Below are 144179 nucleotides of genomic sequence, written 5' to 3'. Positions count from 1 at the left end.
CAAATGGCACTTACTCAACAATACTTCATTAACTGATGCATTGTCTGAAGCCCATAAGGACCATTTGACTTCATATTCCATTGCAGTCTTGATCCAAAATAATTGAGAGGTGAGGGTGACTACTCTCGACATTAAGATGCATTTGATTGAGTGTGGCATCAAGGAATTTGATATATTTTCTAAACAACCTGTTAAGAGAGGTTATCTTGAGCAGGTGAGATGTGAACTCAAACTTTCTGGCGTAGAGGTAGGGACATTAACACTGCTTCACAAGAACACTTATTAACAACATGGTCAAATTGAAGTCAATGGGAATCAGGAGAATACGCTGATGCTTGTTTTGATTTGGAGGCCAGTCGTTCCAGCCCAGGAGATCACAGCAGCTATTTATTTCTCACTAACCTATTTGAAGATATTATTACACACCTCTGGAGCAGCAAGGGTTCAAACCCAGGCCTCCGAGTTCTCAGGTAGGGAGATTATCACTGTACCTCTGCACCTGTTCATCAGCCATTTTCAGCTGCTTCAGTAACAATCTTCTCTCTGGCCTGCAGTCCTGTTCACGAAGTTACATGTGCAGCTCAACCAGAGTCTGTACCTCATCATGTTGCTGCCATCCTTTTTAAGTATAGTGATCTCATGTGGCAAAGGAAAACCATTTACTGGTTGAACTAGAAGAGGCTTTTGTATTGAACAAAAAGTAGTTTATAGCATGTTAGCAACTAGTTACAGGTTAACTTGATGTGGTAGGCATTGTTTCAGAGACTTTGAGAATGATCTGGATGTTATTTATTACTCCTTTGAGAATCTAAGTTGTTCTCCCCACAAGCCCATGAGATACAATCATAGTGAGTGACGCTTATGGCACTTCTCACTGTCAACCTTTTCAGACTCTTGCATTCTTATACGAAATTTCTCTCCATTATAAGGTCAGGGTGAGGATGCTTACTGATGGCTGCCTAGCATTCAGTAAAATTCACAACTCCTCAGATATTGAAGCAGTTCATTTCTGTGTGCAATAACAGATCCAACACATTAAACAATCATTCTTTCCATTTCAGGGATGCAGGGTCTGCAGTGTTTCTCAACTTTGCTAGGGCAATAAAGGATGCATATGAACTTACAACTAGCTGTTCAAACTTTGTCATACTTTTCAAGAACAGTAAGGCATTCGAGCTTAGAAATCAGTATTGTTATTAGTATTATTAGTGAAACTGTGTAAATGGGTCACTGAACCACTCATGATAAATAGCATTCACCACTAATATTACTAACAGTAATGCCCATGCTATTATCACAGGTCAAAAGTATTGGTGGTTACCATGGAAGTTACTTTGTTATCCTATCAGTCATTGGTGGCAAATTTTATTTTCTAACGTCATTTGGAAAGGTAATGGGTTGACAGGATGTGGGGCCATTTTTGAAATTTTGCCCACGGTGGCATCTTTATGTTAGATATGCCAATGAGCAATGGGTGGACATTAAGCACTTCCAACAAGGAGACAGAAAAAAACAACCTTGAATAAATATCTCCAGGCTTTATTAGCAAATAGTATGGAGATTGATTCAAGACTATTTTTGGCAGTGCATTTGTAGCAGGTTCTGCCCTGCAATCCAGCTATGTATGGCCTAAAGGAACTTAAGGGAAAAAGAAAGTACCAGTATTTGTTTAGAAATTACTGCAGGTATTTTGTATTGAATAGTGTGAAGATATTTGCAGTAGATACTTTTCGCCACTATTACTTTATTACTAACAGGAATTTTCACCTCATCGACTTCCAGAAATCAAAGAAACACTGATGGTTATCATAAGAATTACTTTATCATTCTACTAGGCATTGGTGGCAATTGCAAATGGGTACATGATTACAGATAAAGTAGCAGCATATATAAAATAGTAAGGCTAGTATTTCAGTGGAATAAGCATGGTAAGCAATTAACAAGTAAATTGAATGAATCTGCACTTGTGGTGCACTTAAAGTTTGGATAAAGAACAACAAATTGTTATTGGGGATGATTATTAACTAATTGCTTAAATTATTCATTTCATTGGATGATATAACCCTTGATTGATTAAGGCTATCCTCAAGTATTTCCTCCAATCGTTCATTCTTCATGTATGAGCAAAGACAATTAGTATCAACAAGCTCTTCTCCATAAGATAGAAGGCATAACAGCTGAGCTATGTGCTATCCTTCCGACACACATGTACGCAGGCAAGTATTTTTCAACAGGAGTCAACGGAATAGAAATTTACCTGATTTTTTCCTTTCCAGTCAGAGCTGCAGCATTCTGATTGTCAGCAAACTGAGATTAGCTAATGCAGCATGGGCTAGGAGTCAAACCTGGAATGATCTGCTCTGGTGGATTAACTACAAGCTGTTTTTAGCAGCCAAGACATCAGGGCCTTAAAAGAATTTTTTCCCAATGTAGCAGCTCCACATTGAAGATAGTAAAGTCTTTATAAATGAGACAGGGGAATGAGGAAGAAGACACAGTGAGTAATTCCATTTGTCGGTTTATTACAAATCTCGAAGAGGCACTTCCTCCTATTCAAAAATTCTACACTTTAGTAAATTACTTGCAAACACAAGTAGTTGCCAAATTTTTTTTCTCATGTGTTAAGAGAGATTATTTGAATTTTGTTTAAACAAAACATGGGTCGAAATGCCACCATAGCTGATAATGAAATTTGAATTAAATAAGAACCTGTAATAAGAGGGTAGTCAAACAAAAACCAATGGTCGCAATTACATGTCAACAACTCTGACCAGGGATCTGTTTTACAGTCTCTGCAGGTTGAGATATATATTAATAGCCTTACCAAGACGTTGTAAATACAATAAAAGTTTACAGATTCTACCTACTAATTCCACTTCACCTCAAGAAGCTCAACGAAATAATCTAATCTCAAGTAATAACTTGGGACATTTCATGGTAAATGCTTCATATAGAGATCCATAGATATCTGGAAATTGTCTTGTTTAGTAGTGATTATAATTAATTCAGAATTTTCCAGTAATGCAAATTTCTATCAGATGCATGTTGTAAGGTTAACTAAGAAACAATTTGTATAAAGATTAATCTTACTGTCATGCTACTTAGCAAAAATTGTATAAGTCAAATCTTAGGATAGTATTTAATGATAAAAGGTGACGGGGGTCTTGCCTGCCAATTAAGTCACCTGCTTTGGACAAGGCTCACCAAATTCAGCACCTATCAGGTTGAGCAGTTTCAGGCCTTCCAAACAATCAGAGGCCAAGAACTCTTCATTGTCTTGCTGCATCACTGGAGAGGCAGTCGCTGATTTGATAATGCACCTACTCCAGGGCTGCTGAGGATCCTAGGCTATTGATGAGTGATAGCAAGAGGAAATCAAGTGGTGGGAATCAGGGGGGAGGGAGGCAGGGCAAGATTGGCAGTGAGGTCAGAGTGGCCCTCAATGGGGCTCGCCCTTCCCAAGGCCAGGTTTCTCATTCAGGCACTGAGTGTCAAACAAAGAGGAACTCTCCCCAGCAGCCCGCAAACAACCCATGGACAGGGTTTGAAGTTCAGGTTTCCTGATCTGCCATCGGGTAAATAACAAAGGCCGCAGATTTAAGTGTCCACTTAAGGGTCTCAATTTGTAGCAGAATGGACAGGACATCCACGAGCCTTCCAATTGAGGACTTAATCAGAGTAGAAACTGTAAGGCATCCAATACCAATTAAATGCTCCCGCCACCAAAATCACCTCAGAGAAGGGCATTTTACACTGCAATGAGGCTTACAGCCTCCTTGGAGTAAGTTGGTTACTTACAACTTCAACTGCAATTACACCCCAAAATTAACCAATGGAAGGCAGGTTGGTGTTGGGAAACAGACATCTGACACTTTAACCCCTCACTGACCCATAGCTGCCTGTTTTTCTCAGTTAGAATTCAGTCCATCAACATTCCTTCTGTTAAAATAGTAAATTTTAGAGACCCAAAGAACAGTGCTCCTGGTCTTTAGATAATTACTTCTGATGAGAGAGGGCTATGAAATTTTTTTAAAAAAGCTTATTATAGTTTAAATTTTGATATCTTTGTACTTGAAGTCATTACATTATGGAACAAGCAACCTGCTAGCATAGGGAATGTCAAATGTCAACTTTGTTTGAGCATTAAGCAAAATATGAATGGATTTTTGATTCAGCAGGGTGAAGACAGATACTTGGCATTGAGTCAACATTGATATCAATATAACATGTGGGACCAATGAGGAATTAACTGGTAAAGAAAGCTAGACAGGATAATCTTTCTCTTTATTTATTCTACTTGTTCCCTCCATTCCTGTTTCTAACAAGAAAATACTTCTCTTGCTATTTATTCAACTGCCAAGAGTTTGGATTCAAGAAGTCAAAGAGCAAGCAAGTTCAATTAATATGAAATATGTTTTATCACTGAGTTATTCCAACCAAAATATTGTCCTGATATCTCCGAGAGAGATAATTTCGGTTTACAAATCATCTGAGCCTACTTGATACTTCTGTTCTCTTTTATGATGAAATAGACTATTAGTCTTTGAATTTCACCAGCTGATGAACTTCCCAGGGACTTCCCTGGTCTGAATGATTTCAAGAAAGGGAAAAAAAACAATTAATTGAAATAGCACAGACATTCCCTGACTCAAACAGGTTGACTAAATTTCATGAAACCAGAATGGATTAAATGAAATCAGCCTGAGCTGAGATTAATATTTTTTGGAAAGCATTGAAACCAATCAGCACCACCTCCCAGTTCTATGGTAGGTATGAGAAAGTTCCCATCTCCATTTTCATTTTACACTATTATGAGAATCTTCACATGTTGGAGATGAAACCTTCATCAAGCATGTGTGGATACAGAATATACAACCAGTTGGTACTTCAAGGAGTATTTCTGGCAGAGCAAAGTGCCTGGATTACAGAGTGCAGAACTGAACACAGGCTACAGAAGGTTTTCTGCTTCATTCTTAATAAGAAATGTGCCCAGAGACAGTACTGACTCTCAAGAAACATCAGGAAACTGAGAATATAAAAGAAAACTGCAAAAATTCATTATTGCTGATGGTCCAAGAAATCAACTAATTAAGCATAGTCTCAGGTTAAAACCTCAAAACTCAAGGACATCCAAAGGACTATAAACTGTATATATTTTTAAACTTCCTTTTGTACTGGACACTATCCTTTGTTAACATTGTTTGTGTGTGTGTGTGTGTGTGTGTGTGTGTGTGTGTGTGTGTGTGTGAGTGAGTGAGAGAGAGAGAGAGAAAGACGGGGTGTCCAAAAGACTGAAGGTCTTTTGCTTCACATCACATTTATTTTTTTTGGGTGGGGAGATTAGCAGGTAATAAGTTTTCTCTTTTTAAACTCAAGAAAATCTTGCAATTGACTCTATACTACTTCAGTAAAAGTTATTGGATTGGAGAGGTATAGCCTCTTGCTAAAAATAACTTAAATCTTTGTTGAAACTGATTAAGAAGACTATAAAAAGGGAAGCCAGTTCCCTCCTCCTCAGCAGGATGTAATACATGAGCCATTGGATATCAGTTGAAAATCCCAGTGACAAGAAATTTGGGGGCCTATTGTTGGGACATGTTGCCCATTGGACAATGTTGACAGTTTATGTTCAAAGAGGTGTTCTAAGGATCCCCATATTTTGTATCTTGGACCCTGTCTTAAGGCGAATGGCTCCAAGGTACGAGACCTCACAGGTTGCTGCTCCAAATTCAAAGCAACTGAATGAGTTGAATTTTGGAGGTCTGGAGGAGGATCTAGTGGGCCTCAGAGCTCATGGCAGTAGTTTGCTAAGGGATTGTAAGAAGTTCAAAAATGTCAGGAATACTGTTTCAGGATTGACAGTACCGTTTGGGAAAGATTAGGAGATCTGCTAGGGTACTATCCAGGAAATGATTGAAGCACTTAAGATGAAGACATCGGGGTCAGTGATGAAATCTGGAGACAAAGAATAGCTGTGATTACAGTAAGTACTTACATTTTTGTTTACTTCAGTGGTGGTGGTCAGCATTAATTTTCCAGTGGAAATCAACGATCACTGCTTCAGGATAAAAACAAAGTTTCAGCAGAGACCAGAAGGAGAATAGAATCATAGAACACTTACAGTGTGGAAGTGAGCCATATGGCCCATCAAATCCATTCCAACCCTCCAACGACCATGCCACCCAGACTTACATCGCTACCCTAACCTTGTGACTCTGTATTTCCCATGGTTAATCCACCTTTCCTGCACATCCCTGGACACTATTGGGCATTTAGCATCACCAATCCATCTTTAGGCTGTGAGAGAAAACTGGAACAAACCCATGTAGACAGAGGGAAGAATGTGCAAACTCAACACAGACAGTTACCCAAAGATGGAATTGAACCTAGATCCCCGAACATCGGGAGGTAATAGTTCTAACCACTGAACGACCATGCTGCCCATAAGGAGGGCAGTGGTAGGCAGTCAATCCTTTACTTGCTAATGTAAGTGAACTAATGGTTACCTCAGAAGTGGATATAGTATTCCTTTGCTTTCACCTTTATCAAGTTGTCATCCAGTATGCTTTGTGGCTTTAGATACCATTCTGGCCCCATACTGTGCCCACAGCGCCCAAGCATTGTGTACTATTGATCCCAGTTTTGCACTTCCATATATGTTATTAAGAAGAAAGCAGGGACGTATCTAAAACTGTTTAAGGTTAAATGAAAAATAGCGGAGTTGTGGATGCTGACAGCTAATCTGGTTATCCATCATATTGGATTCACAGTTTTAGCTACACGATTTGAAAAGACCGCACAGAAGTGAAAGATGTACAGCTTCGCAATCATATTTCTTAAGAATGACCTCTATAAATATTTTCTACACTATACTTTGGAGCCATGCCAAAATCATATCATATAGTACAGAGCAGGTTGATGAAATGCATGTCTTATCTATTGGGGAAAGGTTTGCTAAAAGCAATGTACGTTCTTCCAGACAATGCAATTCATCAGAAGCATTACTGTACATATAGGCTTTCTACCACTATTATATTTACATTAAAGCCTTTAGTATTGACTTAAATTCTGGCAGTCAACATATTTGAAGATGCTGTGCTTTTTTTATCATGTTATCTTTTGCCCAAAATAATTCTTTAATTTTAAGTTTGTCTAATTAGAATTCAAGTGAACTGGAGATGAAATTGTTTCAGAGATAGTAGGAAATACAGATGCTGGAGAATTCGAGATAACAAGGTGAAGAGGTGGATGAACACAGCAGGCCAAGCAGCATCAGAGGAGCAGGAAAGCTGACATTTCAAGCCTAGACCCTTCTTCAGAGAATGAAACTTGTACATTCTTATCTAGCCTTATCCATTCCAATTCTAGTCGTGCCCCTAAAATGGGACATCATTTTCTGAAGAAGGGTCTAGGCCCAAAACGTCAGCTCTCCTGCTCCTATAATGCTGCTGGGCCTGCTGTGTTCATCCAGCTCTTCACCTTGTTATGTTGGAGGTGAAATTAATGTCTAGGTAATGTTTTATGAGGAAATGCCTATTGATGATAGTTTTGATGTATCCAATTTTTAACTCCTGCCCAGAACAGTATGTGAAACAGGCAGACCAACAACCAAGGGAAAGTGATGAGATCAGGAAGGGCATGGTAGGGTCAGTACAGGTATAGAAAGGAACATTATATATTCAGATGAAGTAGACTTATCCTTTCCAATTCTAGTTGTGCCCCTAAAATGGGACACCATTTTCTCATGTCCAATCAGACCAGGAGCAGATCCTGCATATTTAACTGAGTTCATCTGAGGAATTTGTGCAAGGTTGGCTGTGCAGGACTTCAATGAGCCATGCCTTCAAATGAGCTGTGCAGCCTTCAATGACGTGTTGCCACTTCAGCATTTGGACCAAAAAATAAATCAGGAAGTACGAAGGAGAAAACATACGTTTTAATGATATTGCAAGAAGTCCTATATTAATATTAATGCTACAACATATTGTGTTAACATTATGAATATTGTTGTTTGAATATATAACCTGAATTCAGAAAACATATTCTTCATGTAAAACATCTATTAGCTTTCCAGCAAGTAACATTATTATGCTGATGTTTTATGAAATGTTAGACATTGATGCATGGATTTGTTTTTCTGATAATCAGTTGGTTAAATTAATTTCTGTAACTACAAGTAGAATGATTACAGAACAGAATGAGGCCATTCAGCCTGTCTTACCTGGTATTACTCTCCGGTCCTTTCCTTACAACTGTAAATATTTTTTCTCTTCAGGGCTTTTTACAAATTCATTTGAAAAGCCTCAGTTGCATTTACCTCCACCACATTCTCAGTCTGCGCATTCCAGATCCTGAACACCTGCTGCATAATTCTTTTTATCTCGTGTCAGCGTTGTTTCTTAGCCAGACTAAGTCGGTGTCCTCTGGTTCTCCACCCTAAACCCTCACAATAATGGGGACAGTTTCTCTTTATCTATTTTGTTTAGAGATTTCATGTTTTTGAACACTTTCTTCAAAATGCTTCTCAACCTCTTTTCTAAGAAAACTAATCTCAAATTATTGACATAAGTGAAGTTCGTCATCTTTGGAATCATTCTCCTACCTTATTTTGCACCTTCTCAAATGCTTTCCCAAATGTGGAACCCAAAATTGGACACTGTGTTCTAGTAGAGGTTGAACCAAAGTTTTGTAAAGGTTCATAATAAGTTACTCGCTTTTGTTATCTGTCTCTGAAGTCCAGTTTCCCATATATCTTAAACAACTATCATAAAACATCATTATTGTGTCATCTGTAATAACTAACCATTTTGCTGATCAGACGGAATGTCGAAAATCGTCAAGAATCCCAGGTTCAGTATTCTGCTTCAAGGATGTTTATGGACTGTATACTTCATGAACATCTGGTCAATAGTTGTCTGCTCTTTTCAAGCCTCACACAAGATTATGAAATTATGTGGTCAATCATGTTAGAAACGTAGGCAGAAACCTTAACTTCTCTGCAGTCACTGTAAACTAGATCTTTTTGTAGAACGGTACAGCACAGTACAGGCCTTTCGGACCACGATGTTGTGCCAAACTTTTACCCTAATCCTAAGGTCTATCTTGCCTCCACCCCTACCTTTTACTATCATCCATGTGCCTATCTAGCACCTGCTTAAATGCTCCTAACGAGGTCGACTCCACTACCCTCTCCGGCAATGCATTCTATGCCCCTACCACGCTCTGAGTAAAGAACCTACCTCCGAGATCTACTTCCACTCACTTTAAAACTATGTTCCCTCATAATAGCTACCTCCACCCAAGGAAAAGTCTCTGGCTGTCCACTCTATCTATACCTCTGATCATTTTGTACACCTCTATCAAGTCACCTCTCGTCCTTCGTCCTTCTAAAAAGAAAAGCCCAGGCTCACTCAACCTTTCCTCGTAAGACATTCCCTCCATTCCAGGCAACATCCTGGTAAATCTCCGCTGCATCTTTTCCAATGCTTCCACATCTTTCCTGCAACGAGCTAACCAGAACTGGACACAATACTCCAGATGTAGCCGAACCAGGCTTTTGTATAGCTGAAGCATAACTTCACAGCTCTTGAACTCACTCCCACTTGAACACCTTTGGACCCAGATAACTTTAAAATTACAATTTGAGGCTTGAATTGCTGGTGAACAGGAGCTATGCTTGAAGCTACCATATACACATATGGAATGTGAGGGCTTGCACTTGAATACCATTCCGAATTATGGAGTATTACCAATAGGGTGCTGATTCCTACATTGCCAGCTGTAGAAAGTAGGTGCCTATTGGTTAACAGTACTCATTAGCAAGTGGCCTTTATAATTGGAGAGTGCCAATTTGCATCAGCAATGGGGATATTAAATTGCAGGCCCCCAAAATATGTATTTAGCCAAGAGGAGGAAGAAATCACCATCCTTAAACCTAAATATCAAAAGCATTGTCAAAGACAAGATTTACACATGGTAGTGTAACTTTGCTCCTTCTAGTAATGCCATTGTAGTTTTTGACTTTTTACTATCTTTAGTTTGAAATTAAATAATCACTCATACCCTTTACCTCTTTTCTGAGGTGCTGCTCGGTAACCACAGTTACATAAGGCTGACTTGACCTCTGAATTATGTCATAATTACTGTCACAATGTCATACCCAGAAACTCATCAGAACAGAATGTTAGCACATTATTGTTCCCTGCCGTCTCACTTTATCCTTTCAGTTTACTTTGGAGATGCAGTGAGCTGCATTCTTGTGACACACTGGCTTGAAACATTTTGCTTATTGTACCCTGCAGCAGAACATGCTGCTCTCAATCATAAAAATGTGGATGTCATACAGATACTTTGCAGAAAGATGCTGAGTACATTATATGCAGCAAAACGTTTTGTTTTCACATCCTGTTTTGTCCGGGAGGAATCATAGACTTCCTACAGTGGGGAAGCAAGCCTTTAGGCCCGTCAAGTCCACACTGACCCTTCAAAGAGCATTTCACCCAGACCTACACCCACCTACCCTATTCCTATATTTCCCATGGCAAATCCACCTAGCCTGCACATCCCTCACACTATAGGCAATTTGGAAAGCAAATCCACCAATCTGCACATCTTTGCACTGTGGGAGGAAACCAGCGCACCCAGAGAAAACCCACGCAGACATGGAGAGAATGTGCAAACTCCACACAGACAGTTGCCCGAGGAATTGAACCAGATCCTTGGTTAGTGCAAGGCAGCAGTGCTAACCACTGAGCCACTGTGCCACCAATGTTTCCTAAAAACAATGCTGTCTTCCCAGAACTTCCACTTGATGAAATGATGGAAAACACAAGTAAGTTTCAGCAAATCTGGGGTACATTTGAATATTATCCCCATTGGAGGGGATAAAAAGACACAGTATTTTACATGGAAAACTGAGCCATTGACATGGCTATTTGCAGAAATCTTGCTTTCGAACAGCTGAAATAGCACAGTTTGGCTTATAGCCGTGTGACAGAGCACTGACAGGTCTGTGTGGAGAAGAGCAGCTTAAGATAATCCACTACTGACAAGCATGCCCCAGGGAGCGGCATCAATAGAATGAGATAAGACTCAAGACACCCACTCTTCTGCTAACTGAAACTTGCTTAAACTAACACCCTTACAAAATATTGACAGTTTTTTTATGTGTGTGAAAATATTTGGTCATCATGAAACAAGCTATTACAGTCACTCAATTCTTCATGAGAATATTTTGTGATGAAAGGGTTATGCAGTTAATTTTTTTTTTCCAACTTTAAACTATGAACTGAGAGAATGAATGCACTCATACACAGCACATATATACAATGTGAAAGCAAATTATGATTCCAAAATAATGGATGAAAAGACAGTTGTTCTCACTTTCTTGAAACTTTAGTATGTTTTCCAATATATTCACAGTGCCCAGGGCAGTTCTGGTGGAATACTTCACAAACTTTAGAATATGTTAAATTGAGCACTTGAAGTGTCATTTTATTTAAGGCTCTGGGCCCAATGCAAGGAAGTGAGACTAATGTAGGTAATAGTGCATTTTTTGGCAGTACAGACTTGATGGGTCAACAGGCCTCTTCTGAACTGTATGATTTTATGATTCTTTGTAAGTATTACTGACCTGGCCAGCACTTAATACCCATCCTCAACTGACCTTGAGAAGATGGTGGTGAAATGCCTTCTTACACCGTTGTTATATTAGAGATTGTTATGTTAGAGATTGTTAATTTCTGTAGACCTGGATCAGCCATTTAAAGTGATTGCTCAATGCACTTTCAAACTTATCATCGCATCAAGGGTTTTCAGGCTTCCTGAAACTTCCTTGTAAAAACAAAGTAAGAATGTACTTGAAATTGAAGGGGCATGGGAGAGTAAGGGGGAGGGCTGGTGGTGAACTGCTCGTTGAAAGTGAAGCAAAACCTACAATAATTACAGTTCTAACAGTTGTTCTATTGGTTGTTATTGAGAGAATGTGCTATTGACACATTGGAAGCTTCCTCAATGATACATGAAGGGTGGTCCCTGACTGCTTTAAAATGGACCTTTAATAGGTCCTTTTCTCAGCAGCAACAACAATCATTTATAGTGGAAAGACCTCTGGCTGGACTTCAGGGATGGAGGGGAAAACAGGGTGTGTAATGTGGAGAGGCTAGTCGGGAGGGGAGAAAGAGAGGGGGCAGCAGACATGGGAGCTGCAGGGAGGCGAGCAGTGGGGAAAAGAGATGCTCAAAATCGGAGGCACGGCATGTAAAGCTAAACAAGCAGAGGATAAGTTTGCTTAACATATCAGTATATCATTACTCTAGGTGCCTCAGATCAACTTGCAATGTGATTGAGATAACCTGCAGACCCCTAAAATATCTGTTTCCAGTTGGAACCGATGATCACCCATTATCAATTTCGAACAGAATCACTGCTGCATGGTTAACATTTTTGCTTCCACATTCTTCGAGGGCTCTGCGAGTAACATTTCTAGGATTTTCTATTTGGAGATCACACACTTCAATATGTAAACTGTCGGGTAAATGATTTTAAAATGTGACTGATGAGTTGTTTGCCAGACCTGACAGATACAAGAATTTTGTCGGCGATCATGTGTATCAGGATGAACTGAGTTACGTCTCTATGTGACTTCCCACACATACCATCAATTATTGTGCACTCAAAGCAATTTGTTTTTGCCATGTAATGCCCCTCCCCAACTTCACCCTGATTAAGCAGGAAGATTTGTGAACCATAGAAGTGGTGTGAGGGAATCACAAAAAAATGTGCACACAATTGCTCAGATGTTATTTGTGATGCATCTGTCCCGTGGAAGGTCAAGCTTTCTGTCACCTTAGGATTTGTAAATGAACCGAAGGAGTGACTATTTTGACATAAAAAAATCCACTTCAAATCTGGAAATAACACAGTGTGGAGCTGTAGGAGTACTGCAGGCCAGGCAGCATCAGAGGAGCAGGAAAGTTCACGTTTTGGGTTGGGACCACTTCAAATCTGATTGGTGACATTCACAAAGTATCCAACCAATCAAGGCCAATAGTATATTCGTTGAATGCCATCTGACCACTTGACGTGTAATTGAAAAAGCCATCAGCGTGTCAAGGCTGTACAACATGTCCCTGGATACATTTGCAAGAGAAATTTAATAGGTAATAGCCCAATATCCAGAAAGACTATGTTGTCAGTGTTGTGCACAATATCATGCAACGGCAAGATTTGGAACTGTAAGGGAACAAGGTGCAGAACACAGATATTCAGAAGATGTACTGGAGTTTGAGGAAGACAAGAAGGAAGAAGGCAAAGATGACAAAGCAGCACCAATTGTCCACATTGCTACCCAGAAGGATGGTATTAATGCAAAGTTAACTTGGATCGCACTAAAGAACTGGAGTAGAAGCACATTCAAAGGCTCTTTTTTGCATTTCCTCATATTCCTAATGTTATAGATAGAAAGCAGCTCAATAACAAAATAAAAATCTATTGCACATCACTCATCCACTAAAGGACGCTACAATTCTAAGCTTTTGTTTGTTCTTCCTGAAAGTGTCAGAGGAGTCTAATCACCATTTCCAGTTATTTCTTTACAGCCTAAAGATCTATCCATTTCTGTCTAACAATGGGGAATAGAAAAGTTCGCAAACCTTTCATTGGAAACATGTCTCCTTAATTCAGTCACAAATCACTGTCACTCATTCTGAGACATAAACTCTCCTGGCTGGTGGAAAGGTGTTGATTTTAAGTGTGACGTGGGAGTACCTAGATCTCGTGTCCCCAAAGGCCCCAAATTTGGTTTGGCCCAATTCAGCATGGGCAGCAGCAGGCTGACCGGCAACTGCAAGGTTATCGTGGTGCGACAGTGGTGGGACCAAGACTGCTGACATCATGAGAGAGAATAGAAAGTCTCTGCTCTACGGAGCCACTGTCATTTCCATGGGATGTTTTCTCAGTGATCCTGGTAAATGGCAGATGCACAGGTTGCTGAGACCTGTGAAGGCCTACAGGCCCCATTGAGCTAGATTCTATAGTCATGATGGCAGTACTTGGAGTCTGCTTGGTAACAAGCTGACCTTTCATAGCAATAGACTGAGATTTCAGGGTGTCAATCTCAGTTTCTGCAACAGCACTCCAACATTCGGATGTAAGTGGCCAGTGCTGTCATGGACTGAAAACAACAAATACTGGAGATCACAGTGGGTCAGACAGCGTGGAGAGAGAGCAAGCTGACGTTTTAAGTCTAGATGACTCTTCATCAGTGCTGTCATGGAGTTCGCCACCATGTCCATCCAGGAAATGATAGGTTCCAAACTCTGCATAAAGCCCTGGGCCCAAGTTGGAGCTAGATTCCTCCTAGCTCTTTAATATTAACATCAGATTTCTGTCAGCACTGCCAGTGCACTGTTATGGATAAATCACCACAAGTTGCCTTTAATTCAGACACTTATTAGGAAAGCTCACAGACAATCATGTACTGAAGCACTGATTTAAACATCATTGCATGTAGCAACTAAACTAAACAAGTTAAACATCTCAATGCAACTTGGTTATTACCCAATTAAAGGTGGAATTTACCTGAGTATATGACAAATAATGTTTGTCTCTGGAAGTGTCCAATGTTTGATTCCTATGCAGTGTTGTTCTTTGAATTTCTGCTAATGAAGGGTTCCAGTGTTGGATTCTTACATAGAGTTTTGTCCTTCGGGTCCATGATGTGATATTATTGATGATTCTTTTAGATTCTTTAATCCACAATACTGCAAGCCTGAAGCTTGCCTTCTTAGAAGTAGCTTCCTTGTTTCTTGTTACATTTGGTCTTAGCTGTCTGTTTGAAAACACAGCATTCCTACAGCTTACATTTTATCTACAGGTGTCCTTGTGGGATAAAGCAACCAGCTATCAAGCAGATGTCAAAACAGTTTTGCTCATGTAACTTTGACTCCTCCTTTTCTCAAATGTGGCTGATTGCTTTCAATTCCTGTACAAATTTGTCCTTGTTTTTTAGATTAGATTACCTACAGTGCGGAAACAGGCCCTTTGGCCCAACAAGTCCACACTGCCCCTTGGAGCATCCCACCCAGACCCATCCCCCTATAACCCACACACCCCTGAACACTATGGGCAATTTAGCATGGCCGATCTACATAGCCTGCACATCTTTGGACTGTGGGAGGAAACTGGAGCACCCGGAGGAAACCCACGCAGACATGGGGAGAATGTGCAAACTCCACACAGACAGTCACCCGAGGCTGAAATCGAACCCGGGACCCTGGAGCTGTGAGGCTGTAGTGCTAACACTGAGCCACCGTGTCTTCAATAATTTGTTTTAGACATAGTTATTGCTGCTTCTTTCTGTGTGTAACAGTTTATCTTTGTTGATTCCTTCAGTCCACAGCTATTAAAGTTTTGAGGTCTGTCATATCACAGCACCATGTCTGTATGCTGCACCAATTCTTTTTATTCTTTTGTTGGGTGTGGTCATCGCTGGCTGGCCAGCATTTCTTGCCCATCCTTAGCTGCCCTTGAGAAGGTGGTGGTGAGCTGCCTTCTTGAACCGCTGCAGTCCACCTGCTGTGGGTTGACCCAAAATGCCATTAGGGAGGAAATTCTAGGGTTTTGACCAAGAGGCAGTGAGGGAACTGTAATGTGTGGTGAGCGGCTTGGAGGGGAAATTATGGGTGGTGGTGTTCGCAAATATATGTTGCAATTGTCCTTCTAGATGGAAGTAAACGTGGGTTTGGAAGGTGCTGTCTGAGGATCTTTGGTGAATTGTAGATGGTACACACTTGTACAACTGAGTGTCATTGGTGGAAAGAGTGGTAGCTCATGCATATAATGCCAATGAAGCAGGCTGCTTTGTCCTGGATGGCTTCAAGCTTCTTGAGTATTGTTGGGGCTGCACTTATTCAGGCAAGTGGGGAGTATTCCATCATACTCCTGACATGGGCCTGGTAGATAGGTAGATAGGCTTTGAAGAGTCAGGTGGTGTGCTGCTCACAACAGCACTCCAAGCCTCTGACCTGCTCTTTTGGCCAGTACGTTTATGTGGTGAGTCCACTTGAGTTTATGGTCAATGATAACCCCCAGGATGTTGATAGTGGGGTGATTCAGTGATGGTAACACCATTGAATGTCAAGGGCAGTGATTAGATTGTCTCTTATTGGTGATGGTCATAAACTGGCATTTGTGTGGCACAAAAGTTACTTGAATGAGTTGTCAAAAGACATCTCTGCAGCAAGGTTTGTGTACAGACTCAGTCTCCCAGGAGATTTCACCAGAAATACCATCTCCTCTGGCCTGGCCAGAAATCACTCGTGTCCAGTGACACACCCCATACTGTTGCTGCTGTTATGCTACCCTCTAAAGATTGTCTTATGACAGTATCTGAGTGGATGCCTATGAGTGTCAAATCAAATTGTAGATGTTTCTTCTTCATCACATTCCTATACCAGTGCTCAACCAAGGGACTGTTTTTGTGAATCTAAAATGATAACAACGCAAGGATAGGGTGGAGTGAGGAAAGGCAGGAAGATAAGAGGTGCTACTGCTGCTTGTATCCCAGAAAGGATTGTGAGATGAGGAAAAGGTGAAAGATGAGAAGGAGGGTTAATCAGCCCACACTTCTAGCCACAATCATTGAATCATACAGGATAGAAAGAGACCCCGTGGACCACTTTGGCTATACCAAACAACAAACAGCAAACTACACTAATCCCATTTTACCTGTTCTTGGCCCAAAGCCAACTGTACCCTGGCATTTGAAGTTCACATCCAGATGCTTCTGAAATATTGTGAGATAGCCTGCTTCCGCCATCCTCCCAGATGGCATGTTCTGCTTTTATACCAACCTCTGGTTGAAAAAATTTTCATCAGGAGCTCCTCTAAACCACTCATGCCTTGTGTTAAACTTATGCTGTCTGGTCTTAGCCACATCTGGCATGGGGAAGAGAATGTCATGATTTACCCTGTCTATGTCTCTCATCATTTTGGATGCTACAATCAGATACTCCCCCTCAGCCTCCTCTGCTCCATGGAAAACAAATCCAGCCTATCCAGTGTCTCCTCATAAATGAGACTTTTCATCTCAGTGAATCTCCTCTGAGCCCTCTCCAGTGCAATCACATCCTTCCAATAGTGTGGCGACCAGATTGCAGACAGTCTTCCATCTGTGGCCTACCCAACGTTTTCTAAAGTTGTAACAAGACTTCCTTGTTCCCATATTCTACATCTTGGCTAAGGACGGCAAGCAAACCATATGCCTTTTTAACCATCCTGTCTGCATGTGCTGACCCCTCCTGCAAGGTCTTTGAACTTGTATACTAGGGTTCTTCTGTTCCTCAGCCCACTCAAGGTTGGGCCATTCACTGTCTGTATCCTTCCCTTGATCGGCCTCCCAAAATGCATCAACTCACGTTTGTCAGGACTAAATTCCTTCAACCATTGCTTTGCCCAATTTACCAGCTGATTCAATATCAGACTGTAGCCTGAGACCATGCTCCTCACTGTCAATAATACCATTAATTCTCATAACGTTTATCAACATACTGATTATACTTTTTATATTCAATTCCAAGTCATTAATATACATAAGCAACAGTAAGGGTCCCAGCCCTGATTCAAGTGAGACACTGCTGGTCACAGCTTCTATTTACAAAATCACACCCCCACCAACACTCGTTGCCTTCTTTTTGCTATATTGTACCTGCCTAATTGCTACTAACAAGTGGAGATGCTTGTGTTAGACTGGGGTGGACAAAGTGAGAAATCACATGACACTAGGTGATAGTCCAATAGGTTAATTTAAATCACAAGCTTTCAAAGCGCTGCCCCTTTGTCAGGTGATATTGAGGGCTGACACTCACTTCACCTCTGGAATTCAGCTCTTTTGTCCATGTTTGAACAAAGGCTGTTACGAGGTCAGGAGCTGAGTGGCCCTGACAGAACCCAATCTGGGTGTCACTGAACAGGTTATTGATCAGGTACCACTAGATAGCACTGTTAATGACAATTTCATCACTTTATTGATGATCAAGAGTGCAATGATAGGACAGTCTGGGTTGGATTTGCCCTGTTTTCTGTGTACAGGACATACCTGGTCAATTTTCCACATCGTTGTGTGGATTCTGGTTTTGCAACGGTATTGGAAGAACTTTCTTTGGGGAACGGCAAGTTCTGGAATATGTACTATTGCTGAAATGTTGTCAGGGGCTGCAGTTGAACACACTTCCTGCATTTATGGTCACCATGGACAGTGGAAGTGGACACCATCCTGCTGTTCCTGGAGCTCACTGGGAACCCATTGGAAGGTTTCCTATCCAAGCAGGCAGCCTCCCTCTTGATGGTAAAATGGAGGAGAATAGGCTCTGAAATGACCACTTAGTCAGTTCAATTATATATCAGGCAGGCGCACAATTGAACACTTAATCCAACACTGGCAAAATGTTCAAGTGGCAAAATGATGGCCTTCTTGTATCACTTTGGCAGTTCTCCATCACCTAACTCCTCCCCAAATAGTGTCATAAAATTCAATTGATGTTGTGAGAAAGATGTGGCTCACTCTCCCTTCTCTTGCATTACTTACTCCAAAGTGCATCCCTTCCCATAACACATTCTCTTCTCAGGGATAAAAAAAACTGCCGATGCTGGAGTCAGAGATAACACAGTGTGGAGCTGGAGGAGCACAGCGGGCCAGGCAGCATCAGAGGAGCGGGAAAGTTGAAGCTTAATGTCGGGACCCTTCTTCACACATTCTCTTCTCATTGCCTTTCCTTTTAATATCAACTTGTAAATCTTTGCTACAATAGGTCATTTTCCTCACTAAACAAGTTTTTCTCCTTTTGGGCATTAAAAATTCCATATGTGACATTTCATTTCATAAGGACAAAATGCAATGGATATGACTTTATTACCATAATAAAAATTATATTTTGCTCTCCATCTATTAATTTTATTAACTAGGATTGCATGCACATATAGTTTAGAAACATTCTAAAGTGTAATTGCATGATAGATTGTAGTAGAATGCAAAAGTGGACCTAAGAACAAAATGATAGATAACTTAACATTGCAGGGATCACCTCTTCATCATATTTTCACAAAAAAGTGTCTTTGGTTTGATTTTTTTGGTCATGAACAATCATGCCCAAAAAGACGAAAAGATAAAAACTTCACCCTTATTCATGTTTTAAATTAACATTGTTCAAAACATAGAGAAAACTCATTGTCAGTGGCTGGATGCTGTAAGCAGCTGATAATTTATTAATGGTGACGGATGGAAAATATTGGTGAAAAATCCCAATTTTTCCAGTAAATCGCTCAAGGTATAAGTGGTCTAGCCAGTGACCCATGGCTGAGTTAAGATCCATCCATAAATATAACCAAAAGGACTTGATTGTTTTCCAGAGATAGGAGGAACTGCAGATGCTGGAGAATCTGAGATAACAAGATATAGAGCTGGATGAACACAGCAGGCCAAGCAGCATCAGTGGAACAGGAAAGCTGACGTTTCAGGAAGGATCTAGGCCTGAAACGTCAGCTTTCCTGTTCCTCTGAAGCTGCTAGGCCTGATTGTTTTCCAAATTGATTTTAGTGTCAGGGAGGGTGAGGGACATAGACAGAGTTAAAAAAAATGATGGGGAAATATCATATGATATCAAAGTTAGGACATGTTTTGACAATGGAGAAGACTGCTCAGTATGTGAAAGGTTAATAATATTATCATAACATGCTTTTAAATATTAAAATCCATCATCTTTCCTGCACTAAATTCTTGTTACCTTGTCATGTCTGTTGCCTGAATATGTATAATCAGCAATCACAATTTAGAATGAATAACTGATTGTAGGCTGTTTTCTGTGTGATTTTTAGATAGCTTCCGACATTAATTTATGCAAATTGTGAGTGTCTAGCTTACTCAATGGACTAATGGATGCAATGTTTCTAAGTTCCTACTTAGCACACTTCAGAAAATACATAATTACATATTCAAGAGACACAAATAAGTCTTCTGGCATTTTCATAAGGTTTTCCTTAATGCACATCATTTGTTCTCACGCAGGTAAAATCTTCTTATTTTTGAACAATGCAAAAAAATTGAACAATGTGAGGTGGAAGGTTCTGCACAGCAGAATATTAACAAATCAATTGTTTTCTGCAATAAATCAGCACATCAGGATAATATGTTAATTATACAGCCGTATTTTCCCCTGTAGTTTTAGTTGTAACTATATTTTCACTGGATAATTTGTCAACATATCTTTTTTACTGAGCTTTTTCTATCAATGAAACTGTGATTATTTTACATAATTATACTCCCATGTAACTGACATTCTTCACAGAAAAATAGTTAATTACTGTGTGATCAAATTAATTTTTTTTAAAAAATAGTTTGTAGGCATCCTTCTTTCAATTATGCCTGCCATGAAGAATTTTATTTTAAAAGAAAGCTTGTTAACAAACCCCTAGCATGCCTAATGAAGATGTTAGAAACATCAATTAATTACAGTTCTTCAATTTCCAGACAGGAACAGAGTATTGGAACTAGCCAATAACCAGCAGCATCCCTGCAGATTCTATATTAAATTATCTTGAAAATATTACGGAATTCTTCCTTAGATGAATTAAGATGACTGAAGCTTTCAAACTCTCAAGCCCAAAGCATTCTCCTGAAAGATAAATGCACTGCATAAAAGGATATTGAGGTATGCTGCCAGTTCAATTGCTGCTCCGTACCAAATTACATTAGCTCAGCCAGAGCAGCAGGTGGGCCATTGTAATGGATCTTGTCAAAGACTGTATATATACTTAGTCTTTTAAAAAATCAGCCTTTTCTAGTGGTTATCCAGTAATCCTTATGAAAATATATGGATGAGGTTCAACAGTATGTTCCCTATAGTGGAACAGTTTGTTTGTCTTCACGTCCATGCACACAGAACATGGAAATTCTGTTGAGGTATGGAAGGGGATGCCAAAATCGCTTGGGGTTTTACAAAGTTGGGACTTCAGTGCTGCAGAAAAGGAGTGGGTTGAAATGGGCAGAAAGGCTGCATAACTCTCTCTAAAGTAACCAAATTATGCAAATGTATGCAGTCAATCCTGTGCTGTTCAAAGACCATTAGGGCAAAATCAGGCCATTCAATCATGGCCACTCTCCTTCCTTCTCCCCATAGCCCTTGATATTGCTACCAATCAAGAACTTATCCATCTCTTTCTTAAATAAATTCAATTACTTGACCTCTACAGCCCTCTGTTGCATATGTTCCACAGGCTCACCACCCTCTGGCTGGAGATATTCCTCCTCATCTCAGTTCTAAAGGTTCACCCCTTTACTCTGAGGCTGTGCCCTTGGGCCCCAGTGTCTCCTACTAGTAGGAACATCTTCTCCACATTCACCCTCTCCAGGTCTCTCAGTATTTTGTAAATTTCAATCAGCTCCCCCTCATCCTTCTATACTCCATCAAGTACAGACCCCAAATCCTCAAACACTCCTCCCCAAACCCTTCATCCCCAGGATCATTCTTATAAATCTCCTCTGGACCACCTCCAAAACCAGAACATCCTTCCTTAGATATGGGCTCCAAGATTGTTTATAATATTCCAAATGTGGTCTGACCAGAGCCTTACCAGCTTCAGAAATATATCTCTGTTCTTGAATTATAGCACTCTTGAAATAAATGCTAACACTGCATTTACCTTCCTAACTGCCAAATGAACATGCATGTTAACTTTACGAGAATCCCAAACTGGAAATGCCAAGCTAGTTTGTGCTTCAGATTACGGAAGCCTTTCCCTGTTTAAAAATAGTCTACACCTCTTTCTTCCTACCAAAGTGCATATCCTCACATTTTCCCACAGCACCTTCTATCTGCCACTTCATTGCCCACTCTCTTAGTTTGTTAAAGTCTTCCTGCACCCTTCCCACTTCCTGAATGCAACCTGTCATCTCTGTGTCATCTACAAACATAGCAACAATACCCTCAATTCCTTCATCCAGATGATTAACAAAATAAAACATTCAATTTATACAGAAAATGTAATAAACAGAGACAATTATCTGGTCTTTATAATTACTGAACATAACATAAGGTATACACTCAATGTTCAAAATCAATTTGAATCAGTATCTCTGCCCTTAACTGCCTAAAAGAAAGGAATAATCAGAATTATTCAGACTTGAAGGCATATGTCAGCTATTTCTACTTAATTTGTTATAGTTGCATGTCCTCTATCAACCTTAACCTATTGAAACAAATGAACATAAATATCAATAACAGCTGTTACTACATTTCCTAAAACTTTGTTGTGTGTGCAAATATTCAGTCTGTGCACTAGTCAAAGATGACAAGCCAGTATCATGTCATTTGCGCATGTGTGGAATCCACAAATCAATCCTGCATCAAGTGACTTTTCATGAAATATGACTGGTGTGAGGTGTTGGAGAATATCTGCTCCTCCCACCTCACTGACCAATCCCCACCACTACCCACCTGCACTCATCTAGCACCGTCCCACCTTCCTTCCCTAGACCCCTCCCTCCTCTCGCTATTTATTTCAGAGCTCCCTTCCCCCTCCCCATTTCTGAAGAAGGGTCCTAACCCGAAATAGCAACTTTCCTGCTCCTCTGATGCTGCCTGGCCTGCTGTGTTCCTCCAACTCCACACTGTGTTATTCTTACTATGTCTGGTGAGTCAGTGAACCATTTCTTTGTAGTTTGCCCTAAAGATAACAGAGACAAAGAACTGATTGGAAATGGTTGAAACGTGGCAACATTCTAGTTTCGACTGAGGAATTTATGATCTTCTGAGATATGGAACAATTTTTTAAAAAGTTACACCCCTTAACCAATACATTCCCTGGACAGCAAAGAGGCTTTCTAGTTCGGAGGCATTTTGGAGACATGGATCATGGCAGTATTATTCCATGACCATGTTGATAGGGGGCACACTTAAGCAATGCAAGTAGGAGTTTTTGGAAATTCTTTCCAAGTTTTGGCGTATTCGTCTGAAAAAGAGAATAGTAAAGGCCCCCCCAAGCAAAATCTAAAATATATAAACAGTGGTTGAGTGTGAAAGTCGGGCTAGTAGTTTAGTTTCTAATGGTCCAGTATCATTCTGTTAGCAATTGTTTGGCAAATTGACTAGGGAAGTAGGGGTTCTATCAATAATACACTGTTATTAGAGATTCTACCATAACAGAACACGTATTGTGTATTGTAAATCTGTTGCATAGTTCTTTGACATTTGACTTCATCCTGTACTGGCTCTATCTAATGGTAATAGATTTTTGGAAAGAGCCCACTGTTATGTAGGTTTCAAGTAGTAAACACAGAGCTGAAATTGAATTTTGGCAATGATGCCAGCTTTAACTTGGACAGAAGAAGTGTGGCAATTTAACTGCATTCAAAGAAGAGGAGTGCCCTTGTGAACAGAAGGGAGATAGACAATCGTTGCCTAGATGATCTGGCAGGTTTTGTATTGATCATGGCAGATGTATTGTAATTTTCTTCAAGAGATAACTTTGGCTTTGAGCATTGGCTTTGATGAAAATGTAAATTGGCAACGTTGCATAATTGTGGAGCAGCTGTTTAAAAATGAGGTGAGGTGTACAACATTATAATAGAGTATATGTTGCACACCATTCTATCGTCATGCATCCTGCTCCATTGTTAAACTCCCCACTTTGCTGTTATACACCACCAGTACATAATGTACTGTGATGTACAATGGTGGAACAGGACCTACAATATGCTGAATCCATGTTAACAGGGTGTAAAATAGGACAGCAATGTACCAAAATTTGGTTGCATAGAAGTGAGGTGGAAAGTAAATATGCAGACTGTGTTTATAATACTGGAATGCATGTGAGCAATGGAGTGGTGTGTGTAACAATAGGATAGTGTGTGCAACAAAAAGGAATAAGGTGTGTAACATGGGATGGGGTTTGCAACAATGGATGGAGTGCATAGGATGGTGTGTGTAACAATAGAATGTGTATGGAACAATGGGATGGTGCTTACAACAATGGTATGGGGTGTGTAACAATGGGAAGGTGTGGAACAATTGTATGGAGTTTGTAACAATGATATGGGCAGTATACAAATAGGATGGGGTGCAAACAATAGGAGTGTGCATGAAAATTGGATGGGGTGTTAGCGAGTTTTGAGAAGGTTTGTAGCTCAGGTTGAGGTTCTGGATGTGAGTTTGCTCGCTGAGCTGGAAGGTTAGTTTTCAGACGTTTCGTCACCATTCTAGGTAACATCATCAGTGAGCCTCCGATGAAGCCCTATGGGGATGGGATGGGGTGTGTATCAATAGAACAGGATCTATAGCAAAGGAGTCCGTCTATCATAACGGGATGAGGTAGAAAGACTACTTCTATTTTGTTTTTGATTGTGGACTAAATTGAGATTTTAAAACCTCCAGAAGGTTGCAACAATTTTAAAAACAAATTACAGAAACTCACTGAGAACTTTACAAGCAGTGGGAAAAGAAAGGTAAAATGCCACAGCACGTGGAGATGTGTGCAGTGTGGAATTCATCTAGCAACAGATTGCTGATTGTATAAGTGTGCAATTGTGACTAGTTGTGGGTGCTGGATATCATCAATCTGACAACACCTCTGATTAATTTCTGGCAGGAGATGTTTATGATGGAGAGGAGAGAAAATGCTGGGCTGCTAAAGAAGTAATTGGTATCACTCTGCAGTAAAAGTAATTTAGCTGGAAGAAAGCCAGTTATCTTCTCCCACAATTTCTGTACGTTGTTGTCCTTAAGTAGTAACTTTACAATTATTGTACCAATCACCCTGTCTCTCGCGCAAAGAAATGAAACAATCTGGAGAGGGAGATCAGGGAACAGAAGATCTTGGAAATCAAAAGAAAGATCTCATTGAACTGCGTTTCATCGTACATTTTTTTCAAACACACATAACGCCAATGTCTTTTTGTTTGTCTGAATTCGTGTGTGTGTGATTTGAGTGTGTGAGTATTTGAGTGTGTATGTGTGCGCATGCATGTGCGTGTGTGTGTGTGCGTGTATGTGTTTATTTGTGTGTGCATGTGCATGTGCATGTGCCGGGGTGGGGGGGGGGAGGGTGTTGCTGGACAGGTGATTTAAAAGGTGTCACAGTTTCAACTACTAGCTATAAATTGAAAATTCACTGCTTCGTTTATCTGTGGCTAGAAAATATAAATTTATAATAACCAATAGTTCTTGTTTAGTAAAGGAACTTGGTTGGTTTTTTCTGATAATTTGATTTCACCAAGAAAGTTAAATTGAAAACTTTGCACACTTTGATGAGATCACTCACTTTTACGGCAACCTTGAGAAGAGTAGGGGTTTGAGAAACAGTGCATTTTCTCAAATGGGTTAGAAAAGTGAGTAACAACGGAAACGTGTGTATAACCTCGGAGGTTGGTATATAATGGTAGAATTGAGTGTACACAGTTGGATGGGGCATATGACAACGAAAGGGGGGTCACGTGTAGAGCAATGGAGTCGGTATGTAACAATAGGTGCGTGGCAATGTGGTGTATAACAGTAGGGAGTATAACAATTGAGTAGGATATATAACAATAGGGAGGTGTATAACAGGAATGGGATATGTAATATTGGGGTGGGGTGTGTAACTATGGATTGAGGTGAATAATATAATAATGGGGCTTGATGCATATAAAATATGTCGGGGTGTAACCATGGGATGAGATGCTTAACAATGCAGTGAGGGCTACAACAGTGGGTGGGGTTTAACAATTGAATGGGCTATATAGCAATGGGGTGGCATGCATAAAAATGGCATGTATACCAGATTTAAGTGGTTAAAAATGTGGTGAGGTGTTTTAAAATGGAGTGGTTTGTAGAATAATGGGATGATGTGCACAATCATGGAGTGGGGAGCACGATAAAGGGGTAAGGAGTACATCAATGGAGTGGGTTGTATATCAATGAGGTGAGGTGTATAATAATAATGTGAATTTATATCAATGGGCTGGGTATAGAAAAATTAATCAGATGTACGTTAATGGCGGGGAACTTTTTAAAATCTTTCCATGTTGGTGTCAAGGCCAGCATCAGTTGCCCATCACTAATGACCATGAAGAGAACTGAAGAGTCAACCACATTTCTGTAGGTCAGGAGTCAAAACTAGTGGTTTTTTACAACATTTGAACATGATTACATGATGACTTTTAGGCTAGCTTTCTTCGTGTATTGAACCAGATTTCACTATCTTCCCATGATGGGATTTGAACCCATAGCCTAGAACATTATCTTGGAGTTCCCAATTATGAGCCACCACCTCCTGTAAAGTGTAACAAAGCAGCATAATAGGATGTGGTGAATAACAATGGAGCATGGCAGAGAGCAATAGGATGTGGTGTGTAACAATGGGGTATGGCCTACAGCAGTGAAATATGGTACAAAGCAAAGTCACCAGAGGACACTAGGGCTGCCCTGTCATTAGTGTAGGCGGGGACTGGTGGTGGTTTGACCTGAGGTTCACATTCCAGGTGAGGGGCGAGGTTGAGAAGGTGGCAATTCAAGGTGACCTCAGGCAGGAGCAATGGACTATAGCATATAGCAATGGGATGAGTTGTATTACAATGGTATACTGTATGTATCTGGCAGCAATCGGTGCATGTTTCCCCAGACGGTGTATGTTGTGTTCTACCTTAGTGTTTTTCTGAAATAGTGAAGTATTGAATGTTGGATTGATTCCAGCTATGATCAGCCACTTCAGCAGAGCAGAGATAAAGCCTCTTTATTTTCCTTTCCTGCACTAGGGACAGCAAAGTAGCTGCTGATATCAGCTAACTCGAAGAGACTACTGATTGAAACTGGGACCATCTTCTTCCATTCTACACTATGAAGTGATTTACCCAATTAGCCTTTGGGAGAGCTTAACAATAATTATTTTAATTCAATCACTTCACTCAGGAAAAAGTCCCATTGTTGTACTGGATCTTTCTTTCACACAATTATACTTTTTTTTGTGAACTGGCTAAGAAAATATAGGTTGAAAGCAAATAACTTAAGAATCAGCTAATACAAGTAGTCTCTTTCAGCATAAACATTGAAACACCATGGGGAGAAACAGAAGTGAGATTACTTCTAAAGAGCCAGCTGACTTGACAGACTAAAGCAAACAAAAAATGCTTTCTCAAAACATATTAAAGCACTGGAAAGATGTATACCATATAGTGTTGGTAAGAATGGAACTATTCAAAGTTGTGCTTAATGGATGGTGTTCTAATATACAGAGCAAGCTGAATGTCAAAGAATGCTATTCCTGCTGGATTTGGAGAGAGCAGATGAAATGTGCCCAGATCAGATACACCTTGATATGCAACAATATTTTGGTTTTATTTCAATGTAATATAGACATATGGATCTTATTTATTTGAAGGTCTTTCGTGAATTTATTTACAGACAAATTAATATATACAGCACAGTGTAATTTCTATACAGAGCTTGTGTTTTGAGTCACGCAGAACATAAAGCCTGTGGCCATGAAAGCATCTGGGTACTTGGCTAATTTGCATGTTGAACTTCCTAAAGGGACAACACTATGGAAGTGACAACACAAAATCCCCCTTCCTCTTAAGCTACAAGTGAAAATACATAAACATTAGGTAATAGGAAAATTAGTTATACAGAGATATAGACTGGAAAATTGACAAGTACGCAAGTCTAAATGTCTATATTTTATATCAATCGTTTCACAGCTCTTCCAGATTTTGATACAGTGAAGCCTTCTGGGTTTTGCTGTTGGCAGTTCTTGATCTGCAAACATATTGGCAGCGTTCTGGTTGTTCTTCTGGTTTTCCATCACATTGTAACTATTTGAGTGCGTATTTTCTTGTTCGCTGTTGGTTTACTGTATGTGTCCCCTACTTGGCTTCATTTTCCTCCATTTGGAGTAATGAGGCCTGGTGAGCTTTCTTGTGCTATTAGCTGCATACATTAACATCTCATTAATTATGTATTATGCCCCTATGGCACCCTGGTTGCCTAATTCCAACCTGATTCTTCCATATGCGGTAGAAGGAAGTATTGGACAGTGATGTGAAATCCGAGGAACCCTGGCACCAGCACCAGGTGTGCATTTGATCACATGTTGGCAATCCAGAGCTGACCTTTGCCATGCACATAGTGGGTCAGCAGCCACAAAACAATGCTTCTCAGGACATTGTAGGTAGCACGGTGGATACTTCATTGCACATAGAAGTGTGCATTCCTACATCTATGGTTGTTCAAGGACCAAGCCACAGAGTTTTGTGGTTCTTCGGCACATCCCATCTTACAGCACTTTGTAAGTCACTGCTACTTTCCACTGGTCACGGAAAGCCAACATCATGTTATTGTTCAATGTGGAACCATCACACACAGGAAAGCCTGCAAATGTTTCGAAGCAGTCACTTTTAGTCAATAGCTGAAAAAGCTAACAGAAAACAAAAACACAGAACCTGAATATGCCTCTCTGAACAGGCAAGACTGTTTATCTTTCAAGCCACAGTGATTCCATAGTCAGTGAATGATCACTGCAGCCAGGTCCCATGGAACTGAGTATCAATGAAGTCTTGGCTGGCTTGTTGTGCACAATGCTGCTTCACTCAATCATGCAAAAGGTGAGTTTCTTCTTGCTCAAAGTTCTCAGCTTTCTCTTCAGAAGACTGCTCCAATTGTCCCAGCTCACCAACCTCCATCACATCCCCTCATTGCCTGCTGTAATTGAAGAGATCACAGCATGCTAGGTTTACGCAGCACACTCTGTCTGCACTTTACTGTAAGACCCACTTAAATTGACCCAAGCAGCGGAATTTGATCTTCAAGAGGCATATTGTCTGCTCCATGATGGTCCTGGTTAAAAAAATAGGCTGTAGTGTCTTCACCTCGGCCAGGCAGTTGTATTATGGAGTTATCAGCCATGGAGGCAGAGGATAGTCTTTGTCCACTATCAACCAGCTTTAGAGGGCACCTAGTTCCTCAGGTGCCTCAGAAACATGAGACTTCTCAAGGCTATAGTCTTGCTAGAAGCTCCCCAAGTATCTGATGCAGACTTCCAAAATATAGTACCAATGATCACAGATGACTTGTGCATTGATGGAATGGGACCCTTCTGTCTGGATGCGCTCAGCTGCATTGACATGTACCTTTCAGAGTGACATGTGTACAGTCTCACATCCCATTGATCCCACATCATGTCCAAGAACAGGTGAAACCAGGCATCCTATTTTTGTTGGATTGGAATAGTTTTGTACAAAATTCTCCTGAACACAATCTCAGAATGCATGCCCCTCGTGGCCCTTGACACTTCCGGTATCCCAGTTTATTTTTAGGTAATTAATGTTCCCTATTGTAAATACTCTATATAACTGGCATTTCTGCAATTTCCCCGCAGATTTATTCCTGGACATTTTTCCAACAAATTAGTCATCGATGGGCTACACTTACTGTGAAATTTTACCCTCTTTTCACCTGAGTTCTGGTTAAATTGATTCTGTCTATGTACAGTTTGAGATATCCACTTCCTTCAACACTGCCATGTTCTCCTTACTGTCACTGTCCTCTTTTACTTCCTTTACTATCTTTCCTGAGCACTTTGTACCCAAGAATAGTTAACATCCAGTCTTGCCCTTCCTTGTGCCAGATCTCTGTTAGTCGCCACAACTTCATATTTCCATGGCAATCTGTACCCGGAACTCTCTAATCTTATTTTGTATGCTTTCTACGTTCAGACTTCAACTGTTAAGTTACTATTCTCTATGCTAGTGCAATCTGTTTCCAGGTATTTTGTGCATTTTGATATTCATCAGTGATTTTCATTTCCATCCCGTGGCAAGTTAATTTCAAGCCCTCCATCTTCTTGTACAGGTGACACCTTCCTCAGAGCCTGTCCCAGGAATCTAACGTCCCTGCCTGCACCCCCTTGCCTCACCCTCATCCCTGCCCACCACACAACATTTTTATCAGCCATGCATTCATCAGCCTCATCCTTCTCTTTCTGTACTTGCTTCCTTGTGGTACCGGGTGTCATCCAGTGATGACAAATTTTGGGGTACATCTTGCCAATTTCCTTTAGCTAAATCCATAAATTATGATTGCAATATCACATTCCTCCCTGTCTAAGTAATTGATACCAATATGGACTACCACCTCTGTTCACCCTCCTCTCACAAGAATGTCCTGCAACTATTCTGTGATAATCTTACCCTGGTGCCAGAGGGGTAACATAACATCCTGGAATCAACTTAATGTCTACAGAAACAGCTGCCAATTCCCTTAACTAATGAGTGCCCACCATTATTGCTCTTTCGATCACAGTCCTCTTCTCTTGTACTGCTAGGCCACAAACTTGGTTCTGACGGCACTCACTTAAGGAAACAGAGACGTTAGTAGCTTTTGAAATAGGAAACTAATTTGTGGATAGACTCCTGCACAGCCTGCTTGTTTCTTTTGAACAACCTAGAAGTCCCTATTCCCTTTTTTCCTCCAGGCTATTAAGCTGTTCAGAAACCTGTAGCTCAAGTTACTGCAGCTGCCAACATGTTCTACATTTGAGGTCACCAAGGACACTATTGGGGGGGGTGGGGCATAACTTTCCACATATTTTAGACAAAACATTTCACCTGGCTGAGCTGAGCTGCCATATCTTAACTTTATTTCCCTAATGCTAACTTTATTCTGCGTCAATTACTTATGTTACTTTATTCTATTGATCCTTATTTCCTTATTCTTATTGTTTCTCAGTTAAATCCAAGTATAGCTGCTGTTTTAAAATTTTTTTTTAGTTTACAGCAATTTGGAGGCATTTTCTAATAGCAGTTTCTTAACAACCGGTAAAGTTTCTGGGGTGGAGTAGAAGAAATAAAGTATCTTTTATTCATTCATGGGATGAGGATGACACTGGCTTTATCAGCACTTATTGCCCACCCCTAATTGCCTAGAGGGCAGTTAAGAGTCAATTGCATTACTGTGGGTCTGGAGTCATGGCTAGACATGGTAAGGATGGCTGTTTCCTTCCCTAAAAGGTATTAGCCAACCAGATGGATTTTTCTAACAATCAACAATGGATTCATGCTCATGATTAGTTTCTTCATTCCAGGTAATTTTTTTATTGAATTCAAATTCCACTATCTGTCATGGCAGGAATCAAACGTGGGACCCAGAACATTACCTGCATCTCAGGACTAACAGTCCAGCAGTAATACCACTAAGCTGTTGCCCCTAATTTCCCTGCTCCTTACCAAATTTCCCCACTCAGCAGATTTCAGTTCCTGCAATAAACTTGACTTAAAAATACCTTTGACCCCTGTACTGAATTCCCACTTTTGACCAAATTCCCACGCACCCTCCCACCAACCCTGTACCCTTGCTGACTGTGTGCTTGCTTTCCCTTTCCTTTATAAAACAGTAATGAGTAACTATCTAGCTTAATTTTTTGCTACACCTTACTCAGACAAGTGACTGATAGATTGCTGCTACTTGCAGACAGTTGTCTGCTTATCTATGCTATTTTATCTTTACTCTGTGCCACTTACTGGTAGAGGTAGCAGAAACCATAATGTGCCAACTGTGGCAATCAGAGTAGATACCACATTTCCTTTATCACAAAACTTGTTGAACCCTCCCTCATTTAGTCACCAAAATCCTGTCTTTGTCATGGCTTTTAGATCACACGTAGTCAGCTCTAGTTTTACAATTAGTCCACTTATGTTGTTACATATGATTTGTGCATCCGTATTTAGAACCTTCAAGCTCAACATTTTACTACTTTTCCTCGATGTGTCTTCAGATAAAGATATTCTATTATTGTTAAAGTCTTGCTGATTCGTGCTGACAGAACATTCTTGATTTTATCCAAATTACCTTTCAGCTGCAAGAATTGACATTTTTCTTCAATCTCCTAAATATACCCTCACTTGAAGTCTATCCCTCTCTTGCGCATGTCAAGCTTTATCTACTACCCTAGTTATTCAATTCACCAGGTTACTAACCTCGACTTAACTGCAAATTGAGTTACTTCACTGAACAGCCTCAGCCAAAGGGATCCCTCAGTGTTATGATGGCCTATGTAGTCCAAATGCTTGGATGAGTTAATGATGGTTTTATATGACTAGAAACATGTAAGCTGAATGCATAGAGAAGAATAAATTGAGTTCTGTTTTGTTGGTTGATTAAGTATAGTCACATATGCAACTCAAAATAGAAGAAAAGTCTTTTTCTTTCAAAAAAAAAGGATAGGAGAGGCTTTCTGCAACTGAGAGTTCATTATACAATCTAGTTCCCCTTGTCCATTTGGAATGCCACTTTCTTGAAAGGTCACAGGGATTGATTGGACAGCATCATCCTCTAATATGTAATAGATTGAATTAGCATTGAAAAAAACATTAACACTCATGACAAGTATTTTGTAGTTTGCAGAAAAACAATTTACAAATGCTGTTCAAATAGAAATGGATCACTGTGTTAAATTGCAGATATTAACTTATTTCTAACATATCACATTTAGCTGTTGCAAGTATTACCACAGATAGCTGTAGAAATTGGAATGCACATTCGTAATGCTCACATCATGCATCATGATACCCAATTAGCCGGCTCATTCAGGTCCATTCCTTTTTCATTTGTTCTCCGTTTGCATTTACTCGTTAGTGTGTTTTCAGTAGGATATTTTAAAAACAGCTAATCTTTATTGGCAAACTATTGTTTTGTGCCAACATCTACTGCATTCTTATCTCTAAAATACATTTTGATTCATATCCCCTTCATATTGTTGCACAGTACAAATGATATGTCCTACTGCTTGCTGCAAGTCATTATAAGATTTACAGTTATGAATGTCTGTGACACAGCCTTCAAACTAAAACAGCAAAACATATGAGCATATTAAACCTCTGCTTGAAGCTACCAAAACAAAACAGCCAACAGTACTGGATCTGTCATGATCCCATTAATTTATGCAGCCCTGCCATTACACATTGATTCAGTACTTTCCTTTTAACTGTTGAGTATCTCAAAGTTTTACTTACTTCAAGAATGCTAACTAAGATTGAAAATACATATGCTACTTTAAGGAGAACATTTTTCCATTTAAATTGATACTACTGAATTGATGGTACAATTACATGTGCCATATGGCTGTTTTAATAATGTGTAAATTGCACCACTGTGCCTCATATAGCTTGAGATAAAAGTATCTGGAAGAACTTGAATAAGCTGTCGCAGTGACAGCAACACACCTCAATGCAGCCTCTACAAAATAAATCAGGACGATGCTGCATTACAGAGCAACACCTTCTGCTGTACAAATTCAGGATCTTGAAGACAGCTGGTTTTTCTCTTAAAATTAGGAGGTGAAGCTAGAAGATCTCAGCCATAAATCAGTGATGGAGATGATTGCCCCTTGGTTGCTGTGTGGGGCAATGTAACAAACAAGTACAATAGGTTTTTCTCCTGTTCATATCAACAGTCCAAATTCTGTGTTGTCAATGGTGGCAATGCGGCCAACATTTTCATTATTCTGCTGAAGCTGACAGCAACTTTAGGGGCCTGCACATGTGTAGAATAACATAGAAATACAAACATTACTGTCACTGTTTCTCCGCTGCTCCAGAGATTGTGCTGTTGAAGTCCCTCAAGAATGAAATCTTCAAAAGAAAGTGAAGTGTTGAAAACTTTCACTTCTGCACCTTTGGTCTCACTGTAAAAATTCAGAAAAAAAGTTACAGTTTGTTGAATGACACTTTTCACACCATATTAAGTGTGCATTTACTGATACGCAATGTCACTGACTCTGATGCTAATCCTATAATTGTGGAAAGTAATTTATTTTCATTGAAAAAACATCTCTTGATTTTTTTAAACAGTTGTTTCTCTTTCCTTAATTTCTTTAATTGAGCTTTGTAAGTAGATAAATTAAAAGTACTGGGAATCGGTGTTGGTAACTTCCTGGTTTACTGTTGGTAAGAATACGTCAAAGTGATTAGCTGCTTATCCTCCTTGTTACCATAACTGATGCTACAAATCTACAAATCCAATTGACGGCATTGGATTTACATTACCATGGGGAAAATGAAAATACATGTCATAGCGATTGTTGGATCTTTGTAGGCAGCTTTGAGATCTTTAGCATTGCCTCTGCAATGACTGCAAAGTCTCAACCAATATGAAATTATAAACAGATCAACAATAATGACAGAATTTGTATATGCTGTAAAGGTGGGAGTGACAGTTATATCTGACAGTTATATACTTGAGCTGCCCACAGGACTATGCATAGAATTCAAATTGATTTTTCTGTTCATCATTACATACCATATGAATAACAAAAATGCAGTCCCATTAAGTAGTTTGGAGATGAGGTAATGGCATGGATTTTACAGTTAGCAGTAAATGACCAATGTTATGTTATTAAGTATACTTGTAATAATTACTCACCTAAGACTGGAACTTGTTACTAGAAAGCCATTTCGCACGGTACCCTCTACAGACCTGTGTGAACTGAACACGCAACTGTGTGTCTTCTTAGCCAATTTGAAAAATCTTTACTGAGGTACTTAGAGTCTGAACCAGGATGCAGAAAATAAAATAATTAATCTGAACCCATATTGTCTATAAGAGTAAGATAGAGGGACCAAAAGGAGAAAGAAAAAATGAAAAAGAAAATATTAAATGTTTCAATATTCTTGCATTTTCAACATGCTTTAGGATTCATAGAATAGGATATCCAGACTTATAAAAGTTAATATTCAGTGCCAGAGAGGTTATTTGGATGTAATTAAAATTCATCACTAAAAAAATACTTACAATAGGATGGATGAATTCTTCTTACTGTGGCACAATTTTTGTTGCAGCAATTCACACCATTCCTTATCTTTCAATGCTGTGTCTGTCAGTAAGAAAACATTCCAGTGGCTGTTCCTGGATTTTCATTTTTAATTGTGCTTCTGCACTTGTCAAAATTGCTGTCTGATTTACACTTTGATAATCTTAGCAGAAATAGACTTCCCACTACTTCTGCAAAATCCAAGGCAATAATGGTGATACATTTGGCCACTGGCATGGCTTAAACTTATAAAACAGCTTAAACTATCACAATGGCCTTCAGTGCATGGACAGCAGTGGGTGAGTAGGTGGTAGATGGGTGAATATTTGTGTAATGTTGTAATTTCATTGCCCAGGATACAATTATGTGTATATATGACATACAGGACCATCTGTTTGGTGCCTCAGTGCTAACAGGCATCTGGAAAAATGAGTTATCAAGCCTGAATAACATTATGGAAATACATTATTTGACTTTTTAGTAAAATGTGATTTGATATCCGGTGGCTCATTGCAAGGGAGAGGAAACGTATCATCACAGGCCACATTCAGGAAGGTCCGGATTACATTGACAGGCTGACACCTGAAATGATATCAACTAAAAATGATATCATCCTAAAAAGTACTTTTTAGGACAGTGTGTGGTCACGGCTTTAGTTGGATTTTGGTTTCATTGACACTATGCTAGCAAGAGAAACATGTATAAGTTGGTGGTTCTAAAAGAATGTGGGACGAAACAAAACATTTAGATGTTTCAGAATCTGTGAAATATGCTATCTTTAATTTTCTTTTGTTTGACATGAAATTAAAAGGTGGGTTGTTTGTTTCAAAATATTCTGACCTCTGTTTAAATAAACACAAAACTGGAAGTAATGTTATTCCTTGTCCATAAGAGACAGTAAATGAACTACCATAGACTTTTAGTCTCTAGTACACTCAACAATAAATATTAAAATATCACTAATTACACAATTTTCAAACTAAGTCACAGTCTGTAAAAACTGCATTTTTCAGGTATTCAGTTTGGGAAAACAGTGATCAAGACTTTTTCAGCTTATTGGTTTGTGAATTTAGTTTTGCAATATTAGTAAACTTGAACAGCTTTGCTTGATTTAGTCATATGTTACACTGTTATAGACTCATGCTTGTTAAATGTATTCATTCAGAAGTGTGTGAGCTGCTTTAAGAAGAAAGAAGATCTTGTATTATATAGCACCTTTCGTAACCACACAAAGCACAGAGGTCTTGCGCTCACTGAAGTGCTTGTGAAGTAGTCACTATTTTTATGTAGGAAACGTGGAAGCTGACTTGAACAACTGCTCCCTCACACAGCAATGTGATAAACATAGAATCCCTACAGTGTGGAAGCAGGTGTTTTGGCCCATTGAATCCGCACCAACCTTTCGAAGGCCATCCCACCCAGACCTAATCCCCTACCCTATCCCTGATTTCTCATGGCTAATCCACCTAGCCTGCATATGCTCAGACACTATGGGCAATTTAGCATGGCCAATTCACCTAACCTGCACATCTTTGGACTGTGGGAGGGAACCAGAGCACCCGGAGGAGTCCCACACAGACACAGGGAGAATGTGCAAACTCCGTATAGATAATCGTCTCGGTCTGCAGTTGCAGCTGGGTCCCTGATGCTGTGAGGCGGTAGTGCTAACCACTCAGCCACTGTGCTGCCCAAATGATCACATAATCTTTTTGTGGGAGAAAATTTCTGCAGATGCTGCAATTTGTACTGAAAACAACGAAAGCTGGAGATCACAGAGGGTCAGACAGAATTCACGGAGAGAGAGCAAGCTAACACTTTTGAGTTTAGATGATTCTTTATCAGAGCTAGGATGAGGATGGGACAGCACTTATAGTGGGTTGGGGGTTGGTGTGGCGTAGGGATCTAGTGGAAAAATGATGTTGGTAGTTCATATAAAATGATCTGATCAACAAATCTGAACTATGAACATCTTTTCTCCAATAGCACCCTACACCCACTACCCACACCCTACCAAACTATAGCATAAATGTTGTTTCCTTCACACTTTTCTGATGAAGAGTCATCTAAATTCGAAACGTGAGCTTGCTTTCTCTCTCCATGAATATTGTCTGACCCATTGTGATTTCCAGCGTTTGTTGTTCTCAGTAATCTTTTTGTGATGATGATTGAGGGATAAAGATTGATCAGAATACCAGAGATAATTCTCCTGCTTGTCTTCAAAACAGAGCTGAGATCTTATCTGAAGTCCATCTAAGTGGTCACTTAGGACCTCAGTTTAACATCTCAAGCAAAAGATGGTGCCTCTGACAGCGAAGCATCCTCTCCGTTCGGGACTAAATCATCAGCATGGATTGCTGTGCCCAAATTTTAGTGAGGGACTCAAATACTCAAATCATCTTCCATTTCAGTGGTGATATTGCCATCCCCCAGACATGGTTTCCACAAAATGCAATTGCATTGTGCAACCTATGGGCCATTTGCAGACTTAATAAGAACTCCATATGCTGCAATATAGTCTTCGTAAACATCTTGAGTACTGTGGTGAACAAATCCTGGACTGATATAGTACAACAGGTTCAAATGATCCTGTACTGAGGGAGGTTTAAATGAATAAGCCTGTAATGACGCTGCTGTTCATTATCTTGAACAATTCCACAAAAAGGGACATCAATTTGTGTTTGGTAATGCCTGAGGTTTCCATCTTACACTGAAAATTAATTGGAAGTACAGCACAATTAATTATAAGATGCAAAAATACATGACAAATTTCTAAAAGATGACTTAATGAAGTGAAACCATTCGAAAAAGGGCATAAGGAAAAATGAGCAGTTACAGTACACCGTATGCATCTGCTAAAGAGCCACTGAGAACAATCACTATAACATCGAGATAATGCCGTTATCAAGCTCCCCTCAGTTTTCACTCCTTGTCACAGCAAAATGAAACAGAAGGCCAAATTTAGGGATTATTGGCATTTTTAAAAAATTGCATTGCTTGGTAGAGTATAAATTCAAGATAATGAACCATGATCATAACGAAGCCCCAGTTTTAACTAAACCTATGCTACACTGAATACTTTCAATGGAAATTACAAGTACTTAATCTGGGTAGGCCCCCACTCATCCAATGACAACTATGTTTAAGCTTTTTGAAAACAAAATGTGTTGCAGTCCAAATGTAGTGTAACATACACTATGTACATTACACTGCATGACAATAACAAATTTTAATATTGTCATTTAATGCACTTTTTAGTATGGCACTTGCATTAATAAAAATTTCCTTATTAGTTGGCCTGCTTCCAAAGAAGGGTTAGACTTTCACTCAACATCAGCTGGAACAAACATCCTCCATCAGCTCTTTCCGAGATAGACATCTACATTTCCAAATATCATTAAACATATTGACTAGCTCAGGAGTAAATTTGCAAAAGCACGTATGTCTCCATTTCCCATTATGGCTGCATAGCTGCCCAGATACTAACAATGATGCATCCCGTGATTGAGCCATTAATTTCATTGTACAATTAACAAAATAATGAACTTTATGGAATCTCTTGCTACTGTTCTCAGAAAATTGTCATTGTGCTTCAACAAAATGAATCTATTTAAAACTGAATGACGGTTTCCTTGTACAGCAGTGTGCCAACCAATTTTGTCACAGCTAGATCCCACAGCTGCAATGCAATGAGTGACCATTCTATTTACTTATTTGGTGAGAAAGGAATGTTATCCAATGTATTACAAAAAGCTTTGCTTGCCTCTTTAAATAGTGCCAGAGAGTGCTTAATATCCATTTAAACAATTACGAAAGGGCTTGATGTACGATTTTATCCAAATAGTGAAATCTCTGAGAATTCAGCACTCCTGCCACATTGAGCTCAAATTGTATGGTCATACCAAAATCTTTTGATTCAGTTCTTAATGCGTTACCGACTGAGACAAGGGGGCACTGAAATGCTGGCACAAGAGAAAAGAGTGAAACGTTACATCACTCACAACTTGCAAACAAAAAAGCTTTACTTGCTCATGAGGAAAGTCTCATCAGTGTGAGAGCATTTCACTGTCCTTCACTAATGCTTCTGCCCGCAAAGGAAGCCATTTGCTTCTATTGTGAAGGACACATTGATTAAATAGCTTTCACACCACAGCCACACGCCAGATGGCAGACAGGAAAACAGACAACACAACCTGTTCACGAATATTTAAGAATCAAAATCACATTGCACCTTGTATGTAAATAAAGGCTGTCATGCACATTTCAAAAAGAATAAAAAGCCCATCATAGTCCAGCCACTGACTGTCTTATTTTGATAACTCTACCATTTCTATTTTCTTCAGTGACAATATAAAATACTTGAAAGATGTAACTGGCATCCTGAATTTCTACTCAAAATATTACTTAAAATTTCAAATGCTGACTGACCTATTTGCTTTTTTATTTCAGACTTCCAGCATTTGTGGTTACTGTTTTCTGCCATTAGGTCATTCTTTCTAAAGTCCTGAACACATTCACTTTAATCCCTGTTCCAGTCCTTCCAGTTTATGGTCCATCCACCTACAGAGAATCCTGGTGAAAGTTTCTGTAGCTCTGGAATTCCATAACTTTGGGGAATGGATCAGATAACCAGTTTCAAGTGCTTCAATATTTTCCAACAGGATTTCACTCATCTCTCGATCAGAGACACCAAGTGCAGCCAAAATATATTTCTCCTTTGAGAGGGGGAGGATGGTTTTAAATATTGGATATTGGCACTAAGAGGTAATGATTGAGTTTTAACTCAATGGATAGCTTTTTCAATCTCTAAGGGCTGACAGGCAGATTAAGGTAACCCTCCAGTACATCCAACAATTAGAACTGTGCAGGTGTAGTTCACAATGCGAGTTCCAGACCACCCTGGACCTCTTCAATTCCACATACAAAAGGGTTAGTGTCTCACTGAACATCAACTAGACCAAAAATCCTCCTTCAGCCTTTTCCAAGATAGGCATCTCCATTTTTAATTGTGATTAAACTATTGAGTAGCTCAGGAGTAATTTCACAAAAACACACATATCTCTGTATCCTGTTTGAGACTGGCTAATCACCCTGACACTATCAATGATAAATCCTGTGACTAACCCATTAATTTCATTGTTCAATTAACAAAAGGATGAATTTTACAGAACCGTTTGCTACTGTTATCAGAAATTTGGAGGGATATGGACCAAGGGCAGGCAGAAGGGATTAATTTAATTTGGCACCATGTTCAGCACAACATCGTGGGCCGAAGGGCCTGTTCCTTTGCTTTAGTGCTCTATGTTCTATGTTCCAAATTTCTCATTGTGCTTCACACAAAATGCTTCTGTTTATGATCGAATGACAGTTGCTTTATACATAAACGTGTCAACCATTTTGATCACAGATCAATACCAGTTTATGTATTATAAACATTTTACTCAACCACTCTTGTCAATGAGGTGAACAAAGGGGCACAGGATTTGGTTTGTAGTTCAACTTCTTTTTAATCAATAAAACTATTCTTATTAAGAAAACCATGTGAGCATTTCTCAAATTTTCACTATTTATACTCTAACTCTTTCCACCTGAGAAAGGATATTATCCACAATGATCCATGTTTGTACTGGCCATTCAATTCTCCTACTTCTCCAATGTTGGGTTGGCACTATTCCAAGAAAGTGGGTCTGGCAGGTCAGGATGAATCTTCTCCTTGGTGTTTTTGTGTAGTCATATTGTGTTCTGCCTGGATCTTCGCTGAGAGTCTTTGCTGAGGGAGTGTCTTCCAAGGTGTGTATTTTTATCCCCCTCACCCCAGACCTTCCTGAATGTCCTGCGGTCTTTGCCCAATGGGGCTATGAGCGGGGTTCAAGGCATCCAACGGAATTACACCAACACCCTTGCCATGCTGAGGAGGTGTAAAGTACATATGCTCAGGTACTGGCTGGAAATCAAGGTGCTAGAAAGTCTGATCACCACTTCTCCAATGCACAACCCTGTGGCTGGTTGTAATTCGGTCCTCCGAACATTTGTGACCTCTTCGACCTCGGTTTCTGCTGTTCTCTGTAGCTAAAAGCTGCTAGGTGTTGTTTAAGTGGGTTCAACCAATTTTCTGTCAGGCCTGATCTCTCTGACTTGGGTCAATTTAGAATGTCCAATTTTGGGCCTGCATTTGCATGATCACACCGTCCATTTTCATCTCCCTGAATACCTGACCGTCTCTCATTCCAGGAGGAATGCAGCATGTAAGAGGGCAGAAAGAGTCAAGGTGGTTGCTGGGTTGACCAACAATTATCTTCTTACCCCTTTAAACGAGCAGGACCTAACTCTGACCACCCCATGTGGCTGACTGACTTTGTCCAAGCCCATGGACTGGTATCAGCGGCTTACTACACCGGGACTCCCTGACCAAAGCTTAACCGTCTCAATTTGACTGAGGCCTGCTGACAACCACAACAAGTTTCCTCCCTCTGTATCTGTGCTAAATAGCAAGGTGAGGACGGAGTAATATGAGCGTTACATCTTAGGTTGAGGAGGAAAAGGATAAAATAGCAAGCCACAGCATGAATACCATGAGCACCCAGGTAAAATCAAAGTAAGTGAGTGCTAAGACAATGAGGAAAGCTCCTCCTTCTTTCCGTGAGCTGGGTGCATATCCCTGAGTGTAGTTGTCCTCGTGTCAACATTACAATGAGAGTTGCAGATGCAACATTGAAGTGCAGTAGCATCTTGTGTGTGGATTTGAGATGTGTCATGAGGATTCTTCGCAGTTTGCACATGTCAGATGCCAATGTCCATGGACAAGGGGCGCATGTGACCAGTGCCCATAGAATGGGGTCTGAAAGGGTTTGCAATATGAAGTTTGTTGGAAGCAATGAACTGAAAACACCTGGTACATACTCAGACTTCCTTGCTGAGATTTCTCAATGCCCAGTTTGCTTACTGAGATTGGTAAGACAGAAAGCTGAATATTAATGAAGTGAGTTGCTCTGTCAACAGGCCTTTAACAAGCAATCTCACCTTTGCCATTTAAGAAACTCATCCCACCAACTGTGAAAGGCATAAAAGACACGGTGAGGTCTTACTGATGTCAGGATCAGCCATGCTAGGCATCTTGTCCAATTCAGCTACAGACCTCATCATACCCACATTGTTCAGACACCTGTAAGATTCTGTCCAAAGTGACAGCAGCTGTAGTATAGCCTGAAGATAACATAATTGTTATTTGTATACTTTTGACCCCACCCAACGTGGTAGTGTTGGCATCATTCGTCTGTGCGATCATTTTTTTTTTATCACAGATGTATTCCTAAGGATGCAGAGATTGTGAATCTCTTCCAAAGCCTGCTGTGTAAAGATTACAATTACACAGCGAACAGCATTTGACATAGTAAAGACAAAGCCAGAATCTCCAGCAGTCCCCACATGTTTCAAACCACTTGTAGAAACATGTATCGTCATAAATTAATTAGAAACTGGAATTGCAACAGTACGCTCACTGTACATAGAACGAAGTGAATAGCTGCATCAGAGCTTGTGAACGTTGGCACATGTACCTCTGTGGGAGAAAATGTATTTTCTGTGTGATCATAAACTGCTGACTACATTGTTAACTGGTTCAGAATCAGTCAGTGACCTATGCACATCTATAAATGGTCAGAATGTTTTACTGAGAACAAGTTCAAGATTGAGTATCTCAATGGCTCATGCCATTGAGTAATGTGAGAATTGAAGGCAGAATCAGTGAAAGATAGGTACAGGCTAATTTTCTGCAGACTACAAAAAAATGAGTGGCATCATGAAGTAGGGGAAGGAACAGTCACAATGAGTTGCATTGCCTGATGACAAATATGATGCGTGTAGAACTAGGGCAATTACCCCAAAAGGATTACTGCAGACAGTGATGCATCTTGCCTATGGAGGCCATCCAGGTGCTGTCAAGGTGGAAGAACAATTCTGTGAAGGTGTCTGGTGGCCAGCAATAGATCGATCCACACAAGAGTTCATCAGATAACGTGCTGCCTCTACAGTCACTAAAAATGTCTTACATCTCTCCAGTGGACCCAGTGGTAAACAATATCATGCTAACAACTGACAGTGCAAGCAGCCCTTACAAATCAATTATTTTTGTTTCTTGATCATGACATACAGAGGCTAAAATAACTACGGTATATTTCATTAGGACCACTTAGTCATTGATATTCTAAACTAAATGGAGGTTGCTACAGACTATCAAGACTGATAATGATCTGCATTCTATTTCCAGTGATAATGGGAACTGCAGATGCTGGAGAATCCAAGATAATGAAATGTGAGGCTGGATGAACACAGCAGGCCCAGCAGCATCTCAGGACACTCTCTGATGAAGGGTCTAGGCCTGAAACGTCAGCTTTTGTGCTCCTGAGATGCTGCTGGGCCTGCTGTGTTCATCCAGCCTCACATTTCGTTATCTTGCATTCTATTTCCAGTCAGTTCACGGATTCCAACCAAACTACAAGGTTCATCACCATCTGACATTGTGACCAATCGAATGGTAGCAACGACTGATTCAAAAAGGTGATCTCGGACAGTCTGAGAGCAAGCAAAATGGTGAAAACGACATTCGAACAATCCATCCATATCTGACCTCAGACATATCGATCCTTCCTACATCCTCTGACCAGATAGATGTAGGTCAAACTTATAACGGGTCATAAGTTATCCTGCCACTGATTTTGAAGACTATAGCACTTCACAATGATAAAGGTTAAAATATAAACAGAAAAAAAAATCACAAAGTAACAATATAAAGTAAAGGCATACAAATGGATGTGTACAAGGAAACTATGATTTGAAATCGGAGATTGTGTTCATGACAAATGGTCAGAATGCAACAGAATACTCACATCACAAACACCAAAAACAAAACAAGTTAAACAGTACTTGGAAACAATACTTGGTACCAACACATACCTGTTTGAAAATAGCACAAAATGGAATGCAAGAAGCTAACTAGCAAATGGACCAGTATTTTCCAGTCTGATGTACTTCCTTTTCAGATGAGCAAATGCAATGTTAATCACCCCATCATTGAGATGATCAGGCTGCATCCTGACGTCAAGTTCAGAGACCCCAGATCTGTCACGAGGGACTTTCATACTTCCAAATGTATTTCAGGATTTAGAGAACATGGGTATCCTCTGAACTGTAAGAAATAGACCTCAATGTTCATGTTTTTGTTGTTTATGATAGCTTAATTTATAATAAGGTTCTTTAGTTTTACAACAGGAGGAAATGTTGTGCTCGTTTGTTCATTGTTTGATTATGTGGGATTGATAACTGCTCACTGTGTTGTCTGCTGTTGGTCAAGCATGTGGTTATGGAGCTGAGAAACAGAAACAAACAATAGCCTTGAGAAAGCTCCTATTCACACATAGTGAGAGTCATTGCCATATGATCTCCAGGACAGAACCACAATATAAACCAATTCTACGCTTGTGTTTGGCTCCGATTGTAGCCTTAGAAAAGTTCCCTGTCGATACCTTGGCATTTTGCTCAGAATACAAGCATGGTATAGCATTGATACAAAGAGCAGCATAACAGAATGGATTGTGCTGCAGTGAAGTGTAGAGAGAGGGATGATGTTACATCAGAAACACCCAGGTGGGTCATTCTTGCAGTGGAAGAATTCATATTGCTTCACAAAAAATGTCCGGAAGCTGAAAGGTCAGAAGTAATAGAATTGTAGCACTGAAATAACTAGTGAAGATGTCAGCAGATGGACATTTAATGGATTGAATTTTATTCAAAGCCCACACAAGTATCAGGGTTTTACATGCAGCAAACATTTTAATGGAAAATCACAGCTGTAATGTCCTGTCAATTGATATTGAACATCCATTCATGTCTATTAATAGAAGCCTGCCCAATCACATTTGTTTGTCCAATATTCTAATTGTTGCATCGCCTGGATCTCCATTCAGGTTCAATTTAAAATTGAAATTTGGTGGTCTTAATAATAGTTGCTGATTAGGCTGCATGTAAACTATTTACACCCTTATTACTAGTGATTATATACCACACTGAAGAATGACAACTGTCCTCAGATCCTGGTTGCCCAGCAGTTTGTGATCCCTGATCCTGGATCAGCAGCCAGCAAAAATCTAATGCTTTTTGAAAGTAAATTTGCTTTTTATTTCTTGTAGACTTCTAGTGAGTCATCCTGTTTGAGCTTGCACTCAAGTTATTTCCAGGTTGAAGCAGTCTTGAATCTTGACCGACGCAAATTTCACTCCACAGTCAAAGTTCTCTCTCAGATCATGGGTATACAGATCCTTGTACGGATCTCAGCCTAAGCCCAGAATGATTCTAAATCCTAGCTATTTTTCATTGCGTGTGGGTTAAAAACACAGTGGATTCATATGAAATGAACAGAATGGAAATAGGCCATTCTTCCTTGTTTTATGTTCCATATGAGCATCCTCCCACTCATTTTCAATTACCCCTACTAACCAACTTTGTTACTTCTTTCTCCTGTTTATTTATCTTCATCATACAGATATCTATGCTGTTCATCTATGTTATTCTTCTCAAATCACTCCATGTGCTGGTGCATTCATATTCTTACCGCTCTCTACATGAAGAAAGTTTTCCTCAATTCCTTATTGGATTTATTAGTGACTACTTAATATTTATTGACCCCACTTCTGGCCTCCACTGGAAACCAAAACAACTCCTTTGAATTTATCTTAATGAACCATCTCACAATCACAACAACCTTTACTGTTCCCCTCCAATTTCTCTATCCCACGGAACAAAGCTGCAGACTACTTAATCTTTCCTGATGGCTGTACTTCCCTAGTTGCCATATCTTCCTTGTAAATCATCTTGAACCTTCTCCAGTGCCTGGATATCCTTTTCACAATATGGAGGCCAGACCTACTCACTAGAGATTGGAAACAGCATGGAATTCTGCTGTAGCCATGACAGGTCATATTTAAAATGATGCTTTAAATGGCACATGGGAATTAGGCAATTAGTCTGAGCACTCTGGCAATCTAAAAACATCACAATTTCTATTCTGGTGTTTGATCAGGTAGCCTGGATCCCCTAATTACATAAATTGCCTTACCTTATAATTTATTAGCTCAACATAATTGTATAAACTTTCCAGGCATTTTAACCTACAAAAGTTGACCTACATGAATCTCAGTCCACAGACAATGGTATTGAATTAATAGAATATGTATTGGAATCTTTCATATATGGAAACAATCATGATAAATTTACTGTGTGCCCCCCCCCACCAAAAATCATAATGATGATTAACAGCATTCAGCTGCAAAATCTTTTCGAAATTCAAAGGCTTCATTTTTCACCAATGGGGAGACCATAGGCAACTAGACATCAAAGTAATATTTTTCAAAAATATTTAATCACTTCAGAAGTAGAGAATTAAATAAGAATGCCGGTGAGAGAGACAAGGCAGAATGGAGCTAATAAACCCACTAGGGGCTCATCAATTCCTTCCGCTTCTCTGAAAGTGCAAAGGCAATTAAAGGCATCTCTGTCACAATTTAATCCTTCTTTAATTGTTCATCTTGGTCTATTTTAGTAGCAGCTAGCATGTTCAAACCCACCTGTACTGGTTTGTGTAGATTAAGTACCTTTTTATAAATGTTGCTAAAAATGTTTATTTGTTAGAACAGTACAGAGCGTCCTCATGGCTTGAAAAGTAAACTGATTTTTTTCAGCCTTTAGCAGCCAAAGACTTCACGTTCTGACCTGCACCTGGAAAAAAGCTTGCAATATGAATATCAGAACTTTTAACATCCACTGCTGTCAAGATATTACTTCCATATTAGGAAACTTCATTTTAGAAATTACAGAATTCATTACTCAAGTTATACTAGTCATAAAAATTATACTATTCATCATACATTAAGACTAAAGAAGCATTAACGCATAATTTACTTCTCATTCATGACATGCTTTGTGACTTAAGTATCCATGTGAAAGTTGATTACAAGCTGCACAAAATTTCTCAATTCAAACATTACAAACTGAAAAGTGTCTTTTCAAAAACAAATAAAAATCAGTGTAGGAGCATTCCACTGTAAGAGGAATATCACAATAAATTATTTAAATACCTTGTAAACTGGCAGGATGCTTTAACAAATTACATTGAAACAGCGGTACTGTTATCATTCTGTGGCAGTATTGTAGTGAATCAGGGGAAAACATTGCATGCTATTTCTGCACTGCTTCAAAGAACAGGGTTATCAAATTCAGCAGATGTACGAAATTGGAATGTCAATGACATGTTGTGACAATGATCACGTGACAAACTGTTGCAAGCGCGTATCATGTTGATTTCCAGTGAGAAATAAATCAGTTGCAGAAAATCCCCATGGGAAGAGCCACAGTGTTGTATTTTCCTGGAAATACAAAGACATTAGAAACCCATGCAAGAAACAAAAGAATTACCACAAATCCTTGCAGCAAATGAATTCTATTGAAAAGTGAAAGAGAACAAATACATCTCTGCTGAAAGATATCTGAGTGGAATTAGGCAGTAATGTTTTTTACAGACGTTATTTATGAATGAAAAACAAAATCAATAGCTAGCCCAAGTAGCCCACAAAAATATGAATCTCCTTTGAAGACTTAACACGATTTATTCAGGAACTTATTCATTGTAATATACTAGCTACTAGAAATCCCTTCTTTTCTATTTATTTAACTTGTGCCTCCATAGACAACTTTGCAGACAAGGACATGTGAATTAACCCATGACTGTATTTGAAACAACCTTCCCATATTTTGGCTGCGTCATTTGTGTAGAGTAACACAAGATTTCTCTTCAGCAGACAGTGAGGAACTGTAAGAGTTTTCTCGCACAATTGTTCCAAACCATCCTCATTAACTACTTACCATGCCTCTGTAGTGCCCCTCTTCTCTGATGCTACCCTGATTCACCCTCTCGAATTGGCTGGCAGGACTTGCCTTTGCTGGTACAGCCTGAGATATTCCAGTATCCCTGGAGCCAGGACCAACTTAAATGGCAATTATACACCCACGCAAGTTCTATCAGTCCAGAGCTGCCCTGCACAGTTAAAGAACTTCACTGTGGACATGGCAGACAAGAGGAAATTGGCACAGCACTTTGCTGACAGGGACCTGGAGGCCTTGGTGAATGAAATGGTGCAGAAGAGGTATGTTATGTTCCTCAGGTCAGTGCAGTGTCCACAGTCCACAAAATGCCCAGCGCTGCAAGTTTTCTCTCCTTTGTCTACTCCAGTTACTAGTGGTACGTTCATGGTGGCCACAATGTAGAGAGTTGCTCCGCAAGTCATGCCCACCTCCACCATTGAAGAAGAGTGTGTGGACCCCTTGAGAAAGCACTGGCAAGGCCACGTTCTGCACCATCCCCCTACCAGCTCAGACACAGGCGCGTTCACTGGATTACAGTTGTTAGCACCTTCAGGTAAGCATTTCACTGGCATGTTGCTGGCACCAGGAGAACTTCTGAATGCTGGGCACCTGCTCAAGCTCAGAAAGGGGAGGGTTTCATGGCGTCAACAATCTGAGACTTCATACATATACACAAACAAACACAGGAGCAGCAGTCAGGTACGCTGGAGGTCCTGGGCAACCACTCACAAAGGCTGCAAAACTGCAGCAGTGCTGTTGTTGCTTCCATAGTGAGAGCTAGGTCCAGCAGTCTCAGAGTCTGCTGGAAATTCACATAAACCTGCACTCTGTTGCTCTAGCCATTGTGCTATGCAGTAATAGCTAGGCGCCAGGGAAATGAGAGACCTTGAGCTCATTCTGTGTTCCCCTTCCTCACAAGGCTGCAGGCCATTGCCAGTAGGCACCAACCTGGAGGAGGAACCATGTTCAGCCCACTACCCCTCAGCTAGCTGCAAATACAGAAAGGTGACCTGAGACATCACTATCTCACTTGGGCCAGCTATGGGACAATGGCAGGAACCCACCAGCCTTGATGGAACTCCCATCCCAGTAACTCTCAGGTACCCTTAATTTCTTTGTAAGCAGGTCATTTCAGAGAGAAACTGTGGCATTTCACAGGCTTCAACTCATGTGTATCTGGGATCCAATCAATGCTCTCTTCAGAGCAGCCTGCCGATTCACTTTGTTCCCCATCAACTTGACCAGTCAGACAGCTAGGGCATTAGGGTTCTCATCCACCACTGGCTTCTTACTGGTTAAGGGTGCAACAATTACACCCACATGGCTATTATAGCATCCTATCATCCACCCACAGTATCTGTTTTAAAAAGATTTCTAAATCCTTTGGGTGCAAATCATCAAGATTTGCCAGGCCTGTACTACATAGCCACAGAGCTACCATGACCTGTACATTCTGAGACACTCCCATATGCCAGCTTCATTCCACATCATCTTCCTATACTGATCTGGTTGGCAAATGACAAGGCATATCCCTTCCAAACTTGGCTCATGGCCCCTCCTAAGAAATCATCAGGTTGTGCAGGGCAAAGGTATAACCCATCAACCCGGGCCATTGTAGAACAGACCATAGAGTGACTGAAGATTAGATTCTGATGCTCAGATTGATTGGGCAGTGGTAGGTGGTACATCCAAGACAGCGTCTCCTACATCATAATGGGGCGCTGATAATAATGAGTTGGAAAAGGGAGACTGTGCCGGATGAGGAGAAGATGCAGTTCTAAGAGGAATCCTCTGGAGAGAAAGATGAGGAGGATGGTCCTGAGGTGCACCAGGAGCAGCAAAGAGAACACTTCAGGGCAATGGCACACCGAGCCCGAGAGGACAGAAATAAACCTTATGGCCACTCATTTGATTTGATTTGATTTATCATTATCGTATGTACTATAATACAGTGAAAAGTGTTATTTGGTATGCTATTCAGACAGGTCATACCTTGCATAAGTACATCAGAGTAATGGAACAGAATGTAGGATTATAGTGTTACAGCTAAAGAGAAAGTGCAGAGAAAGATTAACTCTATTTTCATGAGATAACTGTTCAAAAGTCTGAAAACAGCTGGGAAGAAACCGTTCTTGAATCTGTTAACAGACGTTTTCATACTTTTGTATTTTCTGCCTGATGGAAGAGGGTGGAAGAGAGTATAACTGCAGTGGGAGGGGGTCTTTGATTATCTTGGTTGTTTTCTCACACTTCCAGGATGATTAGCTGGATGGAGGTTTTCTATTTGTTACCTATAATTTCAGTTGAGGAATTTTTGCATTTAGCCCTCTGCTATTGCACATTTCTAATGATGTGGCTTGCTCATTGTTCAATAAAATGCTCAGTTCTTCTTTCAAATATGTAGTTGATACTCCCAGCTCTGTGAAAATCTTGCCCTAAACTACTGGTGGAAATCTCTCCCCCTTCTCCCCAACACCCACATTTCTCTCACAGACGTTTACCTCAGCAAACCTTCTTGCAGCCTCCTGCTTCTATTTGGTACCTCCTTGAGTCCCTCTCACCCGACACTACTCTTGAGCTTTCTTTCCCCCAACCCTTGCAGCCACCTTCTTCTTCTTACACCTTTTGCAGACCCCTTCTCTCTCTCCACACTCATACTGCAACCCCATTCTCCCCCAGCCTCTTCTTACAGCCTCCCCCTCACACTTCTTGCAGTTTCCTTCTCCCCACTCACCCCACTTCAAACGAGGCTGGAAATTCTTCTGCAACTCTCTTGCAGAGACCTATTTCCCCCCACCCCACCATCCCCTCAGACTTCCCCGGTCAAGATCCCCCCCATCAGAAGGCAGAACTGTTGGATCTCAACAAGGCCCTTCAAGCCTCAGCAAAATTTCACCCCAGCAAAAGAATATCCTTAATGACCAAAGATGAATATAAGAAATAGGCATGGTTAGGAAGTGCCAGTGTTGGACTGGGGTGGACCTCAATGCTAACGTTGACTTTTTTAGCTGTATGTGCTGTTCCTCCAATCACAGGCTGTATCTTTATCAAGTTTGAGGCTAATAGGGTCATTGTGAACGCATCAGCAGCAAGCATGGGAGTAAACCAGCATCTGATTGGAGGAATAGCTCATCACAGGTTCTCTCCAATCTATTAATTGGAGGGTGAGGTGGCTTTTCTCTGATTGGTTGCCCTTTTCTTGGGAAATTTGTGGAAGTGGGGGCAGATCCATCCAATGTGCACCTGTGTTTTTCAGTTTTATCCAATATGCACACCATCTTTGATAAAGGTCAAGTCACCATTGTCTTACACCTGAGGCACAGAGAGAGTTTGAGAAGAAATGCTCTTCATGGTAACCTCAGCCAGTGTGGGATCTGAACCCATGCTGTTGGCATTACCCTGTTTCATAGACCAACCGTCCAGCTCACCAAACCCTTCACCACCATACTTTAACTTCAAATGGGAAAATTCTGCCCTAAGTCTTTGTGGATAAGCATGGGATTTTATTGAGACATTTGCAATGTCTGCATTTTAAGATTCTCCAATTGCTACTAAAAACAGTTTGCAAATGATGCACAATTTTAAATATACTGGCATTTCTTCAAAGATGGGCAGAGAAATTTCCTGACATGTTTGTAACTAGTACGGCACAACATGATTTTAACTTGCTTAAAGTCATACTGCTGTAATTCATCTAGAAACACAGTCGGCGAATCAGTAATACTTGCATAATTTTATATTGGGAGTGAACTGGTGTAATGAGTTATGAGCTGAAGATTTATGCATTACAGGCTTAGAAACACAATATATAGCACTATATATGCACAATCTGTACACCACTCAAAGGTCAATAAAGTGGCACAGAGATGGTCCCAATTCAAATGATATCATACATTCATAAGACATCTCTCAAATTGACCTTAATGATATTTCCCTGATTAATTTGGTTATAAATTATCATTGAATTTTGAGACAAGATTAGGTTATATGGAAGGAAAGAAATGAATTAAAAGCTTTGAATTTTCAGCAAAATTACAATTGTAAACCATTACTCCATTTAAAAATAGACATTGCAATTTATAACAATTGATATGAACAGCCAAAAAGGATATTATTACTCCTATGAGAAATGGAAGGCTTTTTGGAAAATTGTTGGGCAGGGTCTTAAAGGAATAAAGCATTAGAAGAAAAGACAGTAATGGAGGAATGCAGGCTTGCCGTATAACTAGATCACAAATCTGGAATGTCAGGTTGAAATGACACTTATGTCTGACTGGATGCATTTTGTTAATTTTCATTGGAGTGATTAAACTCAAACTGCACTCATGCTCATGGAAAGTAATAAAAATAGATAGATTTTGATTTTTTTTCCTGACAAAAGCAAATCTGCCAAAAGCAGTACAGCTAAAATTAAGCCCACAACTGGGATTATCCAAGGCAAGGATTATTCACCAAATGCTCATTGAATGTTACAACCACAATACATCCAGCCCTCGCTTACAGATGAAACTGTAGGGGATGGGCACATCAGAAATGTGGAGCCTATTCAAGGAAAAGCTCCTGTGTGTCCTAGATAAGTACGTACCTGTCAGGCAGGGAGGAAGCTGTAGAGCGTGGGAGCCGTGGTTTACGAAGGAAGTGGAATCTCTGGTCAAGAGGAAGAAGAAGGCTTATGTTAGGATGAGATGTGAAGGCTCAGTTAGGGCACTTGAGGGCTACGAGGTAGCCAGGAAAAACCTAAAGAGAGAGTCAGAAGAGCCAGGAGGAGACATGAGAAGTTGTTGGCGGATAGGATCAGGGTAAACCCTAAGGCTTTCTATAGGTATTTAAGGAATAAAAGAATGACGAAAGTAAGATTAGGACCAATCAAGGAGAGTAGTGGGAAGTTGTGTGTGGAGTCAGAGGAGATAGGGGAAGCACTAAATGAATATTTTTCGACAGTATTCAATCTAGAAAATGACAATGTTGTCGAGGAGAATACTGAGATACAGGCTACTAGACTAGGTGGGATTGAGGTTCACAAGGAAGAGGTATTAGAAATCCTACAGAGTGTGAAGATAGATAAGTCCGCTGGGCCAGATGGGATTTATCCTCGGATCCTCAGGGAAGCCAGGGAGGAGATTGCCGAGCCTTTGGCATTGATCTTTAACACGTCATTGTCTACAGGAATAGTGCCAGACGACTGGAGGATAGCAAATGTGGTTCCTCTGTTCAAGAAGGGGAGTAGAGACAACCCTGGTAATTATAGGCCAGTGAGCCTTACCTCAGTTGTTGGTAAAGTGTTGGAAAAGGTTATAAGGGATAGGATTTATAATCATCTAGAAAAGAATAAATTGTTTCGGGATAGTCAGTACGGTTTTATGAAGGGAAAGTCGTGCCTCACAAACCTTATTGAGTTCTTTGAGAAGGTGACCAAACAGGTAGATGAGAGTAAACCGGTTGATGTGGTGTATATGGATTTCAGCAAGGCGTTCGATAAGGTTCCCCACAGTAGGCTCCCACGCTCTACAGCTTCCTCCCTGCCTGATAAAATGCAGAGGAATGGGATTGTGGGAGATATAGCAGTTTGGATCGGAAATTGGCTTGCTGAAAGAAGACAGAGGGTGGTAGTTGATGGGAAATGTTCATCCTGGAGACCAGTTACTAGTGGTGTACCGCAAGGGTCCGTGTTGGGTCCACTGCTGTTTGTCATTTTTATAAATGACCTGGATGAGGGCGTAGAAGGATGGGTTAGTAAATTTGCAGACGACACTAAGGTCGGTGAAGTTGTGGATAGTGACGAAGGATGCTGTAGGCTGCAGAGAGACAAGATAAGCTGCAGAGCTGGGCTGAGAGGTGGCAAATGGAGTTTAATGTGGACAAGTATGAGGTGATACACTTTGGTAGGAGTAACCGGAAGGCAAAGTACAGGGCTAATGGTAAGATTCTTGGTAGTGTAGATGAGCAGAGAGATCTTGGTGTCCATATACACAGATCCTTGAAAGTTGCCACCCAGGTTGACAGGGCTGTTAAGAAGGCATACAGTGTTTTAGCTTTTATTAATAGAGGGATCGAGTTCTGGAACCAAGAGATTATGGTGAAGCTGTACAAAACTCTAGTGCAGCCATACTTGGAGTATTGCATACAGTTCTGGTCACCGCATTATAAGAAGGATGCGGAAGCTTTGGAAAAGGTGCAGAGGAGATTTACTAGGGTGTTGCCTGGTATGGAGGGAAGGTCTTACAAGGAAAGGCTGAGGGATTTGAGGCTGTTTTCGTTAGAGAGAAGAAGGTTGAGAGGTGACTTAATTGAGACATGTACAATAATCAGAGGGTTAGATAGGGTGGATAGGAAGAGCCTTTTTCCTAGGATGGTGACGGCGAGCACGAGGGGGCATAGCTTTAAATTGAGGGGTGAAAGATATAGGACAGATGTCAGAGGTAGTTTACACAGAGAGTAGTAAGGGAATGGAACGCTTTGCCTGCAACTGTAGTAGATTCGCCAACTTTAGGTATATTTAAGTCGTCATTGGATAAGCATATGGACGTACATGGAATAGTGTAGGTTAGATGGGCTTCAGATTGGTATGACAGGTCGCACAACATCGAGGGCCAAAGGGCCTGTACTGTGCTGTAATGTTCTATGTGGCACAAAAAAATTATTTAAAAAGCTAATGAAATGTCAGGGCTGGATCTTAGCTAGCAAAGTGGGCAATTGAAGTTGAGAAATTGGTTAATCTTTAATAAAAACATTTACACATTCAAACCCTACATCAATGACAGCTAATCCCTTTGTAGTCTCTTTAAGGCAGCAGTTAAAATGTGAACTCATCACGGAGATAATTCTAGAATCTCAGCTAACTTTTCATCATGACATAATAATAGTCTTGGAGAAATTTCAACAAAGAAATTTCAACAATGACCAGATAGTGTGTTTTAAATGTACGTCAAATGGTGCATCAATTAAAGTACTCCAGCAAAGAGTACGCCCTCATTGACAGCTTCAGCTTTTCTTTTCAGGTTTAAAGAGTGGTAGATTCAAAAATTGTCAGGTTATAATGCTTAACTAGACTTTATCTATCTTTCAAGTGTGTCAATTCCTACACAATCAATTAATGGCTCCCATTTTGTAGTTTAAGGCACAATGACAACTGAAATAGAATCTGTTTGAACTTAGCATTAAGCTAAATTTATCTTGAGTTCAAGATTTGCTCCTGTGTGATTAATGCATAACTTCCTTTCATAGGCTGACATATCTGGATCTGTCAAAAACATTGGTGGGAATTTCACATCCGTGTTTTGCTCACCATTTTAAAAGCTCACAGAATGTTCCTGACTGTGCAAATAAAGTCGATATAATAGCTACAGCTCTACAAGTCACCAGTTAGACCACATCTGGAGAAGTGTGTTTCACGCTGAGCACCACTATTAACCTTGGAATAAGTGCAATGCAGGTTCACCAGAACACTAACAAGGCCCCAGTGGTTACACACTGAGGAGAGATTTTCAAAACCATGATGTGCTCCCGGGATGTAAAAGCTAAAGGGTGATTTGATTGAAATATTTAGGATTTTCAAAGGAATGGAAAAAGCAATTAAATAATGCATTTCCATGAGTGGAGAAGTCTTGAAAGGGCATCTTAGACTGGATAACCAATCAGGAGGGAAGTTAGGAAACACTGCTCCACATAAAAAGGACAACAGAAATGTAGAGCTCTCTCCCATAAAAAGCAACAGGTACAAGCTCATTTTAAGTTAAAATGAGTGGATCTTCACAAACAAGTGTAGAAAATGATATTGAACCAAGGAAATTGGAGTGGGTTTTGTTACAGATTAGTCATGATACCATTGAATGACAGTCCTGCTCAAAGGGCTGAATGGCCTACCCCTGTTTCATATTCCAATGTATATTCCAATTCAGTAACATTGCAGAATTGATATGGTGTGTGGGGAAGTGGTAATTCTCTGCACTACTGTTCTGAGGATGCATGGTCAAATCCCACCAAAACAGATAGTGAAATTCAAATTAAATAAAAACCTGGAAGTAAAGGTTGGCTCATGTAACCTCTGCCATTAAACTCACCTGTTTCACTAATGTCCTTGAGGTTGGTCCTTGCCTGGCCTGGCATACTTGTGATTCCAGACTCTCAATAATTTGGGGTTGATTTGTAACTGCCCTCTGAAATGGTACCAGCAGGTCTCTCAAATTAATGGACAATTAGAGAAGGAGAATAAATGCTAGCCCAGCTAGAAATGCCCACATCCCATGACTGAATAAAAATTAATTAGCTAGTCCACAGTCACACGGTGTTGCAGATCGGATCTAGACCTGAGTTAGAGAGGGAGGTGGGATTCTGCTTTAGAGCTTCCAAACACAGATACATGTGGAGAAATTGAAGGCAGCAAAGTTTTTTTTGCAGGTTACAGTGCAGGCTTGAGGAGACAATGGCTTACTGACATTATCGCTGGACTGTTAATCCAGAGACCCAGGTAGTGTTCTGGGGACCAGGGTTCAAATCTCACATTGGCAAACAGTGGAATTTGAAGTCAACAAATATCTGGAACTAAGAGTTTAAGGATGCCTGTGAATCCACTGTCGATTGTCAGGAAAATTGCATCTGCGTCACTAATGTCATTCAGGGAGGATATCAGCCATCTCTACCTGGTCCAACCAACGTTATGACTCCAGACCCGCAGTAATGTGGTTGAGTCTTAATTGCCCTCTGGCGCCAGCATTTATTACGCATCCCTTTGCCACCTAGCCAGCAATGCCCTCATATTGTGAATGAATAAAAAAAAATTACATCCTCAACAGCAATTACATTTCATTCATGCCATGAAATGGTAATATTCTAGATTAATTGTGCCGATGGACCATTGCTGTTGTTCGCGCTTTCTTTAAACAGAAATCAGTAATGGACTGAATATGCAATTGCAATGTTTGTAGAATGTCAGTTCCAGGTAATTATCACAATTGTAATACAATATTGCATTTCCAATAACACAGTAACTATCCCTCAGTGATATCAGACTGTTTCCTGCCTGGCAGCATTTCTCCCAATCAGAGGCTAAAATCAGGGGCCTCTACTCTGGATGTTACTCATAAGATGGATCTGCTGCTCCAATTAACCTTTCAATTATAACAGACACTGTTCATTCTGTAGGAGCAATGCTTGAAACAGTTCAAAGTCCATACAAAAACTGCAAATCCATTTCTTTTCAAGCAAACCAAATAGGGAATAGAATACAGGTGACCTCAAAGGCATGTTGTGATGAATAGGAAAGCATCTCCAGTTGGTTTTCTAACTACCACAACCACTTAGGCTCATAAATAGAAACCATGTGAAAGAGAAACCTGCAAATCAAGCAAAATAATTGAAACATTCAAGATAATCGCAAGAGGGGGAGGATTAGGTGAGTTGGTTGGTTTGTAATGCAAGATGACAGCAACGGCATGAGTTCAGTTCCTGCACTGGCTGAGGACATCATGAAGGGCCATCTTTCTCAACCTGTCCTTCCCCTGAGGAGTGGTGACCCTCAGGTTAAGCCGCTACTAGTCATCTCTCTCTAATAAGAGTGCAGACTCAATGTCTGGTAAGATTATAGTGATTTCTTTCCACTGAGAATGAAATCTTGCATCCAACTTTGATTGATCAACAATGCCAAATGAGGTAATAGAATATTACCCTTTCCCAAAAGAATTCTGTAACAAAAGCATCCTCAAATCCATCCTGATTTATTAACAAGACCAACCCAAAGACCAAACATTTCAGGAAATATTTGTTTATCATGAGGGCAAGGGGAACATCTATGAGTATTCTACAACAGTTTTTGGTTTTGCATATATCCCTCATGCCTCCATTATCATCAAGGTAGGATATCAGCTCTTGTTCAATAAGCAGTGTAGAAGAATTGCTGGGCATTCCTCAAAAGAAAGTGAGCATTCCCTAGTGAAGGTACAACACAGACCTGCATACTAAACAATAGGAGCAGGATGGTATAGGTAAAGGTAACTGGTTTGGAATGTTGTCTGTGTCTATAGCTTTTGATGTCATCAGTTTCTTCAGATTCTTGATGTTGTCTGGAACAAATCAAATTGGCTCATGGCCAAAATCTGTGATATCATGGATTTTAAGTGGATCATCCATGTGGCTGTTCTGGCTGTGGATCTCCCATGCATTGACATCAATATTGCATTTCCTCGGGGAAGCTTTCAGGGAGTCTTCCAAACACTTCCATTGTCCTCCTTCCATTCGAGTGCCTTCCTTGAGCTGGGCGAAGATGATTTGCTTTGGTACCTGGAATTCAGGCATTCCTCTAAGCACATGTCCTTTGGTGGAATTTTGCTATTAAAAAAATTTGTCAGTTTAATTTCTTGTACCTTAACTTTGACGAAACCACAGGTTTCCAAATAGAAGTTCCATACCTGGAGGGAAACTGCAAGGAGATCTCTGGGGTTCCAACAGCTCAGCACTTCGTTATATTTGACTGTATTTTGTGACTATAAGATAAAATATTTTTTCTGCAATAATCACACATTTTTCCTTGGTTACTTTATTTCTTTTGGGAATGATAGCAGATTGCTTTCTGTCCTTCTCTTTACTCACCTATTCCCCAAAAACCTGTAGCACATCTTGCATCACCACCCACCCCCTGCCCCCCGCAACAGCCCCTCACACCCAGCACTGCGCCAGTAATTTAAAAGAGATTCTTACATACAGTAAAGTTGAAAGCATTTGAAATGATTTAGGAAGCAATAGGGCTGGTGGCAAGACTGTTTACACTCCATGTGGGCTGCAACGTGATAAAAAATTGAGCAGATGATTGCTCTGGCAGATTGCTGCTGAGTTTGCAATCTGTTTATTCCCACATTTACCTGTCTTCTAAAACATAATGTTCTGCTTTAAATAAGTGAGAGTTTTATAGCAACATTTAAATTAAACTCAGCAAACACCATTTAGATTTGTACCTGATTTGCCGACATTCAAACATACAAGTGCACATTGTCCGTTATGCCCTTGTATACAGATTACCAACAGTCACTAGATACCCAGCTTATAGGGAAATAAATTTTAAGAGCTCAACACGTTCATGAAGTGGAAAATGTTCGGTCTATTTCTGAGCTATTTTGTTTGCACTTTGAGTTTTCTCTCTATGGCATGTCCTGGGGTCCTAGTACTTCAGACTTTTGGATGTTTTTGAAAGCTCTAGGCATTAAAATTGGGAAGTTAGATTAAAGATAAACATAGGAGACGTTCAAAGAATTAATTTACAATTCTAGCGAACAAGTATTCCCTTGAGAAATTAAAAAAAAGTACTGCCCTCTGCAGACATACAACATTTCTAGAGAAAACGAAAGATTTATATCTATTTTGCTATCTTCATGACATTAGGAAGTCACAGAACACTTTGCAACCAATAAAATACTTTTGAAGTGTGGAGCTGGTGGACCACAGCAGGGCAGGCAGCATCAGAGGAGCAGGAAAGTTGATGTTTCGGGTCAGGACCCTTCTTCAGAGACGGGGAGTGGGAAGGGAAATAACGAGAGAGTGGGAAGGGATGGGGCAGGGGAAAGCAGGTGGGATTGTGATAGGTGAGTGCAGGTAGGGAGTAGTGGGGATTGGTCAGTGGGATTGGTGGGGCAAATAGGTGGGAGAGAAGATAAACAGGTTGTGTCAGGTCAAGGAGGCGGGGATAAGAGGAAGGGTTGGACATGAGATGATGCCAGGGGTGGGAAGATTTTAAAACTGGTGAAATCCATGTTTAGGCCATTGGGCTGTAGGCTCCTGAGGTGGAATATGAGGTGCTGCTCCTCCAGTTTGTGGCTGGTGTCATTGTGACACTGGAGAAGGCTCAGAATGGGCATGTCAATCAGGGAGTGGGTGGGGGCCTTAAAATGGTTGGCAACCGGAAGGGGTTGTCATTTGTCGCAAACAGAGCACTGATGCTCTTTGAAATGGTCTCTGAGTCTATGCTTTGTCTCACCAAGATGGAGAGGAGGCCACATTGGGAGCAGCAGATACAGTAGACCAAGTTGGCAGATGCACAGGCGAACCCCTGTCTGATATGAAAGGTTTATTTTGGGCCTCGGATGGTTGTGAGGGGGGAGGTGTAGGGGCAGGTGTAGCATTTCCAGTGGTTGCAGGGAAAGGTGCCAAAGATGGTGGGGTTAGTGGGGAGTTTGGAGCAGACAAGGGAGTCATAGAGAGAGCGGTCCCTACGAAAGACTGATAAGGATGGGGAGGGAAACATCTCTTTGGTTGTAGGGTCAGATTGTAGGTGGTGGAAGTGACGGAAAATGATACATTGGATGCCGAGGTTGGTGGGGTAATATATAAGGCAAGGGGGATTCTGACTTTATTTTCATTGGCAGGAGGGAAGTGAGGGCAGAAGTGCAGGAGAAGCAAGAGATGTAGCTGAGGGCATTTTCGATCACTGGAGGGGGAAAGTTACGGTCCTTGAAATAGAAGGACATCTGGGATGTTGGAGAGCGGAATGCCTCATCTTGGGAGCAGATGCGTGGAGGAAGAGGAATTAGGACTAGGGGGAAATCACATTCTTGCAGGAAGTTGGGAGAGAGGAGATGTAGTCTAGGTAGCTGCGGAAATAGGTGGCCTTCTCTTTACTCCCCTATTCCCCAAAAACCTGTTGCACATCTTGCATCGCCACCCACCCCCCACCCCCCGCAACAGCCCCTCACACCCAGCAATAGATTTCAGTTTGAGGCAGTCACCATAGACGGAGACGGAGAGGTCCAGGAAGGGGAGGGAGGTATTGGAGGTGGTCCAGGTGAATTTGAGGTTGGGATGAAAGGTGTTAGTAAAGTTGATGAACCGTTCAATCTCCTCATGTGAGCATGAGCCGATACAGTCATCAATGTGGCAAAAATGGAGGTGGGGTTAGTCCCAATGTAGCAGCAGGAAAGGGACTGTTCCACGTATCCTAAGAAGAGGCAGGCAGAGCTTGGACCCATACAGGTGCCCACGGCCACTCGCTTAGTTTGTAGGAGCTGGAAGGAGTTAGAGGAGAAGTCGTTCGGGATAAGGACAAGTTCTGTTAAGCGGATGAGGATGGTGGTGGAGGGGGATTAGTTGGCCCTGTGGGAAATGAAGAAGTGGAGGGCTTTTAGACCATCCGCATGGGGGATACAAGAGTATAGGGACTGGATGTCTATTGTGAAGATGTGGTGTTGGGACCAGGGAACTGGAAGTCTTGGAGGAGGTGGAGGGTGTGGGTGGTGTCCTGGACATAAGTGGGGAATTCCTGGACCGGGGTGAGAAAATAGAGTCAAGGTAAGCGGAGGTAAGTTCCGAGGTCAGGAGCAGACAGAGACAATGTGTTGGCCGGGCCAGGCATGTTAGTGGATTTTGAAAAGGAGTTGGAGATGGGTGGTGTGGGGATGGGGAACGAAGAGGTTGAAGGCTGTGGATAGTTGGGAAGTCCCTGAGGTGATGAGATTATGGATGGTCTGAGAGACAATGGTTTGGTGATCAGGGGTAAGGTCATAATTGAGGGGGCGGTAGGAGGAGGTGTCAGAGAGTTGGCACCTGGCATCAGTGATGTAAAGGTCAGTGTGGCATACTACAACTGTGCCACCCTTGTCCGCAAGTTTGACAGTGAGGTTAGGGTTGGAGCAGAGGGAAGAGTGGGTGGTGCATTCCTGGGGGAGAGGTTGGAGTGAGTGAGGGGGTGGAGAGATTGAGGCGAGCAATGCTGAGACTGCAATTGGAAATGAAGAGGTTGAAGGAGGGTAGGAGGCCATGGGGTGGTGTTCAGAAGGTGGGGGTGTGCTGGAGGTGGGAGAAGGGATCAGCAGAGTGTGGGACAGAGTTGCGGTTAGAGAAATCGGTGCGGAGGCAGAGGAAGTGGAAAAAGAGTTTGAAGTCCAAGTGTGAACGGAATTCATTGATGTGTTGGCAGAGGGGAATGAAGTTGAGTCCTTTACTGAGGGTTGACAGTTCATCCTCAGTGAGGGGAAGGCCTAGGGGGATGGTGAAGACATGGCAGAGTTTGGGTCCAGGTGAATTTGAGTTTGGGGTGAAAGGTGTTAGTCAAGTCGATGACTTGTTCAAGCTCCTCATGGGAACGTGAGGCAGCACTGATACAGTGAAGCTTCCAGGTTAATTTGAGCTTGGAGTGAAAGGTGTTTTCCAGGTGAATTTACAGGTAAATTCCAGCCATCTATTTCACGCCCATCAATTCCCACAGCTACCTGGACTAACGTCCTCTCACCCGCCTTCCTGCAAGAATGCAATCCCCTACTCCCAATTCCTCCGCTTCTGCCGCATCTGCTCTCAAGATGGGGTGTTCCACTCCCGAACATCCCAGGTGTCCTCGTATTTCGAAGACCGTAACCTCCCCACCACGGAAATACCCTCAACTGCATCTCTTGCAATTCCCACACTTCTACCCTCGCATCCCCTCCCACAAAGTGAGAATCCCCCTGGTCCTCACATATCACCCCACCAACATCCACATCCAGCAAATCATTCTCCACCACTTCCGCCACTTACAATCCGACCCCACAAACGAGGATATATTTCCCTCCCCACCCTTATCTGCTTTCCATAGGGACTGCTCTATCTGCGACTCCCTCATCTGCTCCACACTCCCCACCAATCATACCACGCCCGGCACCTTTCCCTGCAACTACAGGAAGTGCTACACCTGCCCATGCACCTCACTTCCATTCAAGGCTCAAAATAAACCTTTCATATCAGACAGAGGTTCAGCTGTACATCCGTCAAGTTAGTCTACTGTATTGGTTGCTCCTGGTGTGGCCTCCTGAACATCGGTGAGGCCAAACCGAGGCTTGGAGCCATTTTGGGCATCTCTAATCAATTTGCACATTCTCCTCCAGATGCTCTGGTTTCCTACCACAGTTCAAAGATGTGCAGGTTAGTTGGATTGGCGTGCTAAATTGCCCATAGTATCCAAGGATGTACCGGCTGGGTGGAATAGCCGTGGGATATGTGAGGTTACAGGGATATGGTGGGGATGGGTCCGGATGGGATGTTCTTCAGAGGGTCAGTGTGGACTCAATGGGCCAAATGGCCTGCTTCCACACTGTAGGGGTTCTATCATTCTGTGACTTACCTTGCAGTCTGTTTTTATGACCTCCTCTATTTCAGGGGCTGCCTGTCATCCAATAGTGCCCACCGCTTGAAGCTGACACTGCCAGAAATGCTCATGGCCAATCAGATTGCCCCTAGACATTCCAAAGTCAGGACTTCCTCCTCAGATGCAGGTGGCAGTCTCAACATTCAGCAAAAAAAATGTAGCTTCCACTAAAGTTGAGCAGCCAACTTTTACCATAGGATGGAATTCTTCCCAGTGTATTAGTCAGGTGCTGGAAATAGCAAAGAATATGATTGTCCCAAAATGTTGGAAAATCAGCAATTGAGACAAATGCTTTAATATATCTTTAATTACTCTTGAGAGGTTGAAAGTAAAGTGATAGAATATTATTTGCTTTCTATGACTTCAGGGCTTACTGGTGCCTGTGGCGGTTGTAGTTGAGCTCTGAACTGTCGCAGCAGCCTTGCAAGTGGATGTTGCTGCTACCCTCAATAGTATTGCAGAGGCAAAACTCCTGCCATGCTGACACTCCCAATTCTCTTTCAGTGTCAGCCACAGGTCTTAGCACAGTTCCTTAAAAGTTCCAAAATGCTAGAAGCAATTTTACTTAAAACAATGTTTAAAAAAAAACATTCATTATTCATAAATCCTGGAGGAATATGGTTTTTATCTGTGCATACTTTGTGATGAAGGCACTTGGCATATTCTTGCAATAAACTATGCTCTAGGTCTCACTTAGGTGTGTTATAAAATCTCTTTCCCAGTCTACAAAGACTGTACTGATGCCGTTTTGATTACTTTTTTCAACCTCTTAATTAAACTTTAAATTAGTTGGGACCAAAATAGTGGTTTTGTACTTAACCTTGGAGTTACTGAGTTAGACAGGGAGTTAAAAAAAACATAATCAGCCAAGTATTCCTGCTGGAAAATGGTTACTGAGTCAGACATAGCATGACTTGATTGTGATTGCCACCATAATTGAATAGCTCATAATCATTGTTGAAACTACCACACAAAGATTGATCACTTGTGAGCAATTCTGGCATCTGTGCCTCCACCATGAGACAGTACCTTCATGAAATGAATAAAGAAAATAGATAGGGGATAACTTCACAATACTATTTCTGATGCAGAAGATGATTAATTTATGGGCGCACACATTGAAGAGTGGCAGCAGGGTATATTGAAAGAGTATTTAGTCTCAGCATTATATTCCATTATAAAAGATAGCAATATACACTGCATAATAAATCATCTTGTTTGCACAATGTCATGACATTACTGGATTGAGAGAATGCAAAGACACAAGGCAAGAAATTGACTTATTAGTGTTCATTTTCTTGGCGTTATGATTGCCCTTAGAATTCCAAACTGATGCTTATGATCTCCCTTCTGGGTCCAATTGCATGGGATGCCACTTGCTGTACACATGTACACAGTGAACTTACGCTGGAATTATGTTGAGCAGGCAAATTATGATATCAATTAGCATACAGCAGAATGATTTATCGATTTTCAGTCCCGTTAATTTCTCCAGTACTAATTATAGTAATATAAATCTGTTTCAATTTCTCCTTCCTAAGACACCCTTTCTTCCCTAGTATTTCTGGAAAATTATTTGAATTTTCTTCCATAAAGACAGAACTAGAGTAGTTATTCAAATGCTGTGCCATATTGTTCTCCACTATCAATTGTCCATTTTTAGACTGGAAGATGCCTACGTTTATCTGTGCTAATCCTTTCTTTTTACATATTCATAGATGCTCCTACAGTCTGCTTTTATGTTCCTGGAAGTTTACTCTCATACCATAATTTTCTGCTCCTAATCAAACTCTTGGTCCTCCTTCATTGCATTCTAAATTGCTCCTAGTCCTCAGGCTTGCTGCTATTGTCTAGCAGCTTCATATGACTTCTCTTTGGATTTAACACAACCACGGCTAGTAAAAGAAATTAAGGGTTGTGCCACCTCTCCTGCTGCATTCTTTCACACAAAAAGAATATCTAACTGTAGTGATATATGGATTTATTCTTTAAATATAAACCATTGTCAATGCATAGTCATCCCTTTTAATGAAGATACCCAGCCCATTACAGGCAACTTTTCATCTTGATAAATGGTTTCAGCCAGAAACATTGACTTTCCTGCTCCTCTGATGCCGTCTGACCTGCTGTGCTTTTCGAGCCTCTCAACTGTTGCCAGCAGCATCTGCAGTTCTTATTATCTCCATTGCAGCCAACTCCCTCCTTCATACCATCATAATTTCCCTTGTTTAGATTTGGGACTAATGTTTCAAATTGGTTTATTTCACTTGCTATCCCAATGAAAATGCACATCAAGGCACGGTGGCTCAGTGGTTAGCGCTGCTGCCTCACAGCGCCAGGGACTTGGGTTTGAATCCACTCTCGGGTGACTGTCTGTGTGCAGTTTGCGTTTTCTCCCCGTGTCTGCATGGCTTTCCTCTGCTGCTCCGGTTTCCTCTCACAATCCTAAGATGTGCAGGTTAGGTGGATCGGCCATGCTAAATTGCCCGTAGTGTTCAGATAGATTAGGTGGATTATAGGGGGTGGGTCTGGATGGGATGCTCTGAGTGTCAGTGTGGGCTTGTTGGGCTGAAGGGCCTGTTTCCACACTGTAGGGATTCTATGATAATGGTTACTTTTTCCCAGTTTTGCCCTTTCTTAGGGAATGAACAGAGGTCAGACAAAGCAGACCAAAGCTTCACGAAGAAGGAGGAGAAAAATGGGAGTAGACTTCTTAACAGAATGTCATAGATATCCAAGATATTCAGGGAGACATATGAGACATCCGCATTTCAGTAAGAACATGTTCAATGAAACCTGCCACTTGCAGCTGCCTCACCAATCTCCTGAGAGAAGAGTCAGAATGGCATTGCCAAAGGTTATGAAGGTGCCCACAGATTTTTTTTTTGCAATTAAATTCTTCTGAGTTGGAAGTGGAGATCTTTGCAACTATTCACAATTTTCAGTTCACTGTCGTGTAAGGAATGTCACTGAGGCTCTCTATTCAAAAGACACCAAGTACATTTCATCATTTCTTGCCAGCGACAAATGGAGCACACAGCTTTGTCAGGATTACAGGCTTCCACATGTTGCAGTTTCAATGACCACACACACGTTCACTTTTCAGGCATCACATGTCAATCCAATCATAAAAACCAAAAGAATTGCAGATGCTGCTGTGTTTTTCAACCCAATCATACACTGGAACCAGAACGGATTCCACTCACTGAAAGCCTAGCTGGTGTGTGGCTGCAGAAATGAATCATACAACTAGGTCAAAGCCTGGTATTTTGGTAGCAATCATGGTGCTTTAATTCTGTGGCATTTAGTGCCAGCTACATTTGAGCCCTCACAACAAACTAAATGATGGCTACTGGATGACAAAGGATATCTGGAAATCAGACTGATGACTCTCCGAATAACACATGTACACATGCAAAATACTCAAGCATTGGAAACCAGGAACTGATATTTGCCAGTGCTCCCTGTCAGAGCTACTCGGGTTGCTGAGCTGCTGGAACGCTGCTGCCCTTCAGTGGAGGAGACTGCAGACGGCCTTGACGACCAGCCTCAACCAGCTCAGGGGCCAACAGTCACAGCCTCAGAGTGCACTATCTTGGTATAGGTGGCAGCAATCTGAGCTAGTTTGTTGATAAATAACAGCAAGGGCACTGACAGAGTAGTAGTATGCAAGGGCAACTAGTGTGAACCTGAGAGAGAATATCAGATTATTTTTGCTCTGTGGAGCCAATACCGGGGTCGGGGTGGGGGGCAACACATCAAGCCCAATAAACTGCTCCATTTGAACAAGTCCCTTTGAACGCTGCTCGCTACAACGCCCAGACAGTAGGTCAGGAATCTAGCGGGGGTTTGTAGAGCTCCACCTCAGCCTCTTTAGGGAGCCACAACTCAATTCTGCTTCCATCCGGCACGCCTTCTACATCTTTTCTCTCTTTGGAGAGAGGCATTGCGGACTGATCTGAGGGCTGGTAACTCTAGCCTCTCAGCAGCACCATAGTGGTCACTGCTGGGATTGCAGCCGGCCTAGAGGAGTAGCATTGACATCAAGCTGAGATGGAGCGGTAGTGCGCATGAGGTAGGAGAGGTTTTGTCCAATGGTATTATTGCTGGACTATTAATCCAGTGACCCAGATAATGTTTTTGGGACTTGCATTCAAATTCCATCATGGAGAAATTTTAATTCAATAAAAATTAATTGGAATTAAGCGTCCAATGGTAACAGTGAAACCATTGTCAACTGTCAGGAAAAACCCATCTAGTTCATGAAAGTCCTTCAGGGAAGGAAATCTGCCATGCCTATGCAGTCTGGCATATAACTCCAGATCCATAGTAATGTACCCTTTGGCAGTTAGGGTGAGCAATAAATGCTGGTCTCACCAATGACCCCACATCTTGTGAATGAATTAAAAAAAAAAGATTGGTCAGACAAGTCTCTGTGACCAGATGGGGGTTTGTTGATGAGGCCATATTTTTAAAATGCCGTATTTTATTGGGCATTATCCCCACATGGTGGAGCATACTTTGGTTTGCTGCTGGTGGAATGCCAGAGATGGTAGGAGAAAGCGCTTAAGTAATGTTTAATGGCATCTGAGCAGAATTATCATTCTCAACTTTTCCTAGCACAAAAATCGTTGTAGGAATTAGAAAGACAATGGATGATCTATTCCCATTTTCCAATTTTGTGGAGGGCTGATGTCAAAAAGGTGAATTAATTATGAAGATATCATATTTTTCACTGGTACCAACCCCACTTCTGGACAGAGCCACAGCAGGAGATGCCTCAATGATGACCAACATCATCTACACCATCAGGGATGGACAAAGCAAGTGAGCCTCCTATTGACTCGAAGTGTAGACATGGCAACCGCTTCTCAGAACATCTACGTTCTGCTTGCAAAAAAGACCCTGAACTACCTGTTTCCTGCCACTTTAATGCACCACCCTGCTCCCTGGCCAACATCTCTGTCTCTGGCTTGCTGTAGTGTTCCAGCGAAGACCAACACAAGTTGGAGGAACAACACCTCATTTTCCATGTGGGGACCCTACAGCCCTCTGGACTCAGTACTGAGTTCAATAATTTTAGGGCCTAAACTCTCCCACGTCCCAGCCCCCACCTCACACATCAGGCCTTGTTACCACATAGCCTGCCATTACACACCCCCTGTTGTTAGTCACTAACAGCCCCCATTAACAACTATTCAACCTCCCAGCCTGATCATTAGCAACATTGTCTGTCCAACTGCCTTTCTCTCTCTTTGGGCTCTATCCTATCGTTTACTCCCTACCCCACACACCTCCCTATTTCCTGAATATAAACTGACATTTTCCCAGCCACCACCAGTTCTGAGGAAGGGTCACCAGACATGAAACGTTATCCCTGTTTTCTCCTTCACAGATGCTGCCAGACCTGCTGAGCTTTTCCAGCAACTTTGTTTTTATTGCTATTGACTCCAGAAGTATACCACCATTTTTTAAGAGAGAATATGAACTGAGAGTGGTGCAATTTGTTTGGCTGCTAAGGCTATCGTGGTTGATTTGCTATCTGCTACCACTGCACTTCGAGCACATGTCTGGAGAGCCTTCTGACCATCTGCAGGGATAGGAATTCCCATCTATTTTCCACCCTCTTCCAGACCTCCAATGCTGCATTTAAAAGCATTGGATACCACTTTCCGCAAATTATGTCAGGTTTCACTATTTCCCAAAGTGGATTTACTTCTTGTATGACTGCAAGCTCCTGCTCCAACCACAATGCGCTTTCCCTTTATGAGGCACAAGTTAGCTGTAACTGATGCTAGCAAATTATGGATTCGGAGCTCCTGTTGATGTGTACAGACAATGAACAGTAATGTTAACATTGGCTGCCCACAGCAATCATTCAAGTTGGCATACTGCCTGCATTACACTGAAAACATATATATTAACTGCACATTGCAATCCCTCCGTCTGTTCACAGGGGATATCCAATTTAGCCCTCAATCATAAATCATTGCTCTAAGTCAATCTATATCTATTTGAACAAAAGCAGCATTTGAATAAAACACAAACAAAAAGGTAGGGTATCTGTGCATAGGATAAATTCCAAACAATAACTTGAAAATGTTAGTGAGGAACATTTAACTGAACGTATTAAATATCTAAATACAATGGAAAATTGCCAAATTGAATTACCATTTGGAAAATATTTTCAATGAAAGTTTGGCAGATTAAAAAGATAATATACCAGGCAATAAAAACAAACAGAAAACAGAAATTGCTGGCAAACCTTGGCAGGTCTGCCAGCTTCTGTGGGAAGAAAACAGAGTTAATGCTTCAAGTCCAGTGATTCTTCATCTGAACTGATAGCAGCAAGGAGAAGGTGGTGTTTGTGCTGAAGGTGAAGTTTGGGGAGGGGGTGAGGCTAAAGTGAGATGTGAGGAGTCATGGAGCGCAGAGAGAGAGAGAGAGAGAGAGAGAGAGAGAGAGATATGAAAGGGATAGGTAAAACAAGAGGATTATGAATGCCAGGCCAAAACAGAAGAGAAGCTGAAATAGTGATAATGAGAGCTGAGGCTAGCAGAGAATGAGTAATCTGTGCTGAAAGCAAACCATATTAACGGGATAATAGGCCTGAAAGTAAGTGAGAATGGATTGGTTGTGCTAAAAGCAATCCATGTCATGACAGGAATGGGTGTGGGGATGAGTAAAAGACATAGATGGATGGAATCAAGCTCTAAATTTATTGAACTTTTAAGTTGTTGAATTAAAGTTGTTGAATCCCAGAGGTGCAGGGGACCCAAATGGAAAATGAGTGGTCTCCTCTACACTGGGGAGATGAAATGCAGACTGGATGACATTTTGCAGAACACACCCATTTTGTCCACAACAATGACCCAACGGTTTCAGTCACATGCCACTTTAACACACTGTTGTGTTCCCACTCCAACACGTCTGCAGTGTTTTAGCAAGCTTCAGTGCAAGTTTGAAGAACGACATCTCATTTTCCTCTTGGGAACCCCATAGCTCAATCCTGGAATTCGTCCCAAGGGCATTGTGGGTCTACCTACAGCACATGGTCTCCAGTGGTTCAAGAGGACAGCTCAACACCACCTTCTCAAGGACAACGAGGGACAGGCAATAAATACTGGCCCAGCCAGTGACACCCACTTCCTACTCAAGAATATGAATAAAACCTTGGATGATATGATAATTTGGTGACATAAAAGTAATTGTAAAATTTTACAGCAATGTACTTTGATGAGATTCTTTCTTCATTTTATACTAATCTTCTGGGGTTTCTGCGCTTCACTCTTCTGTTTCTAATAAATGTCCTCTGTGGAAATTGTTTGCCCAAGTGAAAGTGGTTTTGCCCAAAATCATTTGCAAAGTGGTATGAGATGAACAGCATGCTTACACAGGGAAGTACAGTACTCATTTTCTGAAATATTAGAAATATGATATTTTACATTCTAATCTTAATAATGGATGTACAGGACCTGATTTAGTCTAAATCCCTTTGCATCTTATATTCACAGTTTTAAATTAAGTTTAACTCCAAGAAATAAAAGGTCTTCATGAATGCCAAGTTGTAAATATGTGAATAACAGTATCTTTTCAAAGCAGCAAAGCTTCAGAGCTTCCTGACCTCTGTAGAAGTTGTAGAATGTATCTTGTTTATATATCACTGGTTAGGGAGATCTCATAAGTCATAATTGGCAAATGGGAAACAGTGTTAACATCAACGTAACATTGTGATATCCAGCAGAAGAATCAGACCGAATCTCAACTCCTTAAAAATACAGGCTGCTTGGGTTCTGCGAGATTTGAAACTATGTAATGAACAAAACTGCTCCAGCACACTTCCAACCTGCCCACATTTGTGTTCAACGGACATAGGGCAAAGAGCAGACAGTCAGTCTCTTCCCCGGGAACAAATTCCATATGGGGGTCTGTGCTAATTGTTGCCCTGGTACTTATTGATGTGTATACGCCTCCCCATTATACTACTTCGCACTTACATCATTTTTTTCAGGGTGTTGCCAAAAATTAATTAATTATGTCTCGTAGGAACTAAATCTCTGTTTTTCATTCTTTCACTTTACTGAAATGTATCTTCTGTGAATAATGAGAACCCCTGTATTTCAATGATGCTGGCAGCCCGAAAATTAACTCCGGTTAGCATGGTTTTCAAAGCCTTAGAATACCCAACAGCTGAGGTGCTGTGATGGGAGCTTCAAAAACAATGCAGTTCCAGAAATAAAAGGCTTGTCCTGTGAGGAGAGATTGAATAGTTTAGGCCTAAACTCGTTTGAGTTTTGCAGAATGAGAGGAGATCTGATTTACGTATATAAGATGCAAAAGGGATTAACAAAGTATACAGAGGGCAGATGTTTCCCCTTGTGAGGCAATTTAAGATGAGCGGTCACAGTTTTTGAATGACAGGTAGCAGATTTAAAAGAAAGCTGAGGAGGAATTACTTCTCCCAAAGGGTTATAAGTCTGTAGAATTCACTACCCCAGAGTGTGGTGGACACTGGGACATGAAATAAATTTAAGGAGATAGATAGGTTTTTAATTAACATTAATTAGAAAGGTTGTAGGGAATGGGTAGGAGAGTGGAGTTGAGGTCAAGATGAGATCAATTATGATTGTATCAAATGGCAGAGCAGGTTCGAGGGGCTGACTGGCCTATTCTTGCTCCTGGTACTTATGGTCTGATGTAATATGTCTTTACCTGTGAGCCAGGAGGAGTAGAGGTAGTCCCAGTGGCCTCTTAGGCAACCCTTCAAATTAGATACACCTTCCCTCACCCCATACAAAGATATTTCCAATTGAACTTTGGTGACTTGGCATCTGATCCTGTTGTATCTGGGTATTGAGCTGATCCATCCCCAAAGTTGAGGGATCAGATCCCCCTCAACCAAGTTTGCAATGGAAATTGCTAGTTCCCTGACTACTCCTGTGGAATGCAGCCAACTGACAAGGAGCAAGGCCTGACAGTGTGTCTTTCAGGGGCAGGAGGGAAATGGGGAGTCCTATAGAAGGCAAATAAACATTTGATGGAGTTAAATTTGTAACTTTCAGCCCTGCTCCCAACTCACACCTGCCTGCAAAACTTCTACCTATCTAGAGCAGGTTCATTGAAATATGATTTTCTTTCACTGGGAAAACTCATGGTGTTATTACTTATCGGATAAGATCATAAGTCTTGAGAGGAAGGTGGGTTAAAATTATACAGTTATGGGTTCCAGTGTAAGCCACACTGATCAAGCAGGAAATGGCCTCTTCTTAGATGACAGAGAGGATGAATAAAGGAATGGGGTTTCAACCATCTCATTTCAGTTTCTGGTGGCAGCAAGCTCACAATATAAAATGCCTTGATATTGCACACCAGTTAATGTGAAATTGACCATCTCACCTCTGCCACAAGGGTAGCTGGTGTGGCAAATGGAAATATCACCTTTGTGCAGCATCAGAGGCTGCTGTGCATTTTGGGTTAATGTACAACTGTGGGACAGAGTTGAGACATCTTGAGCTGGATTCTGCTCCATGATTTGACAAAAGACAATAAGAAAGAATTCAGCAGTAAATCTTACCACTGATTGTATCCTCTATGGGCAATCGACAGCAGGAAATGGAGCTCCGGTAATCAGTGCAATTTCCCCTCAATCTTCCTCCATTTGAACAACTTCTCCAAACACCTCAAGGAAGGTGAAAAACTGAAATTTTAGTAATAAGGTAACTTTACAAAAGTACAAAACCAAGTGGACCAAATTAAATGTTTTATATTTCAATGTCCTCAAACTGTAAATAATGGTTATTTTTAAAATTTCACTCCACCCATAATTGAAATAGTAACTTAACTTGTGACTTTGCTTTATATCAGAGGAAGTACCAAAGCTACTGGATAGGTGTGTGAAATGACTTAGTACTACTATCATTATGATGCCACTAATTATTGAGACTTTATTTGGTAAAATTCATGTGTTCATAGAATCTCTATAGCCTGGAAGCAGGCCTTTTGGCCCATCAAATCCACTTTGACCCTCCAAAGAGAATTCCACCATACCCATCCCTGCATTGCGCATGGCTGATCCATCTAGCCCGCACATCCCTGGACACTATGGGACAATTCAGTGACAATTTGGTCGCTCCACCTAACCTGCACATTGTTGGTCTGTGGGAGAAAACTGGCGTGCCGGGTGGAAATCCACAAAGACACAAAGTCCACACAGACAGGAGCCCCAACTGTGGATTTGAACGCGGGTCCCTGGTGCTGTGAGGCATCAGTACTAATCACTGAGTCGTTCTGCCACCCACACACAGTGTATTACTTCACTGTCAATATAATGTTCAGCTAAACCCTTTCACTTCATCTGCAATAATAGTCTGGTATCATGATTTGGTCTGAAACATGCAGCAGATTTTCTCACAAAACTCCTCATGTCCCAAATTCCAATAACAATGAATAATGATGTAAACTGCCACCCAATAATGCTCAAGTCCTAATATCTCCAGAATGTAATTTCTTGAGCAGGACATAAAAAGCTATCAAATTTTCCACAAGTGTCTAATGATGGCAATTAAAAGCTTTTAAAGAGGAATCCTCGCTGTAAGCACATTTTTACTAAGTGAATCTCAAAAAACAATTGGGACCAGTTTTATACCTTGATTATTTCTGTTGATATGTTTAGCATTATTACTGGTCAGAACCACACACTGTGAACATTTTTAACTAATAATTTTAAAAATGTGATACAACTAAAAATGGCTGCAGATGTAAATTCAGTGAATGCCAGGAGAGAAAGATCCATAGAATGTTGTACCTAAGAGTCTGAGGCAAACTTCAAACAATAGCCCTTCAAGGGGTAGAAGAGATGAGACAGATGAGATTGACTGTGATCTCTTGCAAAAGTAACAAGAGGCAAGCCACCCCCACCCCTGCAGATTATATCCCAAACTGCAGATACATTTTGTGTTTTTCCCTTTGAAGAAGACACTAGGACAGAGGGTGAAAAGCAACTTTCAACCCTACTGGGTTGTGCTAATGGGAATGAACATTCTCTTGACTGATCTTTTAACAAGCTGTGAAAGTCGCAGATAAACAACAGTCACCAGTCACCCCTGTATTGCAGCTAAACCTTCAAGGCGGAGATCGACAAATTCTTGATCTCACAAGGAATCAAGGGCTACAGGGAGAGGGCAGGGAAGTGGAGTTGAAATGCCCATCAGCCATGATTTAAATGGCGGAGTGGGCTTGATGGGCAAAATGGCCTTACTTCCACTCTTATGTCTTATGGTCTTTTGGGCTTATAAACCCCATTTCTTACTCCAAGTGCTCAAAGTTAGCTAGTCAGCAGTCAGGTTAAAGGAAACCAGACAAAGCGAACTCTGTCTCATCCTGAGTACTGGTAATCATTCATAGCTGAAAGGAATCAGAGCAACAAAATCTCTACCAATCCACAAAACTAAGGATCATGAAAACAACTATGCAATGACCAACATCAGCACCGCCAGTAACCTCCATTGCAATGACCACTATATTCAAATATCCACCCTCAGCAACAACTCAGAGACTGATTATATAGAGATAGTTGGAATTGCTGATGCTGGAGAATCTGAGATAACAAGGTGTAGAGCTGGACAAACACAGCAGACCAATCAGCATCAGAGGAGCAGGAAAGCTGATGTTATGGGTCTGGGCCCTTCTGGCTTCACAGTGGGATTAAAATTGATTCAGAGATAGTAGGAACTGTCGATGCTAGAGAATCTGAGATAACAAGGTGTAGAGCTTGATGAATGCAGAAGGCCAAACAGCATCAGAGGAGCAGGAAAGCTAATGTTTTGGGTCTGGACCCCTACATCTTGAAGGGTCCAGACACAAAACACCAGCTTTCCTGCTCTTCTGATGCTGCTTGGCCTACTGTGTTCATCCAGCTCTACACCTTGGTATCACTGATCCATATATCTGTGTTTATTTTTACACTTTTACCTTGTTGGACCCCCTCCTTAATATTATTCTGTGCATATGTGTCTTGTACTATAAACTCTTCCCACTTCTAGTAATTAATAAATGAATCACTCTTTGTTATTTCAAGAAAGTCTGTTTAAATTTGTTCCTTTTAAAACAAGTTCATTTGAATCTAGGAGAAACGTATCCGCAAGTGAAGGGATCGATTTAAAAATTAACTTTGTTGTAACTTAGCAAGGAGTTGGGTGAATAATGAAGGAGAGCCAGTTCTTCCTTCTGTATCTGCAAGCTTAATGAATTGATGTACCCCAGCTGAAACTGTAACAAATTGAGGAACATTACCATGGTCTGGAAGTAACATTTACAAAATACTCCTCATTGACAGAATGAGTGAAAGTAACCATGAGGAGCTAGTTAATCCAACATTACAATGGAACTGAACTTCACTGGTAGAAGTGAAAATTTGACTACATCTGCAGCCATGTCATTTTAGCCATAATGAGTACAATTCAAATCCTTACATGACTTAAACAACAGTACCTCCCTTACAAATTTACCAGTGATATTAGCATTCATTGACTGACAGAAGATTGTGCAATGATTTGTAGACCCAAAAGTGTGTAAATTTCATCTTTAGCCATAACAGTTTAATTTTTGAAAAACTGACGCTGGAACATCCAATTTAAGGGCGTAACACTACATTACAAATAACGACCAACTCTTGATTATCTTAATGTTAAAAGCAATAGGCACACTAAATAAAGGCTATTTCTTCACTAATAGTGATAAGTAGCTAAAGTAAAAATTAGTCACAACAGTGTTTCCATTAAGAGTCATCTGCTGGGCTTCGTCATACTTAATTCGGATTTAATAACAGAATGAATTATTAAATAAGCTGTGATAGAATCATTGCTTTTCTGGTCCTTTTGATACTGTTACCCTCTTCAGGATGCAAGCAAATATGTTCTGGCAAATTAGTCATGTGTTTTATCAGAATATTCAACTGCACGTTACTTGCCATAATAGCAGTGGATGGCAACCAGACAACTCCTAACCTTCTGAAAAATATCTGACAGCTTCAGAAATGGGAGCAGTTGGCATGGTGACAGCAGAATGATGAAGGAATATCAATAGCTGGATGAAGAGCTCACAATCTCAGCAGATCTCTGACATTACAGAGTCATAGATTCATAGAGCACAGAAACGGACCCTTTGGTCCAACTCATCCATGTCGGCCAAGCTTTACATAAACTAGTCCCACTTTCCTGTGTTTGCCTCATGTCCCTCTAAATCTTTCCTATTCTTGTACTTATCCAAATGTCTTTTAAATGTTGTAACTGCACCTGCATCTTCCACTTTCTTTGGTAGTTTGCTCCACACAAGAACCATTCGCTCTGTGAAAAAGTTGCCCCTCAGATCCCTCTTAAATGTTTCTCCTCTCACCTAAAAAATATGTCCCCTGGTTTTGAATCCCCCCACCCTATGGAAAAACACCTTTCCTATTCACCTTATCTGTGATTCTCATAATTTTATGAATTTCTGTAAAGTCACCCCTCAACATCCAGTGAAAATAGTCCCAGCCTGTCGAGATTCTCCCTATAACTCAAACCCTCCTTTCCCAGCAATATTCTGGTAAATCTCTTCTGAACCCTCTCCAATTTAATAAATCCTTCCTCCAGCAGGGTGACCAGAACTGCACAGGGTACTTCAGAAGAGGCCTCACCAACATCCTGTACAACCTCAACATGATGTCCCAATTCCTCTACTCAGTGGTCCCAACAATGAAGGCAAGAGTGCTAAGTGCCTTCTTAACCACCCTCTGTATTTGCGGTGCAAGCTTCAAAGAATGATATGTGTCACTTTAGTCTGTGGTGTATAAGCAACATTATAGTTCACTGCAATGTGAATTTCAATTAGAGATGACAGCTTTTAAATTCACAATGATAAATTTGGAATAATAAAGATTCATGTTTATATATATATATATATAATATATATAAAGTATTCATAACTTGCTCCACCTGTTTGGCAACGGTTGTGGCTGTACCACATCTGCATACTATTTTGCTTCACTGACCCAGCTCAACTCTAATAGAAAAATTATTTTTAAAAAATTCTACACATGATGTATGCAGAGATTTTACATATCCCAGCTCTCTTGTAACAATCAAGAAACTGTCAAATCCATTTACCTGATAATCTGCAGGAGACAGGTTCTTCACCTGGCTGTCAAGTTGCTCTCACTTTAGTTTAAGAATGTCATCTGTTTTGTAATACCTCACGCCTTGAAATAAGCACAAGCCCAAATGTTCAGAATGGTCTGTGATTCCTTTTGGGTGATAAAAGCCTTTCGTAACATTTCTACAATTGTGGTGGATCTGGTAATTTGCAATTTTGATTAGTTTATTGCTCATTCCTTATTATCCTTCATTGTTATCGACCTAATCTTCCCAATTTCTATCCTTGTAGATTTATCCACTGGTTTTTGTATCCTGATTTTCTGCCTGCCACAAGTGGAAACAAAATCAAGCAAGTCTACCCATGCATAAAATTAAACATTGAACTGTGGATGTTGGACATCTGAAACAAAGATGAACTAGCTAGAGAAACTCAGCAGGTCTGGCAGCATCTGAAGAAAGAAAGCAGAGTTAACATTTCAAGTTTAGTGAAACTTCTTCAGAACAGCTCTGAACATGTGGGGGATCAATAGCGACAGGTTCAAAGGAAATACCAGGAAGAAAGATGAAGGTTCAGTGTGGTCACTTGATTATATCATGCTGAGTCTGTGACTCGCTGTGGCCAAGTTTGACCAACGTTTCCCGTCATGATCACCTGACTCCTAAATGTGAACTGCAAATGGAAAATGGTTGCATCAACACTAGGAGTGGGTGAAGTCAATGTTTTTTTTAAGCCATCCCCATATGCAGGCTCCAGTTGTGAGTGATGGGACCCCCTTCCACAGGCAATGCATTGATCAATGCTTGCAGAGTACAGGGTAAAGCCGTCACACCCTGTGTGTGAAATCCATCTGTGTAAATCCTGGACACAATCTTGTGATTGCAGGCTAGCCATAATCATCACTGTGAAGCAGAAATAATTACAGGCAACTTTAAAAGTGGCTAGCCAAAAGCCACAATATGGAACGAGAGTATATGAACTCCTGGGCTACACAACAGCATGGAACTGACTCCTCTCACCTTGAACTGCACATATTCTGCTATATGCTGTTGTATGCAATGATGCCTTTCTTGGATGATATGGAGCTGGGTGCACAAGGACTCAGTATTCATACATCTCTTTGAGAGTGGACTGGCACTGCATTCATCAGAATAACTTTTGAAGTTCCATATGAAGGCATTCCATTGCCCTCCTTTTCAGAAAGCTCCTTATCCCACTGTACGGAATATTTTGTTAAACTCTCACTTGCGAATGACGTGAGTGCTGACTGTTGCTGTCACTCAGGACCTGTTCTGTTTCTTATGCTCCTCACATGCAGGTTTATTGTAAGTGGATCCAGCCACTGCAAGGGTTACCATTGACATGATGAAGCGAAGGCACAGAGAAATGGAAGACGAACAGATGTGACAGGAAGCCCAGGAGCAACAGCAACTTCCAGCAGATTTTGAACAGGCTCCAAAAAAAGAGGTTGCAGCTGAAGATCCCCTCAGGATGTACAAGATGTACAGGAGGGCCGGAGTCAATGCCATTTCCTCCAGATGAGTGAGGTGCAGTGTCAGTACAGACTGAAGTGTCCCAGGGCATTGTCACTTAGCTATGCCAGGTGCATAGTGGGACCTGCAATCCGGAGCAGTGCGTGCCCATCCTATCCCAGTGGCTGTCAAAGCGATAGTTATTTATACATTTATACAACCAGCTTCTTCCAAACAGCCACTGGGAACCTGTGCAGGATCTCACTCAATTGTCCACTCACAATGTATCAAGGCTCTTACTGATACCATTTGAGCTGGATCATACCATTCCATCTCGTTTCCCCGTGATGGGGTCAGTGGTGCAGCCCAGGCAGCATGATTCTCTCACGTGGCTGGCTATCACCCCCAACCACCCCAGGTGCAGAGTGGGATAGATTGTACACACATTGTCACGTTGGGAGGGTCACATTATAACGCAATGGAGTTCGTCAAAAGGAAAGGTTTCCATTCCAATAATATGCAAGTAAGCTCTGATCATTAGTACCACCTCTTAGATGTTTGCATCAGGTACCCTAGCAGCTGCCATGATGCCTAGATCCTTGAGAGCTGTCATGTTCCTGCTGTTTTCGATGGCTCAGATGCCTTTACAAGGATGGTTATTGGGCAACAAGATCCACTTTCTGACCATGGCTGATGGCTTCACAACACAAAACGTGACAGAGGTGCAGCATAGATACACTGCCCATTCTTCAACTAGGCCCATCAAGGGGCTGACAAATGGCCTTCTGAAGATGAGAGTCTGATGCTTGGATCAGTCTGGAGAGGGCTTTGCAAACTTACTCTCTACAACTGGAGCAGAGAAAGAGGGAACATGATGGATGCCAAAGAGCAGGGGAGTAGGAACAGTATTCCAAGAAGGAGGATGAGAATATTGAGCAGAAGGAATATTACTTTCTCCAAGATACAGCACAGCAGCATCAGCTGCAACAAGCTAGGCAGGACTTAATTGATGCTCATGTCCAGCAGATGAGAGCTGGATGTAGTGATCATTCATTGGTTGTAAAATTATTCAAGCTCAAAAAGCGAGCAATCTGTTTCTTGAAAAGATTTGTTTTCTGTTGGCTTTTGTTGCCAAATAAAAGTGAGTAGCTTGAAACATTTGAAAACTTTCTTATATGTGATGGTCCTACATTCAACTGGGAGAAGATGCTTGGCCACAATAGGCATTGAGGAAAGACTAACAATGACTTTGATAGCATTGTAAAATGAGATGTAACAAAGGACCAATAAGCTATGTGGCTAGATACTTAAATAGCGACAAATGTAAGAATGTGCATTTGAATGTGAAATGAAGTGTCAGCCAAGCCATCAATGTGCCTGCATAGCACTGCTTAGTGGTTACTGTCCGATGTGATGAAGGGCAACTCCAGGCTGCCATCATGCAACCGGGGCATTCTGAAGTTCAAAGAAGGTGCTGATGCTCGGGATTCTGGGATATCCCCAAAATGGCAGGAACTTATGTCCATAACAAGTTGGAAAATAAGACGAGTGGATCCAGAAGGTCATGTTGCATGATTAATAAAGTGTGGGAGGATAGCATGAGAAAATTTGTCAGTCCTTGCAGAGTGAAACTTTCCATGTAAATCTCCAAAAGTACACTTAGCTGGTTTCTAATAAGCTTATGATCATGCTCCCCACACCTTCCCTGTCAAGGCCCCTCAGGATCTATTATGTTTCAATCAAGTTATCGCACAGGCTTTTGAACTCCAGTGAATGCAAACGTAGCCTATTCAACCCTTTCTCAATTTGATGCTTTTTTAAAGACCTTCCATCTCCCAAGAAAAAGTTCATGTATTCCTAATTTTATGCTTTTTGAAGTCCACTCCCTTTGTTCAAATCAATAAATTATTTACATTCCCGCAAGAATCCACAAAGCAACTAATAACAAAAAGGACAATTTGATAAGAAGTGGAATTAGGTATAAATGCACTGTGATGGTAGTTGACCTCATACTTGGATCATTTGGATCACAGCGACTTTTGTCCAAGACTTTTTTCAGCAATTATTCTGCACAATGTCAATGATTAGGAGGAGACAAAACAACATAATTGAATAAGATAATGGCATATCCAGATTTAATGTAACTGGGGAATATAGAAACTGGAGGAGATCACTTGGGTGCTCCCTAGCCAACTCTCACACTCATTGAGATCATGGCTGAGCTGCAACTGAACTCCTTACAACTGCATTTTACTCATATCCTTTAATACCTTTGGCTAACTAAAACCTATCAATCTCAGTTTTAAATTAGTATTTTTTATTCATTCATGGGTGTGCTACTGCAATCCATTTGCTTTGGGTAGAATGAGACAGTTTCAAGATTTTGATCCAGTGACACTGAAGGAACAGCGATATATTCCCAGTCTGGATGGTGAGTTACTTGGAGTGGAACCTGCAGGTGGTAGCATTCCTACGTAACTGCTGCCCTAGTCCTCCTAAGTGATGATGACCATGGGTTTGGATGGTGTTTTCTAAGAGGACCTGGTGAATTTCTGCAGTGCAAGTTGTAGACTGTACACATTGTTGCTGCCCCTTTATATTCTATCCCTCTGGACATGTAGTAGACAGTTCCATGAATCATTTAAATTATTTTCTGCAATGTAAGGGGCTTATTTTTACATCCATGTGACTGGAAGCTGTTACTGAAGAATTGTTTGTTGTTAACATTCTCCAGAAAAAAAATCAATAGATCAGCGATTCAGTGGTTGAGAACAATTGTCAGCTTGGATCACTTTCTGTCCTTCCACTTGTTACCTTCATGTCTAATTCATCATCAAGAAGGCATCCAGGCCTGAATGGAAATATCAGCTGCATCAGCACAGAATTGAGGAAGCTAAAACAGCAGGAAAAAGGCAGGAGAAAGTGGATGAGAAGTGTTTGAAGATTAAAAAATTACCTTTAAAGTCAAATGTCACCAAAAGAACCTTCAAAGTAATGCGGTGGTTTCAAACCAAAATAAACCTATCCCTTTATAAACAGTTGGTTACCAATCCATAAGTTAGTAGTCGATGAAAGCCTCTGTGAAGTGTTACACTGAACAGGCTAGAGTCAAAGATACAGTCACTGTAAAACCATTGATAAATGCAAAAAGGCATTCAAGATCTTCACTCTGTTTCATGTGAAAACTTTGAAATATATTCTTGGAGGCTCTGTTTGATCTGGTTTCTCAGCTAAAGGGGCAGCAGAGATGTTAAAATGGCCTAGCCCTCATTCTGGGACGGCAGTTCAAGCTTGTTACTTACTGCACACCCCACCCTTGCCCTGTGCTCACGTTCTGTGTTTAGATTGGGTAAATTGAGTTAAGTTTTATTCCTTTAGATTACAAAGCTGTGATGGAAGACCCAAGTGCAGGCTGAAAACAAAAGCGAAGATAGTTTGATGAGGAAAATAATAATTAGATGGAGTAATTACATATGATACTACCATCTAGTGTATAAGGGATAGGATTTTCAAATTAAAAGAATTATACTGTGTAATAGTTCTGACTGGCGAAAGGTACAGATAAGTTCCTATGAAAAGAGAAGCAGAACTATTGAGTGAATAAGAACTTTTAAAGATTGTTGCTCCTATTATTCTCCATTGATTCCTGGAACCTGTTAGTGACCTGAGATTAGATCTGGACCACTAATTCCACCTCAATTTTTCATTTACAGTGATGATTTCTTTTCCACTGTATGAAATTTTAAAAAGCCATTCAAGCTGCTTCAGTTCCATAATGTGCAAAATGAATTCAATACTCCCACAGCGAGGTGTTTAAATACAGTGCAAAGATAGAAAGGTTGGTAACGCAGAGCTAATTTATTTTCAGGCATATTATGGTGTATTTTTCATACCACACAAATGTATGGAAGTTTGGTTTCATTATATCTGAGAATATCATAAGACATGGGCCAGGATTATTTAGAGGTGGCAGAGATCCTATTGTTGGGGATTGTAACATGACCCCAAGGAAGTAGGCAGTGGGACTGGGCTGCGTTTAATGTACAGTGCCCAAATAAGCGGATCCTGCCAGGGGCCCCAATTAAGAGAGTTGTCTGGCCTGGCGCTCCACAGCGCTGACAGCCCAATAGGTGAGCTAGGCAGCATCACCAGGAGCAGTGGCCATTTGGACACATCAGAGGAACAGATGAAAGAAAATAAGAAGCATGAGCAGCAGAACACCATTCTGGCCCTCAAACCACTCCATCAGTCAATGGGACTAGGGCTGAGCTACTTCAACATCATTTTCCTGCACTATCCCTGTATCCTTGTTTTCAAAATATAGAAATCTATCAATCTCAATCTTGGACATACTCAGCAATTGAGTTTCCCCAACACTCTAGGACAGAGAATATTGAAGATTCACTTTCCTCTGTGTAAAGAATTTTAATTTCACCACACTCCTAAATAGACTACTTTTTAGTTTGGTACTGTGCTGCTGGTTCTAGATTCCCCAAAAAGTTACGTTTGTTTGTTTGAATGAAGTTACCCTCTCATTCTTCTAAATTCCAAAGAATAAAGGCCCAGTCTGTTTAAGCTTTCCCCTTAGAACAACACTTGTCATGAATTTGATGCATTCCCTCTATAGCAAGTATATATTTCTGTCGTTGAGGAGACCGATACTGCACACAGTTCTCCAGGCGTGGTCTCACCAATGTTCTATAAAATTGTAGTTGACATCTTCACACCTATACTCAAATCATTTTGTAATGAAGGCCTACAGACCATCTGCCTTCCTGTTTGCTGTACATACATTTTAACTTTCACTGACTCATGAACAATGACACTCAAGTCTCTTTGAAGTTCAATACCTCCCAGCTTCTAACCATTTAAGAAATATGCTTTAGCTACATTGTGCATCATTGTATTCTCACCCAGGGATGGCCATCTTTAAAGACAGGGAAGTGGAATCTGGGGAGGTCGGGGGTCATTAGGAAAGCCTGGTGTCAGAGGTAGCCCAGAAAATGCTTGAAAAGAACTTTAAAACACATAATAAACATTGCAGAGATCAGCTTGCTTGTTGGAAATGTACAGTTAATGGCAGGGTGAGAAATATGGCTAAAGTAGTGGCGGTGTGTACCATACAAAATCAACTGAGGAAATTCACCAAGACCCTTTAGACACCACCTTCCAAACTACAACAACTTCTATCTAGAAGGACAAAGGCAGCAAGCACATGGGAAATGCATCTTTTGCTCATTTCCCTCCAAGTTCTTCACAATCTTGGCTTGGAAGTGTATCGCCGTTCCTTCACTGTCTATGGGTCAAAATCCTGGAACTCCCTTCCTAATGATAGTGTGGGTCTACCCTCAGCAAATGGACTGCAGCTGGTGAAGAAGACTGCTCACCACCACTTATTTCAGGGGCAACCAGCAGTAGCAATAAATGCTAGCCCAACCAGTGATGCACCCCCACATCCCTGAATAGATAAAAAGCAAACTCAAAGAGAATAGAGGTACCAAAACAAAACATAACAAGAGGCCAAAGAAATGGACAATGTTTTATCGGTAGTCTGGAATCTGCAGAAGGACCTGAAAACCTCAATGAACTTTGATGGCACACCATCAACAGCAGCACAGACTCAACTTGATCCAAACCTAAAATTAAAGGCTGACAAATCCTACCACCGGCAACAAGGGGACATGAGACTGTGATGGGTGATGGCTATTATACCAAGTAACATGTTAGAAAAGGGCCTGAATTTACAGTGTTGATGATGGAAAAAATTCACCAATCTTTACCACTGCACCACTGAAACTTAAGGAATTATGATAGGGATACAGAGACCAAGATACCCATTTAATGCCTGCCAGCCTGTGATGCAACTTAGAAATTTAAGATCTTGGCTGGGGCTAGATTTAGACTATGGTGTAGTATTTTACAAGTATTTTCATCAAGCACTTATTGTATGGATTTAACATAAAGCTAGTTCACATTATACGAAGCAAGTTTTTCTTTTAAAAAGTACTCCATTATTCGAAACATATCAGAAGTTCATTCAATTTCACCATTCTCATAACATTCCAATATCATGTACGGTGATAGATACAATTGCGAGCCTAAGTATTTGTATTTCTGCACAAAATGTTAGGCAACAATGTCAGAGTGCAGCTGGATAGAAATACAAGCTGCACAAAGCATCTACATTAAATATGCTGACCCTGGCAAATGAGCCATGTTCTGCAACTTCTGTTGGCTTTCGTAGCTGTAGAAGACTTTTGCAGATTGTCATCAGTCACTACATTAATTGTCTCTTCTGCTGCTAATAACTACCATGAAATGCTCTCTTAAGCATAGGTCCCACCATAAGAATCCCACTCAAACATCATGCGGTCAAAAAGTACTATGATTCAGGTTAATACAATATTATGTTTACATGACTATTTTATTAGCTTTCTGAATACTTTCTGCCAGTGTACTGAATATTAATTATATCAGGGGAATTAGGATGTGTTACAGCAATGCAGTATGAGGGAACTGAGCAGAATGAATATACTGATATAAAATAAGAAAATAACTAAGTAAGTGAACCTACTTACTGATGTTAATTAAGCTTCCTCATAAAAATTAAGCTCAGAAATGTTTCCAAGCCACCATGATCCCTTGATAAGGTAACAAAGAGGACAAAAGTATTCAAATTTACATTAAAGATAAACCAACTGTTCTGACTGAACTTTTCAAACTTCACTTTCTTTTCAAATTATTTGATTCACAAAATCTATCAGTGAATTGCACCTCCTGATGATAAAACACAGCCCAGCAATTAATTTTCTCCATGGTAGATTTACAGTATGTCATCAGTCTCACATGACAGAAAGTATGACTTGCAAATCAACCTTCATGAGGGTTAAGGCTAAGCCAATTAAATCACAATTACTTAGTTACAGAAGCAAATGCTCTGGCCACAAAAATCTGCAGGGGCCACTTTCTCACTGCTAGAAGTGCCCTTTTGCCTGTAAAATGGTTCCCATAGGGTCTGTACTCATTTTTCGGTGCTGACTGCACTGGGTGCCATTTTGGAGAACATGGTGTCATGCACACGGAGATCATTAGCCAGACACCTGCAGGGTAGGCAGGTTGTGGCATCAGCCAGCGCTGTAACTGTGGAGCTCAACAAAGCAGCGAGCACCTTGTGATCACCTGGCAGAACTGCTCTAATGTTCAGAAGCAGCAAGACCTTTCCAGCAGCACTGTTTCAACAACTTCCGTATGAAACACTTCTTATACACACTTAATGTAAAGCTAGAAGAAACATGCACACCATAAGGAGGATTTATTTTTTAGTTTAGTTATTGATTTTTGTATTGATTACTACCATGGAAGGGATTTTTTTTAGGTTGGCCGATTTTTGAATGTTGACATTGGTGAAAGGGGTTTTTGCTGACTTAAAGGATTCCAGGCAAACCTGTCACTCTGAGACGTAGATGTCCTACAGAAACATAGAAAATGGAAACAGAAGTGGGGCATTCAGCCCTCCACCTCCCCTGCCATTCAATATGATCATGATTGATCATCCAATTCAGCACCCTACTCCCATTTTCACACCATATCCTTCAATTCACCCTTAGGGTGAAGAACTCCTTCTTGAAATCATTCAATATTTTCGGCTTCTGGCCACTGGCTTCTGTGGCTGAGAATTCCATAGGCTACCACTCTTTGGGTGGAAAGATTTCTCCTCATCTCAGTCCTAAATGGCCTACTCTGTACCCTTAAACTGTAAGCCCTGATTCTGTTGTGGTGTTCATTATCTTTGGATGACAGCAGCACACAGACAATGAGGCAAAGTAGCTTTGATCAAGAATATCTGTTGAACAGAGAGGATCAGGACAGAAAGAAAGGCTTTCTGCTGGAGGTCATAGCCACACAGTGTTCAGGAAGCAATTTGTCATCTGAATTTTAGTGTGTCACACACCTCTGATGCACTAAGATGACTTTCACTGAAATTTTTCACCATCCAGAGCCATAAATATGGCCGCAGAGCAGGATGAAGATGCAATTACTAGTGGCCATGTTGAGTACTGTGATGTAGACAGTAAATATATTTGTTGCAAGCTTCAGTTTGATTTTTCAGTTGTAAGCTGTAGGGTTTTTTTGTGTATTTGAAATTAAATAACTGTAAGCATTTGTGTAGCTGCAATGATTTATTTTTAAAACAATTTTTGAGGCCTGTCTTTAGAGTGAATGGGTTAGTGTGCACATTAACATTTTTTTTATCTTAGGTCATTCAGTGACCCAGCAAGCCAAATAATGGACTTACAAGGTTTGTTCGAGACATCTGGAACTTGGCTCTTTTAAACTTAGAGAAAACACTAATAGCACAGGGGGAGAGATAATTGATTTCAGTTTTACCTTGAGTTTTGAACAGGCCTGTGAAGTCTTTGGAAGACTATGGCTGTATAGACCAATGTTCCTAAGAAAGGAAGGGTATATACTGAGCTAGATTATATTAGAGTGAAGAGTTTAGAGTTAGTCTCAGACCATGAGTGTTTGGATGAAACCCTGAAGAGATTATTTAAAGTTAAGTACACTTAAGCTCAGTAGTATGATAGCTCCAGTTTGAAGTTAACTACAATTCCAGTCTAAAGGTTGAAGTCACACATAACTTAGTTGTACTGAAGTTTTTGATACAGGGACACCAGCGTGAGTATTGTTGGGCAGTGATTTGGGGTCCTGTGCTGGAAATACGTTTTGAGTACTGTACAAATGCTAACTTTTGCCTTTCAATTTATGAAGGAGTGTTTTCAGATTAATGGGATTATACTTTTACTGCATATTGAGAAATCTTTGAATTTTTATTATAAGATGGTGGTCTGATTTATTCTATTTTGTCCTTATTTCTTTTGTTAAATGAATTTCTATTTTATTGTGAAAGCAAAATCTGCAGCATCATGTGCTTATGTTTTAGTGAGATGCCACTATTAGAATCAAAATAAATCCAAATATGATCTGCCAAGCCAGTTTTCTGTCTGGAATATGACTTACCATTTGAGATCATAACACTGGCAATGTACTTTAATGCACCAGGACTGAAACATTTGCAACATCTCCCAGTTTGCCATCCATTGTTGGATAAGGGAAGTCATTGAGGTCCTGTGTTCCAGACAGGGATGCATTTAATTCACTCCAGCTTAGGCTGTAGAAGGCACAGTAGCATGCAGCTTCATGTGTACTTATTACAGGAACCCCATGCACAGGGTATCATTCAGTGTGTGCCCTTCATTTTTCAGGCTCATGTCAATTCTGAGATGTAAGGATATTCCATTTCCTCAACATCTTGCAACCTTATACAGCAGAGCATGTGATTCAATGCCTGCTATCCTGGCAGGAGCCATGATGCCTACACTTTGCATAAGGTTGCTGTGTCTGCTACATTTGAGCAATAAGCAAAAACTTGCCGGGAAACAGAGACTAAACATGTGGCTTCCAAGATAATAAAGTGTGGAGCTGGATGAACACAACAGGCCAAGCAGCATCTCAGGAGCACAAAAGCTGACGTTTCGGGCCTAGACCCTTCATCAGAGAGGGGGATGGGGAGAGGGAACTGGAATAAATGGGGAGAGAGGGGGAGGCGGACCGAAGATGGAGAGAAAAGAAGATGGGTAGAGAGAAGTGTATAGGTGAGGAGGTAGGGAGGGGATAGGTCAGTCCAGGGAAGACGGACAGGTCAAGGAGGTGGGATGAGGTTAGTAGGTAGGAAATGGAGGTGCAGCTTGAGGTGGGAGGAAGGGATGGGTGAGAGGAAGAACAGGTTAGGGAAGCGGAGACAGGCTGGGCTGGTTTGAGGATGCAGTGGGGGGAGGGGTCGAGCTGGGCTGGTTTTGTGATGCAGTGGGGGGAAGGGAAGAGCTGGGCTGGTTTTGGGACGCAGTGGGGAAGGGGAGATTTTGAAGCTTGTGAAGTCCACATTGATATCATTGGGCTGCAGGGTTCCCAAGCGGAATATGAGTTGCTGTTCCTGCAACCTTCGGGTGGCATCATTGTGGCACTGCAGGAGGCCCTTGATGGACATGTCGTCTGAGGAATGGGAGGGGGAGTTAAAATGGTTCGCGACTGGGAGGTGCAGTTGTTTGTTGCGAACCGAGCAGAGGTGTTCTGCAAAGCGGTCCCCAAGCCTCTGCTTGGTTTCCTCAATGTAGAGGAAGCCACACCAGGTACAACGGACCCCAAGCCTCCGCTTGGTTTCCCAATGTAGACCCCAAGCCTCCAGTCCCCTTCCTCCACTGCATCACAAAACCAGCCCAGCCTGTCTCCGCTTCCCAAACCTGCTCTTCCTCTCACCCATCCCTTCCTCCCACCTCAAGCCGCACCTCCATTTCCTACCTACCACCTCATCCCGCCTCCTTGACCTGTCCGTCTTCCCTGGACTGAGCTATCCCCTCCCTACCTCCTCACCTATACTCTCCTCTCTACCTATCTTGTTTTCTCTCCATCTTCGGTCTGCCTCCCCCTCTCTCCCTATTTATTCAAGCTCCCTCTCCCCATCCCCCTCTCTGATGAAGGGTCTAGGCCCGAAACGTCAGCTTTTGTGCTCCTGAGATGCTGCTTGGCCTGTTGTGTTCATCCAGCTCCACACTTTGTTATCTTGGATTCTACAGCATCTGCAGTTCCCATTATCACTAAACATGTGGCTCTTGACTTCAGTACAGATTGCATAAACGCATGGCAAACACGCATAAAATCGAAGGAGTGCCGCCACATAAAATGAGATTGAGAAGATCACTGAAGTGCTTATGCGTTGCAGCATTCAAGCATTCAGCAGAACATGTGTCACAATTTGCTGTAGACTGTTATATGCTGCAAAACTTCATCACCATTAGGGCATAGCCAGCTATATAAGGTGGCCAGCTGATGCGGAGGAGGAAGAAGTCAAGATCTTTCCAGCAGAGACTTTCTCTGGCCTTGTTCTTTGTGATTGCCTCATCCAACAAAAATTATGGTTCCTCATTTACAAATACCCCGCCACCTTGTCTTTCCACTGTTACTGAGGATCACAGCATCCACTTGGATCAGAATGCAAAATGTAAAAGCCATCACAAAACAAACATTCCACCTCAAACCAAACATTGCAATATTGTATACAAACTGGTTTTCAACCAAGCACTCCCTTGTGCCTGTCTTGTGCATTGGATGATCCTCAAGCCATTCTACACATGCAACCCTGCACAAAGGCTGCTGTCTAGCAGTAGGGAAGACTGAAGACTGCCACTGTTGGGTCACCTAAAACTATAAGGTCCAAGTTGGAACTGTACCACCTCACATGGGTGAGCAGTGTGGGAGCTGGCTGACTGACAGTCAGTAGAGCAGGAAGAGTGAAGTTCATTAACTGATTGATGATGATTACTGACATCCTCATATTTGATACTGCAGTCATATCCTTGGGCTGATGGCTCAATAACACCAACAGTGTGTTGGCAGATAGATTGTTGGACTGCTGTTTAATCCACAGCTATGATGCCAGCAGTATGAAACTTGATTGCAACAAACTGACCATACAAGAGTTCCAAGCAACTGTGGCAACAAAGAACTTCCTCTGTTCAGCACCAAGTGTGAATGTAATGTTACCCAGGAAACAAGGGACCTTAACTTCCCACATATCCTTCTGCCCCCTTTAACCCTTGGAATAGCTTTCTTTAATTCACTCGTGGGATGTAGGCTATGCTGGCTGGCCAGCATTTATTGCTCCCATCTAGTTGCTCTTGAGAAGGTGGTGGTGAGCTGATTCCTCAAACCACTATAGTCCACGTGCTGTAGGTTGAGCCACAGTGCCCTTAGGGACAGAATTCCAGAATTTTGACCTAGCGACAATGAAGGAATGATGATATATTTCCAAGTCAGGATGGTGAATGGCGTGAAGGGGAACTTGGAGGGGGTGGTGTTCCCATTGTCTGCTGCCCTTGTTCTTCTAGATGGAAGTAGCTGTGGGTTTAAAAGGCATTGTCTAAGGATTGTTGGTGAATTTCTGCAGTGCATCTTGCAGACAGTACACACTGCTGCTAATGAGTGTCAGTACTAGAAGGAGTGGATATAGTGCCTATCAAGCAGGATGCTATGTCCTGCATGATGCCAAGTTTCCTAAGTGTTGTTGAAGTTGCACTCATCCAGGTAAGCGGGGACTATTCCTTCACACTCTTGATGTGTTCCTTGTAGACAGTGGTCAGGTTTTGAGGAGTCTGGAGGTGAGTTACTCACCGAATGTTCCTAGCCTTTGACCTGCCCTTTCCATACAATCTCTATAGTGTGGAAAAAGCCATTGGCCCAACAAATCCACACTGACCCTCTGAAGAGCATCCCACCCAGACCTATTGCCCTACCCTATCCCTATAAACCTTCATTTCCCATGGCTAATGCCCCAAACCTACACATCACTGAATACTATGGCTAATTTCGCAGGTCCAATCCATCTAAATTGCCCATCTTTGGACTGTGGGAGGAAACCAGAGTACCCAGCGGAAACTCACACAGACACTCTTCTGGAACCTATGTTTACAGAGTAAGCCTACTTGAATTTATGATCAATTTTAACCCCCAGGATGTTGCGAGTGGGTGATTCAACGATAGTAACACCATTGAATGTCAAGAGGCAATAGTTAGATTGTCTCTAATTGGAGATGGTCATTGCCTGGCATTTGTGTGGTACTAATGTTACTTGCCACTTGTCAGCCCAATCACGTGTATCGTCCAGATCTTGTTGCATATGAGCACGGACAGGTTCAGTATCTGAAGAGTTGTAAAGGATGCTGAACATTATGCAATCATCAGCGAACATCCACAGTTTTGATGTAATGATGGAGGGATGGTCATTGATGAAGCAGTGAAAATATTCCAGGACACTACGCTGAGGAATTGTGCAGAGATGTCCTGGAACTGAGATAACTCATCCTCAACAACCATAACCATCCTCCTATATGCTTGATACGATTCCAATAGATGGGACTTTTGCCCCGGTACCCATTGATTCCAGTTTTGCTAGGGCTCTTTGCTGCCACACTCGGTCATAAGCAGCCTTGACATCAAGGACCGTCACTCTCACTTTACTTCTGGAATTCAGCTCTTTTGCTCATGTTTAAACCAAGGGTTGTGTGTTCACTGCAACTTACACAACAACTTGCAACTCAATCTTTGTTGTGACATGATTAGCAAGGAAGAATTCAATAACTAATCAAAGGATGAAAAATGCTTAATGTTTGTCATAGCCATTCATATGGAGCACGTCTACTGAAACCAATAAGAACAAAGGAAGAAAATCCATTTATTTTAAGTTACTCATTCTCCAGAAATAGCACGGCAATTTTTCTGAATTGTGACAATACTGCATATTCTGAGCATTCATGTAGGATTAGATGATAATACTCAGAATACAGCCCCATGGAATATTAATGAGAAGATAAACTCCATTAATGTAACGGGTGTTTCAATGCACATTTGCCTTATTGTTCTCACCTAATGAAGCTCACATAAACCCAGCAATGAATTATTGCAAATACAAAGACACTACAAACTGAATATCATGAACATATCCAACACATAAATACAAGAATGACACTCTGAAGTGAATTAGAACATGTCACCTGGTTGATATAATGAGTATTGACCTGATGCTATTTTTTAAAAAAAAGTAAAAACATCATTCATACAAATTTAGCAGTTACTGGATTCAGAATTTCATTGCGAAGGACGATTTGTCAACTTCAAAGAGAATGAAGTAATTAAGAAGAAGGCAGTCAAATCCCTTTGAAGTATGCAATTTAGAACTGGAAGCACAGACAAAGGGCTTTTCTTATTTAACACCCAACAGCTCATTCTTTTCAATACATAAAAGCTCAAAAAGAAAATTCGTCTCAATTTGTAACTTAACTCAAAGGTTACAGTTTGCCCTTATTGAGTACTGACAACTCATTAGGACTTTATGGCAGTCTAACAATCTGGTTGCATCTTTGAAGTGGGTGGTTTCCTTTGTTACAGTTTCTTTGGCTTTAGGCTACATGGAATAAAATGGTGAGAGTTAGATCTTCTATGGTGTCTGTCAAACAGGGCACTAAAATTCTATTTAGACTTTGTGACATAATCACAAATGGACTGTCTATGAAGGTTGCTGATTTTGGCAAGTAAAACCATCATTTGAAAATTTCCAATTTTCTAATCATGGCACGTACCTATTTCTTCAACTATTTACCAGTCATTGAGCTAAATTCTTGCTGCTGAGCTGCATTTTGGTACCTCAATAGATGGGAGATAATGAAAAATGCACAATGATCTGAATTAACATGGCTACTGACTTGATCTCAACACTGAATCTACCCGAAAGCCTATTTTAAAAACCTGTATATAAAAATTCAATCACTATCTCTCAAATGGAAAATTACTTAATGTATTAGACAGGATGTTTTTTAAAACTTCACTTCTCATTAATTCATAAACAAAGATGAGAAAGACTGTCAAGCCAAATGTACTCAATATTTCCACAATAGGTTCACAAAGCTAATTCCTAAAGGCAAGATTCCTAAGACTGGCTTGCCTCAACAAATAACATACCATACTTGCTGCTCCAAATTTCACTTGGCAATGCCTCTTCTATCTCAACAATGCCTGTTACGCATTCCAAATTATATTTTTGTGGTCGTCTGACTTTTTCAAAAAAAACAAAACTGTTAACTACAGCATCGTTACCATTACAGTCACATGTATAACTTCACCCAATGGATGATTCCCTCCTTAAACTCTGTTAATCTGCTAAATATGTGTTGACCTATTATAATACTAGGGGATCTCCTGTAATCTTGTTCACATACAGCTAGAGTGGAAATAGCTTTGCAGCTGAATTAGAGCACTTTTACATTCCAATGCTTGTGGTATCTGTTTCGTCCTTTTGAACCACTTGACAGATAACACCAGATGGTTCGCCCAGAGCAACCAGAATTCCAAGGGAAATGCTACATTCATGCAGACATATATTCCCACAAGCACAACATTATCAATAAAATATGATAAAGTGGCTCAGATTCTGTTGAGAACCTTTTGGATGCATGATAAAATAGCCAAAGCATCTTGATTTATGCAGTTCGTATCTTCAGAGTGTAAACTTATGTTTTATTCCTTTATTGATCTATTTGCCTGTGTGAAGAAGTATGAGTTAATTAGGCTTGTTGTGCTGAATAGGAGACATCTGGTGGGTGAAGCAAAAGTGCATTTAGAATGCTGGAATTGGACTCAGACAATTGCCTAAATCAATGATTCAGAGCTGCAGCATGTTATATGATTTTGAAAGGTTACTAAGCATTCAGCCTTGATCTACTGTTAAACTTATTCTGGCAACACGCAAACATGCCACAGAAATCTTGGACCGTAAAGCTATATATTTTGCAACTCTTTGTTTCAGTGCTTGTAGCCTTTTTAAATTCTACAAATTTGTAAGTATGCTGAGGTAAGACAGCATAACTTCTTGATGAGAGAGAGTAAGAACTGCAAATGCTGGAATCAGAGATAACTTCATTTCTGAAGAAGGGTCCCAAAACGTTAATTTTCCTGCTCCTCTGATGTTGCCAAGCCTGTCTTGTTCCTCCAATGCCACGCTGTGTCTTCTACAATTTCTCGATTGCGCACTCACTTAAATTCAAAGGATTCTTTTGTACTAGTTTGTTTCTAACTTGCTTAATTGGAATTCATGTTTTAATACAACTGTTCCTATGGCACTATTTCCTCATACATGCTCAACTCTGAAAAGTTAGTTTTATCACAATCAAGTTAATTGCAACTCCTGCATTTATCCTTTAGCAAAGCCTGTCACTTCTGATTCCAAGACTTTGCCTCTGTTATCTGATTGGAATCAATGGCCCAGGTGCTGAGAATTTGGCTTGACCCAGTTTGTGCTGGTGCTGCATTAGTGAGGGAGGAAGGAAGTCAAATTTCAAGATGGTTCAACAGCAAATCAGCTGTGACTTGTAGGAAAGTGGATGCTTTGGAAGTAATTGAAGATTCAAAACCTATTCACAAAGAGGCACAGCATTTCAAATTCTCCGAAAAGCAAGCAACTCGAGCAACTGGAAAAGGAATGAGTACTGTGACAGACAAGCAAAAGCCTGCAAGTAAAATAATTGATCTTATTGAAGTAATGCTTAGGTGCAAAAGTGCAATCCTTCCAGCCAGGTGTCAGTTGAAAGCCAAAGTTAATGAGCTCACAGCACTCTGTGGAAAGATTTGAAGCATTCAATATATTTTTCTGGTGCCTCAGAAAATGACCCACAATTCTGTTCATGAAAAAGTACAGAGACACAAGTCTGCTTCTGAAACAGCATAAAAAAATTCAAAGTTAATTTTCAGGATGTTATGTTGTATATTTTTTGATGCCACTTATTGTAAGGCTGTATGAGAAATTTAGGCAAAAAGATATCAAACCAGCATTGATTTTTGTTGCTTCTTGAGCAGTTGCAATTAAATGAATTTGTCTGTAAACCAATCATTGCATGCTCCTTGTCACTAATGGTACTTAAATCTGTAAATACATTTTAGCTTGATGATGCTCTTTTGAGAACAGATTAAGAATCATGCGGTTTGTTAGTGATAAATTCCGTCAGGAATCAGAGACATTGTCATTCAAGGGCTGTGCCTCTATGGTTAATAATGCTGAGAAATATCACATTATTTAAAAAGACATCGACAAGATAGTTTATGTCATAGTAATAAGCTCCACATTTATTCGATCTACATTCTCTTCCAGCCTTCAATATGTCTTGATACTTTGAGAAAGTCGGCATCAACAATCTATTTATTTAGGGTGAAATTATACAAAGGCAGGGATGTAAAGGAATGATATTGCCCATTATACCTTCTGCCCATTTTCATTTCATTCATGACAACAAAAGTGAATGTAGGCTCCACCACTTAAATGCAGAAAATTGAATTCATCCTGTTTACATTCCTGGCCAAGACCATTTTGTACACTCCCATGTTCTTATGTGAATTAAACATAGACTCTCTTTTGGGGAAAAAAAAGAATCTGCTATATTTGTAATATTTTTCTGGGTACTGCGTGACTGGTTGTGCAGTTCCCTCATTTTGGGTTTCCAATGGGGAACGCTGGACCAGTTCCATGTGTTTTATGAGGCAGGTGATGAGTGGCAGGTAAAAAGAAAGGGCAAAATTGAGCACAATTTTGGACAGCATTGTGTGTAGATACAACAGATATCGGTAAGTTGCACGAGAGGTTAAGATGCTATGGCAAAGTTTGGACTCAAAAGCACACCCAGATGAAGGTCTAATCCAATGGCATTACAGCAAACATGTGGGAGGTTTCAGATTTTCATAAAACTGAATGAAGCAAGATTGAAGGGCAGTAATATTTTCACCAGCAATAATGCACTTAACTCTCATATTTTACAAAGGTAATCACTGCCTGATTTCTTCAGTCAGCCCTGTTACCAGACCACTTCAAATTTGCAAGGTGTCTACTGTGGCCTCTTAGACAGCTCCACTCAACTTTGCCAAAGTTAAAATGTTTGGTGGGGTACATTTATGCTATCATTCCTTCTAATACAGGCAAGCCTATTTAATGCTTTAACTGGTCCACTGTCACCTCTTAACTCCTGCTTTCATCCTCCTGATTACCTCTTCACCCTGATTTTAAAAAAAAGTCAGGTCATAACCACAGTAAGTGAGTCTACAGTCTTTCCCTGGGGCAAACCCAACTTCTGGGCTAGTTTCCTCTTCTCTATCAAATTGCTTAATATACTTCAATTTATTACAAGCAGGCACCTCCACCTCTCCCCGGGTACCCACTATCCCGGGCCTCTCCTATCATGATTCAAGCAGAGAAGCACTTTCCATTTTCAACACTGTCCACCCTTGTTTCTCCCTGAACTACATTTGACTTCCACATTCCCCAGGCCCTGCCTGTGAAGCTTTTGGTGTTTCCTGCCGCTGCCAGAGGAATTAAAGCAGATAAAATACAATTCTGATGGTTAAATTGAATCACATTTTTTACCAAATGGTAACAATTTGAGGGTTTTATTTTGTTTGAAAATTTCTTTCAAAATTAAAAGTTACTGTTGTAGCTAAGAAAGAAACTGGAATTTGTTTGTTGAATTTTTTCTCACAATCCTTGCATTAATGGCAGCATTATCTTGCTTCAGAATCAGGAACTTGACCTCAGGACCCCCACCTATGCATATGGTTTGGGTTGATCCTGTAGAAGTGTCAACAAGGTCTGTGTGTCTTCTCCAGTAGACTTGAAAGACTTAATGATACTAATTGCAAAGCAATGTGTTTCTCCAAATGTTCTAATCAACATTTGCCTCTCGACTAGCACCATTAAGATGGATTATTTGGATTTTATCATATTTCTGTTTCAAATGCCACACAAAATGTATACTATTATATACAATGGTGATTGTAATTCCAAAGTGTGTCATTGGCTGTGAAACAACTTGGGACATTCTGAAGCTATGGAAAGTACTATGGAAATGCCACATAATCATGCAACCCTCAATGCCTTTGTGCATCCCAGCACCAGAAACTGTTACAAGTATAGCTTCCTGCTAAGCAGACAAATCTGTTCATCCAGCTTCACACTTTGTAATCTTTATTGAGAGGTCACTTGAGAAACGTAAGTGATTGAATCACTAGCATTTAGACTATCACTACTAAAAAGACTATGGTTCTATGTCGTGCCATGCATGGAGTTCTCCAGCCATTTCTTCTCCTGCATTGTTCTGCCCCATGACTGCAGCATGGCTGGTGAGGGATGTTCTTACAGCAGCCCTCAGGCAGTGCTGCACGCGCCACACACACACACACACACACACACACACACGTGTTCCTCCTGTTGGCCTTCATCACTAAGATCTCAACATCATACCTACAAAATTAAAAGCTTTTTTATTGGGGGTCTATTCTTGAACATCGACTTACGCTTAATTGCACCACAGGACAATCAGCAGTAGTTGCTTCTAATGAATAAGGTAAGATGCTTTCATATACAGGCTGGGTAGAACTGCTGCTAGCCATGTAAGCTGACAAACCTGTTGCTGTGCAGCCAGTAAGCCAGCAGCATGGGTCACACTCAGCTATATGCCCATATGGTTCTAACAAAGAGATAGTATGACATTCACAAGACGTTTACTTCAATTGGACTGGTCATGGGCAGACTGAAAAGTCATGCACTCCTTACCCAGAAATAAAAAAACACAACCTTTAGTCCCTTCTCTCCACTGGCCTTCAGTTTGCAACCCCCATTAAAACATCCCACTCTTACTAATTGTTTCTTTAAATTCTATTCCTGGTGAGTTTTCCCGTGCCTGCAAGAGCACTAGTCTTTTTAAAATAAATGCCTGCTATTGCTTTTGGTGGGACGTTACATAGATACTGAAATTTCACTAGGATCTGGTGGTTTCCATCCCACCCTGACTAATGCATAAATTCAAAATTACAAATCCAAGAACTGTTGACTCCAGGAACATCACAAAATTTGTTGATTAACAGAAACAGTTTCAAAATTTACATATCATCCCCCAATGTTCAATAATGTGTGTGCCTGTGTGACCCACAAAAAAAGCAACTTAGATCCTTCTATGTTGAAAATCTCAAAACTGTTATCTTTTGGATATATTGTGCAAATAAAAACTGCAAAATGCTGTGTCACATCTTTACGTTGCTTAGGAAAGGATTTTTAATTTTCATTTACAGGTGTGTTTGGAAAGATTATTTGTTCACAAAATAATTGAACAATTCCACCTGTTAAGACTTCTAAGATTTGTAGCATTTAGCCTAATGTATGTTGGCAAAGTGATCCTTTTAAATATGCAAGTCCAATTTATGCCATTCGGGGTTCAAAACTTACATGAATGTTCCATTAAAGGAGGCAATTCTTGTCATTAGTCAAGAATGTAATAGCCTTGTCATCACAGTTCAGGAGTCTCTGTAACCTCATTGCTTTCATTTTTAAACATTACCACTTTTGAATTCCAAGGAAAGTAATGAATTTAGAGGGCTATGGAGATAGGGCGAGAGAATGGTACTGGCAGGATAGCTCTTTCAGGAACTGGTACAGATGCAATGGGTGGAATGGCCCCCCTTCTGTATTGTAAAATTTTATTTTAAGGGACTTCACTACCAAATACAGATATGTAGTTGAACATAGCTTCAAAATATCAATGTAATAAATGTCGTGTTTTCAGGTATAGGAATGCATGAGCACAGTGAAAGTGTGTGTATTGTGACCCACGTTAACTCTTCTGCTGCAGGAGTCTTCCACTTTTCATCTCACTCATTAAAGCTTCTGGGCTCAACATCACTCCTCTCATGGAGAGAGGTCATGCTGTCAGGCCCTTGTGACTCTCGCACCATTGATGCTACTTTTAAATTCCAGGTGTGCATCACTTCAGATGCTGCAAGTCAGCTACTGCCCTTCACACAGTGCCCTGCACTGTCTTCCCTCAGGAAATGGCACAGAGTGGGAGATAAGCTCCTTGGTTTACCAACAGGGACCTGAAGGTGCTGGCGGATGGCATGATGGAAAGGGGGTTTGTGCTGCATCCTGCTGAGTGTCAAAGGAGGCCATACTGCTAGCCAAGACTGAGATAGTGGCCTGGGTCAGCGTGGGTGAAACACAAGGAAATGTGCCGCTATCCATTCTCTACTACCTTACACTCAGGGTCATCACTCACTCTGCCACTACTCTCACCAAAACTCATGGAATACAACCATCATCATTACATGCTTTATTTTCACTCAACAGTTCTTATCCACCTCATCCTCCCAGACAACTAACCCTTTGTATAGTTTGTGCCTCCTACTCACTCAATGGAAACACCTCAACACCTTGCCTGTATCACCAGTTCATGCATCCACTTCCAAAACACATGCTCTCTCCCTACCTCTCATTGCCCACCCCCAAGGCTACATTTCTACCGCACTCAACTGATCTACATGTGACTCCCAGACTAATGGACTTGACCTATAGGACTGATAGTGACCCAACAATGATGAAATGAGGCTGGTGGTTTGCTGATGCTGACTTGCGTGGATGAAGGGTGAAAGAGGACAATGTCCATGGAGCATGTAAAGATATTGTGATAAAGATTGGCATGGATGAAAGGTTGGAGAAGTAAGCATCAAATGCTTTCATGTCAGGAATTAGCCCCATCTACTTTGTCAGGGAGAGAAAAGAGAATTGGAAGCTGCACAGAAATGAGGCAAGTTGTAGTATTAATTACACACCAATGCATGGAAATAATGTAGTCACTGTTTGTTAGTCAGATTAAAGTTAAGGGCAAAATCAAATATATTTTATCAGTCGAGATTCTGATTTTTTTCCATTTTTTGCTGAAATTTGCCACATTTCCAACCATTGCCCATGCCGTTTGTTAGGGAGAAAAAAGATGCCCTATGTGAAGAAAAATACATAAAACAAATGTTTAATTTATTAGCTTTATACAGTAAGTGCCTAATGATACATATGTATGATGCATCCTTCAGGCAAAATGATGCTGGAGGATATCTAGCCTATTGTGATATCAGTCTTAAACACCAAATTGTGTAAGTCTTCATTTCTCACTGGCAGCCAGAATGGTGCATAAAATGCATACGGTACAAAAGGCTTGTGCTACCAGAGGTGATCTGTACATCCTTACAACAATTAAATAATGACCTTGGCTTGGGGAACAAGGTGAAGGAGTTTGCCTACATAAGTGAGCTGAGATGTCATTAAAAGTGTAGAAAGGATGAGTTTATGATTTTGTGGATAAATGCTCTTGTGACGTGATAGTCAGCTGTACAGACCGGGTCCAAATCCCAGTCCATATTCACTTAGCTAACAGCTGACAAAACCATAGCGCGCACACGCACACACTCACAAACCAGGTTACATGCAGACAGCTGTCAGCTTTCTCAAACACAAAGCCATTTAATGGCCTCAGGATCCTCTAGGCTAATAATATCAGCTTCCCATTCCAATGCTAAGCTATGTTCAGTTTGTTATGCTCTCATCTCAGATTTATGCATTCAAGCTCCAGTGCAGGACTGAGCACATAATCTAAGCTGACATATCATGGCATTATTGAAGAAATACTGTATTTTTAAAAAGGCTATCTTTTAGATGAAATATTTAACCAAGATTTTGTCTGCTTGTAACAGTGATTGAGGTTATTGCCACTTAGAGAGATAACTGTCCTCCTGCTATGACACCACCATCATGAAATAATCTGTTGACTATCTTGGGTCCCAAACAAAAATGTCTATTTGAATGAGGTACCGACGGACTGCAATCTCTTGTGAAAAATAGCCCAGCATGAGTCACTGCCTTAGAATAGAAAAGTGACTGGAAGAAAAGGATCATGGAGAATAGTTTTCTGTGACTTTGTGTCACCTTCCTCCAGATATGTTTGACAAGTTACAACTGAACATCGACTTTTAAAAAAAAATGAAAAGTTACACAAGGGAAAATGAAAAATAAACAGTAATTTCCTGGTAGTTCCTCAATCCTGGAAATCCTTCAGTATCATGGTAGAGAGAAACTACGGTCAAATAAATGACCATTTTCCACTGCCCTCCCCAGGATATTACAAATTTCTGGTATAGAGAGCATCATTGATTCAATGGTGCCAGTTCTTAACTCTGACATTTAATTTTTCACTTACCAGTAGCTAGCCATACAATAGTGTAAAAAGGACATCACTATGATCCACCTCAGTCATACAATAGATAACATGCAACTTGCACATGCTTCATGTGGGCACTGGCAATGGGCAGAATTGAAAAGCTTTCTGATTAGACAAAGCCAACGCAAAATCAAGCGACAAGTTCTTTCTGCAGAATCTCAACTTTTGAATTGCCCTTCTTTTTAATCCAATCATGGGAAGTAGGCATCGCTGACCTGGACAGCATTTGGTGTTCATCACTAGTTGCCCTTGAGAAAGTATTAGCGAGCTGCTTTCTTGAACTGCAGCAGTCCTTCTGGTGTAGGTACCGCTATGTGAAAGGGAGTTCTGTTTGACAAATTTCTCAGTGTTCATTGTGGGTGAAAAAGATTCTTTTAAGCGAGGCAATCACAGGGTACTGGAGGTAGATGCGAATGTGAAATTTAGAACACATTGATCAGTCATAGTCTTAATGAATAGTGGAATGGGCTTGTAAGGCTGAATGGCCTAATACTGTTCCTAATTTGTATGTTATTACAAGCAGGGTGGAGAAGGGAATACCAATAGATGTAATATATTGGATTTCCAAAAGATATTTAATAAAATTCCAAATGAAAGATTATTGCAGATGATGAGTTCATGTTTTTGACGGTGATACATTTGCATAGAATGAGGACTAGTCAACTAACAAGAAGAGCAAATGGGAATTAATAGGTTATTTTCACTCATGGCTCTCGTGACCAAAGTGCCAGAGTGATTACTGTGGAGTTCTGAACTATTTTGATCTATATTAATAACTTAGATGAAGAGGCCAATTGTATTTTAGCTAAATTTAATACAATATAAAGATAGGAAAATACATTAAGGGATGCATACAGAGTATGCACAGATTTATAGATAGGTTGTCTGAGTAGGCAATTTGGCAGGTTGAATCTAATGAGTGAATATATGAGGCTGTCCATTTTCACAGGAAGAATTAAAAGATATAATATTGTCAAATGAGAGATGCAGGATGCTGCAGTATAGGCAGATATTGTTGTCCTTGAGCATGAATTATAAAATATTAAGATACTATGTACATCAAGTAATTAGGAAGGCAAATGGAATTTCGTCCTTTATTGCAATGGGGATGGAGTATAAAACTAGAACAGTCTTGCCTCAAATGCACAGAACATTGCTGAGACCTCTACTAGAGTATTTTGTGCAATTTTGGCCTCCTTAGCCATGGAAGGGTATGTGCACATTGGAAGCAGTTCAGAGAAGGCTCACTCAGCTGATTCCTGAAACGACAGGGTTGTCCAAAGCAGAAAGCTTAAGTAGCATCAGCTCATTCTCATTGGAGTTTATGGAGAATGGAAGGTGATCTTATGAAACAGGTATGATTCTCAGAGAGTGCGGATGCTGAGAGGATATTTCTTTAAGTGGGGCTACCTAGAATGGGGACACAATTTAAAAGTGAAGACTCCCCTATTTAAAAATCAATGAGGAGGAATTTCTTATCTCAGTCTTCAGAGTGCTCTTCCACAGGAAAAAATAGAGGCTGGAATATTAAATTTATTGAGGGCTCAGAATGACAGATTTTTGCTTGACAAAGTTTTCAAGGACTACTGAGGGAGGGCAGGAAGATCAATTTGAAACCACAGTCAGATCAGCATAATCTGATTGAGGAGCAGGGAAAGTTTAATGGACCAAATGGCCTACTCCTGCTTCTATTTCTACTTTACTATGCTATGTCTGTAAGAAGGAACATGAACATTTGGCACTTCACTTTAATTTGATTGTAACAAGATCAGGCAGCTGGACCTCTTTTCCCCAATCAGGGAATAGGAGTTCCCTGATTGTGGCTGGTGATCTGGTCCAAACAGGGAGCCTGGGCTGACATTAAAGGATGAATGGTCAGGGATACTGAGTTGCTGAATGTTTGACTCAGTGAGAGACGGTGGTATTGTCAAAAGCTATACAGTTGGAAATAAAGGTTTTTGGTGATGAGATGCTGGGCTCTGAAGAGTTCCTTCATTTGGAATATACGTTTAAATGTAATTAATGTAATCGCTGTGAAAATGGCCTAAAACCTCAAAACATGCCAATAGCTTGATCAACCAAAATTAGTCACAACTACACGTTGGTAGTCTGTGAGCATGTTGCATGTGTTACTCTTCTCCAGGATGTAAAGCTACCAAAAAAACTCATCCCAGACTTTAATAAGTTGTCATTAACCTGATGTGACTTTGTGGCTCAGTTATCAAAACAATCAAACATAGATAATACTTACTTTAAAATATTGAACAATTGGGCATATTGAACAGCTGTACAATTGATGGGTACGCTCTGCAAACATGACCTGCTAAAAGGGCAAAGAGTTATGGGAAGCCAATGCTCAATCAGGGAATGGATATGAAAAGTAATACATTCATTCAGAAAGTATGAGAATAATTGATCAGCAAGTGAAAACATACAAGTATGAGTTGGTGGATGAGTTTGTTAATAATATGCAACATGAAACATAGTCATCAGTCCTGGCTACTCAAGTGTACAGATTTGTAATTAAAAGATGCCTCTGGAGAACAGTTTGTTTTTATGTTACATATGGAAGTTATTTTCAGACAATAGTTGTTTACTTTCCTTGACATATCATTTACATTTTTAGAGCCATTTCTGCTTTGATGTTTTGCTTTAGAAAGTCTTTCAGATTACATTGATAATAGTGTAATCACTGTCTGATAACTGGTTTCCCACTAACTGCTGTTGGAACTGCATAATTTAAACAAGTATTGCTTTCTTTTTAATTGGCATAAACGACTGGATTAGTGTTGCACGAAAGAACAGGTTGCACTTTTATATCATCTTTCACGACCTCAGGACATCCCAGTGTTTATACCTAATGAAACCATTGGTACAAATTTGGTGGAGTCTATTATTAGGGATTTCCCTGACATTTTTCAGCTGATCAGAGACAGTGAGTGTAGATTAACAACAGATAAGGCATACCTGACAAATATGCACTGAAATTTTGAAGAGATAGCTAAAGTGGTGAACAGAGTAATGTCTATTGATTTTATTTATATAGATTTACAGAAGGCATTTGATAAAGTCCCTCATATAGAGGAACATATGCACAGGAGTAGGCCATTGTGTATCTCAAGCCTGCTCTGACATTCTAGGTCATGTATCATTAAAAGCAAACAACTGTTGTCTGAAAATAACTCACATCTATGATATAAAAATGGTGTTCCTCCCGGAGGCATTGTTTCATTACAATTCTGCAGACTTGAGTAGCCAGGACTCATTATTATGTTTATGTTGCATATTGTTAACACATTCCTACACCAACTCATATTGTGTGCTTTCATTTGTCTAGCTCAACACTATATTCTGCATTATCCCCTTATCTCTTGATACCATTGGTAACTAGAAATCTATCAATTGCTGTCTTTAACAGGTATAATATCTGAGTTTCCACAGGCCTCTGGAACAGAACATCCCAAACACCAGTAATGAAGCCCTTCTTCATCTCAATCCTAAATAGATTGATTTTAATTCTGAAATGAAATCCTCTGATTCTAGATTCCACAGCTATAAAAAAAATCCTTTCTGCACCTACTATTCCTTTAAGAATTTTGTAGATCACCTCTCATTCTTCTAAACTCCAGAGGATGGAGTCCCAGACTCCTTAATCTCTCAGGAATCAGTACGGTGGACTTATACTGCACTACCTCTTTAGCAAGATGGTCAGAACTGTACACAATACTCTAGATGAGGTCTCATAAGTATTCTATACACCTTTATGATTTATTTTTCCATCTTACAATAAAGATTGACTTAATAAAGGTTACTTTAAACTTTGAAAAAACTTCTTCTGGCCTTCTAAACTGGTGTTTGTTCATCTTATTTGATTGTAAAATGCAACCAATGAGCACAAAAATCCATTCATTCCAAAGCTTGGCCATAAAAACAGTTTTAAAAGCAATCGCCATGGTTGCACAAACGCTTATAAGTTGATTTACTTTAGACGTGCAAAAAAGTTACATAAAAATCAAAAACTCAAACTTCTAATAAATGATATTAAATATATATGCATGTATATATCGCACAGCCTACATTGCAAGAGTCAAAGTTTAAAACAAGGCCTTAGCACTGAAAATAGAAAGAAATTATTCATTCACAGAGTAGTAGAAGCTTAAAACTCTCTTCCAGACAACTGCAAGTGATGTTAGATCGGTTATTAATTTTTTGCCTGGACTTATTCATTTTTATTAGCTATAGATGCTAAAGGCCAAAGATGGATGATTGGAGTTAGGTCACAGATCTGCCATGGTTTCATTTAATGGCAAGGAGCATGTTCAAAAGGCTAAACTTTTTACCCCTGTTTCTGTGCTCTGAAATGCTTTTTGAAGAATAGTCCATTATATGCAGCAAGCTTGCAGTCACGTAATTCCCAAAATCTGTAGAAGTACTGATCAAATAATCTGTTTTGTAATATTGATTAAGAAATACACATTTGCCTGTACATTGTGGTATCTCCCCTGCTCATCTTCAAAATAGCGCTATGGAATTTTTATACCTGCCTGAGGAAGGAGAAAGAACCTAAGTTTAATGTCACTTCTTGTCTACAGGATAGTACCTCTGACAGAGGAATGTTCCCTTAGTACTACACTGGAATGTCACCTTGGATTTTGTGCCCATGCCTCTGGAGTGGGACTTAAATCCAGAAACAATCTACATCCAGTCAATGTATAAAAAAGGGGCTAAAGTTTTAATACAGGACAACTTTTCTGGATTCTCTGCTCAGGAATGTGTAAATTCTATTGAAGAGAGACATGCAGTTATCTGAAAGGTAATGGAGACAATCAGAAGCCAGAAGAAGAAGCTAACGATACTCAGTATCTTGGTACCTAATATTTATATGGGACAGTATGGATCTAGTCCTCAATATTTTAGGAAAACAACTGCTCTTAAGTTGAGACAGTAAAAGCCATTAGTCTAAATGAAGGAACTAAGGGGGTGGGTATCGGCTGAGATAGTGGATTCTATCAAGATCTATGTAAGGTCTGAGCAGTCATTTTCTGGTTACTTGTCCTCAGCTTACTGGTGGAAAATTTCATTTACAAGTAATTGCAGCTAACTTATTTTCCAACTTGGACAAGCATGTAGACAAAGGAACTAGTGACCCTCTGTTTTAGTGTGGGTAAGTGTATAGATGTATGATGTTGATGTTTTGTAAAGTAACGACTAAAATTAAGCGTGACTTTTGAAGTCTTCACATCTTGACTCTCACTCTTATTTGAGTGCGTTATTTTCTCTTCCAAACTCTTACAGCAACTGTAGGTTTTGTACTTAATAATCAGAAAATTCCTCTAGTGCAAACAAGATTTCCAATTGTATGGTAATTAGATTCACACAAATCAAATACCTTTCTTTGTCCATACTTGATTGCATTCCTTTCTAATAACAAATGAGAAATGGTTTTTAAACATTGCATGAATGCTAATATACCAGATATAAAAATAGGAGCACAGCATGAAGATAAAGTGGAAAACATTCATGTAGAGGATAATCTAAACAAAGAAAATTGTGGTCCTCTCCCTTCTTTCTTGAATAAACGAATAAATATTTGAAAATTGCATTCAGATAGCAATCACAAAGCTGATAAACTATGTTGATATTATAAAGATGCCGGGTCTAATGTCCACCAGGACTGTGATCAGAATTTGAAAGGTGAACTTAAATTTTTCTTGCTTTTCACATGAGGGTTGCTTATGTTCAGCTCTCGGAGAAACAGCAAGAGATAACGAGGTCCTGTCAATAATCCAATAACATCACCTAGAATCAGTCCTTTCTGGCAAATTGGGTTATTACAGCAAGATTTGCCCACTCAATCCTCATAAAACTGGCACTAATAAGAATACAGAGACAGGCTTTCCTGTGCCTGGGGCTACTGAATTGCTTCAGCACAGTAAATAAAAGTTGGCATGAAGGAATGCGATTTCACACATAAACATCCAAGTAACTTGATAGAAACTTTCACAAGGCCTGCTAAAAATGTCCTTCCTGCCTGACTTTTCAGTACTCATTGCATCCAATAGACCCAAGTGCACAACAGAAAAATCTTCTCAGAATGAGGGGAAAAAAATTCAGCCCATCAAAGCTGTTCCACCCATAGGCTGTTGATTATTCCAAAATGACATTCTCCACATCACCATCAGTTAGTTATCCTACACGTCACAAAAACTAGACAAAGTTCAACAGCAACATACAACTACATAGGTAACTTTATGGTCTTACGCTGTCAGGATCTCCTCCAATGACAAAAGAAATATAAAACTGGCCTTTAGTTCGCAAAAATGGCCCAATTTGTTTCTGAAGTAAGATGATTGATTTCCTTTCCAAAGTACCAGACAGCCGTTAACTGCCATTTATATAGCTAATCATGATATAATTTAATAAAAGTTTTCTATGGAACTGAAATAGATAAGACATTCTAGGTTAAATTGGCTTAGAATCAATGGTGATACTTCTGTCTCTGAGCCAAGTAGCAATGGATTCAAGTCTCATTTCACAAAGTGAGCATATTTAAGCTTTTCTGTCATGAGCCTGAACAAATACATGAGCATTAGTCAAATTCGGATAATAACTCCAGTAAAACCTCCAGCTTAACATTCAAAATCACTGAATAACGTTCCCTTCTTTATTTCACTATTTTGACATGACTTCCAATTATCAGTTCACCATCTCCCCACTCTTCTCAATATCCAGTCATGCTCTTTACCCATATCAATCCACATTTGAAATCTCAGCAACAGTGCATGAATTTATAAAGAAAATCACTGGAGGTACTCAGCAAACCTGGCAATATCTGTGAGGATAACAACAGAATTATTTTTTCAGATCTGTAATTGTTTTATCAGATCTTGACTCCTTCAATTTCGTCTTCCTTATCTGTTTTTCTCTCTCCACAGATTCTGCCTGTTCTACTGAGTATTTCCAGCTCCCTCAACATTTTCCTCCTGTATTGCAAGCATTTGTTTCATTTTCCATGGTTATCATTTATTCAGAATGTGAACATCTCATTACCAAGTACTAAATGGCTTGCAATAACTATTCAATTAGGAATCAGCAATAAATTCTGGCCAGTGATGCCCATATTTCATGAAAGATTCACAGTGCTGATACAGTCCAAACTCCAATAGCATACATGCTCGATGTATGCTGTGAGATGACAAAGTTAAAATATTAGCAGACAATTGGAGGATGTTTCCTTTAGTTGAACAGAATAGGCTAGGGGCTAAAGTTTCACAATAAGGGCCTAGCTGTTTAGGATTGAGTTGTGGACAATTTGTTTCACTCAACGATTGTAGATCTTTGAAATCCTGTACCCTAGAGAGTTATGAGGCATTCACTGATTGAGCATATTCAAGATGAAATCAACAGATATTTTAGGTGCTAATGAAACAGAGGAATTGGCAGATGGTGCGGGAGGTGGAATTAAGATCGAAGAGTATCTAAAGTCAGAGTGAGACCCTCAGAGGACACACCCTCAACAACTTCTTTGATTCCTCCCACTTCCTACAGACAAAGCGGGTGGCCATGGCACCCGTATGGCCCAAGCTATGCCTGTCTCTTTGTAGGTTATGTGGAACAGTCCCTCTTCTGCACCCACACAGGCCCCAAACCCCATCTCTTCCTCCGATACATTGATGACTGTATCGGTGCCGCCTCTTGCTCCCCAGAGGAGTTCGAACAGTTCATCCGCCTTCACCAACACCTTCCACCCCAACGTCAAGTTCACCTGGGCCATTTCCAACGCATCCCTCGCCTTCCTGGAGCTCTGTCTCCATCTCAGGCAACCACCTAGAAACTGATATCTATTTCAAGCCCGCCGACACCCACAGCTACCTAGAATACACCTCCTCCCACTCACCTTCCTCCAAAAATGCCATCCCCTATTCCCAATTCCTTCGCCTCCATCACATCTGCTCCCAGGATGAGGCATTCCACTCCTGCACTCACAGATGTCCACGTTCTTCAAGGACTGCAACATCCCCCCCACCCGCAGTGGTCGAAAACGCCCTCGACCGTGACTCCCACATTTCTCACACCTCATCACTCGCACCCTGTCCCCGCAATAACCACCAAAAGAGAATTCCCCTCGTTCTCACATGCCACCCCACCAATCTTCGGATCCAACGCATCATCCTCCGACATTTCGGCCATTTGCAATCCGACCCCACCACTAAAGACATTTTTCTATCCCCACCCTTGTCTGCTTTCCAGAGGGACCACACTCTCTGGGCCTCCCTTGTCATCTCCACACTCCTCTCCAACCCCACCACATCCGGTCCTTTCCCCTGCAACTGCAGGAAGTGCTACACTTGCCCCCACACCTCCTCCCTCACCCCTATCCCAAGCCCCAGAAGACTATCCACATCAAGCAGATGTTCACCTGCACATCTGTCAATGTGGTATACTGCATCCGCTGTACCCATTGTGGCCTCCTCTACTTTGGGGAAACCAAGCGGAGGCTTGGGGACCGCTTTGCAGAACACTTCCGCTCGGTTTGCAATAAACAACTGCACCTCCCAGTCGCAAACCATTTCAACTCCCCCTCCCATTCCTTAGACAACATGTCCATCCTGGGCCTCCTGCAGTGCCACAACGATGCCACCTGAAGGTCGCAGGAACAGCATCTCATATTCCGCTTGGGAACCCTGCAGCCCAATGGTATCAATGAGAATTTCACAAGCTTCAAAATCTCCCCTACCCCTACTGCATCCCAAAACCAGTCCAGCTCATCCCGCCTCCCTAACCTGTTCTTCCTCTCACCTATCCCCTCCTCCCACCTCAAGCCGCACCCCCATTTTCCTACCTGTTAACCTCATCCCGCCCCCTTGGCCTGTCCATCCTCTCCGGACTGACCTATTCCCTCCCCACCTCCCCACCTACACTCAGATCTACAGGCTCCATTCCCACCTCTTTAATTTGTCTGTCTCCTCTCCACCTATCTTCTCCTCTATCCGTCTTCAATCTGCTTCCCCCTCTCTCCCTATTTATTTCAGAACCCTCTCCCCCTCCCCCTTCTCTGATGATGAGCCGAGGCCCGAAACGTCAGCTTTTGTGCTCCTAAGATGCTGCTTGGCTGGCTGTGTTCATCCAGCTCCACACTTTGTTATCCTTTAGAGGACACGACTGGGGAAATAATAGTTGGGAACAGAGAAATGGTAAATAATTTATTTTCCATCAATCTTTATAGTGGAGAACACTACCAATTTAAAATATATCAGAGAAGCAAGGTACTAATGGGAGTAAAGGTGTTGTAACAGTTTCTATACTAAGGGATAAAGTATTTGACAAACTGATGGGACTGGAAGGCAGACAAGTTACAAGGACCTGATGGCCTGCGTTGAAGTGGCTACAGAAATAGTGGAGGCTTTGGTCGAAATGTTCCAGAACTAACTGGATTTTGGGAAGTTTCTAGTGAATTGGAAAACTATTAATGTGATGTTCCTGTTCATGAAGGGAGGGAGACAGAAAGCAGGAAACCATAGCCCAGTTAAATAAACATCTGCAACTGGAAGAATTCTAGGGATACTTATTAGGGAGAAACAGTAGGATATTTAGAAAAACTTAACACAATCAAATACAGCTAATATTGTGTTGTGAAAGGTAAATCATTTTTAACAAATTTGCCAGGCTACTTTGAGGATATGACAACCAGAGTTGATAAAAGAGGATTAGTAGATGTCATGTATATGGATTTCCAATGGCATTCAATAAGGTGTCATATGAAACGTATTGTAAAAGATAGGAGCTCACAGTATTGAAGATAATGTATTAGCATAGATTGATGATTGTTAACATACAAGACAGAAACCACCTAAGTAATAAGAGAGAGTAGAAAAATTAAGCTCATTCTAAATATGTCTTACTGGTCTTCAGCACAAAATACAAGTGAGCCCACTATCCCCAAGAACTGAAATTAACCACATGGCCAACATGTGAATAGAACTATGGAAGACTCATTCATTGTTTTCCCGTTTCCTGCATGGTGGCAATTAAAATTCTAGGTGCTAGTTGTGTGCATGAGAAAACGTATGCAGTTCAGCAGCAAGGGAATCTTTTCATTGGTGGAAAATGCCAACAGATATTGGTGAGCAATAAAAGACTCATCTGGTCAAACAGGAAAGCACATCTTCCTGGTCACAGCTTTCTCACCCAATTACTTTGTCATTAACTTAAAAACAATTTTTTTTAAACTTATGGTTAGTATGTCAATATCTTAACCTGGATCACTTGGATCATAACATGAGGCTTGAACCAAACTACCCTGTGCAACTTAATGGCTCAATGTTAACTCAGACACTGATGTGGTCATGTATCTAATACTTCTACAGAATAGCCAGACATAACAAAATACCTACCCAATTTATCATAAAATGCTATTCACACTCAGTTTTTTATGTTGTGTGGGATAACATAAGCACTGGCACATTGTGTCAAGCACTGTATTCGAGGCAAACTAACCTTCACGACAGCGAATTTGCTGCCCATCATTCAGCTCTTCCCCCATCCTCCCGGCCTAAGCAAGACCTGGGCTGATGTCGGATCCTGTCCTTGAACTTGCCCTGAAATGTGGTGCCTGGTTTCCAACACAGGGAGTCACGCAGGACAAGCAGCAAGCTGAACTCGCTAGGTGCTGTAACTCATTACGTTGTTGATGTTCCCCATCGTCGAGCTTGTTTGAAAAATTTGGCAAAATGCGAGGCTGAATATTAATGCAGCAAGTCAGACTGTTAACAAGGTGGCTAACATGCAATAATTGCTGTCAATTAGCAACTTTGCCACTGCCTTGCAAGTGTCTCACTACAGCGCCCGTGAAAAGCATGATGATGTCAGGGTGGACCTCACCACACTTGTCGCCTGATGCTGCCACGTATCTTGCCGACACCCACAAGATTTCTGGAAAACCTCAGTAGGTCTGGCACCATCTGTGGATGGAAAGCACAGTTAATGTTTCAGGTCCAGTGACCCTTTGTGAGAATGCCTATGTCTCTCAGATACTTTTAAGATTTCAACCATCGTTAACCTCATCATGGACATATTTGCAATAAACTAAACTACTGAACAGATTATTCTCACATAGAATCATTTAAAGCTGCAAGATGTGAGTGAGATTTTGAACAGCACTATAAGTTTGGAACAGGTTTGCAAGTGTCTCATTAAACAACAGAATCAGACTAGATTTTGTGAGGAAGATGCAATCTTCTCTTGCAGTGAAAATAAAATACAATCTTTGTACGCATTATGTGAGTGCAGACTTAATTCATCCTGTGCTACACAGCAAAACAAATTAAATGCTAACACGTGAAATGTGACATAACTGTTAATTTCTGTGAAAGGTAGGTACTTGCTCCAAAGCTTAGTCTGTCGAAGCAAGGTGGCTGAACAATACTAAAAACCTTCACATCCAATAGACATTATGACATAAGGATGACCATCTACAACAATGAGAATGGCTGTACCTCATCTGGATTTGCCAATATGAGACAATGTCAATTCACACTCAATGCTGAGATTCCTTCCATTCACACATGATTTAAAGTACTTGTACTGGCAGGAACAACTCTGATGAAAAGTACATAGGTAACGTCCCATGCCATCAGCCTTGAAAAATGCAGGAGATAACAAAGCTTAGAAGGAATAAAAGAAAAGGCAAATCAGGAAGCAAATAAATCCAAGGTAAAAAGAGAAGATTGCACCCTCCTAACAAGAATCTAGTCTGATTCTGCTGTTCAATGAGACACTTGCAAACTTGTTCCAAACTTATAGTGCTGTTCAAAGTCTCACTCTCATCTTGCAGCTTTAAATGATTCTATTTGAGGCTATATCTGTTCAGTAGTTTAGTTTATTCATACTGGATGGAATCTTATAAGGGTCTAGCTCGAAAAGCTGAAGGCAGTTAAGATTATGGATTGCATCGAGTTAGAGTGGGAAGTGATCTGATGTCTCCATACGTAACATAAAGAGGAAGGAAATAGTAAGCTCATCTTCTCTTTTAAAACTATAAACGTGGAAGGACATTTGCAAATCAAGTTGCAATGGTGAAACGCTGAACCATTCATCTGCTACATAATTCATATTCTATACCGCTACTGGAAAACCAAGCACTAGAAATATTTACCATTATAGTTAGAATTCTGTAGAAAGGGGTAGGAGATGTTTTGGCATAAAGACAAACACACCAAGCTTAGCAAGGTTACAGACACGTGGAGTTGAGCATATTAACAAATTGCTAAGCTGGAAACATGTCATCCTCGGCTCCTAAAAACGGTTCTTACACACAAAAAATTCCACCTGTGTATGAATCTGAATCTAAGTATTGCTGATTATCCACGCATCTAAAAAGACTGAATGGCATTACGGATGGCATCAAACTCGCATTTATGTAGCACCATTAATGAAATCAAACATCCAAGGCCTTTCGTTGGAATGTATAACACAAAATAACAGAGAGCCACATAACAAGATAATACAATGGATGTAACAGAGAGCCACATAACAAGATAATACAATGGGTGATTAAAAATTAGTTAAAAAGATTGTTATTAAGGAACACACTAAATGGAGGAGGCAGAAAGGTTTCTGGTGGAAATTCCAGAGTTCAGGGCTTAGGCATCTGAAGGGCTGGGCATCAAAAATGAAGTGACTAAAATTGGGGCGACAAAAGTAATCAGATTTAGAGGAATGCCGATATTTTGAGGTTAAGGCTAGAGAAGAGACACAACATTATGAAGGGATTCAACCACAAATATAAGAAATTCAAACTGGAAGTACTGTTTAACTGGAAGCTAGTTTAGATTAGTGAGCATTGTGATTGGTGAACAGGGCTTGATGCACGTCAGAATATGGCAGACAAGCAGTGTTACGAAATCAGAGACAGTAGAATAGATAAGAGAGTTGGCGAAGAAATTGAGTCAAGTGTGATTAACTTTCTGGTAGAATCTAACATTATAGCACCACTATTAACACTGAAATTGGATAGGGTTTGATAGAAGTAAAATGATGTTCTATGACAAAATATGAAATATCAAACAGCAGTATATCGTTGAAAAATTAGAGGGAGCTTGAGATAGATTCTTGGGGGATGTGAAATATAAGAGGGTGAGATCAGGAAGAAAAGCCAATTGCACATGATACTTTGTCTGCGATTGGATCAATAAGAATGCTGAGTGCAGTTCCATCAAGCTGGATAATGCAGGAGAGGTGCTAGGGAAAGACAGTGTAGTCCACTGTATCAAGGACTGTGAACAGGGATAGAAGGGCCAGAAGGTATCACCATCATGGTCAGTCACATAGACTATATGACTTTGTGACTTTGAAAAATACCGTGGCAGAAACATAATTGGAGGGAATTAAACAAGTAATTGTGGGAGCAGAAGTGTGGAATTACAAGATGACCAATTGTTCAGGACTTTGGAAAGGAAATGGGGTGTTGCAGATGTGCTAGTAGTTTTGTGAATGGTCAAAGAAGTCAGAATTTTTTTTAAGAAAGGGGAATTAATGATAGCAGATTTGTATAGAGAAGACAGTATCTGAAGAGTGGGACCAGTACACTATGGGATCAGAAAGCAATGTCAGGTTGTCAGAGGCTTTGTAGAAACATAGTTAAGGGAGCAAGAGTTGGCTTTGTCGGGCAAATTGAAAACAGAAAGGGTATTAGACGAATAGGAGAGAAATTGAAAAATGATTTCAGCCTGGATCCTGGCCACAGGAATCTTTGGAGGATAGTTCATGTTAATTATGAGAAGTGGGAGGATGTATCAGAGGTAATTGAATGGATGATGTCAAACTGTAAACTCAATCATCTAGATTGAGGCTAAGGGCAGCAGATATATACATACATTACCACCTGCGAGTTCCAATCCAAATCACCATTCCCTCACTGTGACAAGCTCAAAATCCTTGAAATCCCTCCCCAGCAGCATGGAGGCGACAGCTACACCATAGCCACTGCAGTGGTTTAAAAATAGGGCCAACATAACCTCCACGAAGGCCTGGACAATAAATGCTAGTTTTGACAGTAATTCTCACATCCTAAGAACAAATCCAAAAACAACTTAATAATAAAGACGCTCCTGAGCCCCTCAAACATTTTGTTGGTGGTGAGGGTGGAGCTGGCAGGAAAAGGAGTTCAAAGAGGTGGTTTGAAGTGGAAGAGAGGTGTCAATTACTATCTTAGAATTCCAGATAATTCTAGAATGGTGTATATATATGGTGGGGAGAGCAGGATCCCAAAGGGCTGTCGCTGGTCTATCCAAATCTTGTGATGATTGGCTAATCAGCTTTTTCCCATAAATATTTATCTTTGTATCCCTTTGATTTAAGGTTCTATCAGTGGATATGATCAGGGTGTGAAAGATAATAACAATTTTAATGAATCCAAATCCATCGAACATGAATCCAAGGTTGCAGATGAACAAGTCAGTAGCTGCAGGAATGACATGGAGAAGACCAACTAGTTGGTGATTTGAAAGAGCCTGTCAGAAAAGAGTCAGGAAAAGGATTTTTTCCCCCAATGTTGGACAGAGAAAAAAAGTGGTGTTGGTTTGATTTGTTTATTTGATTTGATTTATTATTGTCAGATGTATCTAAGCACAGTGAAAAGTTTTGTTTTGCGAGCTATACTGCCAGATCAAACAAACAAAGCTATACAGATTATATGGTGCTTGGACAGAGTGAGGCATACAAGGTTATGACAGTATAGGAGGTGCATAAACACATGATCAACATTAGATTGAAATTAGAGAAGCCTATTCAGCGGACAAATAACAGCAGAGAAGAAGCTGTTCTTGAACGTGTTAGTGCATGCGTTCAACCTTCTGTATCTTATACCTAATGGAAGAGGTTGGAAGAGAGCATTATAAGAGTGCTTTGAACCTTTGATGATGTTGGCAGCCTTTCCACAGCAACAGAAAGTGTAGATGGAGTTGGAAGGACAAACAATATTTTACCAAAGAGGGACAGCAGAAAGGACTAGAGATGGCCTTATCTTTGATTCAAACAATAGGTGTAGAGAGATTACAGAAGATGGCCAGTTTGAGAGGGTGGCCATGACTTTGTGTCGGGGATTTTATATGGAGGCAGTGATTCAAGGAGGATAGGAAGGTGATTAATTCAGAGGAGAGAGGGCATAATGAGGTCAAATGAAAATTGAAGTTACTGGGAATGAGACGCCATTCAGTACAGAGATTCAAGGATGAAAGCAGTGAAGGTACCTCAGCTGAAAACTTGGCAGAACATTTAAAATACCAAGGATATCATATATTTCGTTTAACCATTGACCTGCTGTCTCATAATAAATTCACAGCAAAGTTACATCTTTATGTGAGCGTTTCAGACTACGGTGTGAGGGATGAACGCAGCAATACATGAATATCAATAAGTTTTTACATTCTCTTGAGCCATTCCCTATTTATACAAATGCATGGATTCAAAGGAGATCTATAGAATTTTAGACCAAAGCACTTAAACTGCGTTACATTCAGCTTCAAGCTGTTTGTTACATTTAGCGCTGTGATGTAGTCTTGTGACATTTTCATGAATTTTTTATTAATTAAATGAAGCACATTTTAGTGTTATCGATTGGGTGACCCACACATCAATTCTGAATGCTTCAGGTGGTTGAGGGCTGTGATGTGTGAAGTGAGTGTAGATGGAAACAGCTAATCTAGAAAATTGAAATGGATTGCAGGTCTGAACAGCAAAATTATAGATGGAAAATAAATGGTCCTGATCTCTGTTTTTACTCCTATGAACAAGATTCACAATGAGAGTGATGTTCCTTCAACTATAAGACCAATATCACGGGGTTTACATTGTCAACATTTAGTTATTGATTAAAAAATTTAATAGAGACAGTGGCTGTGGTAATTATTCTTCAGTTATAAATCCACACAGCATTTTGGAAACTATTCCCAGAAAATGAATCCAGTGACAGCCATGACCATGTAGCTACAGTTCCTGTGCTTTTCTACCTGACTGCAAAAGATGAGTATGTCTTTACATTTTCAAGAAAAACTCAGTATTTCTTTTAGAAAATTGATCTCCCCTTGTAGCACAGCTGTGTTAGTTTTACAGATGAGTAAGGCAAAGCTTATCATAAACAGACTGATCATTTTATAGTCGTAAGGTCATAGATCGTTAATGGGATTTTTTAACAACATATTGAAGCTCCATAACTGCTCAATATCACATGAAAGGGAAACAGAGTCTGCATCTCATTGTCCTTCCTACAGTCAAACCTCTACATAGAGCAGATGTCTGCAACTGCATTCCCTGAACTCATTTGAAACTTATTCAGATTGGAATAGTTTCCAAACGCCACCTTCTGCTACCACTGCCTAAGGCAAATGCTTGCTGTTTAACTATGAGTATTGAATGCATTCAAAACTGCATAACTGATCAATTGCATTGGCCCCAATATCAATACCTCTACAATCAGTATGTGAGGGTCACTGTCAGTGTGGTTAGCTAAAATACATCCCTAACGTTTCATTTATAAACAATTGAATATTATCATGCTGGAAAATTTCACCTAGAAGAGATGAGATACTTCATTCATTCATATAAAGCAGATTTACACAGGTCACTTGGGATCATAATTACAAATCACAGTTTCTGTGTTGGTTTCCTAGAGTCAGGAAACTTGGGACTGAAAAAGAGGTCTGAGTTCCCAGCTCCACAAGTTTAGTACCTTTCCAGCACTTCACGTGGGACAAGAAAATCTAGGAATGCTCCCATTGGCAAACTGGCCAATCACAGTCTCTTCCCCAATTATCATTGATTCTCTCTCCTCCCACAGTCATGCTGTTTGCTGCTTTTCTCTACCAACCAGCACCTTTAATTGGTCTCTTCCTCCCCATGACCAGCATGACTTCTCCACCTGTCCTGTCTTGATTGTTGTCCGTCACCCTTCAACATAGTTGGGGATCATGTAGGAAATGGATAACCAAATAGATAATAAAGTTTTCAGAAACAAAAACAGAAGTTGCTGGAAAAGCTCAACAGGTTTGGCAGCATCTGTGAAGAGTTAACTTGTCAGGCCCAGTGACTCTTCCACAGAACAGGTCTTTGGACCGGAAACATTAACTCTGATTTCTCTTGGCAGATGCTGCCAGATCTGCTGAGCTTTTCCAGCTATTTCTGTTTCTGTTTCTGATTTACAGCGTCCACAGTTCTTTCAATTTTTATTTGATAATGAAGTTTTGCTTTTTGGAGTATGACGTCCCTGGTCTGACTGAGTTCTTTGGACATTTGGACATAAAGCAAGGCTTTATGATTAACATTGTGCTTACTCTTGATTGTAATCCAATATTCCCCATCAGAATACGGTCCCATAATATTTATGTCAACACAGGAGGGGCTGGAGTGTCCACAGTTCCCCCTAATGTTTCCTGCTTTTGCATGAATCTCTGAAGTCTGTCCACAGCAGAAGCTTCTGGAAGTCAGCGCATCACCAAGCAACTGGGGGGATCATTGATCTGAGGGTCCCTCCAAGACAAATGCCTGCCAGCAAGATTCACAGATGACTAATGACCACATAAATGATTTACTATCAATCTATTGATCCATGATCCGTGCAAAATAGTTGGGGATGGGTCTTAACAGAATTTAGGGGTAGGGGAGCATAATTAAGTCTTCAAATTATTAAAACAAATTCTATTAAAACTATACTACAGTTCATATAGAAGCTAAATTCTCGACAAGAGGAGCTTCTCCTTTAATCTGATGTACTTGCCTAGTTTTACACTTGTGAGCATGTGATTTTTAATTGTGAATGGTATAAAAATATTTCTTCAGTAAGTTAACAATAAACCACAATCAAGCATGAGGTTTAAGTATCGTTGGATTCCTTCAGCAATAAATTATTTGAAAAGGGTCATAAAAGTGGTGACACACTGACGACAGTAACACAGTTATTTTTGAAGTATTCCAAGATAATAAAATGTGAGGCTGGATGAACACAGCAGGCCAAGCAGCATCTCAGGAGCACAAAAGCTGACGTTTCGGGCCTAGACCCTTCATCAGAGAGGGGGATGGGGAGAGGGAACTGGAATAAATAGGGAGAGAGGGGGAGGCGGACCGAAGATGGAGAGTAAAGAAGATAGGTGGAGAGAGTATAGGTGGGGAGGTAGGGAGGGGATAGGTCAGTCCAGGGAAGACGGACAGGTCAAGGAGGTGGGATGAGGTAAGTAGGTAGATGGGGGTGCGGCTTGGGGTGGGAGGAAGGGATGGGTGAGAGGAAGAACCGGTTAGGGAGGCAGAGACAGGTTGGACTGGTTATGGGATGCAGTGGGTGGGGGGGAAGAGCTGGGCTGGTTGTGTGGTGCAGTGGGGGGAGGGGACGAACTGGGCTGGTTTAGGGATGCAGTAGGGGAAGGGGAGATTTTGAAACTGGTGAAGTCCACATTGATACCATATGGCTGCAGGGTTCCCAGGTGGAATATGAGTTGCTGTTCCTGCAACCTTCGGGTGGCATCATTGTGGCAGTGCAGGAGGCCCATGATGGACATGTCATCTGGAGAATGGGAGGGGGAGTGGAAATGGTTTGCGACTGGGAGGTGCAGTTGTTTGTTGCGAACTGAGCGGAGGTGTTCTGCAAAGCGGTCCCCAAGCCTCCGCTTGGTTTCCCCAATGTAGAGGAAGCCACACCAGGTACAGTGGATGCAGTATACCACATTGGCAGATGTGCAGGTGAACCTCTGTTTAATGTGGAATGTCATCTTGGGGCCTGGGATAGGGGTGAGGGAGGAGGTGTGGGGACAAGTGTAGCATTTCCTGAGGTTGCAGGGGAAGGTGCCGGGTGTGGTGGGGTTGGAGGGCAGTGTGGAGCGAACAAGGGAGTCACGGAGAGAGTGGTCTCTCCGGAAAGCAGACAGGGGAGGGGATGGAAAAATGTCTTGGGTGGTGGGGTCGGATTGTAAATGGCGGAAGTGTCGGAGGATGATGCGTTGTATCCGGAGGTTGGTAGGGTGGTGTGTGAGAACGAGGGGGATCCTCTTAGGGCGGTTGTGGCGGGGGCGGGGTGTGAGGGATGTGTTGTGGGAAATACGGGAGACGCGGTCAAGGGCGTTCTCGATCACTGTGGGGGGAAAGTTGCGGTCCTTTAGATGACATGTCCATCATGGGCCTCCTGCACTGCCACAATGATGCCACCCGAAGGTTGCAGGAACAGCAACTCATATTCCGCCTGGGAACCCTGCAGCCATATGGTATCAATGTGGACTTCACCAGTTTCAAAATCTCCCCTTCCCCTACTGCATCCCTAAACCAGCCCAGTTCGTCCCCTCCCCCCACTGCACCACACAACCAGCCCAGCTCTTCCCCCCCACCCACTGCATCCCAAAACCAGTCCAACCTGTCTCTGCCTCCCTAACCGGTTCTTCCTCTCACCCATCCCTTCCTCTCACCCCAAGCCGCACCCCCATCTACCTACTTACCTCATCCCACCTCCTTGACCTGTCCGTCTTCCCTGGACTGACCTATCCCCTCCCTACCTCCCCACCTATACTCTCTCCACCTATCTTCTTTACTCTCCATCTTCGGTCCGCCTCCCCCTCTCTCCCTATTTATTCCAGTTCCCTCTCCCCATCCCCCTCTCTGATGAAGGGTCTAGGCCCGAAACGTCAGCTTTTGTGCTCCTGAGATGCTGCTTGGCCTGCTGTATTCATCCAGCCTCACATTTTATTATCTTGGAATTCTCCAGCATCTGCAGTTCCCATTATCTCTGATACTATTTTTGAAGTGTGTTTGTTTCCTTTGTCAAATGAAAAGTAGCCTCTGGCAACTGCAAGAATAAACATGCAGAGAGAGATGTGACCTGTGTATTCAGACTTCAGGCAGTATCTTAATATAACTGTGTGAGCTCTCATGAAACGTTATTGACTAGAACATGAACTCTGTTTCTGACTCTGTAGATGCTGCCAGATCTATTGAGTACTTCCAGTGTTTTCTGGTTTAATTTGACAATAGACTGTCCTACTTTACATCTGTGCATATCAGTAGCAAGCCTAAATGAGTAATCATTACTGTCCTGGAAGCTTGGAGGGTAAGATATGAATACATTATTTCTTGGTACATCCAACAGAATAGATGCTTTGAAGATCTTGATAGATTCTATCTGAATAACGTGCTTCTCTAATTGAATTAAGTCGCAAACTTGTAGTGAAGTAATAGAGAAGGCTCCTGAACAGAATATTGTGGATGCTGTCCATGTGGATTTTAAGGAAGTGCTTAACAAAGAATCATAAAACAAAATGAAGTGGTATGGAATAGGAAGGTCAGTATCGAATTGTTGAAAACATTGATATAAACACAGAAACAGAATTTTGTGGTATATGGTTGTGTTTTTTCAGACTGGAGACTGTATCGATCCCTAATATTCAATGATCCTAGGATCCCTACAGTGTGGAAGCAGACCATTCAGCCCATCGAGTCACACTGACCCTCCAAAGAGCGTCCCACTCAGACCCATCTCCCTAACCTTGTAATTCTGCATTTCCCACGGTTAATCCACCTGCCCTGCACATCCGTGGACATTGCGGGCAATTTATCATGGCCAATCCACACAAGCTGCACATCTTTGGACTGTGGGAGGAAACTGGGGCACGTGGAGGAAAACAATGCAGAGCCCGGGGAGAATATTAAAACTCCACGCAGATTGTCATCCAAGGCTGGAATCAAACCTGGTTTCCTGGTGCTGTGAGGCAGCAGTGCTAACCACTGAGCCACCACGCTGCCCCGATGCTTGGGCCTTTGCTTCTTTATGTTTTCTTTCAAGTTCGGGACCATTGGAACACAAAGTGAAATTTGTCGCTGGCACCCAACATGTTGTACAAGGCAGCGAGGATGATACCAATCAACTGCAATAGAGTAATGATGGGCAAGCAGAATAGGAAGGGAAGTGACAGATGAAATATAATAGAGGTGCAAGCTGATGTTTTTGGCAGTGAGGAAAGGGAAAGATAATAAAGACTAAATGGCACAGTTCTAAAGAATGTACAAGGTGTGATGAAGATTCGTAATATGCAAGTACTGTTTAAGCGCTTGGTTCTAAAACAGAAAAACAATGATTAGCTTTAAACTGACGTAAATTTATTTAATTGTCCATCTTAAGAGAGGAAAGACCTCATTGTTAGTTTTATTTCATATATTTTCCGTGTGATAATGGGGTGTCTAAAGATTTGTTTTGTTTATATGCATTTAAATGACGCTTTTAAACTCTTAGGCCGAACAATTCAGTGCATCAGCAAAAGATATATTAAAAAAAAATCAAACAACTGCTGTTGCCTAGTGAAGTGAGTATAATAACTGAAAGTCAGAATACTCCAGGGGAAATCAGATAATGTACAGAGAAAAGGTCCTGAACAACAGAGGTGCTGTTAATTTAACAGTTTCCAAACCAGTAAAGAAAGGACTGCATAGAAATACTGACTTGCTTCGAAGAAAACCTCCAGAAACAGAAGGGTATTGAGTTGTCCGAGTGAAAGACGTCCTACACAACTGTTGAAGTCATGTTTTCAAAGAATAAATCTTAAACAGGAAGTGAACAGAGGAAGCAGCTTGTTTAGAGATCTCAGAATCCAATATCAACTAACTAAAATGGCATTGAGTAAATTGAGAAATTTTCCAAAAAAAAACAATTACAGTCATGACAGTTGAACCAGGAGTTTTAACATGGAAGGCCTTTCATTGCAGAGTTAAACAGGTTGAACCTTTCTTTCTGATATTTGTGTTAATACCATTTCAAATGTTCTTGTATAGCATAACACAGGTTGAGTGTTTCCTTTTATGTGTGTAATAAACCTTTTTTCTAAGCACATTGACAGTCTTTGTGAATAAATTCAATAACTGCATCGCCACCTGTTTTTCATAGAACCCCTACAGTGTGGAAGCAGGCCATTCAGCCTATCAAGTCCACGCTGATCCCCCTGAACAGCATCCCACCCAGACTCACCCCTGGAATTTTGCATTCTCCATGGCTAACCCACCTAACCTATACATCCCTGGACACGATGGGGAATTTAGCATTAACAATCCACCTAACCTGCCCATTTTTGGGCTGTTTGTGGAATTGAACCCAGGTCCCTAGTGCTGTGAAGCAGTAGTGTTAAAGACTAAGCCACCATACTGCCCTTTTAAAGGTTGTTATTTTTTCCAGCATTGCTTTGAGCTCAGGATGGTATTTCTAACACCTGGCCATTTACTCCCTCCCTTTTCTTTACTGTTATGGAGTGGGCCAGACTAGACCCCCTCGAAATGTATTAACAACATTGCCTAGGCCCTAACTTTTTATTTTAAAGGCAAGTTCTAGATGTTTCACTCTGAGTGCAATTCAGTTGGTCGAACTACCAGATTTGAAGGAAAACACGCTTTATTTATACACAATAGTTAAAATACAACAAAGAAAGAAGAAAATGGAATAGCAACTCAATTGGAAAACTTAACGGAATAATAGATTAATTATTATTAAATGGTAACTGTTCCAATATAGTTACATGACATAAACACACACTTGGTAAAAAGGCAAATTCAGTAGAATAGATTGTCTCACAGGCAATTGTTCAGTCCGGGAGGAAAACATCATGAGAAAACTCTGAGAGAGAAAGTGGCAGGGAGGGACGTACTGCAGCTTCCAAACCCAGCTTCCAGACCCAGTAACAACTACTGAAAAACTAACACTGAAATTCCTGGTTCTGTCGAAGTTTCATCTCACCCATTCAGGCTTCTATTGTTAAAACTTTTTAAAAATCCAAGGCTTTACAAGCTGTATACTTTTTGCATCCATATAGATAGCTTCACATTTCTGTCATAACACTTCTCTTCAAAATAAAACAGGACAAAACACACTTTTTAAAGCCATAGTATCATCACAGTATCCAGGGCCTCAGACACACTCTCCAGGGGAAGCAGCACTTTACCTGCATTTTGTTCAATCTAGTCTCGTGTATTTGAACCTCACAGTGTGCTCTCCTTCAAATTGTGGAAATGAAGCACAGAATGAGTGACTGCTTTGCAGAATACCTATGCTCTGCCCACAAAAATGACCCTGAGCTTCCAGCTGCCTGTCATTTCAACTCACCACCTGGCCAACATCTCTGTTTCAGGCTTACTTCAATGTTCTGGTGAAGCTCAGGGCAAGCTGGTAGAAAACCTTACATTCTGCTTGGGAACCCTACAGCCTTCTGGTCTCAATTTTGAATTAAACGATTTTAGGGCATGAGGCACCTTCTCCCATGTCCTTACTGCATCCCCACACACCAAGCCTTGTCTTCACATGGGCTGCTACCATAAACAACCCATTGTCAGCCACTAAGAGTCCCCATCAGGCTGCATCAATAAGCATGCAGACAGACTGTAACCAGAATGCACCCTGGTCTTAAGGAGAGCAGGCAGTTTTCAACAGGTGTAGCCACTTAGCAATAGGTTTAGCACTTGTTGGAATGCCACTGTCATTGAAATTATCTGGTGGCTTGAAGCTTGCAATTAACAGGCACTGTGTAACCATTACCCTGTGGTGGCTACTCTTTCTCCCACGTCGACCTTTACCCATTCCTTGTCTACCCAACTGTTTCTCCCTGGCTACAGGCTCCATCTCCACTTATCATTTATACTTTTCCCTTCCCTTCACCCTTTCTTTAGCATACACACACACACACACACACACACACACACACACACAATCACTGGAAGCTCTGGTGTCTCCACATTGATGCTGCCAGATCTGTTTTTCCAACAGCTTGTTTTTGTTGTTGAAGCTTCTAAAGCTGCGTTTTCTGATCCTGATCTGATTTACACATGAGTTGGTCCAGATTTTCCCTTAAACTAGTAATTCTTTCATTAGATTGCTTGTGCAGAGCTTGTAGTTCGTCACGTGAAAGTGTTCTTTCTCAAAAATTAAACTCATTTATCCTTACGAGCTGAGCACAGGTAGCACCTTATGAACACCTAATGGTCCTCTCTTTAGAAGAGAACTAAGATTTTAGCTGGACCAATTCAGAACCAAGTGAATTGTTCTGTTTGTTTTTCAAATTCAGTTCTGCAATCATTTCTTGAAGAGTTTCCTGAAGTTTCTGTTGTGTCACTGAATTCTGACAGATTCCATGAATTGTGACTAGTGTAAGTTAAGGTCATGCTGGAAAACTTTTTCTCGTTGGTCCAGCAGTATCTATGATACAGAATATCTGCTTTATTTAGGCCATATTTGTACTCCACCACTATTGATCCTGTCTGAGGAACGTGTGAACCATTATATGCTGAAAGCTATTATTCATAAGTTTTGTTATAACTTCCCATGTTTGTGGGTATGTTCATTTTTAGAATTCACAGGGTTAGTATATTAGTACTTGTATCTGTGTCAATTCTGGTTAATAACAAATAGTTATCTGTTTTCTGAGGCCAGATAATTTGATTTTTTGAAAATATTCCAGATGAGGTAATGTTATTGGTGTGTTCCACAAGTATGAAAGTATGAGCCATGCGTTTATCATTTTGTTTCTCATTGCATATTGTTTCTGGTTTGTCCATCATTTCATGTGTTCACCTCTGGTGGGATACCTGATTGTCTCTGCATCTCCCTTTGTTGTAGTGCACAGCCTCCAAAAGTAACCTTGTAAAGTTAATTGAAAACCAAAAGAACTGCGGATGCTGTAAACAAGGAACAAAAACAAAGTTGCTGGAAAAGCTCAGGAGGTCTGGCAACATTTGTGAAGGAGAAAACAGAGTTAATGTTTCGGGTCCCGTGACCCTTCCTCAGAAGTGTTGTTGTTGTAAAATTGATTGAAAGCTAGGCATTTCCTTGTCCATGCAGATGGTCCCATCTTCCATATGTCTTGCTATGCTTTAATATTCTATCGATTGTATTGACCATTCAGGTTGTACTTACGACCTGCAGTTGTCAGCAACTTATAAGGGGGTCAGTTCTTGCTTATGCCTATGGCTCGTTGGACTACAGGTCTTCAATTTGTCTGGCATATCTTTCATGAAAGCTTCCATTGGAGTGGATACAATTACCAACTCAGAAATTTTGTTCTTCATTAGAAAAGACTAATAATGAGCCCATTCTTCTGAATCTGTTGACAAAGTATGCCCTTAGTTCTGAAGACTTCAGTCTAACTCTTTTGGACTTCAGTTGAAAAAATAAGAAGATGGATCACTACCAGCTTTTTGAAGGTAATTAGAGACAGGCAATAAATGCAGTTTGATGTTAATATCCAATGGCTGAAATAACCCAAACTGTTGACTTTGCTCTGCTTTGTAAACTAGCCATTCAGCCAATTGAGCTATGTCTGTGGGCAAGTCAAAGTGTGATGAGTGGTAAATAATGTTCATTGACCCTGATCACAAATCCTCAGCCAACAACTGCCAACAACTCTGAGGATGAACCTGAAATATTAACACCAACTATTTCCTCTTGCAATGCTTTAAAATTATGAAGAACTTTAATAGGATGGCTTGAGAAAGATGACTGCCTCAAATTAGGAACTCGGGAGTTGTCGATTTGAAATCACCACTGAGTGTAAGGAGGTATTGTCATTTCATTACAAGGAGAGTTGGAATGGTAATTCACCAGAAATAGTTAAAGCAGTGATCACTGCATCTTAAGGCAAAGTGTAAATTGAATATTAGAAAGAGCAGTGCAATTCATTTCAGCCCACTCTCATGAGAACAGAGAAACAATAATCTGACTTCCTCCTGTGCTACAAACTACTGTGGCTCTGAAGAATAATCAGTTGTTATTCTGAACACATACAAAATTGTACTTGAGCAAAGTTATCCCGGACGGTTTGAGTCCCAATCTGAACAAGAGCCTGTAAAGCTCAAGTCACAGATTTCTAAATGAATCTCAAGGGGTTTGCTGTGTTATTCCAAGAAGATTATAAAGGTAATAATGTTTCTGTTTGACAAATCATTTTTGTCAGCCCATGCATTTATAGGCATGTTGTTTTGACATCCACATACTGACAATCAATTTTTTTATTTACAACCATAACAAAAAATATTCAATAGCTAAAAATTACAGGAAGTTAGGATAATCGTCTAATAAATATCCAAGGATAGGTTGATTCCCCTTATCCTCACCTACCATCCCACCAGTATCCACATCCCGAAGATCATCAGATGCCATTTCCGCCACCTCCAGCAAGATGCCACCACCAGACACATATTTTCCTTCCCTCCCTTGTCTGAGTTCTGCAGGGACCATTCCCTCCGGGACACCCTGGCCCATACTTCCTTCATCCCCAACACCCTCCCACAGCCTTCCTGAATTTCCCCTGCAACCAGTGAAGGTGCAACACCTGCGCATTTACCTCTTCCCTACTTAGTATCCAAGGACCTAAACATACCTTCCAGTGAAGCAACACTTCACCTGCACTCCCAAGAATCTAGTCCACTGCATTCGCAAGCTCACAATGTGGTCTCCTCTACATTGGGGAAATGAAGCGTAGATTTGGCGACCGCTTCGCAGAACCTCTATACTCTCCTCACAAAAAAGACCCTGAACTACCTGTTGCCAGCCACTTCAATGCACTGCCCTGCTCCCTGCCCAACATCTCTGTCCCCGGCTTGCTACAGTGTTCCAGTGAAGCCTAGCGCGAGTTGGAGGAACAACACCTCATTTTCCACTTGGGGACCCTACAGCCCTCCGGACTCAATACTGAGTTCAATAATTTTAGGGCCTAAACTCTCCTATGTCCTAGCCCCCACCCCACACACCAGGCCTTGTTACCACACAGTCTGCCACTACACACCCCCTGTTGTAAGTCACTAACAGTTCCCATTAACAATTATTCACCCTCCCAGCCTGATCGTTCACAACTCCATTGTCTGTCCAACTGCCTTTCTCTCTCTTTGGGCTCTATCCTATCATTTATTCCCTACCCCACCCACCCCTCTATTTTCTGCATCTTAACTGATGTTTTCCCAACTACCATCAGTTCTGAGGAAGGGTCACCGGGCCTGAAACGTTAACTCTGTTTTCTCCTCCACAGATGCTGCCAGACCTGCTGAGCTTTTCCAGCAACTTTGTTTTTGTCAGGAATATCAACTTTTGTGGTTTATAATGATTTGTCAGTTATACTTTTATTTTCCCGGTACGCAAGTGGAGCCTTCTTGGCAAACCACAGTAACTTGTTTTTTTTAATTCATATTGAGCCACACTTTAGATTTTTCTGGTACAATCAATCCCTACCAGAGCAGTATTTTAAAGTTGACTTTCTTTCAGTGGAGATTACTCAGCATTCAATCAACATGCAAAATTGTCTGGCATATTATTTGATGGACAGGTCTTTACAAATGTGAAAATTTATCTTACAAATTTTAAAATTTTCTCCTCTTGGATGAATTTTACAGAAAGTTTAAAGGATGGGATTTGATTTGGAAAGTGTAGATAGATAGGTTTACCCCACCAGAGAGACATTGTGTACACTCTGATTTTTAAATTTAAAACAGGTATACTGCTTCTTATATTGGTGCTTCAACAAGCAGTGTCTTAAGTAGCACACTGGAATAAAGGAGATAAATGCACTGAAATAAGAACAAAACAGTTCAGGGATAAATAGAAAGTAAATTCAGGAAGGATGTAAAATTGGCAGCTAGTCCTTTTTCATTAGTTTCCTATCAACTATAGTAGGATAAAATTTGATCCCAAAATTGAGGGCAGGTTGTTGCTAATATATGCCAAAGCAAAGAAGTTTCTCCATTTCAATACAGGTAAGAAATATAGAAGGGAGCACAAGTTGGATAAGGCCCAGTAACAAGTGTGGGATTGCAATGTGCGGTTACCCTGTGCCTGCTAATTGTGAGCTTCAAGCAACCAGATAATTGCAATGACAGTGGCATTTCAGCAAGTGCTAAAGATATCGCTAAGTGGCTACACCTCTTGAAAAGTACGTGCTCTCCTCAAAACCAGGGTGCATTCCAGTTACAGCAGGTGCTTGAACTGCTTGTAGAAGAGTCACGGAGGAGCAAGAAGGCTGAAGAAGGTGTAACAGAGCAAAGACTCACCTACCAACAATCTTTATCAATAAATATGCAAAGACCACATTCAGACCCTCACCCTCCACACAGGTTCCCAGTTGCTTATTGTTACCTCTGGAAGCAGGAACTGTGCTACTATATGATATGGAGGACACAGAAAACAACGATCAATCTGAAAGCACATTCCTGTGAGTACTAAAGGCTCCTTCTGAATGGTCCTAGCACTGGAAGTATTGTTTGAATACACAGTAGTCTGCTGTATGATTGTGACATAATTACCTTCAGTGTACATACGCCTGCCATATCTGTGGGTTGTGCATTATTCACCTAGAGGCACTATTCTTGTAGACGTAGTTACCACAATACTAATGGTACAATGAACTAGAACAAAACAAATTCATATTGACTGCTGCCATGTCAAGGGGAATTCTCTAACCTAATGTGTTGTGTGTGGTTTCACGCCAACTGCACTGTCAGCACCTGGTAACCTTTGTTGCTGCAGTACACCTGTAGTATCCACACAACTCTGTGGGTGCAGTCATTGGCACCTTGCAATAAGGGAAACCCACATGCATGTTCCATTTGTGTCTGCCTGTTTAGTCAGAATAGAATGAACCTTCCTCTAATGGAAAAAAGGAGCATCTGTGACCTCTCTGATGGGGTAGCAGACAGTGAACCAGGTGATGCCGCGCATGTCACTTGCTTCAATCTAGAGGGATCCCTATGGAAAACAATTAATGGTTATGACCACCGTTACTTCCATTGGTAGTACCTTTCTGACTCTGGTCTGTAGTTGCAACCCACATGCAAAAGGCAGCAGATTTCCCCCTTCATAAAATGTAGCTAATAGCCCCCCACCTCCACACACACAAACCGTGCCTGGCTTCAGTTGTGGTAGGGAAATTCTCTCGGAAGTTTCTAATTGGCTAAGACATCTTCCTCCCTCTGCGAGTAGCTTGTCCTTTCTGTCTGCTCCATCTGCCTCACACACTCCCACCCAAGGTAATGGCCATTATAACATCCAGTAAAATAACTAGAACACTTTGTTTCAGACAGGGGAGAGATGTGAGATAATATCCCTGCTTTTCTATCCTTCATATGAGTACGACAATTGGGAAGAGTCCCTTGGGACCCCTAAGAACTGGAATTTTTAAGACAGACACAAAACATGTTCTTTTGTGAGTTTAAATCAAAAGAAACAATTAAAATTTATTTTAACTACTGTCAAAATATAGACGCAATAAAAACCAACTCCTCAGAAACACAATCAGAACCACATACAGGAGAAAAAATTATTTTTAAATGATTTGATAATGCTTGAAACACTTTAAGCCCCCAGAGTTTACTTTAACAATGCCACAGATGAACTCTTTGCTCGAGCTGAAATTTAAAGCAATTTCTGAATTTACATGGTATTTGAGTGAAATATCAAGCAAGTTGCTCAGACAAATGTAACAGTGAACCTCAGTTCTTCTTGAGATAGAAAGAAACTCTGAGATAACTATATTAAATCGAACTAAAATGTGGGTCCCTAATTGTTCCTGGAAAGCTCTAATGGTTTTTAAGCCTCAAGAGAAAATTGGAACGGTAATTATTCAGACATTTGTTCTGCTGCTCACTGCACCATTCCAGTACATGTAGTTATTGATCACAATTTTGCCAGCTGCTCAGGTGTATCTCTGGGCAACATTTTCTTCCTCAAAATATTTGGCATTTCTGACAAGCCAAGGACTTGTTGCTTGGGGCCAAAGTGCAGATATTTTCTGCTTCCTCCACACGCACTGTTTACTCATGTAGTCAGGTCTGCTTGAGAAATTCTGACCCAGTTACTAATTGAAAGAAAGCTTTGTACAGCTGATGCAAATCTCAAACATGGAAATTGTGTAAGTACCAGTGTTGAGATATAAAAATTTAATTTCATTTCCCAATTTGCCTGTTCACCTCAGTCCCACCAACCGAACAATTAGAAAGTGATGTACGTTGCCTGCTGGATTTTCAAAATAGCTTATTTCTATCAGCTACCCTCAGGGCTTGTGCAATGCTTCTATAATGACATTATCAGAAGTTCCCTAGCTAATTTGCTGTGAACAGTTAAAGGCCTGTGTCAGTCATTGTGAAAGGACTTTAGAAGTCAAAGTTGCCACAAGCAGTCTCAGTGTAGAGAAGGGAGTTTTCCGACACTGAGGAATGCATTATCCACAGCGCAGAGTCCACACCTCACCTATCATTTGTTTTATTGCTGCAAGTAAAGACTTTGCTTAAGTCAGTTTTGATAAAAATACTAATGAGCCATTTCCCAAAAAATAAGTTCCTCAGCCTAAGACAATCAGGGAAAATGCTCATTCTCAGGATCTGTCTGACCTTCCTATGGTAAACAATAATTCCCAATCATGTTATTTTAGTCTGCCACTGTTCTTGCTTCTCTGTAGGATTAGATACAACTACTCTATTGAACAGAATCAACTGTCCTTGCTGCTTTTATGAGACATAACTACTTTTATCACTTTCAATCAATTTCTATTTACTAGTATCTTAAATGCAACACATTTCCAACAGAATGCTTTCTAATCCAAGCATTGTGAGCAACAGATCTTGAAATTGAAATAAATTGGAAAATAATTGTTATTGTTATTTATGAGCAATAGAATGTAAATGACATTGATGTAAACTGACAGTGAAAATTTTCAAACAGCATTCATAACACGTGGATTGGTCCATCTGGCAATTAAATTAACATTGCAATATCAGCATTAGAGTAGTGTAACTGCCTTCTTGGACAATCAGGAAGGAAAGATCTAGCAGAAAGCCCTGTTACTGGGGGAGGAAATGGCCTAGTGGTATTATTGTTGGACTGTTTATCCAGAGAGTCAGATAACATTCTGGGGACTTGGGTTCAAATCACACCATGGCAGATGGTGGAATTTGAATTTAATAAATATCTGGAATTAAGGGTCTAACAATAACCATGAATCCAATATCAATTGTTGGGGGAAAAAAAACATCTGGCTCGCTAATGTCCTTTAGGGGAAGAAAATTGCCATCCTTACCTGGTCTGGTCAACATGTGACTCCAGACCCACAGCAATGTGAGTGACTCTTAACTGCCCTCCGGGCAATTAGGGATGAGCAGTAAATGCTGCCTAGACAGCGACGCCCTCATCCATGAATAAATAAAGAAGAAAATATATAGCCACTTGTGTGTGGGCTTGTCTACATGTTTGGGCTTCAGATTCTGTGGTTCTAGCATCTCTTAGCTATCTGTTGCTTTTTTTAGATGAGTAATGATCAATGCCACACCTTCTGAACAATGTTCCCAATGACAACCTAGGATATATCAAATTTGAAATAAGTTTGAAGTCTGATCAAAGTCTTACAATTCTGCTTTGCGTTCCTCATATTTCATAGTGTCAGAATTGGGTACAAGCTACAAGGACGAAGTATAAATCCAAACACAATTAATGGAATGTGGATGATGCAATATGCATTTTCTTGAATGAATATATGGCCTAAGAGTATTATTTATTTTAGTTTTAGAGAGTACTAGTTCATAATTAGGAAGTGCAGAGTAGGAAGAGAAGTCAAGCAAAACTTATTCTCTCATAATGTAATGGACCTGTGGAATAAATTACTAAGGACGTCAATAATGCAGACTATATAAAATGTGCTAATGGTTCCCCTAACTTTATCGCAGCGAGGTAAATCTCGACTGGCAAACTTATTGTCAGCTTAAAGCCTCAGCTGGGAGAAATGTCAAAGCATTATAGGAAATTAGTCAGCTTTATTATCATGGACTTGAAAGAAAGTTGTCCTCTCAAGATTTTCAAACCAACAAAATTTCCTCAGGATAAAATATATCTTCAAGCATAATGTAGCAGAAACAACTTTTTCTTTTAATTGACCAACATCAGCACTTAGAATCCTAACCTATAATACTTTAATGGAGATGCAAGTTCATGACGAGTTAACTGTAAGAATGCAACTTCTTTGGAATTGCTCATGACTACTTATTGTAAGAATCAATTCTAAATTATATTGCAGAAACGAATACTATAACACAGAGTATCAAAGATGGTTAGGACATGATTATTCTATTTCTAAGTTTATACACAACATTTAAATCCACCTTAAAAAAGGCAATGGATCGTCAATCAAATAAAATTTAAAGAAAACTACTTTCACAATACAATGGACTTTCTTTAAAATGTCCTTGTCTGAACTTTTCAAAAGGGAGAAAATGGTAAACAGAGCCCTTTTTTTATCCTCAGACAGCTGGTGCCTAAATATATTTAGGTTGACTTTTAGGTTGTCTATCTCTGAGGCAGCAAGAGACAGGCTTCCATTGTTCTTTGCATGTCTACAAAGAGGAGTGTTATCACGTTGCCTATATTGTTTCTTTTATGCATCTTTACCATTCAACCTCTATTCCCATACGGCTTCTCTCATCGGTATACGCCTATCTTCCAAGGTCCTTAAAACTTCTCAAATTTTCAACAATATTGCCTCACTGGTTGCTTGGCACTTATTTAAATGCTGCATACAGTCTGCTGTACTTTCAATAATTTCAGTTAACTGAACACTGTCTTTTAAAATTAAATTGATCAGTTTGGTTACAAATGGGCATAAATAACATGTGAATACCTTTCTGTTGACAGTAGAGTTTAAGGATTATGACAGAAAGATGGATAGTAGGATGCATCATTTGGAATATGGATAAGGCAATAAAATTTAATGACTCTTCTCTCCTGCTAAAATTCTTCAATACAGATTTTACACACTTTGAACCATTTTATTTCAGAACAGCGAGATCACAATTTTGGAAATCCACTGCAAGAATTTTTCAATCAGCATTGCTCTGGCCAAAGTCAGCTGTGGGCATTCTCCTGGAGTATATAGGAAGTAAATGTAGTCCTACAATCAGAATTTAGACAGTTAGGTAGCATATTAACAAAGCAGTAATCTGGTTGGATGGATATCAAATAACATTGAGTCAGAATATAAGGGGCTTGGTGTCGTGGTTCAATTAAAAGCAACCTCTCTCTCAATGTTGGTAAAACAAAATTACTGTTCAATGAGTGCAGAAAGAGAAGAGAACCCCCCCCCCCCCCCCCCCAACTCACCCCACATCAACGGAGTGGAGGTCGAGAGAGTTGAGAGCGTCAAGCTCCGAGGAGTCAAAATAACTGACAACCTGTCCTGGACTTCCCGCATAGAAGTGAATCAATAAGGTACAACAACAACTCTTCTTCCTCACATAGTTTAGGAAATTTGGCTTGTCCAAAATGACTCTCACCAGCTTCTACAGATGCACCATAGAAAGCATTCTGTCTGGATACATAATGGCCTGGCATGGCCACTGCTCTGCCCAGGACCGTAAGAAACTACAAAAAGGCGGTGTGCACAGCCCTGACCATCATGAAAGCCAACCTTCCATCCATGGACTCCATTTGCATTTCTTGTTGCCATGGACAAGCAGCCAACATCATCAAAGATCCCTCCCACCCTGGTAATGGTCCCCTACAACCTCCTACGTCAGGCAGAAGTTACAGAAGCTTGAGTACACGCACCAACAGGTTCAAGAACAGCTTCTTTCATGCCATCATTAGACTGATGAATGGGCTCTCTAACTTCAAAAAATGTTGATCTTGTTAATAAAAACAGAAATTTCTGGAAAAGCTCAGCAGGTCGGGCAGCATCTGCGCAGAGAAATCAGAGTTAACATTTCAGGTCCAGTGACTTTTCCACAAAACTGATGGTGGCTAGGACAATGTTGGTTTACATGTAGAAGATATGGTGGGGGGAGGGGTTAAGGAGGAAACGATAGATGGAAATATTGCCAAAGAGACAGAAGAACAGTTAGACAAAGGAGTGGATAACAATCTGGCGAAGAGAGCGAATAAGTGCTAATGGAGACAGTTAATGGCTAACAAACATAATAGCAGATTATGTGATCACAAGGCCTGGTGTTTGGGAGTGGGGACGAGGACATAGGAGAATTCAAGCCCTAAAGTTATTGAACCCAATATAGAGTCCAGAAGACTGCAGGGTCAACCAAATGGAAAATGAGGTGTTGTCCTTCCAACTTATGCTGAAGCTTCGCTAGAACATTGCAGCAAACCTGAGACAGAGATGTTAGCTGGGGGAACCAGGTGGTGTGTTGAAGTTGCTGGCAACTGGAAGCTCAGGGTCCGCATCTGGAAGCTCAGGGTCCGCATCTGGAAGCTCAGGGTCATTTTTGAGGGCAGAACGTAGGTGTTCTGTGAAGCGGTCACTAGTCTGCCCTGTTCCCTGTTTCAGGCTTGCTGCAGTGCTCCAGCAAAGCTCAGCACAAGCTAAAAGAACAACACCTCATTTTCTGCTGAGGAGCCTGCAGCCTTCTGGATTTAAAATCAAGTTCAATAAAGTTAATGGTTTGAATTCTCCAATGTCCTAGCCCCCACCCCACACACAAGGCCTTGTGATCGCACAGTTTGCTATTACACACAACTCATTGTTAGATACTACCAGTCTTCATTTACAGCTATTCACCCCCCTAGCCTAACCGTTATCCATTCTTTCACCTGCTCTTCTCTCCCTTTGGGCTCGATCCCCATTCTATTGTTTACACCTTACCCCCTCCCCACCCTGCCTTCTGCATGAAAACCGACATTTTCCTAGCTACCATCAGTTCTGGAGAAATGTCAATGGACCTGAAAAGTTAACTCTAATTTCTCTTCACAGGTGCCACCAGCAATTTCTGTTTTTGTTTCGGATTTACAGCATCCGCAGTTCTTTCGGAGTTGCTCTTGCTAATGTTGATTTGTTGCGTGCACCTCCTGTGCAGTGTAACCTGAATGCAGTCTGGCACCATCTGTAGAGGAGAAAACAGAGTTAACGTTTCGGGTCCGGTGATCCTTCCTCATAACTGATGGTATCGTGGTTATGTTATATTCCTGCAAGCGAATGGTGTGGACTTGTGATCTGGAGACATAAATCTGAATCACACAATGGCAAGTGGGAATTTAAATTCAATCAGTTAATTACATAAAACTGAAATTGAAAAACCAGTCTTAATAAAGGAGGGCATAAAGATACTGAGCTTTCAAAAAACAATAATCTGGCTCACCAATATCCTTGAGGGCAAGAAACCTGTCATCCTCACATATTCTGGCCGAGATGTGACTCTATCACTGTGTCAGTTTGATTGGCTCTTATTGAGCCTCTGAAATGATGTGGTAAGCCACTGAACTGCACAATTGTAATGGATGCCATAATTTCCAGTGACAATCGTTTAAATGAATAAAAAGAAAGAGAAGACGCATTCTCAGTTTGCTGGCTGATTCTGTATTAATCTATCAAACATGATTGGCAAGAAATAAGAATAGAGTAGATATCCAATAGATTGGTGCAGTAAACAGTATTGTCCTTAGCTTGATTATATAAAAATATAGCCCCCATCACTGATGCCATATAAGTCTATACCAGGAAGCAACCTATATTGGGCTAACCACATATCAGTATGATAAGAATCTCAGGTGCCACGAACAATTAAACCATTTCAAGTAGTCCAATCAACTCTACTCTGGAGCAACAAGATCCATGTTGGATGATCAGTTGGAAAGTCAGTAAGATAGTATTGAGCCAGTAGCTAGACATGAGGCATTGGACGTCATTCTAACAACACTAGTGATCTCCATATATTAAATGGATATCCCACTGCCACCCTTCAATTGGCCAACTAGTTGATTTCCGGCTGATAGGAATGCCCAGCTGATATACCTGACCAGTGGGCATATCAGGCCAAAGCCAGGCCAAAAGGGAAACTTGACTGTGGTTGGAGAAAGGAATCTGTTAGAGTGAGGCAACAGCAGCCCCACAGTATCTCTGTGAGCCCAGAGAGCTAGCCTACTCCTTAAATCCACAATATTGAAACTAAAAAAAGTGGTCTGGCTCTTTTTTGAAACTACCATTAAGGACAAATGTCATGACCATTTTACCCCTTATTACAATAGGCTTTTCTGCTGCCACAGAACATTGATTTGCATATTTCAAAAAGGATTTCTTTTTCACTACAAACAACCAGCCAACCTGTGAGCTAGCTGTATTTTCAAGCCACTGCATGATGGGCAAACTGACTTAAACTCTGGAGTCCTATGTTATATCACAACTAATAGTTCATGAATGAATGCTATAATGAGAAACTACTGTATTGCATTGTTATGATCTGCTGGTTGCACCTAACTATTACATCAAAGAAGAAGACCTAACCTCTAGAATTCTATTAATTTCCTATTACGTTTCCATTCAATGCTTCACTGAACATAATTTCAGATGTGACCTAGTTGTTGATTTTAACTTTAGAAACCTCTAAAAGCAAGTACTTTCTGTAAAAACCGAAAGAACTGCGAGTGCTGTAAATCAGGAACAATAACAGAAGTTGCTGCAAAAGCTCAGCTGGTCTGCCGGCATCTGTGAAGAAAAGAATCAGAGTTAATTTTTCGGGTCCAGTGACCCTTCCTTTCCTCAATTCTGAGGAAGGGTCACTGGACCAGAAATGTTAACTCTGACCTTTTCATCACAGCAGCTGCCAAATATTTCCTGTACTGTCCTAATTCCTTACAGTGGTGTGGTTAACGATCTTGGCCTCCACCAAAACAGAAAGCAATAACCCACCTCCTCCATACACCACCCCTTCCAAAATCCCTCCCAGCTTCACCTGGGTTAAATATGTAACAAGCCAATGCCTTAAGGTGAATTTTGTTCTGCATTCACAAAAATCCAGACGTAGCCCATCATTAACAAAATCTATTTCAAATTCACAATTGGTTGGTCATGTGGTTTTTTTTTGATGAGCACTAACAGCCAAATACTCTTGACAGGAAACAAACGCTGAACGTGTACATCAGAAGATTTAATGTTAACTTGATGCAAGCTCTGGGCTGAATTTCACTGTAACATTTTCAACCGACTCTTGAATAAATTGTACGTTATGTTTAGGGCATGATTTACTCAATGCTCCTTATTTGGTATTCAAATTGTAGCCTCAATTTTAATTCATATTGAGGGGCTAAATGCAGTGCAAGTAGAGCCTGGGAAAGGAGATGCATGTTCACAACATCACCAGTGTGAGCCTTAAGCATTATGAAACTCTTTCCCCAAACTCTGACATTTAAGATAACTAGATCCTGGGACATTGAGGATGATGAAGCCAACATCTTACTTCAGAAAGGTGTCCGCATTTCATTTTGGTACTTCAGTAAACTTCACAACTTCTGGTTGCTTTCCCAAAATTGTAACCTCTCCACTCCTGGTTCCTCTGTCCTTTCCCAAGTCTTCTCCCTTCCCTCTCAGTTCTTCTCAGCTGCCAAATAACGCCCGAAGCTGAGAATTCAGAAAGCTGCGCACTGTATCTTTCCCACGAAATTGCTCAGATATTGATACGATGGGCCTGTTGAAGTCGCCTGTGCAAAATGAAGCATCAAAAACAAATGAACAACAGCAAACAGGTACAGTACATCAGAGAGCTCATTGAAACATTAATCTTCTCCATGCTTGCAAAGTAGTTTTGGAACAATGGCTAAAACTTGGAGGAGTCACCTCCAAATGTTCTTTGGCGTCATCACATGGACTTAGCCCTCTACCCTAAAGTGGTTGGTCACATCCAATGATGGGCAGGCAATCCTTCAGAAATTGAGTCACAGCTCCCACAATAAATGGTATTCATGCATTAGCCTTACCTCGTACAGATTATGCAGTTGCTTTGGAGAAAAATGTCCACCTTGAACAGTTTGAGGGAGCAAATGAATAGAAGCTCAGAAGGAATCACTCAACCTTTGCAGTCTGCTCTCTCTCCTCCAAGTGAGTGGAGCACTGAGTCGCTGCCCTAATGCAATGGGTGTGGCTCACTGGGAGGGGAATATGCTGGCTTCTCTCAGGATGTCCAGTACCAATACCCTCCATGAGGTCATGGATTTCCTGATTTACAGCATCCACAGTTCTTCAGGTTTTTACCCCCTACATGAAGTCAGTTTGTCAAGTGAGGAGTAGCAATTGGCAACCATACCCTTTGAAAGCACATGGGCCAAGGAGGCATCAACCGAGAACATATCAGAAGCAGTAGCTTTTCACCAGCTTTTCTGAGGTTACTGGTGGATAACCTCATGTAAATAACTGAGTATCAGATCTCCTCCGAAGAAAAACACTAAGTTTATCACTTGGGTGTAAAAAAGGGAAGAAAATTGTTATGTATCTAATGCATTAATTATCTTTATCATATGTGGTACTTTTAATCCCAGTTCATTTAATAGCAGCTTCTGAATTTGCATTGTCAGTGTTCAACTGATGCAGAATTATTTGGAATAATTTGAATTTACTTTAGCGCAGGATGAAAGAAATCGTGCTGCCTGTAATGAGGACTGTTCATGCAGAGAATTTTTGTAAACTTGCAAAACAGAAGTTCGGAATGCCCACTAGATTCATTATAAATGAACACATTCCTCAATCTTATTGTTACATGAAATCAATTATCCTCCTTATACTGCCCTCCTTCATCTAATGATGATTTCTGTGGTTGCAATCCCTATAAATGGTGATTGTAATGGGGTACTTCTAGCACAGCATTTTAATGTGAGTCCCAGATCCGTGCAGACACTGTGAACTTCTGCTATAGCATCCCTGTGATATTCTCACTAATCCCCCGGTGGTCTACTGCTTTAACTAGACATGTGTCGCTCAAGTGTTGATATACTATTTGCTCTCTCAGGCAGAGTCTCTTCTATATACCTGAGACAGCAGATAAATATTTCATAGAATTGCTTCATGCATGACAGAACCCCAAGAGTGTGGAATTAGGCCATTCAGTCAATCGAATCAACGCTGATCCTCGAAGAGTATCGCACCCAAACCCACTGCCCTACTCTATCCCCATAACCCCACATTCCTCATGACTAATCCATCTAGCCTATACATCCCTGGGTACTATGGGGCAACTTAGCATGGCCAATCCACCTAACCTGCTCTTCTTTGGACAGTGGGAAGAGGCTCACACCAACATAAAGAGAATGTGCAAACTCCATACAGTCACCTGAGTTTGAAATTGAACCTGGGTCCCTGGAGCTGTGAAGGAGCAGTGCTAGCCACTGAGCTACTGGGTCATTTGTTTAAAGTGTCAGCTGAAAGACAGCTCCATGACATTGCAGCAGCCTCTCAGTATGGCAATGAAGCATTAGCATTGAAACCTACATGCTCAATGCTTGGTGTGGAACTTGAACCCCCAAGATTCCGACTCGGTGGGCTACCTACTGAGCAACAGCAGGCGCTTCCATTGGTTGAGAAGGAGGGTCAATGGTTGGGACAGGAACGTCTTAAAGAATAAATATCTGCAATCAACCTAAACATAAATGTGTGACAATGTCAAGAGCCCAATAAGTAATCATACTAATACCCTAGATTGAAACCCTGCTGGCATTCAACAGTTTCATTATAAACAAGTCATTGTTAATTCAGAGATAGTAGGAACTGCTGATGCTGGAGAATCTGAGATAACAAGGTGTGGAGCTGGATGGTTCACTCCCATCCCAGGCCCTAAGGAGACCTTCCACTTTACACAGATATTCACCTGCACATCTGCTAACGTGTTATGCTGTATCCGCTGTTCCCTTTGTGGCCTCTTCTACATCGGGGAACCCAAGCGGAGGCTTGGGGACCGCTTTGCAGAACACCTATGCGCAGTTCACAACAAACAACTGCGCCTCGCAGTCGCGAGCCAGTTTAACTCCTCCTCTCACTCCTTGGACGACATGTCCATCCTGGCCCTCCTGCAGTGACACAATGATCCCACTCGAAGGTTGCAGGAACAGCATCTTATATTTCGCTTGGGAATCCTGCAGCCCAATGGTATCAATGTGGACTTCACAAGCTTCAAATTATCTCCTCCCGTGACTGCATCCCAAAACTGCCCAGCTCGTACACACCTCCCTACCCTGTCCTCCCACCTATCCACTCCTCCCCCTCAAACCCCACTCCCATCTCCTCCCTACTACTCCCATCCTGCCTCCTTGACCTGTCTGTCCTTCCTGGACCAATCTATCCCACCCTAACTCTCCACCTACACTCACATTATTAATTTACTTCTCAGATTTCTCTCCGCCATTGAAATTGCATTCAAACTTAAACATGAAAGCGAGGCAACGGCTCTAAATTTCAATCAGTTTCATGGTAAATGAAACAACCTAAAGCCAGTCAAGAATTGCATGTTCTTAATGCTGCTTTTCTTTTACTGTTGACTTCCAAACTCATGATTTGGCACACTGCGTTACTGTATTGCCTGCCCTCCCCCATTATATTGTATCCAGGGTGTCCTGAAATCAGCTTCAGTTTAATCAGACCTTTTAATGGACTGCATTCATGCAGACACCACAATTTTTTTTTAATACAGGAATATTACTGCCGCTTTCTATTTAAATAATTGCAGGCATTCTGCTCTGCAGTCAAGGCAGAAAAGACAGCCAGGTGGTGTAATACAGATCATTTAATTGAATGTGCTGAAGCCAGTAGATTGACTCTGCTTCTGTTGTCGCAATCATTCACTGGGGTTGCTGGCCTCATCACCGACCATAAGATCCCAAATTACAGTCAGGTCAGCGTCTAAATGATGGCACCCACAGTTACTGCAGAAACCACCAAAATTCAGGATAGGAAAATTAAATGACAACATGAGTCAACTGCGTAGAGGAAAAAGACTTTAAAAAGGCATGACAGGCATTTTTCTTCCACAGAGAATGGTTCATGTGTGGAATGAACTTTCAGCAGAAGTGGTGGATGCAGGTACAGTTATAACATTTAAAAGACGTTTAGATAAGTTCATAAATAAGAAATGTTTGGAGGGATATGGGCCAAGTGCAGGCAGGTGGGAGTAGTTTAGTTTGGGATTATGGGTGGCATCAACTGGTTGAACCGAAGGGTCTGTTTCCAAACTGTATGACTCTATAACTCTATGATCCTGATCTGCATATATTATGACGTTCCAGTGTGACTCGGGACTCAGAACTGAGTAAAAATGAGGTGGTACCTCTCCAGAGAAAATCCCTCCCTGATGTATATTTCTTTTGATCTCCCCATATGCACGTTGCAGTTTACAACAGCCTGATGGTTTCCTTGGACTGCAGTCCTTACTACTTTAATTTTAATATTTCTCTCAGTACAAAGTTTCTGTCCAGATGTCTATATAAGTCACTTAATTTTGCATTACCTACTCACCCTTAATTTTTAGCCCATCCATTACTTCTACTATCAACGTCACTATCAATATTTTGTCAGATTTCTCTTCCTTAGTAAACACCAATATAATTTACCTGTTAGAGATAAAGCGTTGGCCTGCACTTCTAAGCATTTATCATGTTTTGTTTTATTTGGAACAGGACCCACATCGTTTCTTACTACTATTTATATGCAGATGGAAGATGTTTGGATTTCTATAATGTTGGCTGTTATTCTACTCTTATATTACCTCTTTGACAGTCTTATCTTCATTTTTCCTCTCTGTATTTGACATGTTTCTTACTTGAGGAAGTCAATTGACATGAGTCAAACACTCTCTCAATTTGTTTTATCATATTCTCTATCCTTTGTCATCCAAGAAGTCCTTGTTTTGTAACAAAAACACAAAGTAACCCTTCACTGGACTCAAAATATTAACGGTGTTCCTCTCTCCTCAGATGCTGCCAGACCTGCTAAGTTTCTCCAGCAATTTCTGTTTGTGTTTTCACATCTCCAGCATCTGCAGTTCTTTGTTTTACATGAGCCATTGGTTTGGTTGCCCAAACTTTCACCCCTGTAGAAATGAACCTAGGCTTCATCTGAAGTATTTCTTCCCAAAAAGTCAGCCTTGTTCCATTTCTATTGTTCCTGTCATTCTTTGGCTCCATTTACCCTGCCTAGACCCTTTCACATTCACATTGAAATTATTCCTCCACTAATTTAGATGTTCTACTTTAGATTGTCCCTCTGTGCTCCATTACTAGTCCAAACCTCATGACACTAATGACCACTCTTACCCAAGTGTTCCCTCCCAGACAGTTGGACCACTTCATTTCCCAGGACTTGATCCAGCTAGATTTAGTTGGGGCAAGGATATGCTAATCAAAGGAAGTATCCTGAAAATATTTCACAAATTCCTGCCTCCTCCTAATGTTTTACTGCAATCGATGTTTGCACAATTAAATTCTCCAATTCCACAGTTGCTGTACAGCTTTATGATTTCCCTGCACACCTTTTCCTTTATCTCCATTTGGAGTTTTGTAGAATACCCACAATAGTGTGATTACTCCCTCTTCCGTTTTCAAATCTAACCAAATGGATTCTCTCCTCGCCATCTCAGCAATGCCTCCTGTTTCCAAAACTGCAACATGTTCCCTAATCAGTACTGCCACCAACACCGCCATATGCCTCCACTATCTTTTTCTGAACATTTCTTGTTCTGTTGAACATTTATGTGGTGCCATTTGGAAAACTGGATTCCAAAGTGGACATGTTATTAATTCAGAGCTTTACAGAACAAGTACAAGGGAGAAAAGAAGTATGCTATGGAATAGTAACAAGGTGTGCTATGACACAGGGAGACAAAAGACAATAACAAGTTTCCTTTTAGAAAGAGGAACAGCCCTGGAAGCTTTGCGAGTGCTTAGCCTTCTTGCATAGGGAGTAAAGAGTCATTCAGAGAGAAAACATTTTGCAAGAGAAGCAGCATAGCTTAATAACCTCCAGAACAGTCAGACCAGTAGATAAGTCCATAGTGGCTGAGAAATTAATACGAGAAGCTCCAAGGCTTTAAGATGTCAGAAAGGAAGTCATCCTACAATAAGCACAGAAAATGATGAAGAAACTCACCCCATGTGATAGTATCTGTGGAGAGGGAAACAGAGTTATTGTTTTGAGTCTGACATAACTCTACTTCAGAACTGATATCCTACGAACATGTTGAATACATCAGTTTAAGGAACACATGTTAGGGAGTAAATAAGCTGTGTCACAATTTGTTTCAGGATCTCATGAAGAAACAGTTATAAATGAAGGT

At 40.8% G+C, this 144179-nt stretch overlaps 1 long non-coding RNA gene across 1 annotated transcript; it reads right to left on the bottom strand.

Moving 5' to 3' along the window:
- Positions 1–32515: 32515 nt before the first annotated feature.
- On the bottom strand, positions 32516–93136 carry LOC132210984 (uncharacterized). The gene is made up of 3 exons (XR_009447248.1): positions 93004–93136; positions 34440–34565; positions 32516–33702 (listed from the first exon to the last, which is right to left on the bottom strand). It is a non-coding gene; the product is annotated as an uncharacterized LOC132210984 (long non-coding RNA).
- Between the last annotated feature and the right edge of the window lie 51043 nt (positions 93137–144179).

The sequence above is a fragment of the Stegostoma tigrinum genome, chromosome 26 (assembly GCF_030684315.1).
Source record: "Stegostoma tigrinum isolate sSteTig4 chromosome 26, sSteTig4.hap1, whole genome shotgun sequence".
NCBI lineage: Eukaryota > Metazoa > Chordata > Chondrichthyes > Orectolobiformes > Stegostomatidae > Stegostoma > Stegostoma tigrinum.
The sequence above is the reverse complement of the archived record's forward strand: the minus strand, read 5'-3'. Positions and strand labels throughout refer to the sequence as shown.